At 43.2% G+C, this 144179-nt stretch overlaps 2 protein-coding genes and 1 pseudogene across 2 annotated transcripts; 1 reads left to right on the top strand and 2 right to left on the bottom strand.

Moving 5' to 3' along the window:
• Positions 1 to 49248: 49248 nt before the first annotated feature.
• On the bottom strand, positions 49249 to 77082 carry LOC147456856 (uncharacterized). The gene is made up of 3 exons (XM_086511973.1): positions 76701 to 77082; positions 75684 to 75913; positions 49249 to 49643 (listed from the first exon to the last, which is right to left on the bottom strand). Exons 1-3 carry the CDS (start codon positions 76996 to 76998, stop codon positions 49365 to 49367), a joined length of 807 nt encoding a protein of 268 aa, XP_086368099.1. The 5' UTR covers positions 76999 to 77082; the 3' UTR covers positions 49249 to 49364.
• A 33678-nt stretch (positions 77083 to 110760) lies between these two features.
• LOC147456855 (putative potassium transporter 12) lies at positions 110761 to 113188 on the bottom strand (annotated as a pseudogene).
• On the top strand, positions 113134 to 115832 carry LOC147456854 (putative pentatricopeptide repeat-containing protein At3g13770, mitochondrial). Its single transcript, XM_086511972.1, has one exon. It carries the CDS (start codon positions 113287 to 113289, stop codon positions 115399 to 115401), a length of 2115 nt encoding a protein of 704 aa, XP_086368098.1. The 5' UTR covers positions 113134 to 113286; the 3' UTR covers positions 115402 to 115832.
• The last annotated feature ends 28347 nt before the right edge of the window (positions 115833 to 144179 follow it).

Genomic DNA, 144179 nt, shown 5'->3' with positions numbered 1-144179 from the left:
CCATTGTGGCTCATGACGATCTTCCTTGTTGGTTTCTTTCTTAGTGGTCATTTTGGTCTCCATGGTTTCACCTGAATCAGAATCCTCTTCAGCGTCGTTCATATATACGGGGTCACCAGTCCCTATGTTTGTCTTTGAACTGGGGTCTAACTTCGCTGCTTTTTACAATCTCTTCCTTCGTGTTTTCTTCTTCTTCTGAGATTGGGCAATTGATGCCGTGTCTCTTTCCTCAAGAATATAATTTTGTTTTTGGAGCATCAATTGTGTAAATATGTTTACTGGTACCACAAGTATACTTTGTGATGGCTCCTTGGTAACCTCAATCAAGTTTGATGGCGTGATCTTTGGTGCATTTGGATTATTCGGATATTGGGCAATCAAATGATCTATGCTACATCGATTACACATGAGTATCGGCATTGTAGACGTGCTCGCTTGATTGGTTTGCATTAGTGTGGTGCTCTTTTGTAGCCTAATAGGACACTCGGTCACACGATGTGGACCTCCACACTCATAGTATTGAAGAGGTGGTCTCTTGGCAGTGTAATTGATATTTTAGCCTCTTGCAGCAAGAGCAGCTACTTGATAGACAGGTTTGACTTGTCCCCAATAGTCCTTCATATAGTATTGTGGACTTTCTTCAAGTGCATCAATCCCATAGGCAATATTAGGGTCTATATCTTCCTAACAACCTTCCAAGCAAGCAATAGATGACTCATAACCCACTTGATTCACAGAGGTGATTCTCAGATGTGGTGGTTGCGGTCCTAGTAGTGGAGGTGGTAAGGGTCTTGTTTGAACAACATTTTGGGCCCTAGGGACCATGTGTTGTGATCTTTGTTCAAGATGTGGGGCCGGCATCAATGCAGGCACTCGAGGTGTGTCTATCCATGCTAAGGTTGGTCTATTGGCCATAGCGTGCTTAAGTACTATTCAATCCTTAGCTTGAAGTCCATACCTCCCAAAGTGACAGGGCATTGGTAATGTGTGTGCTAGTCTCCATCCAACCGTGCTATCTTATAGCCCCCCCCCCCCCCCCCTAGCGTACACATTGTCCGGCCATGCCGATGGCCTTGCCCATAGGACCCATGTCCTTACATTACCCCCCCCCTTGGAGAATCGTTTTAATCCTTGAAAACGAACGTAGGAAAACGTTTCTCAAGTGCGGAGACATTCTCCCATGTATAACCTTCTTCATGTCTATCTATCCATTTTACCAACACCTATCGTCTGACATGATGTCTGGTGCGAAGCTCATGAGAATCCAAAATCTTTTCGGGCTCATGAGGAATGCTTGGCGGTGCAATAAGGTCAACCAACACACCTTTGTCAATGACATTATCATTCTGTCCTAGCTGTTTTCGTAAATGGCTAACATGAAAAAGAGGATGAACTCGTGAGTGATGTGGAAGATCTAACTTATAGGCCACTTGACCTATACATTTGAGAATGGTAAATGATCGACAATAGCGTGGTGAAATTTTAGCACCTTTTTCCATCTTCAGACTTTCTGCATGCTCCAAAAACCTTGTCTCCTTCTTCGAAAGTAACAAACGTTGATGCTCATCTGCGTACTTCTTATATCGATCTTGAGCTTGCTTAACATTCTGTCGAGCAACTCATGTCAAAATGGTCTTGGAGAAAAACCTTTGCTTGTTGTATCTTCTCCTTAGCCAACCCCACCGTAACGAGTGATCTAGGTTGAAATCCATACAAAAGCATAAATGGACTAAACCCTATAGTCACATGCCTTGAACTATTATAAGCAAATTCCAATATAGGTAAGTAGTCTTCCCAATTGGTTTGCTTCTTGCTAACGTATGCTCGTAGCATATCCTCTAGAACTTGATTAACTCTTTATGTTTGACCATCCGTTTCTGGATGATCAGCCGTACTTAGATTAAGTTTAGTTTCCAAATTTTGCAACACAGCTCTCCAGAAGTGATTATCGAACTTTCATTCTTTGTCACTAATGATACTAGCTGGAAGACCGTAGAGTTTATAGATATGCTCTAGAAATAGCCGTGCTAATTCCGATGTCTTAACCATAGTCTTAGTGGGAATGAACCGACCCATCTTTGTGACACGGTCTAGAATTACGCAAATGGCATCATGGCCACGATTTGTAGTAGGTAGTCCTACTACAAAATCCATAGAGATACTCTCCCACTTACCTTGTGGAATCTCTAAAGGATGTAAAAGTCCACCTATCTTGAGGCGCTCTGCCTTATTAACTTGGCACTGTTGGCAGTTTAGTGCGTACTCTTGAACATCATGATGTAAGCTCGACCAATAAAATTGTTGTCGAACTAAGGCATACGTCTTATGGATACGTGGATGACCAGCACTTGGACTATCGTGACACTCAAATAAGATTTGGCGCCTAGTGTCTGAGTCCTTTGGCACACATACTCTACCTTTGTGGAGTAAGTAGCCATCATCAATGGAAAAATTATTCCATTGCTTAAGCTCTTCCTGAGTAGGGGTGGAGCTCTGTGTGTTGGAGTTTCTATCTGCGCGTGTAGAGACATGTTGATCTGGCTATTCAGAGACATGTGAGTGTGAGGGATCCCTTTTTAAAACTGCAATTCACACTTTAGCATATGATTGATCTCGTGCACACTTGCCATGTAATGACTCCAAAAATCCACTCTTTAGTTTTGTGAAAGCAAGTGAATTCATCTGAGGCATCCGACTTAGTGCATCCTCCACTACATTATATTACCCCTTGCGATATCTTAGCTTACAATCATAATCTTGAAGGATTTTTGTGCATCTAGCTTTATGGCCCTTCAAGTCTTTTTTGAGTAGTAAACCATTTGATACTCTCATGGTCAAAAACTACTTCAAACTCGGCACCATATAAATAGTGTCGCCACTTTTGTAAAGCGTGCATTATGGCATAGAGCTCTCTCTCATAGATAGAATAATTTTGTTGAGCTCTAACTATTTTTTTCCAAAGGCTATAGGTCTTCCCATCACGAGAAGTACCGCAACAATGGCTTTATCACTAGCATCAGTCTCTACCACAAACGGCTTAAGTGGGTCGACGATTGCTAGGATGGGAGCAATGGCTATAGCTACCTTGAGGTGTTCGAAACTGCGTTTTTGGGCTTCTTCCCAAGAAAAGGTCTTACCTTTTTCTTTCAGGTTATCTGTCATAGGAACAATGATTTTTGCATAGTCATGGATATACTGTCGATAAAATCCAGCCATGCCTAAAAATATTTGAAGCTTTCCCTAACTGTAAATGAGAATATCATCAAGAAAAACCACAAAAAAATTTCCAAGATAGGGACATAAGATACTATCCATGAGTGTCATAAATGTTGCTGGAGCATTGGTTAAAAATTCAAAATTCAAAAAGGTATAACCAAAAATTCAAAATTCCCTAACCGTGTTCTAAAGGAAGTTTTGGAGATATCTTGTAGTAGAATACTTACCTGGTGGTATCCTAAACGAAGATCTATCTTTGTATAGTATCTTGCTCTGTGGAGTTGATCAAACAACTCATCCACTCGAGGCAGAGGATACTTGGTTATCGCATTTAATCCGCGATAATCTACGCACATGCGCATAGTACCATCTTTCTTTTTTACCAATAGAATTGGTGATGTCCAATGCAAAGTGCTAGGTCTAATGAAACCACGAGCAAGGTAGTCAGCCAACTGACTCTCAACCTCCTTGGCTTCTTTAGCACTCATACGATAAGGTGGTTTACTCACCGGTTTAGTGCCTGGCAAGACATCTATGCCATGCGGCACATCACGTGTAGGGGGTAAAACCGGTGGTAAATCACTTGAGAACACATCACTATACTCCGTGAGTAAGTGAGTCATCTTTTGCCGTGTCCCATAATTTTTTATCATTCCTAGAATAATATTTAGGAGATGAATCTAATGTAAGGCGTTGCACCGTGTGCATGGCCTTTTCTTTGCCTTGCAAAAGAGGACAATTTTTCTTGTTATGGTGGTCCGAAAGACATCTAAAACACAAATTGTGTTTCTTTGCATGCTCAAAATCAGCAAAGAGACCCATGCAGAGTATCCCGTGATTGCTTAGGCTTCTTAGCCTCTTGTGGGCATGGAGAGGTAGATTGTCTCTTATTTCTCTTGGAACGTGTGGGAGATCTACCTCGCCATTGGCTCTTAGCCACATTGCTCTTAGCAAAAGTATTCTTAGAGTAGGGAACATTTCCTTTTTTCTCTTAGTCATCATCATATCTTTGTGCATGACTAATGGCTTCTTCCAAATTTTTTGGATGTTGGGTCTTGACATGAAGACAACATTCTTTGTCAAGACCCCTATTAAAACCCTGTATCTTTTGGAATTCATCTAGAAGTTCTAAATATGATTTTCTGATACTTTGAAAGGTACTATGTCAAAGAGAGGCCAGACATGGGGCATGCATCCCATGCTAACCAATTCTTATCTTCTTCATTGGCATCCAAAAACTCTTTGGAGAAAGAAGCTTGAAACGCATCCCAAGACGGAGGACGAGCATCTATTGGAAATGTCATCCAGCACTTATAGGCCTTGCCATTAAGAGATAGACTTGTTTCAACAGCTGTCTTTATATTTGGGGTGTGTCTCAATCTATGAATATCACTCCATTTGTGTAAGAACGTATTGATCGCATCCTTTTTGCGATCACGCTCTTCCCCGTGAATCTCGGGAATGGTGATATTCTTAAGTAATGCATTGCTACCTTCTCCATCTTCTGCAGCACTTGTCTCTTGGACTCCTTGAGTCGTGCGAGCTTGGTTTCCTTGAACCGTGCTAGAGGTGGTAATGTGTGTGCTAGTCTCCACCCAGCCGTGCTATCTTATAGCCTACCCCTAGCGTACACACTGTCCGGCCATGCTGGTGGCCTTTCCCATAGGACCCATGTCCTTACATTACCCCCCCCCCCCCCCCCCCCCCCCCCCTTGGAGAATCGTTTTGGTCCTCGAAAACGAACGTAGGAAAATGTTTCTTAAGTGCGGAGACATTCTCCCATGTAGAACCTTCTTCACATCTATCTAGCCATTTTACCAACATATATCGTCTGACATAATGTCTGGTGCGAAGCTCATGAGAATCCAAAATCTTTTTGGGCTCATGAGGAATGCTTGGCAGTGCGATAAGGTCAACCAACACACCTGTGTCGATGACATTATCATTTTTTCCTACATGTTTTCGTAAATGGCTAACATGAAAAATAGGATAAACTCGTGAGTGCTCTGGAAGAGCTAACTTTTAGGCCACTTGACCTATACGTTTAAGAATGGTAAACGGTCCACAATAGCGTGGTGACAGTTTAGCAACTTTTCCCATCTTTAGACTTTCTGAATGCTCCGGAACTTTGAGGAAAACCTTGTCTCCTTCTTGGAAAGTAGCAAGACGTGGATGCTCATCTGCATACTTCTTATATCGATATTGAGCTTGCTTAACATTCTGTCGAGCAACTCAAAGCATGTCAAAATGGTCTTGGAGAAAATCCTTCACGTGTTGTATCTTCTCCTTAGCCAACCCCACTGTAACGGGTGATCTAGGTTGAAATCCATACAAAAGCATAAATGGATTAAACCCTATAGTCACATGCTTTGAATATTATAAGTAAATTCCAATATAGGTAAGTAGTCTTCCCAATTGGTTTGCTTCTTGCTAACGTATGCTCGTAGCATATCCTCTAGCACTTAATTAACTCTTTCTATTTGACCATCCATTTCTGGAGGATCAGCCGTATATAGATTAAGTTTAGTTTTCAATTTTTGGAACACAGCTCTCCAGAAGTGATTATCGAACTTTCGATCTCTGTCACTAATGATACTAGCTAGAAGACCGTAGAGTTTATATATATGCTCTACAAGTAGCCATGCTAATTCTGGTGTCTTAACCGTAGTCTTAGTGGGAATGAATCGACCCATCTTTGTGAGATGGTCTACAATTACCCAAATGGCATCATGGCCACAATTTGTAGTAGGTAGTCCTACTACAAAATCCATAGAGATACTCTCCCACTTACCTTGTGGAATCTCTAAAGGATGTAAAAGGACACCTACCTTGAGGCACTCTGCCTTATTCACTTGGCACTGTTGGCAGTTTAGTACGTACTCTTGAACATCATGATGTAAGCTCGACCAATAAAATTGATGTCGAACTAAGGCATACGTCTTATGGATACCTGGATGACCAGCACTTGGACTATCGTGACACTCAAATAAGATTTGGCGCCTAGTGTCTGAGTCCTTTGGCACACATACTCTACCTTTGTGGAGTAAGTAGCCATCATCAATGGAAAAATTCTTCCATTGCTTAAGCTCTTCCTAAGTAGGGGTGGAGCTCTGTGTGTTGGAGTTTCTATCTGCGCGTGTAGAGACATGTTGATCTAGCTGTTCAGAGACATGTGAGTGTGAGGGATCCCTTTTTAAAACTGCGCTTCACACTTTAGCATATGATTGATCTCGTGCACACTTGCCATGTAATGACTCCAAAAAACCACTCTTTAATTTTGTGAAAGCAAGTGAATTAATCTGAGGCATCTGACTTAGTGCATCCGCTACTACATTATATCGCCCCTTGCGATATCGTAGCTTACAATCATAATCTTGAAGGATTTCTGCCCACCTAGCTTTATGGCCCTTCAAGTATGTTTGAGTAGTAAACCATTTGATACTCTCATGGTCAAAAACTACTTCAAACTCAGCACCATATAAATAGTGTCGCCACTTTTGTAAAGCGTGAATTATGGCATAGAGCTCTCTCTCATAGACAAAATAATTATGTTGAGCTCTATCTAACTTTTTACTTTCAAAGGCTCTAGGTCTTCCCTCCTGGAGAAGTACCGCACCGATGGCTTAATCACTAGCATCAGTGTCTACCACAAACGGCTTAAGTGAGTCGACCATTGCTAGGATGGGAGCAGTGGCTATAGCTACCTTGACCTGTTCGAAACTTCGTTTTTGGGCTTCTTCCCAAGAAAAGGTCTTACCTTTTTCTTTAAGTTGATCCGTCATAGGAACAATGATTTTGGCATAGTCACGGATATACTGTCGATAAAATCCAGCCATGCCTAAAAATACTTAAAGCTCCTCAACCATGTTGGGATGTGGCCATCGAAGAATGGCAGCGACCTTGTCAGTGTCCATCTTGATGCTAGAATAAGAGATCACATGACCAAGGTAATGTATCTATGTTTTAAAGAAATTGCACTTTCTTTGCTTAGCATATAGTGCGTGAGCTCGTAGCTGTTCAAACACTAATCGTAAGTGTTCTATGTGTTCATCTTCAGTCTTACTATCAATGAGAATATCATCAAGGAAAGCCACAAAAAATTTTCCAAGATAGGGACGTAAGACACTATCCATGAGTGTCATAAATGTAGCTGGAGCATTGGTTAGACCAAAAGGTATAACCAAAAATTCAAAATGCCCAAACCGTGTTCTAAAGGTAGTTTTGGAGATATCTTGCAGTATACGTACCTGGTGGTATCTTGAACGAAGATCTATCTTTGTATAGTATCTTGCCCTGTGGAGTTAATCAAACAACTCATCCACTCGCGGCAGAGGATACTTGTTCTTGATGGTTATCGCATTTAATCCACGATAATCTACGCACATGCGTATAGTACCATCTTTCTTTTTTACCAATAGAATAGGTGATGTCCAAGGCAAATTGCTAGGTCTAATGAAACCACGAGCAAGGTAGTTAGCCAACTGACTCTCAACCTCCTTGGCTTCTTTAGCACTCATACGATAAGGTGGTTTACTCACCGGTTTAGTGCCTAGCAAGACATCTATGCCATGTTGTAGATCACGTGTAGGGGATAAACCCAGTGGTAAATCACTTGAGAACACATCACTATACTCCGTGAGTAAGTGAGTCATCTTTTGTCGTGCAAAAGGAGAAAGTAAACTAGAGTTATGCTGGGATGGAGAATCTTGTAATTCCTATAATGTTTGTTTTACAACAGTTCCACGTTGCTCTATAGAAGTAAAAAGAATTCACCGCACTTTGCTCTTGAGAATTCACAAGACTTGGAGACAAGCAGTAACACAAAAAGACTTCATCTACTAAATTTTCTTTCTACAAAATAGAAAGCTCAGATGTACATATAAGAGGTGCAGATGGTATATTTTTCTCACCAAGAAAAAGAACATGTTTACCATTGGCCATAAAGGATAAGGATTTGTGTTCATAACTAGTGTGCAATGTGTTTCCTAAACCATGCAGCCACTCCCGTCCTAAAACTACATCATCACGGTCCATGTTCATAACTTGGAAGTCAAGGGTCATCGTATGATCTTGAACAATAAGCTCAACCCCTTGAACTACCATGTCCCATACTTTTTTATCATTCCCAGACATCTGCTCCACCACATACTTGTGAGAGCAGGGAGTCTGTGTAAGCTTCAATTTCTTAACTAGCTTATAGTTCACGAAGTTATGAGTTTCACCATCATCCACAAAAATACGAACACGTTTCTGTTAATAGTGCCATGCATGCGAATCAAATCGTGGGGGCCAAAGGTGGGCTGCCACATTGAAGCAGGCACACAACACTTGTGCTTTTCTTCCATATGAAGAACCTCTATAGCACAATATTTAGGAGATGAATCTAATGTGACCTTTTCTTTGCCTTACAAACGAGGACAATCTTTCTTGTTATGTTGGTCCGAAAGACATCTTAAACACAAATTGTGTTTCTTTGCACGCTCAAAATCAGCAGTGCCGAGAGACTCACGCGGAGTATCTTGTGATTGCTTAGGCTTCTTAGCCTCTTGTGGGCGTGGAGAGGTAGATTGTCTCCTATTCCTCTTGAAACATGTGGGAGATCTACCTCGCCATTGGCTCTTAGCCACATTGCTCTTAGAAAACGTATTCTTAGAGTAGGGAACATTTCCTTTTCTCTCTTGGTCATCATCATATCTTTGTGCATGACTAATGGTTTCTTCCAAGGTTTTTGGATGTTGGGTCTTGACATGAAGACGATAGTCTTTGTCAAGACCCCTATTAAAACCCCATATCTTTTGGAATTCATCTAGACCTTCTAATTTTAATATGATTTCCCAATACTTTGAAAGGTATTGTGTGAGAGAGAGAGGCTAGACATGCGGCATGCATCCCACGCTAACCAATTCTTATCTTCTTCATTGGAGTCCAAAAACTCTTTGGAGAAAGAAGCTTGAAACGTAGCCCAAGACGGAGGACGAGCATCTATTGGAAATGTCATCCACCACTTATAGGCCTTGCCTTTAAGAGATAGACTTGTTTCCACAGCCGTCTTTATATCCGGAGTGTGTCTCAATCCTTGTTGCGATCACGCTCTTCCCCGTGAAACTCAAGAATGGTGATATTCTAAGTAATGCATTGCTACCTTCTGCATCTTCTACAGAACTTGTCTCTTGGACTCCTTGAGTCGTGCGAGCTTGGTTCCCTTGAACCATGCCACTTGTGGCTCCTGGAGTTGTTTGTGAATTCATAAATTTCACAAGTAACTCTGTAAGATTGGTAACATTTGCATTGAGTGCAGAGAGGTTGCTTTCAAGTATGCTTTGGTGATGTTCCAAAGTCTTGAAAGAAGCCATATCTGCAAGCCCATGATCTCCTAGATCATCATCATCATGCATATTAGTGTCAACAGCACCCGTGGTGCTCCGATTTTGATCTACGTGCTCAAAATCAAACGTGTGTGTAGGTGGGATATCCTCACTAGCCATGGGAAACACACACTAATGCAAAGAGAGAAAAAGAAATGACAACTTGTATCTTGAGAAATTGAAGTCTTTGTGTTTTGTATGCTCCACGATTTGCGTTGCATGCGAACCTCGTCTTGCAAGAATTTGAGCGCTTCACTTGTCGTTCCTTGTAAGAACACCTTTGATGATTCTTCACAAAACTCGTCATTTTTGTTAAGGCTTTTCTTCACTTTGAAGCTACCTCTTTGAGGAAAAAAGAATTTTTGGAGGAAAACTTGCCTTCCTCCAAGAAGTGAAAAGGAAGGGTAAAGCTACTTCCTTGAAGTTTGAAGCTTTCCCTTTCCTTCTAGTTTTCCTTTCAACACAAGTAGACTATCTTTCCTGGTTATACACAACAAGGGCCAATAGCTTGATGGTAAAGTGTTGGCCTCTTACCCTCATGAGGTGGGTTCAACCCTCCTTCATGCAAGGGTTAAGTGGGCCTTTCTACAAGTGTAGCCAACGTTGCCAACGGAAGCCTTTGGAGCCTCAGTGTTGTTGAGTTGCCGGTCAAGTTTTCCTTGGTCGCCCGACTTAGTTGTATGTTATGAAGGGCGTAGATGGGGCGGCCACGGTTGTCTTGTGCTTGTCTTCTTTTTGCTACTATCGCTACCTGCGGAACGTGGGAGAGAAGCAGGGCGTCGCACGCACATGCAAGCCGCTTTTAGCCTCCTCCCAAAAATAGCTCGGTTACCAATGAAAGGGCGGTGGTAATGTGTGTGCTAGTCTCCACCTAACCGTGCTATCTTATAGCCTCCCCCTAGCGTACACCCATGTCCTGCCTGTCTTCTTTTTGCTACTCTCGCTGTCTGCAAAACGTACGAGAGAAGCAGGGTGTCGCAACCAAAAATAGCTCGGATACCAGTGAAAGGGCGGTGGTAATGCGTGTGCTAGTCTCCACCCAACCATGCTATCTTATAACCTCCCCCTAGTGTACATCCATGTCCCTCTCTGTCTTCTTTTTGCTACAGTCGCTGTCTGCGGAACGTGGGAAAGAAGCATGGCGTCGCACGCACATGCAAGCCGCTTTTAGACTCCTCCCAAAAATAGCTCGGATATTAGTGAAAAGGCGGTGGTAATGTGTGTGCTAGTCTCCACCCAACCGTGCTATCATATAACCTCCCCCTAGCGTAGGGGGAGGTTATATGATAGCACGGTGGTAATGCGTGTGCTAGTCTCCACCCAACCGTGCTATCATATAACCTCCCCCTAGCGTAGGGGGAGGTTATATGATAGCACGGTTGGGTGGAGAGTAGCACACGCATTACCACCGCCCTTTCACTGGTATCCGAGCTATTTTTGGGAGGAGTCTAAAAGCGGCTTGCATGTGCGTGCGACACCCTGCTTCTCTCCCACGTTTCGCAGACAATGACTATAGCAAAAAGAAGACAAGCATAGTTTTCTGTGCGAGCAGCGCGTGGATAGACAGCGACAGCCGACCGCAGTTGCCCCGTCTACGCCCTCCACAGTGCACAACTAAGGTGGGCGACCGAGGCAAACTCGACGGCACCGAGGCTCCAAAGGTTTCCGTTGGCACCAGTGGTTGCACGCGTAGGAAGGCCCGCTTCACCCTTGCATGAAGCACGGTTGGACCCCCCCATGAGGGTAAGAATCCTTCGGAGCCTTGGTGCCGTCGAGTTCCCGGTCGAGTTTGCCTTTGCGCTATGGAGGGCCTAGGTGGGGCGTCCGCGGTCGGCTATTGCTGTCTGTCCACGCGCTGCTCGCACAGGAAACTGTGCCTGACTTCTTTTTGTTGCACAACGGAGACGTCGCTGTCTGCGGAACGTGGGAGATAAGCAGGGCATCGCACGCACATGCAAGCAGCTTTTAGCCTCCTCCCAAAAATAGCTCGGATACCAGTGACAGAGCGGTGGTAATGCGTGTGCTAGTCTCCACCTAATCGTGCTATCTTATAGCTTTCCCCTAGCGTACACATTGTCCGACCGTGCCCGTGGCCTTGCCCATAGGACCCATGTCCTTACACACAGGCATTGCAATTACCATTGAATTTGACTCTAAAAGTAGGGCATTCACTAGTACTATGCGTACCATAGCATATTGAGCACCATTGTTGCTCCCTTCTTGGATACATATGATTGTTTTGTGGAGCACGATTGTCTTTAAGACTCTCTTGAAAATAGCTCGGATACCAGTGACAGGGCGGTGCTAATGCGTGTGCTAGTCTCCACCCAACCGTGCTATCTTATAGCCTCCCCCTAGCGTACACATTGTCCGGCCGTGTCGGTGGCGTGGCCCATAGGACCCATGTCCTTACACATAGGCATTGCAATTCCCATTGAATTTGACTCTAAATATAGGGCATTCACTAGTACTATGCGGACCATAGCATACTGAGCACCATTTTTGCTCCCTTCTTGGATACATATGATTGTTTTGTGGAGCACGATTGTCTCTAAGACTTTCTTGAATGCCCTTGGTGGGATCTTCTACAATCATCTCAAATATATTTGGCTCCTTATCAATAGGCTTTAGGGTCATTGGTTGATGCTGCGATGTTCGCGAGCTAGTAGATTTAGGCTCAACAGACACTCTTTCTCCTTGAATCATTAAATTATCCTCCAATTGGATCACATTGCTGGTGACTGCTTCTCAAGTGGTGATACCTCTAATGACTAGGTTATTGTAGATATCCTCATGTCGTAATCTCCTAATGAATCTATCAAGCAATTGATTATTATTGAAGCGCTCATTTAGATTAAAACAAGAATTCAAATGCTTCAAGCAACTAATAAAGTCTCTTACAGACTCTCCTTCCTCTCATTGGCCTTTTTGAAGTTTAGAGGCTACACCCCAAAGCACTTCCTCTCGTATGTATTCTCTCAAGAACAGTCTCCTAAGAGTAGGGTAAATCGTTTTTTCTTCCATCCCTTAGGGTTCTATACCAATCCCGTGCCTTCCCACTTAAGATTAAGCTTAAAGCATTACTCTTATGCAGGTCATTGTGTTTTTTACAGAATTGCATATTTGTTCAAACACTTTGATATGCTTTCTCACATCCTCGTCTCCACTAAATTTTTGTGTGAGCTTGGCTATTTGTATTGTCTTACTTTTAGGTTCTCTTTCAAGCGTGTCATGCATATTCTCAGCAATAGATCGACCTATAGCTTGAGAAAATGTTTCCAGGCCACCTAAACAAGTAGGCACCATGGGTGAAGGCGCTCTAGAGACTACATGTGGACTAGGTATTGGCATTGGGATTGGCACATAGGAAGCCCATGGGTTCCACGTTTGGTACGTGTTGTGTCATCTGGCGGCCTAAAGTTCATACGTGTGGCCTAGGCATAGCAGACGTAGGATGTGACATGTTAATGCTAGCCGGTATGGTCCCATGGAAATAAGAGCTTGGATGTTGTGGTTGTGGAGCATAGGTTGTTGAAACAATGGGAAAGGTAGGAACTACATGAGTACGAGGAGTAAGGACCTATAGGTATATACGATTGGTACACACTTGTAGGTACTGTTGCAAGCATTGACCTACCATGTAGCGGTGCTTTACTAACAAATGAGGTCCATGGCGTGTTTCTTGGCATGCCCATTATTGGGGTAGGCATGGTAGCCGTGGCGTCATCAAGGGAAAGATGAGCTAGACTTGGAAAGGTAAAGCTATCACTTATGGGCTCATATTGCACTGAGACCCTTGGCAAAACAACATATGGAGGATCCATCGGACTTACTGAGGGAGTCTATATTTGTGATAGGGTTGGTTGTTTAGCCCTGTATCCAAGAATCTCATGAGACCCGTTGAAGGCATATGAATCCCCTTGTTCTGTCTCTCTAGCTCAATAACCCTATGGATGACCTCACAAACTCTTTGTTGTTGATCCTCTACACTAGTAGCACCCGTTGTGGATTGTAGGACATCTAACCAACCCACGTGACAGGTGTGACCTATGTATAGGTCGGTTAGTGATTCTGTTTGTAGTTCGTACTCCCAGTTCTCATTTAGGAATGCTCCATCTAGGATTGAGATGCTAGGGGTGTCCTTTGAACTAGATGCAATATGGGTCTCTATGGAATGACCCTTAGTGGTCGCTAATTCAAGAGCACTCGTTTGCTCTCCTAGCAAGGATATTGACATAGGGGCTTTCGCTTTTAACTCTCTTTGTTGCTCCGCCTTGCGTAAGCTCTCCATTTTCTTTCCCTAGCCGCAATGATATATTGCTCAACCTCTTGCACTTCGGCAAGGCTTCTACCATCAGGTAATATAACCTCGGAGGGAAATAGCTCTGAAGAGTAAGGGCGGGCAGTGAATGAATTATTCACGTGTACACTCTCCAAGAGCATGGGGTCTATGTTGGTCATGAATGGAAAATTTACTTCCCCACCTCCTTCATTTACATCGTTAGCTCCATGTTCGGAACGAGTGGCTCTACTAAAGATTCTCTTCAAGTGGCTAAGCACGATCGGCCCGGGCCGTGGATCCATGGCATGCATGTCTTGGCTTGAGCTATCACGATTAGGCATTGGGTAACCCTCCACGAAGTCGTAGTCAGAGGAAGAGTCACTAGACGCAATGTGCGGGTCATGAGTGATACGACCTTGGGTTCCCACTAAGGGCCCGCGTAAGTCGAAGTGCTCGCTAGTTGCTCGGCTTCCAGCACACAACCAGAGCGCAGATGCATGTGCCTTTGGCACCCTACAAGCGTCGGTGAATACCCTCGAAAGTTAATCCTTGATTTTTTCGGAGTTTTGCACCCCGTTTTCACTCGTTTTTTATGTTTTTTAATATCTTTTTACGATCGGTTTTTCGATTAGAGTGTGTGATAGCTTGAAACTAGTGTATCACTCAGGAGATCTTGATGTGCTTTACAGCACAGTGTTCGGTCACCTGAAGCTCCGATGGTGCTCAAAAGGGTTGATTTTTACTTAGGCGTGAGGATAAAATAAGTAAGTCCAACAGGTGACCAAGGCCTAAGCCTGAGCTTGGGCTTGGGCTTGGGCTTGGGGAATGTTCCCAATCCCGGTCCTTTCTTTTAAAGTTTTTTTCTTAATTCTTTTTTTTGGGGATCAGGTCACCGAGGCCACGTGCGCGTGCACACGCACAAGCACACCTAACCTACCTACTTGCAACTAATAGAGCTACTATTACACACTGTTTAACACAATACTACAACAACTAATCAATTAACGGATCTACTTACTACACCTTACAGATCTAACATTATAGATCTAGTACCTTAAATCTAACACCTTATTAACAGAAAACAATACATTGCAACAAAAATCTAACACCTTATTAAAAGAAAACAGTACATAGCAGCAAAAACAAAGTTCACAAATCCTTCTCAACAGCCACACACCTTCTTTCTCTACCTTTCCTACATCTCATATTGCACCACAAAGCAGCATATAGTGTTATTCAAGCTTAGTGAAGGGAATTTCCCCAGCAACGTTGCCAAAAATGTGCACATCTGTCGCTCGTGTCAAAGTAAGGGACTTGTCGTACACTGTGTGGAAGCCACAAATGGCTGCAATCACACAAGAAGATTATTCTAGCAAGCTCAAGAGAGCAAGGGTGTGTCACTCACCACCCTACGCTCGCCTTCGTGGAGGATTGCTCGCCGCAAAGAAGAGGGAGCTACCATCGTGCCGTACTAAACCGCCTCGCCGTCGCAATGCTCTCTCTCTCTCTCTCTCTCTCTCTCTCTCTCTCTCTCTCTCACACACACACACACACACACACACACACACACACATACACACACTCACACACACACACACACATTGCAACCGCCCCGTCGTCGTAATGCTCTCTCTCTCTCTCTCTCTCTCTCTCTCTCTCTCTCTCTCACACACACACACACACACACACACACACACACACACACACACACGCATATATACACACACACAAGGAGATGAAGAAGAAGATGGAGATAGAGCAAGAGCACTCTTCAATTGCACAAATGAGAGAATGTGTGATTTTTAGGTTTAGGTGACTTTTATATGAGCTCGTCCATTCACACTTGGACACCAATGCTTAGCCAACTAACCCTTGAATGTTCTAGTTAGAGTGCGCCTCGCATCGGCGATTACTCTTACCCTTTTCCTATTGGACCGACAAACCCGGCCCATGACTACTAGAAGTGGACACCGGTGGTTAACAAAGTGGAATAACCAAGTTCATTTTGTGGATCAACATTTTCTCTCCCTTGTGCTTAGTCTTTTATCAAATTGTATGCATCAATCATGAATGACTCACTCACACTTTTGCCTCGGATCCTTTCAATTGGTATAAGAGATCCTTTCAATTGGTATAAGAGATTAAATAGGTTGATCTCATCTTCCATATAGCATTATCTTATTTAGGATCACATTCATAGAGCCTTGTTATTTAGGGAATTTTTAGCATGTTATCTTGTGGAGACTTACTAAAGGAGGAGATTAACCTTAGAAGAGCCGGCCCCTTGGAGGTGCACTAACATTAGCAAAGGGAATCCATTACGTTCAAGCTCATATATTTGGAGACTTGGAGATCAAGCTAATCTTTGTGTTGAAAGAGCAATCAGTTCATCCACAGCTCATCCTACCTTAAGCATGCTCAAACCCAAATTGTTACCATATACATGTGGTAGTGATGTGTGTGAACACACTAGGACCGCCGGGGCATTTTTTCCCTCTTTAGGAGGTTTTTTCCCCCGTGCATTGTGTATACGCCCATCACTCTAGGGCTATCTATCTTTCCATTGCACACTAAGTAACATACTCTCTATTGTGTGCCTTGAGCTTCCTTCGTCTTCTCCAAGCTGTGTGTGTTTCTCTGCAACCCTAATTCCAACAATTGGTATCAGAGCAGGTCACGTCCTCCCGGGCTTAGTTGCCAGCTGCTCCAGCACACGTCTGCTCACTTTCTCCGATTTTAGTGAGCTTTGGCGAGCGCTCGCAGGTCAACAAATATTTTGGGAGGGCTCGAAGAGCTAGGTCTGCTCAGAATTTTGATTTGGGCTCATTTCGGCCTCCGTTTCCACTACAGGCAGTACTGCACAGGCTATTTCGTCATTTTGTGCAGATTTTCTGTCAGTACCGTTTTCTGCATAACAGGTGCCTTATAGTCTTCTACGGTTTGTGCTATATAGCACAAGTTGTTCCCGCTCCATTTCTCCTATTTTCGGGCAGTTTTCACATCAGGTGCAGCATTTACCATGGCTGACAACAACAACACAGATGTGTTCAAGATGTTTGCTGCTGAGGACAGGTTGGATGGGGACAACTACCCTATGTGGGCTTATATGATGCAACATGTTCTTGTGTCAAAAGGTGTCTGGAACATTGTGCAGGGCATTGATGTACGTCCTGGTTCTGAAGATGTAGGCGATGTTGAGGATGTTGCAGGTCTTGCTGCAAGGATTGCAGCTGTTAGAGTTGTTTTGCCTACGGCAGAACAAGCTCGTTGGGATGTTAAGGATGCGCAGGCTCATGCATTGATTGCCTTTTCTGTGAAGCGCACCATTATTCCTCACATCCGTTCAGCAAAATCTGCAAAACAGGCTTGGGATATTCTAGCAGGTCTTTATGCAAGCCGCAATGAGGCTAAAATTGCTTTGCTGCGTAAAGAGCTAGAGTCGAAGATTATGCATGAGGAAGATGATATGGACACTTTCCTTGCTAGTAGCAAGGATATCAATGAGCAACTCATTTCTGCAGGTGAAGTCATTTCTGACAGTTCCCTTGTGCAGACTGTTCTTGATGCCTTACCAGATTCCTACCAGACTTTTGCTAGTACTTGGAGACTGATGACCCAAGGAAATCCTGAAGTTGTCAAGTTTGATGCATTATGCACATTGCTGTTACAAGAGTCACTTTCTAGAAAAAACAGGACTAGGCAGCGTGCAGTTGAACAGGCTTTTATTGCTTCTCAAAGAAAGGGTGGTAACAGTAATGCAGCCACTTCTTATGGTTCTGCTGCGAGTGGCAAAAATTCTGTTCCTAATGCTTCTGCTGGCAGCACTTCGTCTGGCAATTCTCGTGATAAGGGCAAAAAGAAGATGCGTTGCCATTATTGTAAAGCCAATGATCACTTGATCAAGTCGTGTCCTAAGTTGAAGGCCAAAGAGGCTAAGAAGAAAGAGGGTGGTTCCACTGCAAATGCTGGGTCCACTACAAATGCAGCCATTGTTGAGTCTTCTGTGAAAGGAGATTGTGATGCTGATGTTGATGCAGAATGGGCTTTTAGCGCAGAGTGCACTTACAATCCTGCTGTCCATGATGCATGCTTGTCAGTTGCTGCAGATTCACATGTGTGGTATTTCGACAGTGGTGCTACAAAGCACATTACCTCACATCGTGAATTGTTTACCTCTCTCGAGTCTGTCCCTCATGGGAATTCAGTCACTTGTGCCAACAACGCCTCTTATCCAGTTCAGGGAGTTGGAAATATTGTGCTCACTGCTGCTAATGGCAGTTCCTTCACACTTGTTGATGCACTTTATGTACCTGGGATCAAGAAGAATCTCTTGTCTGTATCCGCACTTGCTAGACTTGGACTTGTAGTCAAATTTGTGGATGACAAATGTACAGTTCATGATCTCAGTTTTGGTGATGAAATTGTTGCATCTGGGCTTTTGTGCCGTGGGCTGTATAAGCTCACTTTGTATGACAAGTGTGGACAAAATTTTGCAAATGCTGTTGCAGATTCAAGGGCTATTTCAGATGCAAAACTTTGGCATGCACGTTTTGGTCATCTGAATTTTGCCAGTTTGCTGCGTTTGCAGAAATCTGATATGGTTGCTTCTTTGCCGCCTCTTGAAGCACCTATCAAACATGTTTGTGAAGGCTGTATTCTGGGTAAAATGCAGCGTTCTAAGTTTCCAAAGGATGGTTCAGTTAGGGCCACATGCAGGTTGCAACTTGTGCATAGTGATGTTTGTGGGCCCATGCAAACTCCGTCCTTGGGCAATTACCTGTACTTCATGACTTTCATTGATGATTACTCCAGGCATGCATGGGTATTTCCGCTTAAAGCGAAGTCCGAAGTTTTTATGTGCTTCAAACAATTTTTGGCTATGGCTGAAAATGTCTCAAAATGTACTATGGGCACCCTCCGTTCCGATCGAGGGGGGGAGTATATGTCTCATGAATTTAATGCATTTCTGGCTAGTCGTGGGATAAAACACCAATGTACAGTGCCTTATACACCTCAGCAAAATGGTGTTGCTGAGAGGAAAAACAGGTCACTAACGGAAATGGCACGATGTATGGTCAAAAGTCAAGCTTTGCCGCATTCTTTTTGGCTTGAGGCCATCATGTGTGCCACTTATGTACTTAACAGGTGTCCTACGAAAGCTTTGCAGTCTATTACTCCATATGAAGCATGGCATGATAGAAAGCCTTCTATTGAGCACATGCGTGTTTTTGGCTGTTTGGCATATGCTTTGGTGCCACAAGTGCAGCGCAGAAAATTGGATGATAAGGCTGTCAAATGTATTTTTGTTGGTTATAGTGCTGAAAGCAAAGGTTACAGGTTGTATCATCCGCAAACAAAACGTATTCTGGTTTCACGGGATGTAGTGTTTGTGGAAGATTCTGTTCAGCCACTTGCTGTCATGTACTAGAGACAGTAATGTAAGCTCACAGGACATTTATGACACTTTGTTGCCTCTTTTCAGTGGTGGAAATACGAATGTAAGTTCCAATGAGGCAAATGTACAACCTATGGGGGTTTCTGAAAATGTTTTAGAACAGCCTATTACTGATGCAGATGTACATGATGTACTTGATGAGGAAAGGGCTGAAAATGAGCAGGCTAGAGGTATGCCAAAATGGCTGGTGCACACTTTGCGTGACAGTAAATTGGATGCACCTTTATCTAGTCGTACTCGTTCAGGCTCTCGCCATGCATCTTATGCATCAGATTGTTATGCTTTGGCTGTGTCTAGTTTACATGATGTTGAGGAGCCTCTGTCTTTTGATGAAGCACAAAATTCAGAAAATTGGATTGCTGCCATAAAATCAGAATATGATGCACTTATAGAAAATGACACATGGACTTTATGTGATTTGCCTCCTGGCAAAAAGGCCATTGGTACGAAGTGGGTTTACAAGTTGAAACGCAAGCCGGATGGTGAGATCGATCGCCATAAGGCTCAACTTGTTGCAAAGGGTTATGCACAACAAAAAGGCATAGATTATGAAGAGACTTTTGCTCCCACTTGTCGTATGACTACTGTGCGTTTTCTATGTGCATTGGCAGCTCATTTTGGTTGGGATGTACATCAATCAGACATTGTTACTGCTTTCTTGAATGGTGACATATTTGAGGAAGTTTATGTAACGCAGCCTCGCGGTTTTGTCATAAAAGGACAAGAGGACAAAGTGTGCAAATGTAAGAAGGCTTTGTATGGGTTGAAGCAATCTCCTCGTGCTTGGTATGAGAAAGCTGACACTCATTTGGTTAAACGAGGCTTTCGTAACAGTCCAACAGAAAGCACATTGTATGTAAAGCGTGAGGATGATGTATTTCTCATTGTGGTTCTTTATGTTGATGATTTGCTGATCACTGAACCAAATGAGAGACATATTGCTGAATTTAAGGCTGATTTGAATGCTACTTTCAAGATGAAAGATTTGGGGCTGTTGCATCATTACTTGGGTATACAGTTTAAGCAGTGTGCTGGTGGTATTGCCTTGTGTCAGAAAAGTTACATAGAGACATTGCTATGTAAATTTGGACTTGAGGATTGCAAACCTATTGCCACTCCCATGGAAACAGGTTTGAAGTTGAGTCTACATGATGCTGGCGATCCTGCTGATGTCACTCTTTACCAAACTGCTGTTGGTTGCCTCATTTATGTATGCAACACGAGGCCAGATATTCAGTTTGCAGTCTCGCAGGTCAGCAGATTTATGCATAGCCCAGGGTTTAAGCATTGGCAGTCTGTCAAGAGGATTTTCCGCTACCTTAGTGGCACTTTATATCTTGGCTTGTTTTATCCCAAGGGGGGATCATTGCCGCTAGACTTACATGGTTTTTCGGACTCAGATTGGGCTGGTTGTTTTGACACGCGAGTGTCCACAAGTGGTTTTTGTTTCATGCTTGGCAGTTCATGTATATCATGGTTGAGCAAGAAGCAACCTACTGTGGCCACTTCGAGTTGTGAGGCTGAGTACAGGGCAGTCTTCACAGCTACGGTTGAGTGTGTATGGCTCAGACGCCTTATGGCTGACTTGGGTGTTGGACAGGACACTGCCAACACTATCTACACTGACAGTCAGAGCGCATTGGCAGTTGCGAGGAACCCAGTTTTTCATGCTCGCACAAAGCACATTGAGGTGCATTACCACTATGTCAGGGAGAGGCTCTCAGCAGGAGAGATCAGCTTGGCTTATGTGCCAACACAGGACAACCTTGCAGATCTTTTCACAAAGGCATTGTCTCGTGAGAAGCTTGAAGCTTTCCGCAAAGCTTTGGGCTTACTCCCCTTTGTGGACTGATCCTGTCCTCAGGGCATGGCACTTCCCTTTACTCATCTGCCAGCTCTCGTTCATTGCATCACTCCAGGGGGGATTTGTTACCATATACATGTGGTAGTGATGTGTGTGAACACACTAGGACCGCCGGGGCATTTTTTCCCTCTTTAGGAGGTTTTTTCCCCCGTGCATTGTATATACGCCCATCACTCTAGGGCTATCTATCTTTCCATTGCACACTAAGTAACATATACTCTATTGTGTGCCTTGAGCTTCCTTCGTCTTCTCCAAGCTGTGTGTGTTTCTCTGCAACCCTAATTCCAACACAAATTGCCAAGTTGTCGTCATACCTATCAATTGCAATTGTTTCTCAATACTCTGCATTGCACGCATCCACATGCTCGAAACACCCAGGTTGTGCTCACTAAGTGTTTCTCATTGCTCGCCATGCATACAACACTACCTTGATTTGATGCTCCCCATGTGTAGCCTCGTGACAAACCCCTTTAAGCCCCACTCTCTACTGTCGGCACTCCATAACATGCTGCCCCATGCAAGGTTCTCACGTCCTGAGATTACAACCACGTTCCCACCACACATTCAGCTCACCAATGGTCATCAAGTTTCACTTTTGGCTTATTATGATTAAGCCTCGTTCTCCCCAAGCTTATCGTTGTTCTCATTAAGCCTTTTTCCCACTATCTTCTTAATCAATTTTTTGTACTTTAACATCGTTACTAATTAAGGCACAAAATTTTTCTTTTGACTCGCATTAGTTGTTTGAGCTTGCATTAATTAGTAATTTCTTTAATCACCTACGTTTGCATCTCTTTGTACTTGGGTAGACACTACCATAGTAGGGTGATCCTTTCTATAGGTAAGACCCCCATTTTTTGCACTTTTGTGTCACAAAATTTTTGTATATGTCATCCACCGCCACATCATTCTTGTCTAGTACACTGGAACAAGAAACACCACTAAACTTTGTGCCACAAAACTTTGAACCAGATGAAAAAGAAGTAGAAAATGATTTAGAAGAGGCAACCATTGCTTACAAATGTCAAAAACTAAATTGGACACCTCTAGGCAAACTTCAACTCCTTTCCATTAAAGATTGGAAAAAGCACCATCATCTTTTGGTTGTACTACATCGGTGGTGTACATAGTGACTACCACTCTCTTTGGGGAGGTTCTTTTTTTCCTATACCCTATTGTAAACATCTCTATAGTGAAAGGCACTAGATCATATACCCTATTGGCAAACTCTCTAGGGGAGGATATTTTTTACATTTGTATGTGTAGCAAAAAAAGTGTGTCGTGCTCTCTATTGTGGGTTCTCCTCAGTGCAGTATGCATGACACCTCACTCCAACAGAAAGAAAACACAACAAAGCAATGGAACAAACCACTCAAAGGCACAACAACAAACCCAAATCTTAATGGACCTCAACGAGCTCATGGAATCAATACAGAGACTGTGGCTAGTAGCACACTCAGCTCCAAGCCTAGGACTAAAAGGTACAATGGGGGTATCAAGGATCCAATATGTAGGGAGAGTTCAGATGTGTGGTGCTTGATATAAGAAACAAGACTCAAGATGCTAGACCATAGAGAGCAGATGAAGCGTGAGACGAGTAGAACCAACTACACACATATAAAATCATAAAGAGAAAAACGACGGGTAGCAAAATGTCCCTGACAATCTACTTAAGTCTATCTCCAAATTGTGGTGGTGGTGAATTGGGCACGGTGTCCACTAGACTACCACCCGTATCTCTGCGATGTGTCACTATCCAGATGAGAGCCCACCCAATGTGAAACTAAGTCCATTGCAAGTGACATTGTATCCCTCCTACAAGTTGCCCACCACAAAACCACTCACCATGTCGGCAAGATAAAACACTAAAAACCTCTATATAGACCAAGATAATTGAAAGGAGAGAGAGGGAGAGAGAGAGAGAGATATAGAATTATCATCCACGAAGGTCAAATATGACCTATGGGACCAAAAAGCAAAAACGTTACATCTCAGTTAAGGACTGAGGATCCAACGAGAGGTGAACAAAAGGGAAGATAGGATAAACAAAACCAAAAAAACTAAGGGGGGGTAGGTGAGGGGGGCGCCATTTTGGAAGTTCGAAACTCCTGGATAATGGCTTTACCTCCTCGATATACTGCCCATTTTCCAACCGCGCGCGCTTCTCACACCTTTTGTAGTTCTACCTTCTTCTGTTTGAGTTGAGCGGATGTGAGGTCTTCTGCAAATCAGATTTTAGTGTCCTTGAGGAGCCTTCATTGCTCAAGGATTTTGATTCGGTCCGTATTGGTCTTGAAAGTGAAGATCGCATGGTTGGTGCGTTGTTCATGTGTAAGGAAAGTGATTGTGGTTGGATCCCACTCTATCATGTGATTTGTTGCTTGGATGCGAGTAAAGCACTCATGGAACTTGAGGTCTCCCTCTCCTTTCCAATCACTTGGAAGCCCGCTAATGCGAACATTGAGGGCGAGATCCTCTTGTCGTTGTTGTTTGCGTAGCATGGATGCCACACGATCTTCAACTTTGTGGAGAATGACCTCCTATACTTGATTTTTGACCAGTGCCTTTGTGAAGGTGGTTTCTACTTCTTCTTTTGTTTTGGTGAGCTTGGCTTCCATGTGTTCCATTCCTTCCTTCTTGTAGTTCTCCATTGCAGTGAGCCGAGTGCCTTTGTGAAGGTGGTTTCTACTTCTTCTTTTGTTTTGGTGAGCTTGGCTTCCATGTGTTCCATTCCTTCCTTCTTGTAGTTCTCCATTGCAGTGAGCCGAGTCTCAATCACTACGAGCCTTTGTTTCAGCTCGTCATTTTCCTTGTGAAGTTTTTCGACTTCATTCTGAACTCGGATGGTGCTGTCCATTTTGGGAGGCGTTGCCACAATCCCTGCAAAGGTGGCTTTGCTTCGGTATGAGGCCCGAGTAGACACGGTCGTTGTTGGAGGTTGCAGTGGTGGGAATGGACAGAGGCACAAAAATTGGGCGAGAAGGTTGGGCTTACTATCGTGGGTGAACCTTGGCTAGGAGGCAATGGGCAGTGAACCTTGGCAATGGTGGGAGAACAGTCTCTTCAAACACGGGTTGCAACCGACAGACCCACTCTGGCTTGGGCTTAAAATCAATTACAATCGATTGGGGCTACTCTTGCAAACATCCTTGCTTGGGCTTACAGTCATCGATCGGGGCTACTGTCAGAGGAACGCCAAGTCAGGCAGTCAAGGGCGAGTTGTGCCTGTGCGTGTAGAAGGTGAGCTGTGCGGCAAAAGCAGCATCACCAAAATCGGGCGAGAAGGCTGTGCGTGTAGCAGCTCGAGCTTGTTGAGGGGAGGCGGGGTAGGGGAGAGAGAGAGAGAGAGAGAGAGAGAGAGAGAGAGAGAGAGAGAGAGAGAGAGAGAGAGAGAGAGAGAGAGAGAGAGAGAGAGAGAGAGAGAGAGAGAGAGAGAGAGAGAGAGAGAGAGAGAAGAGGGGGGGCGCAAGGGCATAGAGGGTGAGGAGGGGTGGGTAGGGGCAGGAAAGAGAGGGGGGGCAAGTAGGGGAAGGGAGAGAGGGGTGGGTAGGGGTGAAAGGGGGGTTGAGAGAGAGAGAGAGAGAGAGAGAGAGAGAGAGGTGCGATGGTAGGTGGTGGGTAGGGGTGAGTAGAGGGGTAGGTAGGGACTGGGGAAGAGAGTGTCCAAATGGGAGATAAAATCTAGTGGTTGAAGCTTAACTTGACATGTTCTGGGATTTTAAAGAAACATGCCCTTTGTGGCCCTTGCAAGCAATCTCCTATGAAGATTCCAGAAAATAGGTTCTTCAAGCCGTACAATCACTTGTCTTGCCAAAAGTTTTACAAGCCAATATTTTTTCAAATCAATTGACTCTTCTATCTCTTCTAGAACATAGGCCACAACAAATATCATTGGTTGTTCAACATTTTCTAGGAAATAGTGGGAACTTGGTCTAGCAGCATTGGATGATCCTACATCCATGCAGCCAAAGAAGGGCTAGGGCTTGTTAGAGTTGCCCAAGTTTACTTATGTTACTTGATCTCATCTCTTTCTCTCCCTACTCCGTTTTCTGAGTTACTACCCTCTCGATGGTTGTTTTTTCGTGTACGAGGGTCCATATGGACAACTTAGAGGTGTACAAAGATTCTCCATTCTTTATTATCATGTTTAGCATGCTGATTAACGCACATGTGTGGTTATGATCACGTATGGATATAAAAAGCACTTTTTGTTTCATGTCATGTAGACGATAGGAACACTGTTTTGGTCATATCTCCTAGAGACCGTAATGAATCAAGTCAAATCCTATAAACAAAAGATTAACACGTCTTTTTCTTTTTTGCTCTTTGAGGTGTTGTGAAAATTTCGCACGAGTAAAGAGTTATAGTCAAAATTTTGGACCTAGGCTCCTTAAAGAACCACCCGATAGATTCATCGGATGAAAAAACCCACTTAACCAAATAAAAACCTTCATTAAACTTATTGATAAATATATTTAGATCAATGATATCACTTTGTGAGTACGAGTTATTAATCGTTCCTTGTACGGGGTTACCTACGCGTGTAGGGGTGCTACCGAGGGTGAGTACCATATAACTTCGTGACTTAGATGAGTGGTTCACAAATGTTTTATGGTTTTTTTTGGTGAGTTGATTTCAAGATTTTGATGTCCATAAATTTATATAGAGGTGTTCGGTTAGACAACCCAAACCGTACGGGGAAATATGAATTAGGGAGCTTTCTTTATTTGTTATGGTTTGTTGCATAAATCTCTTATGCGCAAGGTGATGTGATAAGGTGCTATTCTATATTATTTATTAGTATGAGCTTGATGTGTTGGTTTGAGGTCAAATACTTTCATTTGCATGTTATGCATGCATCCAAAAATAGCAAAAAGTTGTTATTCGCATATATGTGATGTTATGGCATATGGTTGATCAAAGTGACACAGTTGTTTTGCATCATGGTTAAGTTGATGGATGATGTCATATGATGTATGTAATCTTATAGATGGATATGGATCCCTCATGTGCATATGTATACTATTTTTCACCCTGATCACTTATGCATGGGTAAACATTGTCAAAATGGGGTTTTGAAATAACCTTGAAATGATGGTCGGACTTATTTTATGTATAAAATTTCATGTCTCAAGGGCCATGTATTCGGGCTCAATTTGATTGCAATGAATATGTCAAACTCCAAGTGTGGGAGTTGTTTCCAATGAGGAATACGGTTTATAGTCAAGGGCTACAATCCCTCATGGATTATGGTTATGATTTTGATTGTGAAAGCCGGTGTGGCTCTTGGATATTTTTGGGGGGGGATATGGTTATTCTGTTGAAATACTGCTGATAATTTTTGCCATGGTATGTACTAATGTGGTTTTGCAGGATTGGATGTGCATCACCCTGAGTTGGGTGGAGTGTTCACCCATGTGATGACATTGGATTATGGTTTATGATTTTGAATTGGATCATGAGGTGGTTTTGATGGTTTATGGTGGATATGTAAAGGTATAGTCCCTGTACAGTCTAACTACTTGGAAAAGATTTTTTTTGCATATGGAAGATGCTAATGTGATTGGACTCATGTGCTATGTTTCTCATGGAAGCATCGCAACAAGACTATGAGCACCTACATTGCTAAGCCTTAGATAAAAGAGTCGATGACCTGGGTTCTTAAACGTTCTTTTTTGCTAGGCTCATCTACATGGTTAGTGTGTCAGGGGTTGAATGACCAACACGGCTAACATGTCGAGGATCTTTCCTTGGATTTGCCTAAACACCTGATGCTAGGTATCAAAGAGGTGAAGGTGCCGCAGGAAGCATGTGTGAGTGCAAGTGCGAGAGTAGAGAGAGAGACCTACTGTTGCATGGAGCGCGAAGAAGTGTATATATGGGTTAAGTTAGTAGATGGGTTAGTAGTAAGTGGGATGTTGTCCAGTTGGCCTGAATCGCAACAAACTCCCACTTGAAGGCCAATGCAGCCCAAGTGACCTGGTATGTACAATTGTGAAGCAATATAGTGGCTTCAACCTATACCCATCAACTCACTGCAATGTGTAAGCTGCTCCAAAGCTAAGCCTTTCGTCAAAGCATCTACTGGGTTGTCTTTAGTGTGTACCTTGACCAAATCAATGATCTTTTTGGCCAAGAAATCTCTCACGAGATGATACCTGACTTCAATGTGTTTCGATTTGGAGTGAAACACGGGATTCCTTGCCAATGCGAAAGCACTCTAACTATCACAATATATCACTGGAGTCTCATCAATGCCAATATTTCTGACCAAGCGAGATAACCATATAGCCTCTTTACTTGCATCTGACAATGCAACGTATCGCTTCCGTAGTGGAAGACGACGTACAATCTTGAAGACATGACCTCCAAGATACTGCTGATCCAGCAAATATGAAAACATAGCCAGATGTCGATCTCCTATTGTCGACAGAACCCACATAGTCTGCATCCTTATAACCCATGATGGATGCATCACTATTCTCGAAGCGTAAACACCTGTTGATCGTACCTTTGAGGTACCTAGGAATGTGCTTCAATGCTTCCCAATGCTTGTTGCCAGGATTTTCCATATATCGGCTCACCACTCCCACTGCAAAAGCAATGTCTGGTCTTGTGGCCACCATAGCATACATGAGACTACCCCTGCCAAAGAATATGGTACCTTATCCATTTCTTCTCTCTTTGCATCAGATTTTGGGTGCATCTTCCTTGCTAAGTTTCAAGAATGATTTCCCCCCCTGCATATTGAAACGCTGCAAAACTTTCTCAATGTATGTTTCCTGAGATAACTCAAGAATACGATGTTTGCGATCTCTTTTGATTCGCATGCCAAGAAAGTGTGTAGTATCCCCCAAATCTTTTGTTGCAAAATTGTTGCTAAGTGTTTTCTTCAAGTTGCCAATCTCCGCAATGGATTTCCCAGCTATAAGCATGTCATCAACATACAGAACTAGAATGATCATCAAGCCATCATCTAGCTTTCTTGTGTACAGGCAGTGATCCTCTTCGCTCCTTTTATATCTTTGAGACCTCATACATGCATCAAATTTATGATACCACTACCTTGAACCCTTCTTTAAGCCATAAAGTGCCTTTTTGAGCTTACATAATAGCTCCTCACGAGATGCGTTCACCTGAACAAACCCTTCAGGCTAGTGCATGTAAACATCCTCATCATCCCCATGAAGAAATAATGTCTTCACATCCATTTGGACAAGTTCTATGTCCTCAATTGCTACAAGACCAAGTACGGTTCTAAGTCTTGTCATCTTGACCACATGCGATAAGATTTCATCAAAATTGACTCCCTTTTGCTGTTTGAACCCTTTGGCTACAAGTCTAGCCTTGTAATTTGGATTGGATCACTTGAGGTAAATTTCTTCTTGTAAACTCATTTTCAAGGTAAATCTTTTGCATCATTTGGTAGTTCTACCAAGTCCCAAGTGTCATTAGCCAGAATCGAGTTATACTCAGATTCCATAGCCTGCTCCCACTTCACCACATCATTCGTCATCATGGCTTCTTGGTAGCAGCTTGGCTCACCGCAATCGGTCAACATGATGTAATCAAGACCTGGCTCGGCATGTGGACGAGAGACTCTAGTACACCGTCTCACTCCTTGACCATTGCTATCCGCTCCCTATGGAGCATTGCTAGTGGAAGGCACATCACTAGCCCGCTGAGTTGATTTCACTGTCTCTGAGGCAACATCTTCAAAAGTGACTTTCCGAACCTCTCTTTCCTTGATAGGTTGTTTATACATCTTCGACTCATTGAAGATCACATCTGAACTACGGATGACTCGACAAGATTCCGGGTGCCAGAGACGATATCCTATCTCTCCATCTGCAACATATCCAATGAAAATACATTTGTGTGACTTTGGCTCTAACTTCTGTCGAAGTTGTTTAGGCACGTGAGCATAAGCTTCACAACCAAAAACACGTAGATGGTCATAGTGGGGCTTACGTTTAGATAATAACTCTTCTGGAATCTCATAATTCAATGGCGTACTAGGCGAACAATTTATAATGTGCACTGCGGTCAAGACGGCTTCTGTACAAAAGCCTTGTGTGAGATTTGCCATAGAAAGCATGGCTATGACTCTTTCCTAAATTGTATGATTCATGCGCTTATCAACTCCATTCTAATATGGTGTGTATGGTGCAGTAAATTGCCTTTTAATCCCCCTTTTAGCACAAAAATTGTCAAACTCCTTGGAGACATACTCTCCATGTTGTCAGTCCGCAACCTCTTGAGTTTCTTGCCTGACTGATTCTCAACAAGTGCCAAACATTTTTAAAACACGGGAAGAACTTGATCCTTATGTTTCAAAGGATATGCCTACACCTTTCAAGTAGATTCATCTATGAATGTCACAAAATAGCTAGCCCCCCTTAGAGATTTGGTTGACATAGGACCACAAACATCACTATGTACTAAATCTAGAGGTTCAGCTCGCTTTTGACCCAATGGTAAATGAACGGACCTAGTCTGTTTGCCATAGATACAGTGCTCACAAACAGGAAAGTCAACATAAGACAAGACAGGTAAGTAGCCAAAACAAGTCAGAGTTCTCATTCCTTTTTGGCTAATATGACCTAGCCGGCAATGCCACAACTCAGTAGATGACATCTGGCCTATAGATATGTAATCATGACCAACATCTGACACATGCATGGAATACAAGTTACCATGCTTCTGACCTCTGAGTACAACAAGATTACCTTTGCGTACTATCCACGAACCATTGCCAAATGTGGTGTTGTAGCCCAAATCATCAAGCTGACCAACAGAAATTAAGCTTTTAGTCAACTTGGGCACATGTCTGACATTACAAAAATTAAAGTGCATGCCATTCCTTAGATGCAATTTGAAGTTTCAGACACCCTCAATGTCTAGTTCAAAAGCAGTACCAAGTCTCACTTTGCCACAAGAGTGAGAATAAGTAGAGAACCACTATCTATGTGGTGTCACATGGAAACTCGCACCAGAATCTACTATCCATCTGTGCATCTTTGTAACAAGATCCTCGACAGGTAGGTCTGCTGTGAAGACCAATACACCAGAGGTAAGTGGCATAACAACCGCTGGAAGAGTCTCTACAATAGGAGCATTTGAAGACTCTGGCACATTGATCTCCTCTAACTTTGCTTTGCCCTTGTTTGGATGATCAGACTTAGAAGTGTCACTAGATTGTTTATCCTTCTTGCTTTGCTGCCATTTCCTGCAATCCTTCTTCACATGCCCTTTTTTATGGCAGCGATAGCAATTGACATTACGCATAGAACCATGAGACTTACTACATGAGCCCCCACGTTCCTTGCTTTTGGCACGACTTTGAGTGCGACCCCTCTATCTATCACTACCAACATGCGCATCACCATCCTGCGAATCTCCTCGGTAAAACAGGCTCCCAAGGATGTCATTATACACTAGACCGGTACCAGGTGCTGAGTTGCTAATCGCAGTACAGAACTACATAGCAAGAAGATACATTTGATTTCCTCATCGAAGACCAAACCCTGAGTGGTCAGCTGAGTGAAAATGATATTGAACTCATTAATGTGAGTAGAAATAGTGCCCTCTTTCTTCATACGAAGGTCAAACAGCTTCTTCATCAAGAAAACCTTATTAGTGGCACTTTTGTTCTCGTAACTGGAACACAACTTATCCCATACATCTCTATCAGTCCTTTCTCCAACTATAGTGAAGTACACAGATTCGGACAAATGCAAACGGAGGGTAGATTTGGCCTTAGCATTAAGTTTCTCCCACTCAACATCTTTATACTCTCCCTCTGAGCGCTCCATGATAGGATCTAGCTGGCCTTTTTGTATAAGAACATCTTGAATATTCTCTTTCTAGATAGCAAAATTCGTCCCATTAAATTTTCGGATATTATAAATATCTTTTTCATCACTAGATGACATGGCTACAGCCATAGATGATATGGCAATAAACACTGGTAATTCTGGAAAAAATTCGGCAGAGTTTCCCTAGAAAACCTCACAGAATCTCAATCCAAAACTGTCACAAGAGATTAGTAACGCATCAAAAGTAATGCTCTCAAAGCATAAGACAGGCGCATCAACCACTAACTCTGCATTAAAAGTCAAAAAGTTGACCCAAGACTGCCAACACGGCGTCAAATGCACCTAGCCCTCTCTATACATGTCCTATGGTGAGGCCACAAAAAAGGGGTAGTCCAGCAACCTGTATCACCGAAAGGATCTCAACATTCAAGAATCCCCCAGCTCAAGAAAATCTCACGCTATCGACCCTCACAAAAGGTTATGCAGACAAGAAACCAGCCCAGTCTCAGAAGGGGCCTCCGAACCGAGTCTCAAAAACGGTCAGGACTGCCAGAAACAAGCCAAATTGGCTCCACAAAAGGTACATATGGCTATTTTTGCAACTCAACGTATATCCACTGTCAACAATACCGCAAGTTGTAGTATACCGCTCAAATAGGCGCCAAACAAAATGTGCAAGCAGTAAACAAATCCCTACGAGAAGTAAAACCGCTCTCAAAAGAGGTCAAGCACTATCAAAAGTGCCAAAACAATGCATATGCACATCAAGTACTCCCACTGAAATCTGTGTTGATGTAAAACACTGCAATCTGTAAGAAACCTGGATGTCCTGTATGTATGCAAGAACTTGTGAGGATATGGATGCCTCAAAAATCAATACAATGTCGATGCCGAAAAGTGCTCCTAATCAGCCCATAAACACTATCTCAATAACACATAATAGCCAAAAAACGGCTACATACCATCCAAAAATAGTCTCTGAACAACCTGCACCTGTGTCCTGTACCTGTACCTGTAGTTGTAGCAAAATTGGAGTTGAAAAATACAACTCCTAAAGCGTAGCTCAGATGAAGCTTGCGACTGCACAAATAACTTCGAAAGGGGGGTAAAACCACAGGACACCTACTGAAAACGTTCTCAAAATGTTGAATTTGCCGATGCCAAAATCGGAAAATTGTTTGCACTTTTGAAAGTGCGGGTGCGCGGACGCGAAAACGGCAAGCACAAACCTTGCTCTGATACCAGTTGAAGGTGTCGCGGGAAGCGTGTGCGAGTGCAAGTGTGAGAGAGGAGAGAGAGACCTTCTGTTGTATTAAAGAATAAGTGTATACATGAGTTAAGTTAGTAGATGGGTTAGTAGTAAGTGGGATGTCCAGCCAGTTGGCCTGAATCCCAACAAGAGGAATGGAATATGAACTTGTATGGTTGGTGTTGATTCTCTACTACCTGTGCTGGTATTGGGGATCCTTTCAAATCTCGGGTTCATGAAGGGAGGCTAAGCAACCTTAGCTTATGTTCTGGCTCACTCCCTGTGAAGTGAAATTCTCTTTGTCCATAGTAAAGAGGACATGGATGGGTGGACCAATCAATCCCTACACAGGCTTCGGTGCTCTGCTCTTCATTTATTTATTTTTTGATGTTATGGTATACTCAGATTTTGTTATTGCATTAATTCATGGTTGCCTGTTTCATTTAAATAGGAAATTTAAAGATTCTCTTTTGTCATTCTCATGTGTCTTTGCATACTCTATTTACCTTCCACTCCTCTCTCTCTCTCTCTCTCTCTCTCTCTCTCTCTCTCTCTCTCTCTCTCTCTCTCTCGCAATGTGGTGCACACATATATTCACCTTCCACCTTGCTATTTTCTTGAGTATGCTTTCATTCATATAACTCATTCAAAGATAGCACTAGTTGCTAGGTGCCTCTGGATGCAGTCCATCTCATGGACTAAACTCCATGCTAGGTCAAACAGAAAAACTCCTCCCCTATGCAAATGCTTCCATAAATCTAATGTATATTGAAATTGTATAAAAGTGTAAATTATGTATTTTTCACATAGATCCTTGGGGAGGGATATCTCTCCCTGGTATCAGAGCTTAAGGTTATAAGGACACCTTGAAGCCTGATACTATTCGGATTAGTCATGCATCATGCACTCATTCAGGCATGCTATTTCGCGATGCATCTATGACTAGCATTGATTACTGATACCATTTTGAATTTTCTTCTTCTATGGATATATGTGGTATTGGGTTGCAAAATGAATTGATTGGAAGTGCCATATAAGTATATCAAGGATTTATTTGAATGTTTGTTTTGTAGTTAGCTATGGCTCCTAAGGTGACTTCTCATTACTTTAGCAAAAGGGTAGGAGGTTTTGACAATAGTACGGCTAACTTCTGCCACCTCATAACTAGATCTTGACTTCTAAATAGTTGTCAATGACTACCCATTCCTTAGAAAACTATGGTTTAAAATTCTCCCTCCCACCCACCCTTTTGACTTATTGTGTAGGAAGATTAATGTAATATATTTTCAACCATTTAATATAGGGTTTTAAATTTGACATGATGCAATAATCAATCAATCCTCCTAGAGGAAAGCTGCTAATGCCAATGTCCCAATTGCACCTTAGTCGGCTATCATGACATTGATGCTATGCTTCAAATGTCACAACCTTGAAACTTTAGCAGAGAAGGCAAAGATGTCCAGGCAAGGTTATTGAGGATTGGATTGAGCGCATGGATGCTTACTTTAATTTAGCTCTAGCTCATTTGTCCTCCAAGAACAAGGCTAACATTGCCGAATTCAAACTTGAATAGACGGCCAAGCATTGGTGGAGAGACCATTGTACTGATAATAATGTTGATCCTAATAAAGTAACTTGGGGTTATCTTAAAGCTCAAGTGGAGAAGAACTATCAAAACAAGGTATATCATTCGGACCGCATGTATGAGTTTCTTGATTGTACTCAAGGAACAAGTCATATTATCTACATTTCTTGACGTTATCAAGTATACTCCAACGGGAATGACTCAGGAAGTCAAAATTTCACGATTTGTGCCGGGTTACATATCCTTTGAAGGGTAGACTTTAGAGCTTACGGCTTACAAATTTTGTAGATGTTCTTGATGCGGGTAATGCCATTAAGATCAAAATATCAAATGGTAATAAAAAACCTCGATTAGAGGATGAGACTGCATCTTCACTTTCTTAGACTTGAGAAGCCATGTTACATAGGCGGGCAATAAGAGATTACCTTTGCTTCAATTGTTTTAAGCCTGATCATGTGTCTTGGGATTGTCCATTTAATAATTCAAACATTTGTAAACTTACAAGAAAAAATGATGTTAGAAGTACGGACACTAACATGAACCTCAAAATTCACAGTTTGAACCTCATATGGCACAACAAAACCTTGGATCAAGAGCAAAGACCATCACAGAACTAATGGGAATTTTTGGAGATCAAATCTTTACAAGAAACCAAATAGACCACCTCGTTCAAGAGGGAATCAACAACCTCAAGGAGAAACCCAAGTAAATAGAACTCAAAATGCTCGAGGAGGAGGAAATCCATCCAATGTTTGTGTACATATAACCATTACACATGGAAGGGAAAATTAAGTAGTTTTGGTACCTTCTAGACTTGCTAATGCTCCAACATTATTTTGTACTATCGCAACCAAATTCTTTCCAAGACAGGATCATAACTCAATATTTTAGGAAATAGTCAAATTTGCACTATATTTATAAAAGGTTTGAGACTTACTTATATGATACCTTGAATTTTTCAAGTGTGGAAGGATGTAAGATACCCGATTTTCGGGTCTCTTTTGAAAACAAGAACAATAGATTCCATTATCCGCTTCGTAAAATTTTGGTTCTAAATACTTGTTTGACGTGTTGTAAGGTTTCAAAATGAAAAGCAAAGTCATTTTCACATTCCTGTAGGTCACACGGAGGTTTGATTCAATTTTGGAAAAATGCACCTTTTTAGTTTTCATGTTTTTTGTGCTTTTTTATAGAAACAAGGTCAGATCCTTAATCTACAAGTTCCGGAGATACTATGGTACAATTTTGTAAAAATGTGCTGATGCTTTTCACGATTTTTAGTGGTTTTTAGTGAAAAGCGAGTCCACTTTCTTGTTTTGGTGGACAAGGAAAACCCGGTGTTAAATTTTTTTATTTTTTTCTATTTACGCTATCTTTAGCTTTTTGTGTTTTTTGACGTTTTTGAAAATCAATGTGCTTTTTAGGATGACCTAAATATAAAAATAATCATTTTAGTCACTGATGGGTATAAAAACAACCATTTGTGAAGAAACGAGATTATACGGGATTTTTATGAAAAAAATATTTTTATAAAAAGCGACACTGTAAATATGTCACGGTAGTACAAAAAAGTCATAATTGTGTCGGGGCATTGCGGTGCAGCATAGTCTAGTCACGGTTATATTAGTTGTCGGGATACTATCTAATTAATCAATTTTTATTATAAAATTTCAAGGGGAAGGGGTGAGAGCTGACCACCAAAAGCAGTGTCCTACTTTTAGAAAAGATCCTTAAAGCTTGTAGCTATCCTAGGCCAGAGAGGGGACGCTCAGTTTTGCCTTGTAGAGCAAGCCGGCTTGGTAGAAAACCTATAAACTCCCTATAGTGCTCAGTTTGTAGTGCTCACAGTTGCGTCTACTATCGCACGGCAATATACATGTATTATACGGAGTGGTGTAAGCTCTCTATCACCATCTCCATAAGATCTTTTTTCTCGTTTGCTAGAAGAAGAAGAAGAAGAAAAACTCTCTCTCTCTCTCTCTCTCTCTCTCTCTCTCTCTCTCTCTCTCTCTCTCTCTCTCTCTACTAGGTTACTAAATCTTCCTTTTCACGATGTGTGCACTCTTCAATGACTTCATGGTGGAAACCTCTGTGTGGCTCTCATCACCGCTCTCTTGTGGCAAAGCAAGAAGCCTTTTGACAACTTATAATCACTTCTAAGGCATGTGTGCGCTTCTACTGTATGTGTCGGAGGTTGGGGACTTGCCAAAGACTATGTGTGAGCCACAAATGGCTGCAAGTGCACAACCAAACTATCCTAGTAAGCTCAAAGCGGGCAATGGTGTGTCACTCACCGCTCTATGCTTGTCGCAAAGAAGAGGAAGCCGTTATCTCTGCGCTCAATCACCTTGCTGTCGTCGATGCCGCCGCAATGCTCTCTCTCTCTCTCTCTCTCTCTCTCTCTCTCTCTCTCTCTCTCTCTCTCTCTCTCTCTCTCTCTCTCTCAAGCATACACGTGCGCGCGCGCACACACACACACACACACTCGCGAGCACATGATGGAGAAGAAGGTAGAAGTACAACAAGAGCACTTCTTTAGCATCAAGAATGAGGATTGTAGGTCAAAATGGACCTTTTATATGAATCTAATCCATTCACACATGGGCGTGCACAGTGGTCGAACATAGCAAAAATAATTTAATAATGAGATAAGTGGTGCACCTCTCATTGGCGATCACCTACGCACCTATAGGACCGACAAGCATGGTCCATGACTCAAATAAAGTGATAAGGCATCCTTCAAAGGTGATAGGGTGTCCGTAAGTGGTTAACATGTCCCCCTTCCTAATGTAGATTTCATCCTCGGAAGCTATGAGGTGAAGCTCGTCGATGTGGAAGAGCATCTGAGATTGAATCTCTTTAGCTTTCTTCAAACGCTACAAAATCAACCAAAAATGGCACAGTAATTGCATTCTCATAGAACATATATAATTTAAAATAATATGTAGTGAATAGGCACATAGATTGATTGGTAACAACATATTAAACAAAATTTCAGCAGTAAACATTAAACTGTAATATAATCAAATGTATAAGCACTTGTAAAGGTAAAAAAATAAACAAGTCTAGGGTCGCTAATTTAACGGTCGAGAGGCACTAGGGGTCAACTATTGATACCATGGGAAAGCTTCTCACAATTGTCTCTGGTCAATTAAGTTGTTTAATCGTGAAGACAAAGTATTTCATGTTCGAAGACTGACTAGATACTATACCTAGAAGACCTTCTAGTTAAGCTACGATAAAAGGAATTGCATATAAAATCATCGCTTGAATTATTCCCTTTATTTGACCCCCCAAAGTGTTTTCCACATTGATTCAATTTTTGACGTGTGTGCTTATTCTGTGTGCCTTGGGCTTTTTGCTTTTGAAGGAAAAGTGCCCACATTTGGACTCTCTAGGCTCTAATACCATCGGCAATTCATGTGAGTGAAGTTCCCCCCTTGCATGTTGTAACCATCGTGCTCTGTTCCCCATTGCACCCGTGGCGCTCTGCCATAGCCCTGGTGCAGCTTTGCCCCCGGCACAGAAGCATAAAGGCTGCAGCAGCACCCTCTGCAGAGATGACTCCCAAGAAGAACACTCCCTCAAGGAAGCGCAAAAACCCGACTTAGAGCATGGAGGTGGTACAACAGGCGGTCCCTGCAACAAACACCACAGCACAAGAGACCCCCCCCCCTCGACAGCCACCACACAGCAGACCCTTGCAACACCACATGCGACATAGCAGACGCTTTCAACAACCATGACATAGCAATCCCCTGCAACCAACACGACGTTGCAGACCCCAGCAACAAACACGACCATCGAAACTTCCCTCTCCAAATGCATTTTGTCGGTTGAAAAATATGCTCGAAAAGGTGAGTTCTCCATTGCATTTTGGTTGTGTCTATGCGCCTCATGGCAATGCATGGCCAAAAATCCTATTTTTCAGCATTGGTTGCAAATCATTTTTCTCCATGGCTTTACTTGCAGCATCGATGGAGTATCTGGTACTTTCCAGGTTTTTCTATTTTACATTGCATTTACATGAGGCATATGGACTGAGCATGGAGGGCAAGCTGCACAAGGATTCAACAGACAAGGACCTACCACCTGAACAGTGGGCAACAATGTATGGTTGAAATTGGCGAGAATGACCTCTTGGAAAAATGTTTTTATGAAAGCCATAAAATTTGGGCTAAAAGCCTTATTTTCAATAAAGCATGTGAAAATAATTCTAATGTGAAGAAAATTGACGAGCAGATGAGAAGGGCAGGACTTCCCAACTTCTTGCAGCACCCAAATTGTGAGGTACTTCTTCTTATGGCAAGCAAGGAACCGCCGTGTGTTCAAAGGAGACCTTGATATGGCAAGCTTCGTAGAGATTATACAAGAAAGCAAAGTGTTGATACAGACGCTCGGGTGCAAGAAAAACTCGGACGATTGGTCTAGGGCTACCCATGTTGTGATATCAACAGGAAATAAGTAAACTCTAGAACATTTGTTCCCATACTGTGGTGATAGGCCTCGATAAGAGGCGGTAAGCATCCAACTTGCAATCTTAAGCACCTCAAGGCTCGATCTTGTTGGGGTATAAAGCCCAATGTGGTCGCCCAGGTAAGTGGGCGGGCCGCCAGGTATGTACACATATTCTTTTGTTAAAACCTAATAAGAACTCACTATGCTCTACACATTACAGTAGAGCGAGTTCACCATATTGTCGTGCTCTTCTTCTCACACTCTCTCTCGTGTCGCACTTCCGCTCGTACTCCTTCAACTGGTATCAGAGCTCAGATCGAGGCTCGGGGCAGCATTTGCAGGTAGCCGAAGTCACCTACTTAAATTGGAGTGAGATTCGACAGGCGAAGACACGGCCCTAGAATTTCATTCTGAGGTCATCTCGGCCACCGTTCGGCTTCGACAAAGTTCTGTGCAGGCCATTTTCGACTACGTGGTCTCGGCGAGGGTGCAGATCCGACTCTGCAAATTTGGGGTTTCGGCCTACGACTGCGAGTGTTGAGGATATCTGCACTTCCAGAGTGCTGATTTGTGGATGTCTACACAACGAAGGATGGCTCACAGTTCTTGGAGGCATGTCACATACAACACGGATGCATCTACACACAGACTGTAGGGCGACATCCACTAGTTCATCAGGTAGCTTGTGTTTGCTGCTTCATATTCTAGATTTCATCCTGACATTGCAGGTACTTCCACATGGGATGTATTTTCAGAGATGATGTATGTCTGTTGAGGGTTTGCTGGCTGTGAGTCACGCAGCAAACAACCGCCGCAGCAGTTACAGCATACAGTGGGAAATTTGTGGATGTATGACTTTGTGGGAAGTCTATGTACTATCAGATTTACTGCAGCCTTTGTTGAGGGTCGAGTGAGGTTTTATTGAGCTTAGGTATTCTCGAATGTTGAGATCCTTTCGGTGATACAGGTCTTGGAGCGATCCCTCGAGCACCCTTAGATAGGCAGCTAGGATGTATTGACTGTGAGTTAGACAGTTGGGATTGCATCTTTGCTTTACTGCCGTTGAGGCATTGTCATAGTCTATGCTTACAGGACAGTGACAAGACAGTGAGAGACAGTACAGGTGCAGGACAGGTTTACCCACAGCTTACAGTGTTAGAGAGACAGTGGTTTTTTGAGCTGTTTTTTGGTCTGTTTTTTAGTACACCATAGCCTTTACAAAGGAGACTCTGCCAAAATTTTTGCATAATCTGAAGCTTTCTTGGTTAATTTGACAGGTTGATATTGGTTCATAGGTCAGTTTACAAGGGAAACTCTGCCCAATTTTTCCCAGGAAAGTAAACTACTGTGAAGCGTAGATATGGCTGGATCACAAGACAGTGCTCTTTACAATATCAAGAAGCTGGATGGAACCAATTTCCCATTGTGGAAGAAGCAGATTTGGCACGTGTTGGTACAAAAGAAGCAAATAAAACCTATAAAGCTCAAGGGGATAAAACCACAAGATATGGACGAAGATGAATGGAGCGAAATGGATGAATTGGCACTTTCTACCATTATGCTGACTTTGGCAGAAAGCGTTTACTTCAATGTAGCAGACGAGATGTCGGCTTATGAAGCATGGACAAAGCTGAGTAATCTTTATGAGAAGCAGAGTGCAGCTTCACAGGTATACTTGCTTAAGAAGCTTGTTGACTTGAAGATGAAAGAAGGGACACCTATGTCCAATCATCTGAATGAATTCAACACCATCTACAGTCAGTTGTCAGCTCAAGGTGTCAAGTTTGATGAACCTGTTAGAGCTATGTTCCTGTTGATCACATTACCGGAAAGTTGGGACACTTTTCGCACAGCTTTGAGTAATTCTACACCTCCAGATGGTTTGACCATAGCAGGTGTAGAAGGCAGTCTGCTTACGGAAGAAACCAACAGAAATACAATGGACAAAGGCAAAGGAACAGTCTTAGTTGTCAGGGGAAGGACCAAAGAAAATTACAAAGGTGGAAAAAGGAATCAGTCTCGTAGCAAGTCCCGCAGTGCTAAAGGCAAGAGTGACATAGAATGCTACCATTGTGGCAAGAAGGGTCACATGAAAAGAGAGTGTAGAGAATGGAAAGCAGAAAAAGGCAAAGAGAAAGCTGAAGACCATGGTGAGAAGAACAAGTCCTCAGTGAAGATTCAAGAAATAAATGTGACAAACATTGTTGCAGAGGATGACAGTCTAGTGTCAGGAGACATCTACTTCTTGAAGAATACAATGGACTCAGCTCTTTTTATAGCATCTGATGGAAATGCACTGAGTGACTGGATTATAGACTCAAGGGCATCACTTCATGTGTCTCCAAACAAGGAGTGGTTTACCTCTTATGTGACCACTAAAGATCATGTTCGGCTAGGCAATGGGCAGACATGTGAGATCTTAGGTGTTGGAGATGTTCAATTGAAGTTTCAGAATGGCTCTTCTTTCACGCTGAAGAATGTGAGACATGTTCCCGCAATTACAAAGAGCTTGATCAGCACAGGTTTACTTGATGATGCTGGCTACGTCACCACTTTTGGACAGAACATGTGGAAGATATCCAAGGGTTCTATGATAGTAGCACATGGAGTAAAGTCTGGAGGACTTTACATGATTTATGTATCAAATGTCTCTAAAAATGTAATCAATGTAACCGAGCAGCCGAACGTTTCTTTGTGGCATAGCCGGTTAGGACATATGTCCAAGAAGGGAATGGAAATCTTGTCTCGTTCTGGTTATTTGCCTGGCTTGTCATTTAATGATTTTGAATTCTGTGAACATTGTCTATATGCTAAGCAAACACAACAGCCACATAAGCATAGAAACGGTAGAAGAGATACACATTTGGCACTTGTTCATAGTGATTTGTGTGTACCTATGCCTAACCTATCTCTAGGGGGAGCTTCTTACTTTATGACATTTATAGATGATTACTCGAGGAAAGTATGGGTTTACTTTCTCAAGCATAAGAATGAATCGTTTAGTGTTTTCAAAACGTTTGTGACACTTGTGGAGAATCAGAGTGGCAAGAAGCTTAAATGCTTACGCACTGACAATGGTGGAGAGTATGTTTCAAAGGCCTTTCATGACTTTTGTGAGTCAAAAGGTATAAAACGTGAACTTACTGCTCCTTACAATCCTCCTAAAAATGGTGCTGCTGAGAGGATGAATAGGACCATACAAGAGAAGGTCAGAAGTATGTTGTCTAATGCACAACTGCCAAATGGATTTTGGGCTGAAGCTGTATCAACAGTTGTTCATCTTATAAATAGATCTCCTAGCAAGGTTTTGTAGAAGGATTCAGTGGTGGCAGAGATGGTATGGTCAGGCAAAATGCCCTCATACAAGCATCTCAAAGTCTTTGGTTGTGAGGCATATACTCATGTTCCAAAGGAATTTAGGAACAAACTTAAGCCAAAGAGTAGAAAGTGCATCTTTCTAGGCTCAAGAAAAAATGTCAGGGCTCAAGAGGATCTGGACGTATCACGCGACCTCCTAATAGGTTTGTTCCATCTATGAACTATGTCATGTTGACTGATTGCAATGAGCCTTCATGTTACAAGGAAGCAGTGCAAATGAAGGACTCCGGGAATTGGCAATTGGCCATGCAGTCAAAGATGACAGCTCTGCATAAAAACCAGACATGGAAGCTAGTTAAATCACCACAGGGCAAAAAGGCTCTACCTTGTAAATGGGTTTACAGGTATAAGATCACCGCTCATGATAGTCAGCCAAAGTACAAAGCAAGGCTTGTTGCCAAGGGCTTTAAGCAAGAACAAGGCATTGACTTTGATGAAGTCTTCTCTCCGGTGGTCAAGATGACTACATTGAGATGCTTTCTTACATTGGTTGCCATATTAGATTTGGTGTTGCACCAAATGGATGTCAAGACAGCGTTCTTGCATGGTGATTTAGATGTGGAAATTTACATGCAGCAGCCAGAAGGGTTTGTTGAGAAAGGCAAGGAAGATTTGGTATGCCAGTTGTTAAAGAGTGTTTATGGCTTAAAACAATCACCGAGGGCATGGTACCATAAGTTCCACAAGTTTATGCTTTCTCAAGGCTACAAACGTAGTGAGTTCGATCACTGTCTATATACAAAGAAGGCTAAGGATGGCAGTTGGCTACCGAGGGCATGGTACCATAAGTTCCACAAGTTTATGCTTTCTCAAGGCTACAAACGTAGTGAGTTCGATCACTGTCTATATACAAAGAAGGCTAAGGATGGCAGTTGGCTGATCCTTATTTTGTATGTGGATGACATGTTGATTGCTGGCAAGCACTTGGAAGAAATTTCAGCTTTGAAGTCAAAGATGGCAAAATCGTTTGACATGAAAGACATGGGTGAGGCAAGTCATATACTTGGTATGCGCATTGAGAGAGACAGATCAAAGAAGTTGATTTGGTTATCTCAAAGAGAGTATATTGACAAGGTTTTGCAACGTTTCAATATGGGGAAGGGAAAGGCATTGATTGTTCCATTGCCACCATATGTGAAACTTAGCAAACAAGATTGTCCTGTGTCTGAGGAAGAACAGGCTGAAATGGATAAGATTCCATGTGCGTCTGCAGTGGGTAGTTTGATGTATGCAATGATTGCTACTCGCCCAGACATTGCATTTGCAGTGGGAGTAGTAAGTCGATACATGTCAACCCCAGGCAAGAAACATTGGGAGGCAGTGAAAGGAATATTGAGATACCTGAAAGCTACAAAGAGTATGCGTATATGCTATGGGAGTCAGAAGCTAAGTGTAAAGGGTTTTATAGACTCAGATTATGCAGGTGATTTAGACAACCGAAGGTCTACGTCAAGGTATGTCTTTACATTGGCTGGTGGAGCAGTATCATGGCGTTCTAGATTACAAGATTGTGTGACTCAGTCTACTTCAGAGGCTGAATATGTTGCAGCATCAGAGGCATGCAAAGAATCAATTTGGCTTAATCGACTAGTAGCAGATTTGGGAATCAAAGAAGAGATGCATGTGTTATATTGTGATAGTCAAAGTGCTATACAATTGGCTCGCAATCCAGTTTATCACTCAAAGACAAAGCATGTGGATATGAAGTATCATTTCATTACAATCTTTGGTTTCCTTGAGACCTAGGTGATGCAATGAGGATGGAAAACTTCATGCATCATAAGCATAACATAACCTTTGTAAAATCATTAACCATCCCCGGCCTCAGTCCCAAGGCCTCAAACACCTTCGAAGGTGGAGAGAGCTAGTGGGGAATGAAGGTAGGGAACAAGAAGAAGAAATATTCATATGAGAAAGAAATAGTCCCTCACTTATCATCACTCTTCTTGCTTAGCATAGCCTAATAGCATGGTAATGAAGATGGAAAATATGGAAATCTTAAGCATTGTAGCATGGCTCTTGGTTGAATTTCCATTCCATAGCCAAGAGTGTGGTGTAGACTCTCAACCCTCAACAAGCTTGGAGAAGGAGATGGAGTTCTTGCACTTTCACCAAGTGAGAATGAGCATGAGAGTGTGTGTGTGTGAGAGAGAGTATACCCCCAAGCACAGCCCTAGCTTCCTTGGTTGACCCCTCCTTGTAGCTCAAGCTTCAATTTGATTGGACCCCTACAAGCTTAGCCAATCACATGCTTTAGTCATATCAAGCAACCATGCTAGTATTAGGACAAGTGTCCTTCTTACCCCTTTGAGAGAGAGGGCTTGAATAAATTCATAAACAATTAATTAATAAACTAAAATCTCATTGGACCCCTTTAGAGGCCAACCAAGGCTTTAGACACTTCATGAGGGCAACATGGAGAGGAAATTGACACGTGTCCTTGTTGCTTTTTTAGACTAGGCTTTCCTTGTGTGAGGATGTGTGTGTTCTCTCTCATGTCCCTACAATTAGGGCTCGCCCCCCCATGAGTAGGGATCTTGGTTGACTTTTGGACCACAATAAGCCCCTCAAGCACAACCCTAGCTTGTCTAAGGTCTGACTTTTAACACTAACCTTTGGAGGTCTTTAATGAAGCTAACCCTAAGGTCTTTAAGCTTCATTCTAGAATTTCTCTTTGACAAACCATCACTCATTTGGACCCTTTGACTTTGGCCCCGTGTTGAGATAGATTGATAAGCACATGTCTATATTTTAACCCTTGTTCCCATTTATTCTCCCACATCAAATGATCAACTCAATATGAGAAAATCATTTGTGTTGGTTGGATATTACATTTTATGACATGTGTTTGTAGGGATTGCTTCCCAGACAACCTTGAATCGAGATCCCTCTTTTCTCTTCTTGCTCTCCAATTTTTTGTAAATCTTTTTATCATGGTTGAATGTCTTCAAGTGATCCAAAAAGTGTTTCGACCTTTTCCAGACACACCGCAATCGACCCCCCCCCCCCCCCCCCCCCCCTATGAAACCGATGCTAGAAAATTCTCTTTACAACTTCTTGACTAATTCAAAGACAAATCCAAGGCTTAACTGTAGTTTGGTAATGTAACAGGACATAAAACTGTCTTTTATGGATTTTGAAAAAAAATTCAATACTCATTGTATATGTGTGAAGTTTCAAACGTCCTTACATGAGCTTGATGCTAAGAATCCATTCTACATGATGGGAAAAATAATTAACGTGGATATTTCTTGATTCCAAAGCCTTAAGAAGCCTCCAAATCCATATAGTACTACATTTCACTGAAAACAATATATTTTCACAATTAACCCCATGCTACGTCACATAGAGTTACATTTTTAAAAATCTGTGGACCTATCATCGGTGTTTGCATGACTACACCCAATCTTTTACCAATAAATATGTTGTATATCAATACACCTTAGTTATTCACCTTCATATTAACACCCACAAAGTATCATAAACGTCCAAACATATTTTCTTCTGACAATTCTAGACATAACTACAAATTTGGACCTAAGATTTGGACCTAAGCTACAAATTTACCATGTTCATTGAAGGAATTGAGTGATATTGGACATTATAGATATCTAACTCGAAATGAGTCTAGTTTGGTCAAATGGAAATTTTTTCATGACTGCGCTACTAGCTATTAGGGGTATTAGGTGTTCCAAAACTCAAAAAAGGTGCAATACATAGTGACGAGTTTGTATGGACAATCAAACTTGTCTTTTCATCGCATATATATTGCCAAAAATTTAATCAAAGTGTGAAAGTTGTCCATAAATCTGCATGACATGATTTTCATAAATAGGATGTAACTTCAAATACATAGAGTATCCATGGGATAGAAGCATTAAAGACCTTCTATAATAATTAAGGCTACTTATGTCCCATCCTAGAACTCACTAAGAGGCATTTTAGGGTGTTCTATTGTCAATTTTATAATTAAAAAAAGACAAAAACGACACTCATTTTTTGGCAAATTTTAGGTTGGAACGTGCTTATAAAAGAAAATTCTTGAGCTAGAATCCATAGCCCAAAAAAATCCCAAGTTTTTTCAGCTCATAAGTTATCTTTGTGGACATCAAACACTCTAAGACCTCATTAGCATTGAAATGATTGTAGGAAATTTCTTGGTTACGAGGACATAAAAGTGTCTTGTTACCAATCTAGTGTTAATAATCCTAAAATTCAATTATCATGGTATCCTTTACTGATTCAAAGCTTTTCCTGTGCTGATATCTGTCAATTTGAATTAAACTGATAGTTGTCAATTTCAATCAAAATGATGCCGAATTTCAACCGATCTAATGCCGAATCATCGCACAAAAGCTTTGATACCACTATTGATTGAATGGAAAGCAGGGAACCTCCTTTAGACTATTTTTATACCCAATTTCTCTCACCTTTCATTACCTCACTCTCTCAAATACTTACACAATCAAGAATAGGACACTTCCTTTCCATACACACACACACACACACACGCAAACACACAAACCTAGCCATAAACATGTAAGAAATTGTAAGAGGTATAAGAGATAGAGATATGGAGAAGCTGACTAGATTTTATTTAAATAGAATAGGCTAAAGATGGAGATAAGAGAATCAAACAATAATTGGTCTTAATCTATCCCCCAAGTGGAAAACACAATACACATCGTATTTGATATTCATTTGAAAAGTAAAAACCAATGCCAAAAAATGGAGGTTCCTCTTTCTTTTTTAAAAAAATTTACATGAAACCATAAGGGTTGGTTTCTACTTTATTAAGAAATGTCTCTAAATTGCTCATACCAAAATGAGTTAGTGTTGACTTTATTGAATCAAAAATAAAATGCCAATGGATGCTATTTATTGAGCTAAGAACCTTAACCCTGCAATTGCTTTCTCAACTTCCATAATTTTGATCTACACAAACATCACTCTTGCAATTAGTTAATCACTAATTAAACAAAATAGCAATAGAGTAATTAATCATCACAAAGCTTAGCTATCCCATACACATGCTTATGCTAATTACTTCAATACAAAAATTTGGAGGGCGGACAATATCATAACATCAATGTTTACAAGAAACGTGTGGAAGATTGAGCATGCACAATTTTTTTTATAAAGGTTGTTTTAGATGCAAAAATTTGACATACATGTTTTGGTCATTTGAATTTTGCTAGTTTTCACGTTTATAAAAATTTAATATAATTCCTTTGTTGTTCTTTTGAGGCATCATTAAAAGATGTATGTGAACGATAAACTTTCTATAATGTGCAGCATTTTAAGTTGTTAAGGATGGTTCTGTGCGAGCTACTTGCAAATTATGGCTTACTGGTAGTAACGTTTGTAATCCAATGCATATTCCATCTTTTGGGAATCATTTGTATGTGACTATTATTGATAATTACCCTAGACATCCATGGTGTATCTACATAAGGAAAAGTTGGAAGTGTTTATGTAGTGCAAGAAATTTATGCTTATAGAGAAACTGTATATGGGTATACTATAGGCACTCTCCATTTAAATCGAGGGGGGAGTACATGTTTAAAGAATTTAATGCATTTCTAGAAAGTTATGGGATTAAAAACCAATCCACTATGACATAGATCCCTCAACAAAATGGTGTTGCCGACAACTCGTTTGTGCATTGACATTGGCATATTGGTGTGCAGATAGCTATGATGCACGTCTATCGTGACGACCCACTAATAATGGCACCATTGAAGGGATTGAGCCCATGTTGGTAGATTATTCTTAGCTTGAAGACCCTCTGGGAAGACCAAAGTCCATGAGTCTATCACAACAATAAGACACATAGCTCATAACATTCTAGTATATTTAGCTCTCTATCACCTCAAATATATAGCTCATAGTTGGTGTATAGGTAGAAACTTTGAGCCAATTTTTTGCTATTTAGCTCCTAGCTCACCCTCACTATATAGCTTATGTCAGGCTACATGAGCTCTATTATACTAGTACTCACATTTACATTGCACAAATTCAACTAAATGGCTCAACTTACCGCACTAGTAGCTATGTTATCATTGCAATTTCATTGTTCCTTGATACTTTACCAAGTTAGGTTTCATAATTTGATCTATAGAGCTTTTCTTAAAATATCATTAAAGCCATGTACTAGAGTCTCTAGTATATGGTTTTTCTAATGCTTTTTGCAGTTCTTATAAGTTTACTGTTTGAAATTCAAAGGAGAGTACCCCATTATGCACGTTGGATGGAAGTTCGTTGAGAAGTTCAAACCTTGGTTTGTTCTAAAGCTTAAAGATTGAAATACTTGTTGTTGTGTATCACATATAGCTAATAAATTTGAAGGATGCAATCAATGTTTTGCACTCATTTGTTGTTGGTCTTCATGGCAAACCATGTGATTGTGATTGCGAGGTGTGCAATTCAATTGTTTGCTCATCAAAATTTCATGGTCTGCTGCCCTTCGAAGCTCAACTATTGAAGGGCATTTACAGAATCCCTTTCGCATTTTGACCTCTCTTTTAAGGACCAAGATACTTTTGCAATAGGCAGTGGTTCTTGTGAATTCAACAATGTCAACATTGATGTTGAGCAACAGCTTACTCCACTGGAGAGTGTTTATGGATTACAAAGGAGGATGTAACACGAGTCCTATTTTTTGTTTGACTTCTACAGAAAAGCCTTTGGTCCTTAGTCTGATTTTCTTCTCTCCATTAGGAGAATGCCCTGCACACTTCCCTCTCTCTCTCTCTCAAGCTTACTAATGATAGCAAAGCACGGGTCATGTGAGTGCTTGGGAGTTGGACGTAATGAACCATTTTTAGGATTTTGTTGCTGATTGCAACTAGGCACACAACATAATAACACAATTAATTACCAAAATATGTTGCATGCCTACCACAGAATGCATTGCAGCTGATTCTTATGAGTGCCAATCCAACTAGCTCTACAAATGCACAAATGTGTTTCACTGCATTAAGATCTATGGTTTTGGAATGAACAAATGGTCTCATAGCGCCAAGAAAATGGAGGAAACGTGTTGTACGATGGAGCTCACCGGTTGCTTGTATGTATGCATGCATAGCATTCGTTTTCCCACCCCTGTGACATCATGCTGATGATAGTGTTGAAGAGTAGGTGAAGGCGGTGCTTGCGCCATGCCTACTTGACTCTACAGGCTTTCCTCCTGCCTGATGAAGGATTGTGAACACTTGTAAACGTGGTGAAGTGAGGGAGGTGGTTGTTAAGATATAGTGGTTGCAAGGACCATGCCTACACACACAAAATAGTGGTGGACCCTGTAAACACAAATCAATTGAAGACGCCGGACGGCCCATGTGCACAACACATGAGATAGTTTATTTCATTCAAAAGCTTAGCCTCCCTCCCATTGTAGTGAAGGATATGTTCTCTCTCTCTCTCTCTCTCTCTCTCTCTCTCTCTCTCTCTATATATATATATATATATATAATTCTGAGCTTACTAGGATGTTTACTTGAATGGATTTCATCAAACAAACAGAAACCCCATGAATCCACAATTAGTATACTAGCTAATTCAAGAACAGTACCATGATAGAGAAGGCGAGGTATTAAAATTTAATACCGGTGGAGTGTATGATTATCAAAATCCTCAGCTTTACAGACCATATCAAATGTCATAGATAAATAACAAAAATCAAGCAAACCTTCTCAAAGGGATGATCGGAGCTTTAATCCTTCAATTGACTGCCCTCCATCCACCACGAAGACATTCCCTGTCACATAAGAGGAGCAATCACTTGCAAGCAGTAAGATCAAAGATGTAAGATCTGGACTAGTATTGCCATTCCGCTGCAAAGGGACGCTCTTAAGAGTGACGTCGTTCACCCAATCTTGGCTAAGCAATCCTGATGTGATCTCAGAGAGGAAGAGTCCCGGGGCTATGCTGTTCACTCGGATCTTGTGCTGTCCCAGCTCCAAGGCCATTACCTGGAAAAAAAAAGTCGCATGAGACATACTTATAATTTGTTAGCAGGCCAAAAGTAACTGACAAAATCTAACAAAGCAAGAGGGCCCAAATCAGTAGAGGGTAAGATCCCCACCTCACAACTGCCACACCCACAAAAACATTGAAAGGAAAGACAGACAAGGCGAGCACTCACTAATTGCTTGCAGATAACATATATCTCAACCAAGATGCTTCGGATTAAACCCGTTTCCATTATAGTCATGAAACTGTGTCAGTAAACATCCATCTAAGACTATACATATAATCAATCAAACACTCATAACACGACACAACTTTCTGCTGTAAAGTGGTGGAGTTTGATTCAACATTAACAGCCACAATTTGCAAGTATCCAAAATGAGGAATCAATTGCAAGCCATGCATGTTGCAAGCATAATTGATCTGCAAAGATCTTTATTGAGTCTTATCAAGCGGAAAAATCCAGGACCCACAAGCACGAGGGTTGAAGTTGTTTTGCAGCACATTATCTGCATTAAAGGGTACTACCCACCCAAAATATCGAGTAAGGGAAGCTTGCTTTCTAGTGTAGCTTCAAACCCACCCACAAAGGAAAAGACATGGGTCATTGTCAAAACGATGCAAACAAATGATTGGCTCACCCCTTTTCTTCTTGCTTTTGTGCTTTCTGATCGCACTCATCTGTTAAGAAGAACGCTGTATTCGTTTGTTTGCATCTCATAAACTTTAAGAACATCCTGTCATGCAGATTGGTTTGGTGTAGTGCCTACAATCAATTGCTGCCTAGCTGAGATGATATACAAAATAAATCTTATAAAGTTACTAAAATCAGTCGCCTAAGCCTGATTTCCACTGCATTTAAAGGGCTAAAGCAGAGTTTTCACAATCCTCTGCAAGCTGTGTAGCCCTAGCAATTTTGCCCTTGAGAAGCTTTACTAAGGATAAAGGATTCCTAAACTATTACTTATCCAAGATTTGCCCAAGTACAATGAAACAGCTTCATAGGATAAAGGATTCCTAAACTATTACTTATCCAAGAATTGCCCAAGTACAATGAAACAGCTTCATACTTCATGATAATAAAGTGCTCCATTACAATGAGACTGGGCCCTTATTCTGACAAGGTAGTACAATTCAAGTCAGTTTTCAGTTGTTCGACCTGATTCTGATGGTAGACAGAAACCAGAATTGTCGATTTTCGTTTGTAAAGAGAGAACTATTTGTTTGCCAGCAAACCCATTAATTGTTGCATGAAAGAGAGAGCCAAAATACCAGCTTTCATATAATATTGTGTCACGAGGACGTGGCAACTGTTAACTATGTCACGAGGACGTGGCAACTATTAACCTTAGTTGTTGGTTTCTTTCCAATGATTTTTGTTTAATTTTTGAGACCCTCTTTTTGAAGTTGCAAACGGTCGGACATTGTATGGCCAATGTGAACGGTAGTTTCACCCGCAGACGGGAAGTTGGTCGGCACTGGAATTCGTATAGCAAGAGGATATCTAGGCTCACCTCAAGATCATGTAGGTCCCCCCGTTGCACTTAGCAAGTTGGTGGATACTAGGAAGTGAACTCAATAAAGGCACAAAGCCAAGGTGGGGTCACCAAAGGAAAGTACCCAACAGTTGAGCCACATTGCATTTTTGGACGGAAGCATCTCCTAAAAATTAGGGAACTGCTATTTTGGGCCATGAATTCTGTTCGTGTCATTACCTCCGGAATGACAAGGGGAACATTTTAGAACTCTGCTACAAAGTCAACTGGGCAACCAGTCGAGAGATTTTTAAGCGGCAACCACGAAACGGGAAATTGCTTGTAAACGCGCCAAGTGGCACATTTTGGTGCACTTTCCTCTTGCAGAAGAAGTGGCGCTGAATTTTAAGCTGAGAGAGAGCTCATTTGAAGTCTGTCACGGGTTAAGAGCTATTGGCTGCAAGCTTTCCCTCTCATATACAGTGTGGTGCAAGAAGTCATGTCCTGCACACCTCACACTGCTCTCTGTCTTCCCTACGTGCAGTAATGTGATGCCCCACAAGAGGGCTCTTCATTTGACTCATGTATAGCTGTGTGGTTATATGTGTTTTTGTTGAGGCAAGAGTCTCTCTGAGCAGGAACGGGAGTAGCTAACTGCTGCTCCAAAAGCAGGCACCGGTGAGGGTGATAACCTCACCGTACAGGTGCGTTTTCAGCGCTGGTTATGTGCTGAATTTTGACTGTTTTTCAGGCATACGGACGCCAGAACCATTGGGAACATTGTCCTACTGTTAGAGGACATTTCGGGAACTGTTTAGGGCTGAAAACAGGGCAAAAACCAGTAAATACAGCGTGCTAAGTTTACTGTTTTTGGGCAGAAATCAGAGGGTTTATGCCAGTGGAAGTGAGTTCCAGCAGGGAAATTGGTTTCGGGCAAGTTTTGGGACTGTTATGCTGCCAAAATTTTGCCAAAACAGGTGGTATCTAGCTAGATACAGGTAAAGAATTCCCAGGACTCTACTTTGTAATCTACCCTCTTAAAGAATAAAGAAATACCGAAAGGGGCGCCAATTTTGGGGCCTATAGGTTGTCTGCGTCTACTTGGAGCATTCTAGCTTCCGAGCCGTGTGTGTGCTCAAGTGTTAATTCCCGTCGCAAATTACCTTTCCAAAGTGCTCTCTGTGTGTGTCTAAAGTTAAGAATTTTGGGTGAAAGCGAAAGCCTACCGCCCTACGGGCCAGTTTCGAGGTTCCGTTGCCGGGACATCAATCAATTTTTCCTCAAGAAGTGAGCCTCGGTTGTTTTGGGTAAAGACAGAGTACAGAAACGCGGGATTACACTATGGCCGACAAAGGGAAGGGCATTATGGAAGAGGGTCCCTCTTCGAAGGACAGACAAGAAATTCCTATGGTGTTCGAGATAGGCGAGAGTTCACGGCCACGTCTGTCTGTACATCCTGTTAATGTGAATGTCCCTCAGTACAGGGCTTTATGACTGGGCAACTCGAGGATGATGCGTTCAAGACTCGGTTAGTTGCCGCGGTGAATGTGTTTTCGCAGCTGGTGCAAGCAGCAAAACCCAAGGTTTATGGAGTTCTTGCAAGCGCCACCAATGCTACAGCAAAATAGGCAACCTACACCACGAACAGAGCTTGTTGACGCTCAAGCCCAAGTACTTCATGCATCTCAACAGGATAGGAAGCACTCGCATGTTACGCAATCGGGGGCTCCAAAACAACTTCCTCCCGTCCTGGAACAGGTGGTTAGGACGCCTATTCTACAGGCTATGCCAGTTCAGCCCGCCACCTTTCAGAGCCTGCATGCTGTCTTGAATGGACAAGGAACTGGTTCCAGGCAATGCACCCAGTTTTTCCACCACCCACAGTACATCCTAGGTATTTTGGGGGTGGATCTGTGTTCCAGAGTATGGCTGGTTATGCGCCTGGAAGTCGGCCGTACGAATAGTGTTTGGGGGTATGCAAGGCATGATCCCGAACCCCATGTATGGTAGGATCGGCATGCAGCAAGGTTTTCAGAGCAACCAGGGCCACTTTGGAGTGCCACAAGGTCATTTTGGCATGGCACCTCTGACGCAAAATGTTAATGGCCAAGATGTGTCGATGATTCCTACTACAGTGCCCATGTTGCAAACCATTCCTTATGACAATTTGGGGGCACTCGAAAAGCCAAAATCTTACAAAGAAGGTGGTGCAGCTATAAAGTTTAGCACTTTCAACGGCTTCGAGAATAAGGCAAAGGCTCTCACTTTCCTCCAGCAGTTTGATACAGCTTATGCAGGAGGAAATTTTACAGAGGCCTCTAAGATCAGGAAAGCTGCCACTTTCTTGAAAGACAATGCGCTTACATAGTGGATGTGTCACGTGACACATCCCAACCCTATGTGTCCGTGGACAAGCTACACCACAGCAGGGTTCAGTCAATCCGATCAAGTTAGATTAGCAGTGATCTGGCACTTTTGTGAGTCTATTCATAGACCGTGCATGCCGAGTCACTTAGCATAGATGCATATCCTCCGGTTGCACACAGCATGATCATCGGAATTCCCATCAGAATCCATTAGCATCAATTAGGAGAATTTTCCAGTGCATTTAGCCTATTTTCCTATTTATTGGGATTTTCACTTATTATTTTTAAGTGACTTTCCAACAAAAGTAGGTAGGGCAATTTTGCTAAGTTAATATATAAGCAAACCCAAGTTAGCACTTTCTGGCAGAAGAGGCAGCAGGAGTTTCCCGCTCAACAGGCAACTTCTCAGTAGTACCCCCCCCCCTTCCTCATGACCCTCTAGCGTTTTGCATCTTCCCCTCATCCCTGGCGTTTCCTACAACAGCAGGCCTTCGCCATCGATCACCAGCACCATAGCGGTTGCAGATTCCTGCCATCGCCAACATACTCCTCAGCACTACCATCAGCGTTTTTGACATCACTAACGCCAGCATGATCTCAACTTTCCCAGCGTTTTTCAGCATGAACAAAAACGCAGATTTCAGCAGTGACAAAACGCAGTTTTCAGCCTAGACTCCGTAGCAGATCAACCCCCAAGTTGGTTGCAGATGTTCCCCCCATTTTCAGCCATAAAAACGCAGCCAAAACAGTCATTTTCAGCCACCGAAACAGTCCCGAAATTCAGCGATTAGAAGACCTCAGACTTCGTCATCACCGTCGTCGTCGTCGGCATAGTCCCATTGCATCAGTCCATTGCATACGCATTGTACACCTTTGTGCAATCAAAGTTAGACCACTCTCGCCGACGAGAGTGGGGCCTTCGGAGGAGGGTTTTACAACCTCTCGGTGTCGTATCTCTTCTCTCTCCTTCTCTCAATCTCATTCATTTGCACGCACAATCCATTCACTTTGTTCATGATCATAGCACTCTCCATAAGACGGAAAGCTCTCTCTTTCCCTAAGAACTAAAAGGAACCTTGAGCAATAAAGATCACTAATCTTGAGAAAATACAACATTCATTCCGCTGCACCTAACATTGGTATCAGAGCTTTGGAAGTGTTCTGCATTACTCAAGGAAAGAACCACAATAATTTTTTTTCAAGTTTACTTGGGCGTGGCGATTCCTAATCGTGTTTTGTTGAAGAGTGACAAGAATCCCAAGAAAGAAGGGCTTGTCCAACCTCCCCTTGTGTCTCTTTTCACTCATTGAGAGCGGACCGTGCACTTAGCAGCCGGCCAATCGACGTGAGGTGGGAAAAAGCAACCTTGGTGTGAGCGCAAGGCCGCCAAGGGTGGTGCGCCCGCAGAAAAGGGTAGAACTCGGGTGAAGAGAAGATCCTTCTCCAACGCGAGTTGCAAGCAAAAGAACCCCTCAAGAACCTCAAGAACCCAAGATTCTCACGAATCAAGGACCTCAAGAACCTCAAGACCCTCAAGAAACCAAGTTCCTCGCGAGCTTCACACCCCAAGATCATAGTGCATGGTCGTCACCCGAAGCGGCATGGATACTTCGCATTCAGGTGATGAGCATGAGAGAGGCGACGAAGGATTTTCCCCACCACGAGATTTTTCCAACCGTCCCCCTTCGCCATCTACGCCAGACCCTATGGAGGCAATGATGAAGCAAATGATGGCCATGATGGATAGACAGGAAGACAAGTGTCTTGCTTTAAAACACGAGCGCGATGCAAGAAACGACAAACTTGCTGCAAAACAAGAAGAAAATCGACTTGCTCAGGAACGTGAGCGCATTGCTCTGGCCGCAAAACAAGAAGAACAGCAACTTGCTCTCGAACGGGAGCTGAACGAAAAGAACGCAAAGCAGAAAGGGACGCCGAGCGAGAAGCTCAAAGAGAGATTCGTAATCAAGAATTTATTTCCCAAGTCCTAGCCTCGAAGACCGAACCACCCAAAGATCGTGGAAGTTCGTCAAGTGGCGCAAGCCACGATGCGGATACACACAATCCAGTCACAGAGAAGTTGACTTTCAGTAAGTATGACGGTAAGATGGATGCTACTATTATTCATTCTTGGTTGCATCAATTTAATGCTTATTTTGCGACAACTAAGAAAACAGGCAATAGCAAAGTTTTGACGGCAGCTATGTACCTTGTCGGTGATGCCATAAATTGGTACCAGGCATGGCAAGAGGCTAGCCGCGCACCTAGAGGCACCCGACGATTTCACGCCCCTCTTTTAGTTGGGCTGATTTCCAAGACAAGCTCAAGGCGCGGTTTATGCCACCTCAGTACCTCGCACTGTTGAAGGACGATTGGTGAGCTCTCAAGCAAAATGGTATGCCGGTCATGTCTTTTTCTAATCGTGTTTTGCAGCTAGGTACCCAACTACGCATGTCGGATGAAGAGCACAAAGAGGATTTTCTCTTTGGATTGGACGAGTATATCAAGTACGATGTCGAGGTACTCGATCCAATCGATCTCAACAAGGTGGTAGCGATTGCTCTTGCACAGGAGATGAAGCACAACAAGGGAAAGCCTAAGAAGAACAAGACTTCCACAAGTACTTCACAGACTCCTCAGAACGGTAAGAACATTAAGAATGGTAAGAATGATAACTCTTCTAACCAATCTACCAACAGTATCTCATCAAAGAATTCTTCCAATGAATCTAAGGGTAAGGCTAACACAACTGTTAAACCTAAGCTTACTCCATATGAAAAGGTAGCACAAGGAATTGTAGGAGGTTACATCACGTCGGAAGAACAAAGCACTTATTCTAAAGAAGGTCGTTGTTTTCATTGTCACATTAAGGGTCACATAAAACGAACATGTCCTAAGCTTGAATCGAATGAATCTAAAGAACCCACAGCACCCACTACATCTGTCAATGCAATGAATGATAACACGATTGTGCCCAAAGTTTCTCAGGACCCTCACATTGATGATTCTCTCATTAAATGTTATGGTCGTACGTCGGGGCATCGTTTTGTCATATTGTTTGACCCAGGTAGTATGCATGATGTAGTATGCATGATGTGATCAGTTCCTCTCTTGTTGAGAGAGCCCGCCTCGAAGTTAGTCCGAGATCTCCTATCGAGGTCTTTGGTTTTCGTCCTGGTATGGACGCTCTCATCACCGAGGAATGCCTTGATGTGTTATTTGCAATTAAACAGACTGCCTTCACTAGAAGATTTGTTGTTTCTCCTCTCTCAGGATGTGATATGATTTTGGGCATTCGATGGTTTCGTGATAATGACGCTCTCATGGATTTTCTGACTAACACTATAACTCTCAATGCCAAAAGTGATTCCCCTATTGTCATTCATGGAGAGGACATTGCTCATTCTCCATCTCTCATTGCTAATATACAGGACAAGATTGAAAGGATTCGGGATAAGAAGATTCTCTCAGTCTCTCTTTCTCCACAGCATGACACACAAGATTTGCATGATTGTGTGAAGCATGATGATGATTTGATTGACAATGACTTGCATGATGATTTGAAGCACAATGATAAGCATGATGATTTGGATGCCAATGATTTGCATAATGATTTGGATGACAATGACAAGCATGATGATTTGCATGATCAAGATGTGATTTCTCACAAGCATGATGATTTGCATGATCAAGATGTGATTTCTCACAAGCATGATGAGTTGCATGTAGAAGATGTGATTGTTCACCAGGATGATGTGTTAGTGGATGCTTTTTCTAGCGAAGCTCACCTCCTTGTAGAATCGATCAATCACCAAGAATCGATCTTGGCTTTCGAGTTGAGGTCCACAGATCCCCCACAAAAAGATTCGATAGATCCCGAAGAAGCGATCTTGGCTCTCGAGCCTTGGTCCAAAGAACCCTCACAGGAAGTATTATGTGTTCGCCTGATTGATACGCACGCATTGTTCGAGTGTTTCATTCGTGACGGTTTCCTGTATTTTAGTCAACATCGTTATGTGATCCCTTTTCCTAGGCATGACATATTGTATGTTGAGCACGTTTCTATCATCGATGAGAACGAATGTATGCGGATTGTTCATGAAAAGCTGAAAAGTTTGTATGTAAGGAAGTCACATTCCATGTCTCTTCCTTGGCATGACACAGTTTCCGAAAGAGCACATGATAGTATGAGCACCAAACATGGGCATTTCCATTATGATTTGCCACAATTGGTTGATTTCGATCAAACAGAAAAGATTCGACCTCATTGTTTGCATGTGTTTGATGAACAAGTTGTCCCTCCGTCTCTATGTTCATCTACATTGCATACACAATCTTTAGAGAAGACAAGATTTTTTTCCTTCACTTTACATGGAATGGGTATGTTCATGGTTTTGTGTTGGAGATTGTTTCAGGAATTTTCAACCATGGAGATTCTTGAAGACGAAAGAAGCAGGATACTCGACGAAGTTGAAGCAGCAAAGGAGCCACAGAAGACTTCGAGTCGCTTTCGGCGCGGCCCAAAGAAGCAAGCGTTGCAGACCTTTATGAAGTTCAAGTACCGCGCGACCCACACATCAGAGTAGGCCGGCAAAGAGTCCCTTCCAGGATTCCGGATACTGTTGGCGATCTCCCTCGACACCATACAGTTCGGTACCAGTACCTCACTTTGAAAAGGAGGGGATGTCACGTGACACATCCCAACCCTATGTGTCCGTGGACAAGCTACAGCACAGCAGGGTTCAGTCAATCCGATCAAGTTAGATTAGCAGTGATCTGGCACTTTTGTGAGTCTATTCGTAGACCGTGCATGCCTAGTCACTTAGCATAGATGCATATCCTCCGGTTGCACACAACATGATCATAGGAATTCCCATCAGAATCCATTAGCATCAATTAGGAGAATTTTCCAGTGCATTTAGCCTATTTTCCTATTTATTGGGATTTTCACTTATTATTTTTAAGTGACTTTCCAACAAAAGTAGGTAGGGCAATTTTGCTAAGTTAATATATAAGCAAACCCAAGTTAGCACTTTCTGGCAGAAGAGGCAGCAGGAGTTTCCCGCTCAACAGGCAACTTCTCAGTAGTACCCCCCCCCCTTCCTCATGACCCTCTAGCGTTTTGCATCTTCCCCTCATCCCTGGCGTTTCCTACAGCAGCAGGCCTTCGCCATCGATCACCAGAACCATAGCGGTTGCAGATTCCTGCCATCGCCAACATACTCCTCAGCACTACCATCAGCGTTTTTGACATCACTAACGCCAGCATGATCTCAGCTTTCCCAGCGTTTTTCAGCATGAACAAAAACGCAGATTTCAGCAGTGACAAAACGCAGTTTTCAGCCTAGACTCCGTAGCAGATCAACCCCCAAGTTGGTTGCAGATGTTCCCCCCATTTTCAGCCATAAAAACGCAGCCAAAACAGTCATTTTCAGCCACCGAAACAGTCCCGAAATTCAGCGATTAGAAGACCTCAGACTTCGTCATCACCGTCGTCGTCGTCGGCATAGTCCCATTGCATCAGTCCATTGCATACGCATTGTACACCTTTGTGCAATCAAAGTTAGACCACTCTCGCCGACGAGAGTGGGGCCTTCAGAGGAGGGTTTTACAACCTCTCGGTATCGTATCTCTTCTCTCTCCTTCTCTCAGTCTCATTCATTTGCACGCACAATCCATTCACTTTGTTCATGATCATAGCACTCTCCATAAGACGGAAAGCTCTCTCTTTCCCTAAGAACTAAAAGGAACCTTGAGCAATAAAGATCACTAATCTTGAGAAAATACAACATTCATTCCACTGCACCTAACAGGATGACATTGTTAATGCAAGGACAGACACCCGCCACTTGGGTCTACTTCAAGTAAATGTTTGCATCTGCTTGGCTGTCAAATGAATTTGAAGCCGACGTTATGACAGATTGGCACCAGCTTACTTCGGCTACATGCAAGAGCCTGCTGGAGTACAATCAGAGGTTTTGTAAAGCGTTACTCTCAGTGACCTACAGATTTGTGCCATTGACAGCAGACAGAGAAGTATTGTTGTGAGTTGCCTAAAGGGCTTCGGGACTACTATACCAAGAACATAGTAGCTACCCTCACCCAACTCATGGAAGTTGCTAACACTGGTCTTGCCTCGTTGAAAGGAGAGGACAATGGGTTTCCGAGCAACGAGAAACAAGGGCAACAGAGGAAAAATTCAGCGAAGAAGCCCTTTGTGAAAACGGCTCCTGAAGTGTCATAGGGGTCAGAAAAAGCCACCAAAGATAAGGATTCAGTCAGGACTTCTGGAGCGCAGGCAAAGAAACAAAAAAGGAAGCCTTTTGTGCGTAAGTCGCTCGAGAAAAAGAAGGCCCTAATGGCTGAAAACAAATGCTTTATATGCGAGCAGTCTAGTTTGCTACAAATTGTCCACAAAGGAAAAGACCAGCTAACTCAGATGATAAAGAAGACCAGAAAGGCAAGAAGCCTAAACCCATGGCAGGCTTGGTGCCAGATATGGTGGGTGACAGGCCTAGTACAGATGACAACGAGTTATGCATAGCATGAGGTGAAGTTAGAGATCAAACGGCACTCATCTTCTTTGATCCAGGTGCCAAAGCAAACTTAATCTCACCAGAATTAGCTATGAAGCTGGGCATCAGAGCTGAAGAGCTAGGGCACACCGCAGAGGCAAGGTTGGCATGTCCTAGCCACTCAGAGTGTGTTACTCCCATTATTTGAAAGCTGCGTCTGCATATTCATTCATATGTAGACACATAAGGATTTTATATCATGCCATTGGAAGGGTGCGATGCGCTACTTGGAATTCCGTGAAATCTGCGAGTGATCTGCAATGTCTAAGTGCTGAAAACTGAAAACGTTGAAGCTAGGGCTGAATCTGTCGCCGAGAATCTGCAAAACGCTAGATTGGACTACATGTTGCAAAAACGTTAGGCCTGATCTGTTGTCTGCAAAAACGCCAAGCTGATCTGGGAGTTCTGTAAATGCTAGGTGATCTGCTGCAGAAAGCGCTAGCTTGGTCTTGATGGCTGAAAAAGCTAAGGAGTCCTACCGGTCTTGCTGAGAAGGTGCACTGCCAATGTGGTTCTTCTGCCTCTTCTGCCAGAAAGTGCTAGCGCTTGGTTTTCTTATATATTGCCTGATTCAAATTGCCCTACCCAGTTTCCCAACAAAGTCACTTAATAATAATAAGTGAAAAATGGCTAAAATAGGAAAAATGGGTTCTATGCACGGTAAAATGCTCCTGATGGGTACTGAGTGTAATCTGATGATCATGCTATGTGCAACCATAGGATATGCATCTACTCTAAGTGCCTGAACATGCACAGTCTGCGAACAGACTCACAAAGTGTCATAACACTTCCTAAGCTAACTGAACTGAACCCTTGTCATGAAGTAGCTTGTCCACGTACACATGGGGTTAGATGTGCACATGGCAGCTCAAGTTCTCGTCTTTGTTTCATCCACAAACTGATGGGCAGTCAGAAGAGGCTAATTCTATTGTCTTAGATCTATTGAAATGCTATGTGTCAGATAATAAGGACAAGTGGGAACAATATTTGCCTATGCTTGAGTATGCGTACAATAATACGATGCATTCGTCGACTGGCAAGGCACCTTTCAAAATTGTTGAAGGCGGCAAAAAAATTCCTCCCATTTTGCATACAAAGGACAAGATCTTTGAGGCAGATTGATATGTTGAGAACATGGATGAGATATACAAGAAAATTAAAGTTGCCATGGAGAAGTGTCACGTGACACATCCAACCCTATGTGTCCGTGGACAAGCTACAACATGACCAGGGTTCAGTTCAGTCAAGTCAGTCTAGAATAGGAAGTGATCTGGCACTTTTGTGAGTCTGTTCGCAGACCGTGCATGTCCAAACACTTAGACTAGATGCATATCCTCTGGTTGCACACAGCATGATCATCAGATTTCCATCGGGACCCATCAGGAGCATTTTTACAGTGCATAGACCTGTTTTCCATATTTTTGACATTTTTCACTTATTATTTTTAAGTGACTTTTGTTGGAAACTAGGTAGGGAAATTTTGCTAAGTTTGTACATATAGAAACCTAGCGCTAGCACTTTCTAGCAGAAGAGGCAACAGGAACCAAAGTTCAAGAGGTAACTTCTCAGTAGAACCCCATCAGAAGACCTAGCGTTTTGCAAATTGCAACACCTAGCGTTTTTTGGATCAAGATCAGCCCTGGCGTTTTTGTTCAACATCAGCCTCGGCTACCCCAAGACAGCAAGAACCTTAGCGTTTTTTCAACAGAATACATATCAGCCCTAGCGTTAGCAGATTTCCACCGCAGAACTCCAAATCACCCTAGAGTTTTTGGATCAGCTAGAGACCTAGCGTTTTTGCAAATCTTCGCGACAGAAACACAAGAGGAACCAGCATTTTCAGTTTGTAGCAGTCAGACATCACAGAAGAAGTCCCGAACCTCGCAGATCTCACCTTCCCGCAGCAGATCCTCGCCACAAGGTCAGATCCAAGGAAGTTTGCAGATTCAGCCCGGAAAACGCAGATTTCAGCATCTGCGCTTTCAGCGTGTCGTCGTCGCATCGTCGTCATCAACATCGTCGTCATCGACATCGTCACCGACATAGAGTCAGAATTTAGCATTTTCAGCTTACAGCCCCCGTCTCGTTGTCGACATCGTCGGCAAGTCCAAGCATTGTAGAGATTTGTGCAATCATAAGTATTCTTCTCTATCTATCTCTCAGTCTCACTACTTCATTCACAGTGTTCATCCACTTTGTTTGTGTCCATTGCACTTTTTGGTATGTATGTAGATGAGGTCTCTGACTACATTGACAGAGCGGGTGACAGAGGCGCTCAACTAGCACGGACATGGATCCCTTTATTATTATATGCTGATGACATTGTGCTGATATCAGAGTCGCCAGAGGGCATGCAGAGACATTTGGACGCATTGCACAACTTTGCAAAGGACAGTGGACTATCTGTGAACCTTGGTAAAACCAAGGTTATGGTGTTTAACACCACACCACAGTGAGTCAAGAGATCGGCACCTACACTCGTATATGGTCAGGACACTGTGGAGTACACAGATGAATATACATATCTGGGGGTGGTATTCATGGGACCGAGGTTTACTCTGAAGAGAGCAGCAGAGACTAGACTGTCCAGAGCCTATGCGGCATTGGGAGGGCTAGAGAGAATGTGTTCGCAGGTTCAGTTTCAAGAACCACGAACAAAGTTATGGCTCTTTGATACTTTGGTTTCTTCAGCTATGCTTTATGGGGTCCAAGTGTGGGGACCATCTATGAATCATGACAGTTGGAGGAACATGGAGAGACCCTTGGTATTTATGATATCCCGGATGATTAGAGCCAAGGCCTCCGTACCACATGCGATTATTCGAGCGGAGGTAGCCGCCCCTCCTATAGAGATTGAGGCTCTTACCCGATCTGTCACCAGCGTGTGACTACTATCTATCCTTTTTGTTGATTTCTTTCTTATTATCTATTTACTTTCACTTTTTGGAAACACCCCTCGGGAAATCTAACTGCACTGCATTGCATAGCTAGTGTGGAATTGTCCAGAGGGAGTCCAGGCCTGAGGGCAAGAGAGCACTAAGGTTGGACAAGGACTATGGTTAGCCAAGTGGGGTCATTGACTAGCCAAAGTGGAATCCTTTGCTACATAGGCTACATTTCAGTTCTGGATGTGGCCGCAGTGTACAAAGAGGGTCGGATGACCTAGAAAGATACAATGGCAGAATCTCCTAAAATTTAGGGAACTGCTATTTTGGGACCTGAAAATGTCTTCGCGTCATTACGTGCAGTTTGACATGGGGATCATTTTGTTACTCTCTGGCCAAGTCAACAGAGGCTGCAGGTGAGATATTTTTAGACCGGAGGGTCTAAAGCGGGAAAATGCACAAATGAGTGACACTTGGCACTCTGAGGCCAGTTTACTACTTATAGAGAAGGCAAAAACGTGATTTATAGCTGGGAGGCTCATTCTGCAAGTTCCTGTCACAGGTTAAGAGCTATGGAGTGCTTGCTTTCCCTCCTATGTACAGTGCGGTGCCAGGAGTGATGCCCTGCACGCTACGCACTGCCCTCTCTCTCCCCTTTGGCAGTATGTTATGCCCCACTAGTGGGCTTTTCATTTGACCAATGTACAGTTGTGTGGGTTCATGCGCGATTGCCGAGGCAAGAGCCTCTTGCATAGGTACTGGATTAGCTAGCTGCTAACCCCCCCGCAGGTACAGGTGAATTCGGAGAGGTTTCACGCCAGAAATCTCGTCCGATTCAAAGGGCAAGTAGCCCTACAGGTGCGGGAGCTCGAGGACTTGCTAAGGATGCGACCGGCACGCTAAACGAAGCCCGAAACAGTGAATTACAGCCTGCTGTGTATTTTTGCAGGTTTAGGGTTTTGGCCCTAAACGGACCCTAATACCCCCAGGAGGTTCGGGGACGCAAGGGGACCGCTGTACAGGTGATCTGGCGCATTTTCAGGGCTGAAAACAGAGAATTCAGCGTGCTGCAGATTCTCGCCAGGTTTTGCAAAGTGCCCGTATGTGTCGGGAAAGTCAGTCAATGCGTGGGAATACTGACTGTGAGGGGTCCTAGTACAGTTATGCTACCGAAATCGGGCCGAAACAGTTGAAATTCAGCCGAGTTTGTGCGGGGCAGCTTGTAGGGATCCACAGCGTTTATTCCCTCTTTTGAACAATAAAGAAATACCGAAAGGGGCGCCTAAGTTAGGGGCCAATTTGGTGTCGGTCTTCTCATACAGGTGCATTCTAGCATCTATATCCCATTCCCCTCTCTTGTGTCACTATAGCGCAGGTATAATAGACGACTAATAATGGGTGAAAGCTAAATCAAGGTTTGAAGTAAAGTCTACCACCCTTTTTGGATTGAACAGGCCAGTTTCATGGTTCCATCGACGGGATTAAATCACTTTTTCCCATAGAAGTGAGCCTTGGTCAGTTTTGGGCTTGAAGACATAGGGGTTCATAGACCAGACACAAGGAATTGCAATTATGGCTGACAGACCAGATGATGTGACTGAAGAGGTTTCCTCTTCACAGGGTCAACAGACACATGAAGTGGGTGAGTCCTCAAGACCACCACAGACGGATGATGATATATTCAGGACCCAGTTGGCTACTGTTGTGGCTATGTTCACACAAGTAATGCAGAACCCGAGGTTTTTAGCCTTTCTGCAACCTCCTGTTCCGTCTCAGCAAGTTGGGTCACTGGATCATATTCAAAAGCCTGTTAAGGCTCGAGCACAGGTGATTCATACCGCACAGTCAATGGAAACACTTGTACACTTGACGAAGAACATGCAGTCTCCACAACCTATGCCTAAGGTGCAAGAACAGGTGGCTGAGATGCCAGTCTTTCAAGCTGTACCAGTTCAGCCCGCCACCTTTCAACAGCCTATAGCTGGTTCTAATGGGCAGGGAAGCAACCTACAGGCTATGCAACAGGTCTTCCCACCACCTTCAGTACACCCTGGCTATTTTGGAGGTGGATCCGTATTCCAGAGCATGGCTGGTCATGCACCTGGAAATCAGTATTATACGCCAGGAACAGTGTTTGGGGGTGCTCAAACGATGATGCCTAATCCCATGTATGGTGTCACGGGCATGCTACCAGGGTTTCAGAGTACTCATGGCCAATTTGGGATGCCACATGCAAATTTTGGTATGGCTGGAATTACAAATCAGCAGCCAAATATGGCATTTCCAGGTCAACTTAATTGCGGTCAGGGAACACAAATGAACCCTAATAGTGTTCCCATGTTTCAGTCACTTCCATATGACAATTTGACGCCGCTAGAGAGGCCAACTCCATACAAAGAAGGTGGCAAAGGTGTGACATTCACGACCTTTACAGGGTTCCATGACAGGAAGAAGGCTCTCTCATTTCTCCAGCAGTTTGACAAGGCCTATGCAGGGGGAAACTTTACAGAGGCTTCAAAGGTCCGCAAGGCAGCCACTTTCTTGACAGGGAATGCGGGACAATGGTGGACAACTTTATTGCTTCAAGGGCAAGCTCCGTCCACATGGATTTACTTCAAGCAGATTTTTGCAGCAGCATGGTTATCTGATGACTTTGAAGCAGATGTCATGACAGAATGGCACCAGCTAAATGCTGCCACTTGCAGAAATCTGGATGATTACAATCGGAAGTTTTGGAAAGCTCTACTTCCAGTAACTTCCTATAGGTTTGTGCCATTGACAGAACAGATTGAAAAATACTGTTGTGGCCTACCCAAAGGATTGAGAAAATACTGCACGAAGACAAAAGTCACTACTTTGACGCAGCTCATCGAGGTAGCAAACACTGGCAATGGTTTGCTCAAGGGAGAAGATTGTGAATTTAACACTGGCGTCAAGGCAGGATCAGGCAAGAAAAATTCAGCCAAGAAGCACGTTCCCAATGAGGCTCCTAAAGGGACTCAGGAGTCAGCCAACGCAGGGAAAGATAAAGCTACAGCTGAATCAGAAAAAGGACCAGCAAAGAAATGGAAAAGACGTTTTCCTCGCAAGTCAGAAGAGCAAAAGAAGGTCCTGAGGACAGAGAACAAATGCTTTATATGTGAGCAGCTTGGCCACATTGCTCACAACTGTCCTACAAAGAAAAGGCCAGCTGATTCTGATGACAAGGAAGACAAGAAAGGAAAGAAGCCCATGGCTGGTCTAGTGCCAGATATGGTGGGCGACAAGCCAAATTCAAATGCAAGTGAGCTTTGCAGAGCATGGGGAAAGGTCAGGGATCAAACAGTGCTTATCTTCTTTGATCCAGGTGCCAAAGCCAACTTTATTTCCCCAGAATTGGCTTCAAAGTTGGGAATCAGACCTGAAGAGATGGGGTATACAGCAGAGGCAGGTTTGGCATGTCCTGGCCATACAGAGGCTGTGACACCCATCATTGGAAAGTTGCGTCTACATATCCAGTCCTATGTAGATGCTGAAGAATTTTACATTATGCCACTGGACGGATGTGATGTGTTGTTAGGTATTCCTTGGTTGTTTCGTGTACAGGGAATCATGGATGCCTACAACAAAAAGATCACTGTACAGAGCAGGGGAAAGACTCATATTCTGGATGTAAAGCTTAAAGGGGAGTCTATTCCTACTGTATCAGCTTCTGCTATTACTTCTGTAATGAAAAAGCATCTTTCTGCGTACTTGGTTTTTGCACGCGAAGTGTCAGATTGTGATGAATCAAATTTATATGTGCTAGATAAAGAAAGGTCAATGTTTTTACAACAGTATAGTGACTGCTTTTCCGATTCATTACCATCTCAATTACCACCAGAGAGACCCGAGGACCATGCGATAGATTTGGTGCCAGGCAGTAGCCCACCAAATAAGCCTCCGTACAGGGTTAGTGCGGCTCAGCAGAAAGAGATAATGGGCCAAGTACAGGAGCTGTTAGAAAAGGGGCTGATTCAGCCCAGTTCATCTCCATTCTGTTCTCCAATGTTGTTGGTGCAGAAAAAGGATGGCTCATGGCGTATGTGCATCGACTACCGTGCACTAAACAAGAATACCATCAAGAATAGGTTCCCTATAGCTAGAATTGATGATATTATGGACAAATTAGAAGGAGCAGCTATGTTTAGCAGGATAGATCTAAAGAGTGGGTACCATCAGATCCGCATTAGATCAGAGGATGTGCACAAGACTGCTTTTAGAACGACGTTTGGCCTTTACGAATTTTTAGTGATGCCCTTTGGTCTCACAAATGCTCCTGCTACGTTCAATAGGATGATGGACAGAATTTTCCGTCCACACCAGCAGTTTGTTGGTACATTCTTTGATGACATGATAGTCTACTCAAAGAATGAAGAGGAGCATAGGCATCACTTGGCCATTGTGTTCAAAGAGCTATGCAGTCATAGGTTGCTCATCAATGCAAAGAAAAGTGAGTTTTTTCTAGAAGAGATTCACTTTCTGGGACACATTGTCTCAAAGGATGGTGTCAGAATGGATCCTGCAAAAGTTGAAGCGATCAAGTCATGGCCAAATTTGAAGACGGTGCATGATGTCCGAAGCTTTTTGGGACTATGCTCCTATTACAGAAGGTTTATCCGAAATTTCGCTGAGATTGCTTCACCTTTACATGCTCTTCAAAAGAAGGCAGTCACCTTTAGATGGACACAGAAAGAGATTTCAGCTTTTAATCTCTTAAAGGAAAAGATGACTTCAGATCCAGTCATTGTGTTGCCAGATCTTAGGAAGTCATTTGTGGTCCAATGTGACGCCTGTGGTAGTAGCATTGGTGCAGTGCTAATGCAAGATGGCAGGGTAGTAGCCTATGAGAATTTTTACTGGCTGTGATTCATGCGCTCTTAAGTTGGAAACACTACCTGCTAGGTGCAGATTTCGTTGTCCAAACAGACCATCAGACCTTGCGATACTTCTTGACACAGACAAAGTTATCTGAGAAGCATATGCGATGGGCAAATATCTTGTCCATATTCCATTTTCAGATTGTGCATGTGGAAGGCAAGAAGAACGTTGTGGCTGATGCCTTGTCAAGGAAGCCACAAATTTCAGCTGTGTCAATTCCTTATCATCATGAACTTGATGATATGAGAGAACAGTATGAAAATGATGAAGATTTTGCAAGGGTCTTCGAGCAGCTAATGCAAGGACAATGTCATGAACACTATCTTCTTAAAGATGGGTTCATGATGATGCATGGCAGATTGTGTGTCACAAAGCCATTGCGACGCAAAGTTATGGAAGAGAGTCATGTCCCACCGTATGCAGGGCATCATGGTATCGATGCTACAGTTAAAGCGGTTGAGACATTCTTCTATTGGCCTACATTGAGAAGGGATGTGGATGCCTTTGTGCGGGAATGCCTAATATGCCAAAAGGTCAAGTTTGACAGGCAAAAGGCACCAGGATTATTGCAACCACTACCTATTCCAGATAAACCATGGGAAAGTATTGCTATGGATTTTATCTTTGATCTTCCGAGAACGCAGACAGGAAACGATGGTATTTGGACCATTATTTGCAGATTCAGCAAACAGGCTCATTTCATTCCTGTCAGGAAGAAGATAAAACCAGATCAGATGGCACGCTTGTTCATGAGCAATATTTTCAAGTATCATGGCATGCCACAGTCGATCGTTAGCGACCGTGATCCACGCATGACAAGTTTGTTCTCGAGAGGCTTGTTTGAGAATATGGGCACAACGCTCAAATTCTCTTCGTCATTTCATCCTCAAATAGATGGGCAGTCAGAAGAGGCAAATTCTACTGTCCTAGATCTGCTGAAGTGTTATGTGTCAGAGCATAAAGGAAAGTGGGAGCAGTATTTACCATTGGTGGAGTATGCATACAATAATACAGTGCATTCATCAACTGGCAAGGCACCTTTTGAGATAGTTGAAGGTGGCAAGAAAGTTCCTCCCATATTGCATACAAAGGACAAGATATTTGAAGCAGATAAGTATGTTCAAGACATGGATGAAATGTACAAGAAGGTCAAAGTGGCCTTAGAAAGGACTCAGGCAAAGCAAAAGAAAGCAGCTGATCGTCACCGTCGTGAAGTGGTATATTCACTTGGTGATTGGGTGCTTTTACGTTTTGAAAAGGCAAGGTTAAAGAAGATGAAGGGCAAGGAAAGACTGTTTCCAAAGCTCAGCATGCGTTACTATGGGCCTTTTCAAGTGTGCGACATAATCAGTGATGTTGCATATAGGTTGAAATTGCCTGACAGTTGGAAGATTCACAATGCGTTTCACGTGAGTCTTCTCAGACCCTATGTGGGTGATGTGCCAGAAGATATGCCAGCTGAAGATCAGCCGGAAGTCGAGGAACTTGACGAGATCTTGGTCCCTAAACAGATTTTGGCACACAAAGAAAGGAAAGTGAAAGGCAAGGTTGCTAGGCGTTACTTGGTAAAGTTCAGAAACTATCCACCAATGGATGCTAAGTGGATGGAAGAAGGTGAACTTGCAGAGTCACCAACTATGTTATCACTTTATCTTGAAGCCTTCGATTTGCAACCTACCTTGACCCTTTGAGTTTCAGAGCTACATGGATTGTCAGTGTGACAATGGCTTTTGAAACAAATGATGTACATGGTATTTAAAGTGAGCTCAAATCAAATACATGTTACATGAATGTTAGAGCTCTACAGATTGTCAGTTTGGCAATTGCTCTTATGGAATGTCCAAAAGTGTGGTTAGTGCTATAGAAGTGAGTATTTCTTGTCAGTTTGTCAAGGATACAGTAGTTACTTCTATTAAAGAGTACATGTGTAACTGCATTCTTAAACTGTCGGTTTGGGTATGCTCGAAAGTGTTACGGGATCCAACGTGTACTATAAGACAGTGGCAAAATGTGCAGCTATCATTTTGTCATTGGAAAGTTAGTGACTCAAAGCAATGGCAGAGTGCGCAGCTACCACTATGTCATTGGGACAGGGTTCACACGCAGGCAATACATGTGTCGACGAGGTGTTGAATACACCAGGGTTGACAATGAGCATGTATGTGTCGTATATGTGTCGACAGGTGTTGAATACATCAATGTTGACAGTAGGCATCTACGACATAGATGCAAACGAGGACGTTTGAGATTTCAACAAGGGGATATGTCACCAGCGTGTGACTACTATCTATCCTTTTTGTTGATTTCTTTCTTATTATCTATTTACTTTCACTTTTTGGAAACACCCCTCGGGAAATCTAACTGCACTGCATTGCATAGCTAGTGTGGAACTGTCCAGAGGGAGTCCAGGCCTGAGGGCAAGAGAGCACTAAGGTTGGACAAGGACTATGGTTAGCCAAGTGGGGTCATTGACTAGCCAAAGTGGAATCCTTTGCTACATAGGCTACATTTCAGTTCTGGATGTGGCCGCAGTGTACAAAGAGGGTCGGATGACCTAGAAAGATACAATGGCAGAATCTCCTAAAATTTAGGGAACTGCTATTTTGGGACCTGAAAATGTCTTCGCGTCATTACGTGCAGTTTGACATGGGGATCATTTTGTTACTCTCTGGCCAAGTCAACAGAGGCTGCAGGTGAGATATTTTTAGACCGGAGGGTCTAAAGCGGGAAAATGCACAAATGAGTGACACTTGGCACTCTGAGGCCAGTTTACTACTTATAGAGAAGGCAAAAACGTGATTTATAGCTGGGAGGCTCATTCTGCAAGTTCCTGTCACAGGTTAAGAGCTATGGAGTGCTTGCTTTCCCTCCTATGTACAGTGCGGTGCCAGGAGTGATGCCCTGCACGCTACGCACTGCCCTCTCTCTCCCCTTTGGCAGTATGTTATGCCCCACTAGTGGGCTTTTCATTTGACCAATGTACAGTTGTGTGGGTTCATGCGCGATTGCCGAGGCAAGAGCCTCTTGCACAGGTACTGGATTAGCTAGCGGCTAATCCCCCCACAGGTACAGGTGAATTCGGAGAGGTTTCACGCCAGAAATCTCGTCCGATTCAAAGGGCAAGTAGCCCTACGGGTGCGGGAGATCGAGGACTTGCTAAGGATGCAACCGGCACGCTAAACGAAGCCCGAAACAGTGAATTACAGCCTGCTGTGTATTTTTGCAGGTTTAGGGTTTTGGCCCTAAACGGACCCTAATACCCCCAGGAGGTTCGGGGACGCAAGGGGACCGCTGTACAGGTGATCTGGCGCATTTTCAGGGCTGAAAACAGAGAATTCAGCGTGCTGCAGATTCTCGCCAGGTTTTGCAAAGTGCCCGTATGTGTCGGGAAAGTCAGTCAATGCGTGGGAATACTGACTGAGGGGTCCTAGTACAGTTATGCTACCGAAATCGGGCCGAAACAGTTGAAATTCAGCCGAGTTTGTGCGGGGCAGCTTGTAGGGATCCAGAGTGTTTATTCCCTCTTTTGAACAATAAAGAAATACCGAAAGGGGCGCCTAAGTTAGGGGCCAATCTGGTGTCGGTCTTCTCATACAGGTGCATTCTAGCATCTGTATCCCATTCCCCTCTCTTGTGTCACTATAGCGCAGGTATAATAGACGACTAATAATGGGTGAAAGCTAAATCAAGGTTTGAAGTAAAGTCTACCGCCCTTTTTGGATTGAACAGGCCGGTTTCACGATCAGTGTCCTTTATGCGCAGTCTATGGGATACACATAGAGGCAGTTATACTAGATTGGCTCTTGAGTCCTCTAGACAGTTAGCGATGCAGGGAGATGCATCATGTTGGTATGCGCAAATGACCTCATGGTTTCAGAGGCATGGTCTCAGCATGGATAGATTGCCTCCCTTTCAGTATTCCCTCGATGCACCCTCCCTGCTAGTCACACGGACGGAGATCACTAGACTCATTCATCAGGATCTTATACAATTGGACACCAGGAGGACATGGGTAGAGCCGATGCAGGAGTTGGGCACGAAGATGGCTTTCTACAAAGAGCACCTTCTCCAACTTTCGGGAGATGGGTTTGTGACTCGTCCTAGCTACATGGACACTCATTTATCTCATGGTCTGCGATGTGCTATTGGTCAGATTCGCACATCCTCACACCAGCTGGAGGTTGAGACGGGTAGATTCCGAGGGATACCACCGGAGTCTAGGATATGTCAACTATGCGGTAGAGAACCAGAGACAGAGCTACACTACATATGCCACTGCACTGTGTATATGAGATACGAGGGCACTTCCATTGCTTATTCAGGGAGGGTTTTGGACCCCTAGATAGAGTCATGAGGTATCAGGACCAGAGATGCCTTGGCTTATATCTACTTGAGCTACATTGACATAGGGTTGTACCCGCATTCATACCAGAGGCACCCTCATTGACAGGGCGACTGAGCTCGGGAGATCGAGACGACCACGACCGAGACACAGGAGGACACTACATCGATGGAGACTCCAGCAAAGGATCAGAGGCATTCTAGCCCGACACCCAGATTGTCATTGAGGGCCTATTCTACATTCTACATTTTCACATTTCACATTTCACACTTCATTTTCAGTTTTCATTTTTTGTACTTTCAGTACTTTTTTGTACTTGAATTTCAGACATTGTACTAGATTCACCACTTTGTATCTGATGGTCTCATAGGTCATTTTGGCCTTTTGAAGACGTTAATATATCATTTCATTTCTCTCACTAAAGGAACGGAAGGCTCTCCCTTCCGTAAGTAAAAGGAACCTTGAGCACAGTTCGGAGCACTCATCTTGAGCAAAGTTCAACATTCACTTCCGCTGCACCTTACAAGAAGACTCAGGCAAAGCACAAAAAGGCTGCTGATCATCACCGTCGTGAATTGCTGCTATCACCTGGTAATTGGATTCTGTTAAGGTTCGAAAAGGCGAGGTTAAAGAAGATGAAGGGCAAGGAACGGCTGTTTCCCAAGCTCAACATGCGTTACTATGGGCCTTTTCAAGTGCTTGACAAGATCAACGATGTTGCTTACAGGCTGAAATTGCCTGATGCGTGGAAGATTCATAATGCGTTTCACGTGAGTCTTCTAAGACCCTTCGTGGGTGATGTGCCAGAAGATATGTCAGATGAGGATCAACCAGAAGTTGAGAAACTTAATGAGATCCTGGTACCTGAGCAAGTCTTGGCACATAAGGACAGAAAAGTTAAAGGACAAGTTGCAAGACACTATTTGGTGAAGTTCAAGAACTATCCGCCTATTGGATGCAAAGTGGACGCAAGAGCATGAAAAGTCAAAGTCATCAAATCCTTGAAGCCTTTGGGTTACACCCTAATTATGTCCCAACCCAACGTGTGCAAAGGAGGGGTAATGATAGAGCTAGGACATCAAACGTACATATCAATTCAGTGTAATAGATGGAAATAATAAAAGTATGAAGATCTCATTAAGTCATTTGTATCTATGTGTAATGACCTTTCTTGCGAATACATGCGATGATAAAAGAGTGCTAACAACACAAGATTATCAATGGCCTGTATTTATGGTATGCAATCGAGGACGTTTGCGATTTCAAGAGGGGGGTATGTCACTAGGACGTGGCAACTGTTAACTATGTCACGCGAACGTGGCAACTGCTAACCTTAGTTGTTGGTTTCTTCCAATGATTTTTGTTTAATTTTTGAGACCCTCTTTTTGAAGTTGCAAATGGTCGGACATTGTATGGCCAATGTGAACGGTAGTTTCACCTGCAGACGGGAAGTTGGTCGGCATTGGAATTCATATAGTAAGAGGATGTCTAGGCTCAGCTCAAGATCATGTAGGTCCCCCCGTCGCACTTAGCAAGTTGGTGGATACTAGGAAGTCAACTTAATAAGGGCACAAAGCCAAGGTGGGGTCACCAAAGGAAAGTACCCAACAATTGGGCCACATTGCATTGTTGAATGCGGTCCCCATGGGGATAGATGGTTAGAAGGCCAGTGGGAGCCCATCGGAAGTCATTTCCTACACACCTCACACTGCTCTCTCTCTTCCCTACGTGCAGTAGGGAAGAGAGAGAGCAGGAACAGGAGTAGCTAACTGCAGCTCCAAAAGCAGGCACCGGTGAGGGTGATAACCTCACCGTACCAGGTGCGTTTTCAGCACTGGTTATGCCTTGAATTTTGACTGTTTTTCATCCATACGGACGCCAGAACCATTGGGAACAGTGTCCCATTGTTAGAGGACAGTTCGGGGACTGTTTAGGGCTGAAAACAGGGCAAAAACCAGTAAATACAGCATGCTGAATTTACTGTTTTAGGGCAGAAATGAGAGGGTTATGCCAGTGAAAGTGAGTTCCAGCACGGGAATTGATTTCTGGCAAGTTTTGGGACTGTTATGCTACCGAAATTTTGCCAAAACAGGTGGTATCTAGCTGGATACAGGTAAAGAGTTCCCAGGACTCTACTTTGTGATCTACCCTCTTAAAGAATAAAGAAATACTGAAAGGGGCGCCAATTTTGGGGCCTACAGGTTGTCGACGTCTGCTCGGAGCATTCTAGCTGTCGAGCTATGTGTGCACAAAAAGTGTTAATTCCCATCGCAGGTTACCTTTCCAAAGTGCTCTCTGTGTGTGTCTAAACTTAAGAATTTTAGGTGAAAGCCAAAGCCTACCGCCCTACAAGCGGGTTTCATATTGCATAGACTTCTTGTAGCTTAAAATGATGCTTGCAACCTCGTTGCTTTTGCTGCGTTATTCCTTAGCACAAGAAGGATATAGAACTTTCTGTGTAACTGTCACAAAAATCTCTAAGGTAGCTTGCTATAATACGAATATGGTCATGCATGAAGTGCTCCAGTTTTCCCAAACCAAAAAGAACTCTTAGTTGCCCTGGCTCACTTTGGTGCTATTCCAATCGATGGCCCCATAAAGATCATGTGTCCGTGTGCGCATGCTTTGCACACGTCCGCACGTGCATTTCAGCAAGTGCATTTCTTGCTAGAATTGAGCATTGAATTCCAAAGCACTAGCCACTACTCGCTTCCTGAAATCATGTGACTAGTGGGGAGCAAAAGTAAACTGGGGATTATTGAAGGAAGAAAACCTTGGCATTGGGCAGCTTTTTCCAGCGGTGGCTTCAATCTTTGCACAATGCAGAGACGATCTTTTCACTGAGCCAACATCAAGAAAAGGCTTAAAGCCTCTCCACGCACATACACACACTTTATGCATGATGGAGCAAAAAGCGGACGAGAGGAGGGAAGGTGGGGAGCAAGTGGCCGAGAGAGGGGTAGAGAGCACTCGCCTGCATGGATGGCAACAGCATTAAGGGTCGTCAGTCCGACCCCTACTTCACAAGCTCTCTGTCCCTCACTCACACACACGACTGCGCGCGCATACACAAATCCATTACACACACATAGGCATTGTACTTAATAATGTGCAATCTATGTTCTCAAATGGAATTTTTGGAGAAAAACACTGGCTAAAAGCCACCCATCATCTCATTGCACCAGATAGTAATTCTGCATGGTTCCACTTTGTGCGATCTGTTACAATTAACATATGGATTAGCAGTAAAATACACTTCCAACAATGTATGACTATGAACATGAGCCTATTCACATCCATGGAGGAGTGGCCCATTTTATTTATGGAGGTAGCATACCGAACCAATGGATGCATGTGGGAGACCCACAAAACTTCCCTTGGCATAACCCCATAATTTCAATCATGGAAAAATGAGCAACAAGCAGGTAGTTTTCAAATTGCTTAAGTAAAACGTAGAAGCAGAGTGATGGACTCACGCTATGAGAATGATCTAGCCTTACCTTGGTTAACTGAATTACACCAGCCTTTGATGCCGCATAAGCAGATGCCCCTGGTAGATGGCCACGCTCAAGTGCTGCAATCGAAGAGATGTTGATGATAGAACCCTTTATGTTGGCAGCAGCAAACCTTTTTCCTACTGCCTTGCTCACCAACCAAACACCTGTGAGGTCCGTAACCAGTACCTTTTTCCATTCTTCTTCATCCAGCTCCAACGGAGACTTGATACTTCCTGCCATAATCTTATCAGCAAGCCCATCAGCATGAGTTCTCTTCTGAGATTGGGACCTTAAGTTTTAATATACAACTGGTGAAATATTTTGCACACATAATCTTGAAGCAGACATCAGCTTAAAGAACGCAATTCTGAAACAAAACGCAGCAGGGAAGAATATCGATGAAATCCCAATATTTAAGGAGGATAAAAACCTTCTCTTCTTCTCAACGGCCAAAATCTAAGCTGAGAAATAACAACATATATGTGTGATCTACAGAAGGTAACTCATGGTCTCTTGTGTTTGAACTTTGCGTGATTAGTTGAGGTAAGCACAGAAAGGGGATCTCCCATTTGTTGATTGTTAAACATTTCTGACTCTAATTTTCTTGATTTAATTAACTAAATCGATGTTGTTTTGCCCAATTTGTCGTTAAACAGTGAATACAAAGCACTTATCTCAACCAATGACTACACTGCTTGCAACCTTTAGGAAAAGGGAGGTGCATCCGCACGTCAAAGACAACTTCTACACAGCCACCCAGTAACAAGGATTACTTGGTACGCTTTTCATAAGGTTGGATCTCATGTATCTGCTCCATGTGAAATTGTGGCAGATCATTGCATTTCTTACTCAGATCTGGAATGACTAGTTTTAATGCCTGCTAATACTCTTGTTTAAGTTGAATGGATTGAGGCTGCTCTGGGACCTACCACAAGCCTCTCTCTCTCTCTCTCTCTCTCTCTCTCTCTCTCTCTCTCTCTCACACACACACACAAAATGGAAGGTGTGGCCATTGATTACCTCTGAAACCAGCATTGTTGATGAGAAGGTCGAGCCTGCCGAAGGCATCCCAAGCGAGCTGGATGGCATAATCAATGGAAGCCTCGCTGGAGGTAACATCCAGTGACAGGGGAAAGAGGCGAGGGGGATCTCTCCCAGCAGGCGAATGAGCAGGAGGGGTGAGGGAATGCAGGAGATGAGTGCGTCGGGCAGCGGCCACAACGTGGCAGCCGTGACGCAGCAGCTCCTCACAGAAGACGCGGCCTAGCCCTGAGGAAGCCCCCGTTACCAGCGCCACCTTCCCCTCCAAGTCCTCCATCCCCGCACGCTCTCGAATCTCGAACAGAAGGAGGAGACTCCATTTTTCTCAATTGCTTTCGCTAGTTGACAAGTGCCCGCGAATAGAGCACCCACATCCTGAGTGTGGGTTTTTTTATAGATGCTGATGAAGATTCCATCAATCTTAATTGAAAAGGGAAAAAGAGATTAGGTCTCCCCAATTTCGGAAAAAGGAAAAATGCTTGTATTAGTTTAGGTTGATTCAAAGATGATGACTTTTAGAATCTGTATCAGTAAGGACTTGGAAAGTCAAGCTTGCTTTAAGGAGAATCTCAGAAGTTCAAAGGGAAAGTGAACGAGGCGTCACCATGAAAGGTTTTGTCTCCTCCCGTCAATTCAACCTTGCCTCACCTCTAGGTGAACTCACCGCCCTCTTCTACAACCATGGTGACATCAAGCGAGATCCTTCTTTGTCTCCCCGGCTCCCCAGAGGCTTTGCAGCCGCCTCCAATTGGGTCTATCTTCGCCCCCTCCTCGTGGAGTAGCAGCAACAGTAGCTGAGAGAGAGAGAGAGAATGTCTCTCCTCTTGCCAGCGCACAACAAGTGAGACAGCACGACTCCAGATTAGGCAAGCTAATCATCGATTGAAATTTGATATCTTTTGTTTCAGTAGCACTAGAACAGACCTTTACCATGGATTGATCGTACGAATTATCTGATCTTTGAGAGTGGTCATCACGTCGGCAAGCATCCGAAGTACCCTCTAGCTTGATGATCTGCGAAATATAACCAGGGTTTAAAAGGTCTCTGATACTCCTTTCCAGTTTTGCCCGGCTTGCTGCTGCAAGGCAAAGAGCGCAATTAAGAATTGGTATGAATCTTGAGAATTAGGCATGGGACCTGCTGCATATCATTTCCATTAACATTGAAGGATGACAGAGGGCACAGTATACTTGGCATCTTTGAGTTAGGAACACCTTTTAATTTTTTAAAAGGTATTCCTAATGGTTTCAAAAAAATTAAAAGGTGGTCCTAACTCAAAGATTCCAGTCAAAAACAGAAAAAACGATGCGTTAATCTATAACACGTAACAACAGGTAATGACGAAGCACATAGATTTGCAACAATATTACCTAAGAAAGATGAGAGAGAGAGAGAGAGACGCTAAAGAGAAGTTAGAAAAAAATGCTAAAGAAAAAATGAAAGAGTAGAGAGACACCTATTTATAAGGACACAAAAAGTCTTTTGACGTTTCATATTCTTTCGTCTTTTGACTTTCCACCTTCATTTGTCTTTTCATTTCTTAAACTCACCCTTCACGTATGCAAAGATGAGGGAAAACTTTCTATTTCAAACAAAAAAAAAAAGTTAACCGACATCAGCGATCAACCTGTTATCTCCGTAGCGCACTCTCTCTGTCTCATTTACCTCCCTCCCCCACTGTTTGTGTCGTTGAATGCCGAAGGCACTGTGTCTATCTTTCTCACACACACAGACGCATGTGCGGGCGTGTAGGTCGAGGTCAGAGCATGGACCCTCTCTCTCTCTCTCTCTCTCTCTCTCTCTCTCTCTCTCTCTCTCTCTCTCTCTCTCTCTCTCTCTCAGCGTGCAGGGTAGGACCCCTTCGATTGTCGCTACAGGACGGTGTCAGTCGTCGCCTAGCAAGCCTACGGACCTCCCCGTCATGTCAATTCAAAATGCCACGTCAGTGGCATTTTGTGTGATATAATATATAATTCTACCTTTTGTGTGAGTGATTTTTTTTTTTTTTAGTAGTCGTCCTCGTGCCAATAGGCCACACAAAAGGTAGCATTATATGATGTTCTATTTCACTGACGCCACTATCTAACCAATGCATTTAGGAATGTGTCACACACGTCCGCTGGTTGAGCCATAAGCAAGCTACTACGGTTGTAGAGGGCAATCTTCTCACCTATGGTTGAGTGTGTATGCTGATTTGGAGTACAAAGGGCCTCGATATATAGGCACAAAAAAAGAGAATCTTTTGTTACATCATGGATGACTGAAGCATAGAGGTAGGTATCATTTGGTGTAGGTGGATCTAGTAGGTAGAGATCACTCCCATGGAGGAAAAACCGGAGTGCAGAATATGGCACACACATCCTAATAGAACTCCCCTTGTGTGTCAGATGTAGCACTCAGTAAAAAGTCTTCTACTAGAGTCTAAGTCTCCCATCTAGATAGGCTCCCATCTAGAGTCTAAGTCTCCCATCTCAATAGGCTCACAAATTAGTTTCCTCCCCTAGGAAACTAGTATCAGTAGGGCTAGGAATTTATATCCTCCCAAGAGAGTTGGTAACTGAATTTAGGATTGTAAAAAATTGCCTCCCCTTGAGAGCAGTAGTCAATAAGGTGTGTAGGTAAAACAAATAGATGCTTCAAAAATGTGACCCCAGTGTCAAAGCATCAAAAGTCAACAATGCTTATGTCAAATCTTGAGTGGTCATTTGTCGAAGGTCATAGAGGTTTCTAGTTTAACTTTTGGCTTGTAGGCTATGAATATCTCATGCAAGTCATTTTCTCCCACTTATTCAATTTGTAGAAGGTCTTCTCGAGGTGTCCAGTTTAACTTATGGCACTCATAGGCTATTTATGTCTCATGTAAGTCGTTTTCTCCTGCTTCTTCAATGTAATCAAACTCTAGTGATGCTACCTTTTGCTCAAGTTCCATGGTGGTAGAATTGAGCAACCCTTTGTACAAATGTGTTTTTTTTTCATGCAAAAGTATATAAGTGGATGTCTTACCAATTGAAGAGACTCTCTCCGGATTTGAGTTTGTCCAAATTTAATGATGGATGCAAAACAAATGATGGAAACCCTAATTAAACCCTCTTGTGGAGAATTTATCAATTTCGAGCCCAATGAAGCTAGTGAGCATGAGGATATAAGGCTTTGGCATGCGAAAGATACTTACGTTGCCTCTCTAAGCTTTTGTTGGTGGGAATATGGGGTTGTTAAAAACAAAAGGAAAAAATGATAAGTGAGGTATGTAGGCAATGATGACAAGTATGGGCACGCATGTGCAAATTGCAATAGCGCAGAAAACAATACACACAAATGGTTGAGCTGACATAGGTGTAGGTGTGTGATGATAGGCTTGTTGAGTTTAGGAGAGTAAGGCGTTATGAGGCAACACGTGTTGGAGTTGAGTAGGAGAGCTGAGAAATTCTGGTGAGGTGATGGGCTGCATCAATAGGGGTGTTGTGGGCTATGGTGTTAACCACCGGCGTACACTTCTAGTAGTCATGGGCCGGGCTTGTCGGTCCAATAGGAAAAGGGTAAGAATGATCGCTGATGAAAGGCGCACTCTAACTGGAACATTCAAGGGTTAGTTGGCTAAGCATGGGCGCCCAAGTGTGAATGGGTGAGCTCATATAAAAGTCACCTAAACCTAAAAATCACTCATTCTCTCATTTGTGCAATTGAAGAGTGCTCTTGCTCCATCTCCATCTTCTTCTTCATCTCCTTGTGTGTGTGTGTGTGTGTGTGTGTGTGTGTGTGTGTGTGTGTGTGTGTGTGTTTGTGTGTGTATGTGTGTATGCGTGAGAGAGAGAGAGAGAGAGAGAGAGAGAGAGAGTGTGTGTGTGTGTGTGTGTGTGTGTGTGTGTGTGCACGTGATTGAGCATTGCGACGGCACGGCGGCGGTGAGGCGGTTGAGCGCGGCACAAGGCGGTATCTCCCTCTTCTTCGCGGCAAGGAATCCTCCACGAAGTCGACCATAGGTCGGGGAGTGACACACACTTGCTCTCTTGAGCTTGCTAAATTAATCTGGTTGTGTGCTTGCAGCCATTTGTGGCTCGCACACAGTGTACGGCAAGTCCCTTGCTTGACACGTGCGACAGTGCGCACATTTTTGGCGCCGCTGCCGGGGAAATGCTTTGCACTAAGCTCGAATAGCACTCTATGCTACTTTGCAATGCAATATGAGATGTAGGAAAGGTAGAGAAAGAGGGTGTGTGGCTGTTGAGAAGGATTTGTGAACTTTGTTTTTTCTGCAGTGTACTGTTTTCCGTTAATAAGGTGTTAGATTTTTTGCTACAATGTACTTTTTTCTGTTCATAAGGTGTTAGATTTAAGGTATTAGATCTATAACGTTAGATCTGTAAGGTGCAGTAAGTAGATCTGTTAGTTGATTAGTTTTTGTAGTACTGTGTTAAACAATGTATAACAGTAGCTCTGTTAGTTGTAAGCAGGTAAGTTAAGTGTGTGTGCACGAGCGTGCGGCACGACCACGGCAATCTTATCCCAAACAAATATATATATATAAAATGTTTAAAAAAATTAAAATTTTTGTAATTTATTTATTTAAAAGGAAGGACCAGGATTGGGAACAACCCTCAAGCCCAAGCCCAGGCTCAGGCCTCAGTCACCCTTTGGATTTACTTATTTTAGTCTCAAGTCTAAGTAAAAATTGACCCTTTTGAGGATCATCAGAGCTTCGGATAACCGAACGCTGTGTTGTAAAGCACACCATGACCTCGTGAGCGATACGATCGTTTCGAGCTATCACACGCTCTAATCCAAAAATCGAGCGTAAAAAGATATTAAAAAACATCAACAAACGAGTGAAAAAGGGGTGCAAAATGCCCAAAAAATCTAGCGGCGGTTAACCTTCGAGGGTATTCGTTGACGATTGTAGGGTGCCTAAGGCACACCCATCTACGCTCTGGTCATGTGCTAGAGACCGAGCAACTAGCGAGCACTTCGACTTACGCGGGTTCTCAATACCCACCTACCTTAGGTTCTGGGCCCTCAACGGGAATGCAAGGTAGTACCACTCAGGACGTGACCATTCATTGTATCCCCTGACTCTTCAAAGCTATTCCCCTCTGAGGTTATATTACCTGATGGTAGAAGCCTTGCCGAAGTGCAAGAGGTTGAGCGATATATCATTGCGGCTAGGGAAAAGGAATGGAGAGCTTACGCAAGGCGGAGCAACAAAGAGAGTTAAAAGCGAAAGCCCCTATGTCAATATTCTTGCTAGGAGAGCAATCGAGTGCTCCTGAATTAGCAACCACTAAGGGTCAACCAATAGAGAGCCACATTGCATCTAGTTCAAAGGACACCCCTAACACCTCAATCCTAGATGGAGCGTTCCTAAATGAGAACTGGGAGTACGAACTACAAACAGAAACTCTAACCGACCTATACACAGGTCACACCTATCATGTGGGTTGGTTAGATGTGCTACAATCCACAACGGGTGCTACTAGTGTAGAGGATCAACAACAAAGAGTTTGTGAGGTCATTCATAGGGTTATTGAGCTAGAGAGACAGAACAAGGGAATCCACATGCCTTCAATTGGTCTCATGAGATTCTTGGATACAGGGAAGGCTAGACAACTGACACTATCACAGATGGAGACTCCTTCAGTGAGTCCAATGGACCCTTCATATATTGTGTCGCCTGCAGTTTCGGTACAGTCCGAACCCATCTTTCCCTTGATGACACCATGGCTACCATGCCTACCCCAATGGTGGGCATGCCAAGAAACACGCCATGGACCTTATTTGTTAGTAAAGCACCGCTACATGGTAGCTCAATGCCTGCAACAGTACCTACAAGTGTGTACCAATTGTATCCACCTATAGTTCCTCGTACTCATGTAGTTCCTACCCCTCCCATTGTTTCAAAAACCTATGCTCCACAACCACAACACCCAAGCTCTTATTTCCATATGACCCTACTGGCTAGCATTAGCATGTCACATCCGACGTCTGTTATGCCTAAGACCACACATATGAACTTTGGGCTGCCACATGGCACAACACCGTACCAAACGTGGAGCCCAAGGGCTTCCTATGCGCCAAGCCCAATGCCAATACCTACCCCACATGTAGTCTCTGGAGCGCCTTCACCCACGGTGTCTGCTCACTTAGGTGACTTGGCAATATTTGCTTAAGCTATCGATCGATCTATTGTTGAGAATATGTGTAACACGCCTGACCAAGATCCTAGAAGTAAGGCAGTACAAATAGCCAAGCTCACACAAAACTTTAGTGGAGACGGGAATGTGAGAAAGCATATCGAAGTGTTTGAACAAACATGTGATTCTCTAAGAGAACAGAATGACCTGCATAAGAGTAATGCTTTAAGCCTAACCTTAAGTGGGAAGGTTGGGAATTGGTATAGACCCCTAAGGGTAGAAGAGAAAATGATTTACCCTACTCTTAGGAGACTGTTCTTGAAAGAATACATACGAGAGGGAGTGCTTTGGGGTGTAGCCTCTCAAATCCAAAAATCCCAACAAGAGGAAGGAGAGTCGGTGGGAGACTTTATTAGTCGCTTGAAGCATTTGAATTCTCATTGTAATCCAAATGAGCGCTTCAATAATAATCAATTGCTTGATAGATTCATTAGGGGATTACGACATGAGGATCTCTACAATGGCCTACTCATTAGAGCTATCACCACTTGGGAAGCAGTCACTACCAATGCAAACCAATTGGAGGATAATTTAATGATTCAAGGAAAAAGAGTTTCTGTTGGGCTTAAATCTACTAGCTCGCAAGCATCAGGGCATCAGCCAATGACCTTGAAGCCTATTGCTAAGGAGCCAAAGATATTTAAGATGATTTTAGCAGATCTCACCAAGGCCTTTCAAGAGAGTCTTAGAGACAATCGTGCTCCGCAAAACAATCATATGTATCTAAGAAGGGAGCAACAATGGTGCTCAGTATGCTATGGTCCACATAGTACCATTGAATGCCCTACTTTTAGAGTAAAATTCAATGGGAATTGCAATGCCTATGGGAGGTATGGTCATCAATCTAAGGATTGCATAGTATTTAAGCGTGCGATGGAAAATAGACCAACCTTAGCATGGACAGACACATCTCAAGTGCCTGCATTGATGTCGGCCCCACCTCTTGAACAAACGCCACAACACATGGTCCCTAGGGCCCAAAATGTTGTTCAAACAACACCCTTACCACCTCTAGTGCTAGGACCACAACCACCACATCCGAGAATCACTTATGTGAATCAAGTGGGTTTTGAGTCATCTATTACTTGTTTGGAAGGCTGTGAGGAAGATGTAAACCCTAATATTGCCTATGGGATTGATGCGCTTGAAGAATGTCCACAATACTACATGGAGGACTATTGGGGACAAGTCAAAATGTCTATCAAGTTGCTGCTCTTGCTGCAAGAGGCCAAAATATCAATTACACTGCCAAGAGACCACCTTTCAATGCTATGAGTGTGGAGGTCCACATCGTGTGTCCAAGTGTCCTATTAGGCTACAAAAGAACACCACACTAATGCAAACCAATTAAGCGATCACGTCTACAATGCCGATACTCATGTGTAATTGATGTGGCATAGATCATTTGAGTGCCCAATGTCCGAATAATCCAGATGCGCCAAAGATCACGTCATTAAACTTGATTGAGGTTACCGAGGAGCCATCACCAAGTACACCTGTGGTACCAGTAAATGTACTCACACAATCGATGCTCCAAAAGAAAAAATATATTCTTGAAGAAAGAGACACGGCATCAATTGCCCAATCTCTGAAGAAGAAGAAAACACGCAGGAAGAGATCGCAAAAAGCAGCGAAGTCAGACCCCAGTTCAAAGACCAACATAGGGGCTGGTGACGACCCCGTATATGAACGACGTTGAAGAGGATTCTGATTCAGGTGAAACCATGGAGACCAAAACGACCACTAAGAAAGAAACCAACAAGGAAGATCATCATGAGCCACAATGGCCAGGATCCAAGAAGAAGATAGGAACTTATCCAAACCCTACAGAGGAGATCGAGCGAGTCAAGAAATTAAGGAGTTTGGTAGAAGATACCCAAAGGGATCTAGAACCAGCACCTAGGCAAATCCAGATTACAGACACGGTGTTCCCTATGCAACAACAACCTCACAAAGTTCATAGACCCCTAGCCATACCTAGTGTCATCCAAGAAGAACGTGACTTAAAGTCTAAAGTGGGCATACTCACTTCTTGTTGGAAAGAATGTTTACAGAGAGACTACCTGACCCTATCGAAGAAGTGGAGATCCCATCTTTCCCATGTCAAGGGATTGAAGCCCAAAAGGTGCCATTAAATATTGCCAAATTGATGGATTTCATGGCTTCAGAAGTTAGAACCACCATCATGTCCAAACTATATGGAGGCCCTAAGCTATTCTTAGCTCTTCGAGCTTTCCTCAATGGAGAACTGAAGGTCGGGCTACCACAATTTGCACAGATGGATGAAGCTAGGGAGATGCCAATAGAGGAGGAACACTTAGATCCACAACCCAACCTAGATGAGAACCCTGTTGTAGAAATACATGTCAACAACTTGGGACAATACTTTGAGGGCAATGAATCCAATGCAATCATACCAATCACTATAAAGGGATTAACTATGAAGGGAAACCTTGATGGTGGCGTTGGGGTTAGCATTGTGACTAAAAATTGCTGGGAAACTATGGGAAGACCTCACCTTGGGACCAACCATAGTAGTAAAGATGGCTAATGGGTCTAATTTCTAAACCTATTATTAAGGTCTTTGGACATAAAATAAGAAATACCTTCATTGTTATGGATTCCTCCAAGCACACTATGGCATCTGAGATGATCTTGACGTCCTTTCATGAGGGAAGCAAAAATGGTGCATGACTGGTCTAAAAACCATGTCTACTTGCAGTTCCAAGACTCTATCATTCGAGTGGATCTTGTAACTGGTCGAGCACATACTCTAGGAAACAAATTTATAATTGATCATAGATCTGACACCACACCTCACTTGGCTCTATTGCAGTATTGTTACACATGTAGAATGGACACTCATGTTGGGGAAGATTCTCCTTATATGGATGCACTACCTGGGATGACTAAGTCAGATAATGTGGATTGGGTCCACTTAGCAGCAACCATACACACTTGGGGAAACAGGGAGACAACCTGGGTAACACCTGAGGGGGATGAAATGCCACCACCCGTACCCTGAAATATGCTAGAAGCAATGAATATAGTTTCTGATGACCTACAAGACGAAGGTTTGACTGGCATTGGAACCAGTAGCGTCTCACAAGACTATAGCCTACACAATTTGGGGTCAGAATCATCAATTGAAATTGACTCTGCGGATGAAGAATCTGAGTTAAATCTTAGTTGGGGACAAACCATTGAGGGCCTAGTGGTACCCTAGATGACAATCTATCCAAGGGAGCAGAAGTAGCAATTCATCTAGTGGACTCTTCACTAGAGATCGGCCGTAATAAAAAATTAGACAAGAAGAGTAAGAGATATAAGAGGCGACAATATCAAGCAAATGCGCGTGCTAGAATAAATGAAAAGAAATCTACCACAAAATGGCTTAATTATTCAAGGGCATGTGATGCTCATCAGAAGTTGGTAGATAACTGGGGTGGATACCCTCAAAGCGTTATGTGGTGTAGTCCACAACCCATTGATATCGTACAACTAGAGGCTATAGAGAAGCCAAAGTTGAGCCATGTCGTAAGGAGACGACAAAATCAAGATTTAGCTCAACAACAAAAGGAATCGGAAGTGAAATCACAGTCCACAGAACAACAGGACCCCACAGACTTACACCCAGCACAACCTGAACATTTCAAATCCTCAAAGCGTTATGTGGTGTAGTCCACAACCCATTGATATCGTACAACTAGAGGCTATAGATAACTGGGGTGGATACCCTCAAAGCGTTATGTGGTGTAGTCCACAACCCATTGATATCGTACAACTAGAGGCTATAGAGAAGCCAAAGTTGAGCCATGTCGTAAGGAGACGACAAAATCAAGATTTAGCTCAACAACAAAAGGAATCGGAAGTGAAATCACAGTCCACAGAACAACAGGACCCCACAGACTTACACCCAGCACAACCTGAACATTTCAAATCCTACACCACAGAGGAATGTAAGGTTGTGTATACAAAGGCTCAAAGAAAACCTATCTATGGAAGCAATGGAGTTTATGACGGTCTAGCAATAGTTAAGGAAATAGAGTTAGCAGACCCAGAAGAAGAGTCCAAACCTTTTTTCATTGCCCAAGATCTGAGAGAGATGGAGGAGTGTGTGCTTAAAGGTCTTCTCAAGGAATCTAGGGATATATTTGCTTGGACATACCATGATATGAAAGATGTTCCACCTTCTGTTAACCCTCACGGCTCACGGACACCCCATCACCTACGACGGACGTGTATTATGTATTTGGTAGAGTCAGGTACCGGGCTTGTCAGACCAATAGGAAAAGGATAAGAGTGATCGCCGATGAGAGGCGCACTCTAACTGGGACATTCAAGGGATTAGTTGGCTAAGCATGGGCGCCCAAGTGTGAATGCGGTGAGATCATATAAAAGCCAACTAAACCTAAAATTCACTCATTCTCTCATTTGTGCAATAGAAGAGTGCTCTTGCTCCATCTCCATCTCCATCTTCTTCTTCTTCACCTCCTTGTGTGTGTGTGTATGTGAGAGAGAGAGAGAGGGAGAGTGCGTGTGCGATCGAGCATTACGAAGGCACGACAGCGGCGAAGCGGTTGAGCGCGGCACGACTGCAGCTTCTTCTTCATCGCGGCGAGGAATCCACCACGAAGGCGAGCGTAGAGCGGTGAGTGACACACCCTTTGCTCTCTTGAGCTTGCTAGATTAGTCTTGTTGTGTGCTTGGAGCCATTTGTGGCTCACACACGGTGTATTGGCAAGTCCCTTGCTTCGACAGTGCGGCAAGGAGCGCACATTTTTGGCGCCGTTGCCAGGGAATCGCCCTGCACTAAGCCCAAGAGGCACTTTGTGCTTCTCCTATGAGTTGTTTGTAGTAGGAAAGAAGAGGAAGAGGAAGAGGAATGAGTTGTTTTTCTGCAAGTTGTTAATTTCTGTGTTGTCTGCAAGTTCTGTGATTTCTGCATAATGTTGTGTTTTCTGTTTGCACACAATCTTTGCACAATTAGTAGTCGTTAGCTTGTTTGCAGTGAATGAATAAGTAGAAAGGCAGTTAGCATTTTCTGCTTGCACACAGTTTTCTGTCAAGGTTTGCCTGCACACAGTCTTTGCACAATAAGGTAGTGAGAGAGGAAGTAGGTGGACAATTAGCTCACTGTTAGTAAGCAGTTAACAGATTAGTTAGTAGATTAGTTAGTGGTTAGCAGCACTGTTAGTAAGTAGATAAGGTAGTGAGCTGTCTGTGAGCTGTTGACTGGGAGGTTAGGTAGGTGACAGTGTGTGTGGCCAAGAAAGGGTCACCAAAACCGCGCACGGTCGTCGCCCAAAAAAAAAAAAATCGAAAATATTTAAGCGTGAGTGACTGGGGGGCTACTCTAAAATTTTGATCGGGATCAGGATCATTTGCCCAAGCCCAAGCCCATGCCCAGGCCTCAATCCTCAGTCTTATGATATATACTAAACTCACTCTTATATATATACCCTACCCCCTCAAGAGGGAATGAGAGCATGTGGGGCAAGTCCTCCACTCTCCTCCCTTCTCTTCCCACTTGCACCCTTAGAATTTCTAATTTGGGCCTAGTTCCCCAATAGAAATTGACGGTTTTAGGGATTCCGAGGGCATAAAGTGACCAAACGGAGGGCTATAAAGCACGGCATGTCCCTCTGACCGAGACGCTCGCTTTGAGCTATCATACGTTCTATTCTATAGCTGGGTCACAAAAAAAAGGACCAAAAAATCAAAAAATAAATAAATAAGAAAAGACTTGGGTTGCAAAACACCCAAAATTACTAGGTGAGCAGCCTTCACGGGCCCTCACTGACACTTCTAGGGGATCCAAGTCATATGAACCTACGCTCTGGACGAGTGTTAGAGCACGAGCATATTGGTAGTGCCTCCATTTACGCGGGCACCCATTATTCCTCCACCCTAGGTTCTGGACCTTCGGCCGGGACTCCAGGTAGCGCGACCCAAGATCCTCATATCGCGTCTAGTGATTCTTCCTCTGACTACGAAGTCATGGAGGGGTATCCTACACCAAACCCTGATAGAGATCGAACGCTATATGCAAGCAACAAGGGAGAGGGAAATTGAGAACCTACGAAGGCTAGAACAAAGTCGAACCCTGAAAGCAAAGGCTCCTATGACAACAATCATGCCAGCCGAGCAACCGAGTGCTCCCAAGGTAGCACTCACGGAGGGGCAAGCTATGGGGAGCAATAATGCTTCCGCTTCAAGGAAAACCTCCAGCACGCCAGGCCTAGATGGGATATTCCTAAACAAAAATTGGGAATATGACCTACAAGCAGAAGCTTTAACTGATCGGTACACAGGACACACCTATCATGTGGGTTGGTTAGATGTTCTACAATCCACATCGGGTGCTACTAGCATAGATGAGCAACAACAGAAAGTTTGTGATGTCCTCCATAGGATTGTCGAGTTAGAAAGACAGAACACAGGGATCAACATGCCTTCAACAGGCCTAATGAGATTCTTGGATACGGAAAAGGCCAACCAACCAACCTTGTCACAAATGGAGACTCCCTCAGTGAGCCCCATTGATCCTCCATATGTTGTTTCGCCAGGAGCCTCAGTACAATCTGAGCCCACAAGTGGCAGCTTTACCTTCCCAGATCTAGCTCATCTTTCTCTTAATGACACTACGGCTACCATGCATATCCCAGTGGTGAGCATGACAAGAAGTACACCATGGAGTTCATTTGTTAACACTGTGCCAATGCCTAGTAGCACAGTGCCCCCAACTATACCTACATGTATGTATCAATCATGTGCACCTGTCGTACCTCAGCCTCATGTAGCTCCTACACCTCCGATTATTTTAAGAGCTTACAATCCACAATGGAATTATCCAAGCTCTTATACAAGTGGAGCCATGCCATTTAATAATAACATGCGATATCAGGCACCCCCTATGCCTAGGGCCACGCCTGTAAACTTTGGACCACCGTCTGGTACACCACCATACGAAATTTGGGACCCAAGAGCCGCGCGTATGCCAAGGCCAAGGCCAACTCCCATCTCACATGTGGTTCCAGGAGCACATACACCCATTATACCTGCTCAAATAGGAGATTTGGCAGCATTTGCTCAAACTATCGGTCTCTCTATTGCGGAAAACATGCGTAGTGCACCTGATAGAGAGCCTAGGAGCAAGGCAGTTCAAGTAGCTAAGCTCACACAGAAATTCAGTGGAGACGGAGATGCTAGAAAGCATATGGAAGTCTTTGAACATGTGTGCGATTCCTTGGAAGAGCACAATGAGCTACATAAGTGTAAGGCTTTGAGTTTGACCCTAAGCGGAAAGGCTGGAGATTGGTATAGAACCTTAAAAGTAGAAGAGAAAACGATCTACTCTACTCTTAGGAGACTGTTCTTAAAAGAATACATACGAGAGGAAGTACTTTGGGGTGTAGCCTCTCAGCTCCAGAAAGCCCAACAAGAAGAAGGTGAATTCGTGAGAGACTTCATTAGTCGCCTAAAGAATTTGAATTCTCGATGCAATCCAAACGAGCGATTCAACAACAACCAATTGCTCGATAGATTCATTAGGGGACTACGACATGAAAGTATTTATAATGGCCTAGTCATTAGAGGTATCACTACTTGGGAAGCAGTCACCATGAATGCAGTCCAATTGGAGGATAATTTAATGATTGCAAGAGAAAGAGTGTCTGCCGAGCCGAAGTCTAGTAGCTCGCAAGCATCAGGGCATGAGCCAATGAAGATAAAGCCACTCGTGAAAGAGCAAACGATATCTGAGATGGCTTTGGCAGATCTCACAAAGGCCATCCAAGAAAGCCGTAGGGGTAATCGTGCTCCACAAAACACTCATATGTATCCAAGAAGGGAGCAACAATGGTGCTCAATTTGCTTGGGCCCACATACTACGAGTGAATGCCCTACTTTCAGAGTAAAGTTTAACGGGACTTGTAACGCGTGTGGTAGGTATGGCCATCAAGCGAAGGATTGCCTAATGCTTAAACGCATCATGGAAAATAGACCGCCTATAGCTTGGGCAGACTCACCTCGAGTTTCTACATTGATTCCTACCCCACCCATGGAGCAACAGTTGCCATTACAGCACATGGTCCTTAGAACCCAAAATGTGGTCCAAACCACACCGTTGCCACCTCCATTGCTAGGACCGCAACCCCCTCATCCAAGAGTTACACCTATGAACCAAATAGGTTGCGAGTCATCTAGTACTTATGTAGATTGCGAAGAAGACATAGAGTCTAGTATCACCTATGGAGTCGACATGCTTGAGGAGTGTCCCATGTACTATATGGAAGACCATTGGGGACAAATCAAACCGGTATATCAAGCTACTGCGCTAGCAACAAGAGGCCAAAACATTAATAGTTTTGCCAGGAGACCACCTCTTCAGTGCTATGAATGTGGTGGACCACATCGAGTAGCTGAGTGCCCCATTAGAATGCAAAAGAATGTTGCACTAATGCAAACAAGTCAAGGGAGTGCATTGGCAATGCCAATACTCATTTGTAATCGTTGTGGCATAGATCATTTGATCGCACAGTGTCCTAACAATCCAAACGCGCCGAAAATCACACCATTGAACATAATAGAGATTGTTGATGGGACACCACCAACTATAAACATAGCACCAGTGAATGCACTCACACGGTCGATGCTCCAAAAGCAAAATTACATCCTCGAAGAGAGAGATGCTGCATCCATTGGCCGAGCGAGAAAGAAGAAAACATGAAGAAAGAAATCCCTTAATGCTTCTAGCTCAAAACCTAGTTCAAAGACTAACATAGGGACAGGAGAGGATCCCGTGTATATGAATGACCCTGAGGATGACTCAGATTCGATAGAGACCACGGAGACCAAAACTGTTACTACAAAGGAAAAAGCCAGTGAGGAGGATCCAGTTAAACCACCCAGTTGCGAACCCCCAAGATAAGCCACGAGAGACAAAAAATGAGGATTGCAAGAGAAAGATTGGAACCTATCCAAACCCAACAGTGGAAATTGAACGAGTCCAACAACTGAGGGGTTTGGTGGAAGAAACTCAACGAACATTAGAACCTGAACCCAAACATATCCAGATGTCGGACACAGTGTTTCCCACACAAGTTCAACCTCGCAAGAACTACATGCCGTTAGCTATACCCAGTATCATTCGGGAAGAGAGTGAGGGTAGGACATCTGAAAGTGGACACACACCTTTCCTACTAGAGAGAATGTTTGGTGAGGGAATGCCCGACCCCCTTGAGGAAGTGGAGATTCCATCTTCACCATTCTCTTGTCAGGGTCCTACGTCCCATAAGATGCCATTAAATGTTGCCAAATTGATGGATTTCATGTCTTCAGAAGTTAGAACCACCATCATGTCCAAACTATATAAAGACCCCGAGCTAGTCTCAACTCTTCGAGCCTTCCTCAATAGAGAATTACAGGCCGGATTACCACAGTTTGCACATATGAACAAACCTGACTCGGTAATGAATGATGAGGAACATTTAGCACCACCATCTGACCTAGCGGGACATGAATCTGTAATTGAAGTACCCGTTAACAAGTTGGGGCAATACTTTGAAGGTGATGAATCTAATGCTACTCTACCAATCACTACTAAAGGATTAACTGTAAAGGGGGTCCTTGACGGTGGTGCGGGAGTCAGCATGGTGACAAAGAGTTGTTGGGAGTCTATGGGGCGACCTCACCTTGAAGCCACAAGCGTAGTGGTAAAAATGGCTAATGGATCTATTGTTACGCCTATTGGAATGCTAAAGGATCTCAGAATCAAGGTCTTGGGACACAAGGTAAGGCAAACTTTCATTGTTATCGATTTTTCCAAGCATCCTATGTCATTTGAGATGATCTTAGGGCGTCCATTCATGAGGGAAGCAAAAATGGTGCATGACTGGTCCAGAAACCACGTCTACTTACAGTTCCAAGACTCTGTCATTCGAGTTGATCTTTTAAGTGGTCGAACACATCCTCTAGGAAATAAATTCATCATTGATAATCGATCAGACACAACAATTCACTCAGCTCCATTACAGTATTGTTACACGTGTAACGAAGACACGGATATTGGGGAGAACTCTCCTTATATGGATATCCTACCCGGAATGGCTGAGTCAGACAATGTCGATTGGGTACACCTAGCGGCAACTATAGATACATGGGGAGCTAGAGGAACAACCTGGGTAACACCAGATGGGGAAGAGATACCACACATTGCACCAGTAAACATGTTAGGTGCAGCGCATGTAACATCCGATGATAAGAAAGAGGCACACCTACCTGAGAGTGAAACTGATGATTCCTCAAAGGCTTCAGGCCAATACACATCGGAAACGGAATCTCAGGAAGAAATGGATTCAGAACCTGAAGAAACATCGAGTGAGCCAAGTATAGAAACTGAACACTCAAGGTCTAGTACGACCATCTATGGTAATTTATATGAGAGGGAAGAAGATACAAGCGAAGACCTATCAAGCGAGTCGAGTTCAAACATTTACCAAAATCAAAACCTTAACAAGAAACAAAGGTCATATAAGAGACGACGATATCGAGCAAATGTGAGAGCTAGGATAAACAAGGAAAGATCTACTGCAGAATGGCTTAGCTATCTAGGGGCATGTGATGCTCATCGAAAGCTAGTAGACAATTGGGGTGAACATCTCCAGAGTGTCATGTGGTGCAGCCCACGACCCATTGACTTCGCTCAATTGGAGGTTACAGAGCCGAAATTGAGCCGAACTATAAGAAGACGTCAAAACCGAGAGTTAGCACAACAACAAAAGGAGGCAGAACTAAAAGAAAGGTCTCCGTCGGGACAAGAGCCTGCTGACTTACATACGGCTCCTGAACATTTTAAATCTTATACCACGGGGGAGCGAAAGGTTGTGTATGCCAAAGCCCAACGAATACCTACCAATGGAAGAAGTGGAGTCTATGATGGTCCAGCGGTAGTTAAAGAGATAGAATTAGCAGAACCAGGTGAGGAGTCTAAACCAGTCTTTATTGCTCAAGACCTTACCGAAACTGAAGAGGATGTACTTAAGGAGCTCCTCAAGGAATACAAGGATATCTTTGCTTGGACATATCATGACATGAAGGGCGTTCCACCTTCTGTGGTGCAACATACAATTCCCATGATCAACATTGCTAAACCCGTCCAGCAACGACCCTATCCAATGAATCCTAAGTACGCCAAAATTGTACAAGAGGAGATTGAAAAACTTATCCAATGTGGATTCATATACCCTATTGAGCACTCAGAATGGGTTTCTCCAATAGTCATTGTGCCAAAAAAGAATGGGAAACTAAGAGTGTGCGTGGACCTCAAGAAAGTTAATGCAGCCACTAGGAGAGATCATTATCCCTTGCCATATTCAGAACATGTGCTTGAAAGAGTTGCGGGCAAGGAAGCTTATAGCTTTTTAGATGGGTACTCTGGTTACAATCAAATCACAATTGCATTAGAGGACCAAGCTAAAACTGCTTTTATCACAGAGTTTGGAGTGTTTGCATTTCGTGTTATGGCTTTTGGCTTAACGAATGCCCCTGCTACATTCCAACGATTAATAAACACTGTGTTTAAAGAATTTCTAAGGGATTTTTGTGAAGCTTTCCTAGACGACCTTTGTGTTTATTCTTCTTGGGAGAAGCATTTGTTATATCTACGAAAAATATTTGAAAGGTGCAGATTTTATCGCATCTCATTGAACCCTTTCAAATGCCAATTTTGGGTTAAGCATGGAGTCATTCTAGGGCATATAGTGTCCAAGAACGGGATATCCACAGATGAGAGTAAGATTAAAGCCATTGCCGATTTGCCACCACCTACTAACTATAAAGGAGTTCAAAGATTTATGGGCCATGTTGGTTATTATCGAAGGTTTATTTTAAACTTTGCCGAGATAGCGCGTCCACTGTACAAGCTTCTTATCAAGTTTCACTGGAGGGAAGAATGTCATCAATCTTATGAGTTATTAAAGAAGGCCCTAAAAAGTGCTCCAATCCTGCGAACACCTGATTGGAATGTACCTTTTCATGTGCATATTGATGCATCAAATTTTGCTATTGGGTGTGTTCTAACTCAACCAGGAGAACATAAATTGGACTACCCTATTAGCTTTGCAAGTAGCCAATTAAATGATGCCGAGATGAACTACACTACTACAGAGCGCGAAGGTCTAGCTATGATTTACGCAGTAAAGAAATTTCACTATTACCTTCTTGCTACCAAGTTTGTGTTTTATGTTGATCATCAAGCATTGCTATATTTGGTAAACAAGCCGTGTTCCACAAGTCGAATTACACGATGGTTGTTAATTCTTCTTGAGTTTGACTTCACCGTTGTTGTGAGGCCTGGGAGGAAACATGTCATGGCGGATCATTTATCTCGTATCCCTAATGGCGAAGCTCCTACGGGGGTTGATGATGAATTGCCTGATACTCCCTTGTTCATTGTTGAGACAATGCCTGAATGGAGTGAAAAGATTGTTAACTTCTTAGTTAATGGTTTTTCACCCAAAGAACTGCGAAAAGATATAGCTCGAAAATTAATCAAGGAATGCGAACCCTATTGCTTACTGGCTGGAACTCTCTATAAGAGAGGAAAAGATGATGTTCTTAGACGCTGTGCCTGCGAGGATGAGTATTTATATATTCTACAAGAGGCACACATGGGCGTAGCTGGTGGTCACTTTTCAGGAAAGTTGACTGCTCGAAAGATCTTACAGTCAGGCTATTGGTGGCCCACTCTGTTTAAGGATGCATCACTTTTTGCAAAGGGATGTGATGAATGCCAACGCTTCAACAAGCCACAAAGAAGGGATAGGATGCCTCTACATCCCATCAAGGTAACCCAACCATGTAACCAAATGGGCTGAAGCAAAAGCAACACGGAAGGCGGATGCAAAAACAATAGCTAAGTTCCTCTTTGAGAACATTATCACACGTTTTGGATGCCCCTTTGAACTTGTGAGTGACAATGGAACTCATTTTATAAATGAAGTAATAAAAGAACTCACATCAAACTTCATGATATCACACCACAAGTCTACACCCTATTATCCCCAACCAAATGGCCAAGCTGAGAGTACCAACAAAACTCTCATCTCCATTTTGACAAAGACAGTCGAGGCTCATCGCATTGATTGGGACCTAAAGCTTACATCAGCTTTATGGGCTTATCATACTGCATATAAAGTTGCTATTAATTGCACACCGTTTAAGATGGTGTATGGCCAAGAAGCAGTTATGCCATGGGAGTTTGTCATTCCTAGTCTTCGAGTAGCTTCTCAAGAAGGTTGGGATGGTAACCCTTTAGTGGAGCGATTATATATCCTGGAAAGGCTAGATGAAGAAAGGCAATTAGCTGTGCGAAATGCTCTAGTGGAGAAGGATAGGAGAAAGAAGTGGTTTGATAGCCATTTAAAGGATAAAGACATCAAGGTTGGTGATAAAGTTCTTATGTATGGGGTACGTAATGAAAAGAAGAAATTGAAATACGCTGGTAAGGGACCATATCGAGTGTGTGAAATTACTCCGTAAGGTACCATTCGTGTGGAGACTCTAGATGGAGTTGAAACCATTGGATTCCTTAATGGGAGTAAATTCAAAAGATATTATGATCCTCTAAGCCAGGAAGAGTTGCAAGCCATCCATCAAAAGAAGGTTGCCAAGGAACAAGCAGAGCTTTAAAAAATCCAAGCAAGAGTTGAGGCTCGAGAACGACAACAACGTCTTAGACGCCAACGAGAGGCTAATCTGGGAATCACGCAAGCATTTTTTGAGGACACAAATGACGACTCATTAGAATCTGAGACACCCCTACGATACCCAATTGAGCTAAATAGCCCCTATGGGAAAGTACTATACAATGCCTTATTAGATACGGGAGCTAAACACAATTTGTTATCCTATGGAGTTTGGTGTCAATTAGGGAAACCGACCCTATCCCCGAGTACGATGCAAGTCAAGGGCATTAATAAAAAGAAAACTGCTATTCTTGGAGTCCTTCAGACCCCTGTTGTCTATGACAATGGAAGCATAGTGCAGAGGTTTCTAGTCATGCCCGCAGGAGCTATGGAAGGCAACGTAAACCTCGGACGCACGTGGATGTTGGCAACCAAATGCACTATTGATTGGGATATTGGTAGTGTCACGACGCGACCACCGACTCTTACCCCTATCATTCAAGCAAAGTCACCTACGTTGAAAACTCTAGCAAAGTTGAAGGATAGCCAACATTCACAAGCCAAGGTGGTTAACTCGTCTTTGCCGGCTACCCATGAATCTAGCACTTCAACACTTGTAGTTGCAGCAAGCAGTAATATTGCAAGTACTCAACCTGCACGACCTAAGAGTACATATCAATGGGTCCCCAAGGCCTTACTTCCAACTACCTCAACCCTCCCATCCATTCCAAGAAAAAATTTGCCGGGAAAACCAAGAGCGCGCCCTAGGAGAGTCAAGACCAAATCACGATGGATTCCAAAACAACTATTAGAAGCCCAAGGCTACTATGGTGGAAATGAGCAAATTTGGGTACCTAACCGTAAAATGTGTCCTTCCCTATCGACAACAAACCCATATGAGTCAAACAGTGTAACGCTAAAGCCAATGGCAGACTGTGGGAAGGGAAAGATCACAGAATGCTACACACCTCGTCCAGAGCTAGTTTGGGCTCCAAGGCAAAACCAATTTATTCCACCTAGCTCAGGAAGGGGGGAGTTCCATGAAGCTTCTAGCTCCTCATGTAATACATCCATAGAGGTAAAAGCTTCTACACACCCTCCATCTATAGTAGTGGACCTCCATGAAGCTACGAAAGAATTCACACCTCCCACTGTTCAAGATCACCTGATGAACCACTTCAAGTTCGATCCTGGGAGAGTACCTTACCACCCTTGCAACTTGACGAGGCACCTAGGGTAATAGAAAACTACTGGCAAAAATCCTCACCTATTACCAACTGGAACAATTGGTTTCAAAGGGTGATGACATCATTTCAAACGATATGATCTACCCAAGGAAGGGGGGAGTGTTTGTGGACATCCATCATTCACTTGCTTCCCTCTCAACCTTTTCCCCTGACCCCTTAATCTCCAATCTTAGGAAATGTATATATAAAGCCTTATACTCACAAAAACAAGATAAAAAAGTAAAAGAGCAAGAGCCATAACACAAATCATAAAAACAAATTATGCACAAGAACACAACCCTTGTAATATTTGCACTCTAACCATCATCTATTTGCGTGTACAGATATGGCTAGTACGCTAGAGTCATCCACTCTTGCCTTGGGTGAGAGGTACCCTCGTTACTTTTCACAAATATTTCACATGGTCTTTCCAGTGCTTGCATGTGAATGGGATTTGATAGGTACGCTAGCATGTGAGAGGAATTTTGAGGAGTCAGAATGGCTGATACGTCTCTTGACCACGTCTGATCCATACTTAGTAGAGAGCGTTTCTCCCATTGCACAAGCCTACCCTTTTGACCAAGATGACTATAGGAGTCTAGTGACCTTCTTAGTAAACATGGGCACCTATGATGAAGAAGAAAATTTACACGATAACGAGGAGCAAGCTTAACAAAGACATTAGTATCAACACTTTTGATCCTTCGTTTTTCGATGCGAAGTAAAACATGATCACATTCTTTGAATTGGTGTGCCTTGCGGTGCTTGTTAGCATGCTTGGTGTAAAGTTCTTGTGAGTGTTTAATGACAGAATGCACACTTGCATAAATATCATGAAAGTCAGTAGTGAAATCATCAGGGGTAGGCACAACATTAGAAAGACGTGAAGCAGGAGTAGGAAGTGAGTGACCATATACAATTTCAAAGGGAGATTTACCCGTGGCAGTGTGAGTGGTGTTGTTGTATGCAAATTGCAGATTATGTACGTAGTCATCCCATTTCTTCGGTTGAGAGGAAACATAAGCCTTCAACAAGTCAATAATAGTGCGGTTGGTGACTTCGGTTTGACCATTAGATTCAGGATGAAATGCAGAAGTGAAGTCAAGTGTAGTGCCAAGATTTTCAAACATAGTAATCCAAAAAGCACTACAAACTTTGAATCTCGATCAGAAATAATCCCTTTAGGCAAACCATGATGTGGGAAAACAGTCTTAAGAAACAAAAGTGCAGCTTGATGTGCTGTGAGTGTTTTCTTACATGGAACAAAGTATGCTTGTTTAGAGAAATGATCAATAATAGTCCATATCATGTCATGTTTGTGTGTTGTGAGTGGGAAACCAGTAACAAAATCCATGGAAATATGTTCCCAAGGTCTTTTAGGAATGGGGAGAGGGTGTAAAAGTCCCAATTTCTTACCTTAGCTGCTTTGATTTTTTGACAAATCAAACAAGTTGACACATACTGTTTAACATCCATTCTCATAGCAGGCCAATAGAAATCATGACATAAATTTTGAAAAGTGTACGAAAAGGTTTAGTCACACACAATTTTTGTTTGAAATAAAGGAAGTTTTCTTGAATAGTGTATTCGAGAAATGTGTGTACAGAATTATCAAGCATGTGCAACCATGTCGTTTTGAAGTCATCATCATGTGCATAAGTGTCAGGCATAGTGTCAAAGGAAGTTCCCGTAAGCTGAGAAAGTAAATATTTGATACTTTGTTGATTAGTTTTAATGATCAAGTCAGTACCCATTACATAGTGTTTCCAGATTTTCAATGCATGTACCACAACAGTCAACTTTTTATCATATGTACTGAACTTTGTTTCAGACGGTTTGAATTTACGACTTTCGAAAGCAATTGGATGGTTATCTTGCATAAGGACTGCACCGATACCTTTCCCACTAGTATCAGTGACTACCACAAAGAATGGTCTTTCAAAATCAGGCAATTGCAATACAGGTGTATTAGTCAAAGCATGTTTAAGTGCATTAAATGAGCTTTCTTGCAAATCAGTCCATTCATAACGCGTATTTTTCTTTAATAAGAGAGTCAAATAATGTGATTTGTAAGCAAAATTACGAACAAATTTCCTGTAATAGCTACAAATACCAATAAAAGATCGTAGCTCATGCAATTTTTTGGGTCTAGGCCAGGATTGAATGGCTTCAATTTTCTTTGGATCGACATGTATTCCCTTACCCGATACAATATGTCCCAAATATTCAATTTCGGATTGAAAAAATGAACTCTTTTCAGGATTCAAATACAAGTGATTTTGTGCAAGCAGATCAAATACACGTGTTAAATGTTGTTTATGCTCTTCTTCAGATTTACTGAATACCAAAATGTCATCAAAAAATACAATCACAAAATCTTGATGGTCAATGAAAATTCGATTCATCATGCGTGTGAATGTAGCTGGTGCATTTGTCAAACCAAATGGCATGACAAGAAATTCATAGTGTCCAGTTCGTGTTCTGAAAGCAATTTTGTAGACATCATGTTCAAACATTTTGACTTGGTGATATCCTGATTTAAGGTCAATTTTGCTAAAGATGTGTGCCCCTTTCAGTTTGTCTAATAGGTCATCCACTCTAGGAATTGGAAACCTATTCTTAATGGTGATCTTTTTTAAAGCCCTGTAGTCGATACACATACGAAAGGTTCCATTTTTCTTCTTGACAAGAAGTACTGGAGCTCCGTATGCTGAACTACTAGGTCGGATTAGGCCTCAGTCAAGTAAATCAGTGATTTGAGTTTGTATTTCCCTTTGTGCGGTAGGATTTACACGATAAGGTGCTCTAAAAGGAGGTTCACTACCCGGTATGATGTCAATTTTGTGGTCTTCGGGGCGTGATGGTGGAATTCCAGGTGGTAGATCATGCATGAAACAATCTTTAAATTGTGAGAGAAATTCATCGTGTGTGGAATTACGTGAAGTTTCAGTTTCAGCAGAAATTTGATTTACCAATACTAGATATGTTTTCCCCTGTTTTCGAATGGCTTGTTTGTCTTGAGTGTGAGAGAGAAGTGGAAATTTTTGTTGTGCCAGTGTTGCTTGGATGGAGAAAGTTTTATTATTATGAGTGAGAGACATTGTACGTGTTTTGTAATTAATCAACGGGTCAAATTCATGACGAAATGGCATTCCCAAAATCATATCAAGACCATGCAATGGTGCTACCAAAAATGTTCGTGCTTGTGTGAATTCACCAATGCAAACTTCAACAGTGACTTGAGTTTTACAATTAAAACGTTGATTATTAAAACAGTTTGACCTTATGAGGTGATGAAATTTCAGAGAGTGATAGTTGTTGTGCCAATCATGTGGAAATGAAATCATGGCTACTACCATCATCTAGCAGAATGGTGACATTTTTACCCTTAACAGTGCCTTGCACTTTAAACAAAGTGTGAGGAGATATAGGAGTACCTGAGGATGGGTTGTCATCGTTATCATAATCAGGACCATATCCGTCACCATAGTTAACTTCCACTTCATTGTCGTCGGGTGTAGCATCTTCGATGAGGTTAAGAGTAGCTCCGTTGGGGCGGTTGTTGTTGAAGGGTTTCTGATTTGAATTCCTGTTGACTCCATTTCAATGGCCATTGGATTGACCATTGCCCTTAGCATGACCATTTGGGCACTTGTCTGCATAGTGACCATATTGAAAGCATTTAAAATACTTCACCTTTTTGTTACCATTAGAATTTGGAGGAGAACGCTGGTTGAAAGGATGTTGGTTGCCTCGTTGCTAAGTGTTGTTGTGGTTGTTGCTCGTATGAGGTTGAGCAGTGGTAGGAGGATTGTCAAATCTTCGCCTTTTGAAAAAGGTACGGCTTTGGTGTTTACTTCTGTCAAAGTTAGGAGAAAAAGGAGGTCTCTTGTTGCGGTTAGTGTTAGCAGGTTGATCAGTGTGAGAGGAATGTCCACCTTTCTTCTTTTCTGCGTTGAGAGCCAAGTTAATGGCCTTTGACAGAGAATCTGGTTCGAACATATCTATCTCAGCACTAATTTGTAGTGCCAAGCCTGATATGTACTTTCGCTTCAATTTCCTGTGACTAACATGTTCAATAGCTTACAATTGAATTGGACAATTCCAAAAACGGTCAGTGTAACCCTGTACATCTTCATTTCTACCCTGTCGAATTAAATCCCATTGACGTCGTGCTTTAGCTTTGTACTGTGTGGGCAAAAATTGGGGCAAAAACACTTTTTTCAATGCATTCCATGTGCGTGGTCTTCTTCCATGTTGTTTGGTGGCGTTCCACCACAATGCAGTGCTGCCAGTGAGATGATTGGATGCACATTTTACCATTTCATGCTCGGGAAAGTCTTCATCATGAAAATAGTCATCTAGTTGACTAACCCATGCTAGAACCGTGCTAGCATCTTTAGTGCCATCAAAATCTTTGAAAGTGAAGGCTTTTCTGCTAATTTTGTTTTTCTTGGGTGCCGGTGCAGATTCGGTGCGTGCAGAATGCAATAATTTATCTTCAAGTTCTTGCCTTCGCATGCGTTCATATGTGAGTGACTGTTGGTTTTGAAGCTGTTCTGCAATCGTGGGTGCATGAGGAAGATGTGCCATGATTGCGTGCTTTTCTTTTTCTTTTCCTTTTTTTTTTCTTTTTTTTAAAATTTTAATAAATAATTAAATGGTAATGTTTAAAAAGGCTATTTGGTGGTATTCGCAGATGCAATATGCGGAATAAAATAAAATAAATAACAGAAATGTAATGTACTTAGCTGATAACGAGCGGTGGCGTCCAGTCCAGAATGGTGATACGCTAGGAAATTGCCAGAGAATAGACAATCCGACGGTGCGTCACCGAGCTAGTTGAATTTGTAGTGTCCGGTCTCCCTTATCCTCCCGAAAGAAGCCAACAATGTCAATTGTAGAAGAGGAGTCCCCAGTTTATTCAATTGAGTGATATATATATTTTGATTAATTTGACGATGTTGGGATTCTCGGTAAATAAATTTGTAGCTCCATTGAGATAGTCGGTGTCAAGGAGGAAGTAAGTTGGAGGAGCCGAGAATTTTCGTTGCAAAAATATTTAGCACTCGGTGATTATCCTTCCACTTGTTGGCGGCACGAGTTCGATACCTATTGGAAAACAGTAGCCCTTTGTGACCGAATGAGGGGGAGCCGATCGATTTGGGAGACCGTCAAGTGGAGAGCACCATAGGCAGTAGGGGTGAATGGGAGTTAAGCAAAGGGCGGCCGAAGTAACATGTGAAAGCCGTTTGGAGGTTTTTGGTAAAAAAAAAGAAAGTTTGGTAACTATAATGGGCGGCCGGCCGAATATTGGGGTAACTTTTGAGGCTTAATTTTGAAAAGCCGGCATGGCAGCGAATACTCAGACAGCGAGCAGCGCCGTGGGGAAGATGATGAGCTGCAGGACGATGTGGTCCTCGACTCGGCACGTGCCAGGAGGCAAAACCACTCCCACGGGTAGGGCGTCCACTTTGATGGCGATTTCGACAGTTTTCGAGCAAGTTGACAGAGGAACTTTTTTGACTGTAGGTGCTGCTTCCCACGCGGACTCGGCAGTGATATTAAAAACCAAGAAAATTGTTGGTTTTTGAGCTAGACTTGCTCCCTTCATGGCCCGTGTCTTCTTTGTTTGCCCCAACCTTCGAGTTTCTGTGACAAGTTTTACTTTCCTTCTCTCTCCTTCAATCCGTCTCTCTTTCCTTCTTAACTAAATTTTCCGATGTCGTCCATATGACAATGTAATTGCTCGAGTACACTAGCTTTTCGAAATCAAGAATTTCCCGACTCCCCAAGCTTTATGCTTTCTTCTTGCCTTCACAATCCGCAATGATTATGCATTAAATTGGAAAGTTGAGACTCGACATACCGTCTTTTGACCATCATGAAGCCGAGATTGAAAATCAGTTGCCGATTAGCCACCAATTAACAATCGAGTTTTCTTCTGCGAACTCGATCAATTATACTTCGAATTTCCACGAGCCCTGATGCTCTGATACCACTGTTGGGAGAAGAGGGGGGAGATTGACCACTTAGAATATTCAACATAAGCTTTCAAGCCATCACCATCAAACTATCCACCTCTTCTTCCAATTTCCAAGCACACACACTCACCTAGACTATGACACACAGACACACACACACACACACACACACACACACACACACACACACATACACACACACACACACAGTAAACATAGAATTGACATAGACAAGTTTGTAAGAGAGTGTAAAAGATGTGTAAGAGATGGAGACTAGATTAGAGAGTACACAACAAAATAACCATAGCTTAAGAGAGTAGAGAAGAGAATCTGCAAGAGAAAGGCCTAAATCTAGCCCCAAACTCCATAGCACCTCTCTTGTGGAGTTGGTATTTAATATATTATTTTGAGTTTTAGGGTGCCAAAAATTGAGGCCCCTCTTTTTACAACCACTTCACTTTTGTAAATGAGTGAAGCTCATTAGTTCTTGCATGACCCATAAGGGGAGTTCCCACTACAACTATTTACAGAGCCATAGTACCGGCTTGTCTTTACGGCTCGTCGATTGAGGTTATAGTGAAGAAGTTATGGCAGTTTGAAGTTTGAGTTGATGGCAGATCCGTACCGGATTGGGCAATTGCAGCTGAGAGGTTTGAGATGAATTGAATGCATGGGCATGAAGTACTCACTTTGTGGAGCGTGTCAGTTTTTTCAAATCAGCAAATCGAAGATCTGATCGCCAAGTTATCGCCAGATTAAATTTCCCTGGGGACTAGTTCCATGCCAGGTCGGTCGCCTTGGTCGGTGTGCCATCTGGGAATTTCACAGCCTCAACAGGGTTTGCATGCGTTCTATGTAGCTTGAGAAGTCTATAGGAATTTACGGCTCATCAGACAAAGTCCGAATTGATGAGATAATAAGGCTTGAAGCCGGTGTTAGTTGTTGGCACTGCTGAGCTCGATAATTTTTGCCATCATCCGAGAAGCTGATATAAGTAGTAAACAATCGAGTGCGAAGGGAATGCCTTTAGAAAAATGCAATCACCTATACGTGCATCTTAAAAGCATGTGGCATTATTCAAGATGCTGATATGGGCAGTAAAATTCACGATGATAGTGTCAAATGATGTGATAGGCACTGCTTTGGTCGGAATGTATACCAAATGTTGTGCTTAGCCATGCTTTGCCCGAAGAGTGTGCCCAAGGTGGTGCCCTTCGAGGGCCACTCGCCCAAGGACACTATGGTGCCCAAGGGCACAATAGTAATGGAAGCCCAATAAGGGAAATGAGGGTTATTGTGTGTGAAGAGGGGTAAAAATAAAAGAAAAAGAGATGGCGGGCAGGGAGAGTAGCGAACGGATGCGGAGGGAGGGGGAGTGTGAGACGTAGCGGGGGTTGTGAAGCTTGAATGAGAGTGCTCCAATAGGGAAAACTCATCGGCTCGCCAAGGCGCCTTGATTCGGTCCCAGTCTCGCCAATTTTGGTGTAGCTCCACAGTTGGCTTGCCACATCACCGACGGTCGTTTGCACAACGACGACGCCGTCAGTGCTAAAAATAATAAAGGGCTATTGGAAGAAAGGGCATGGCATGAAGGCAACGGGTTGCTTGGCAAGATGGAAACATGAGGAAGGGAAGAAGAAAGAGGACCCGTTTTCTCTCTTTGGCTCAGGACCTCAAGGAGGTTCTATCTCTCTCTCTCGACCAAGTGGAGGAGCAAGGAACTCCAAGCAAGGCTCTCGAGTGAGGGGCTGGGACGACCAAGGAAGGAGTATTGCAAGAGGATAACAAGGATAAGCAAAAGAGGGGAGGAACAAAGGGAAGGAAGGGAGGAGGGAGAAGATGTGGACTATCTCTCTTTCTCTCGTATAATCTCTCTCTCTCTCTCTCTCTCTCTCTCTCTCTCTCTCTCTCTCTCTCATAGATGACCAAGCAGGAAGTGTATGTATCTCTCGTCGAGCACAAGTCAAGCATAAGTACTTGAAGTTCTCTATGGTCCTGTCTTTACGGCTCGTCGATTGGAGCTACAATGAAGATGATGGCATATCTGTACCGGATTGGACAACTGTAGCTGAGAGGTTTGAGATGAAGTGAATGCATGGGCCTAAAGTGCTCACTTTGTGGAGTGCATTGGCCTTTTCAGATCAGCAATCAGAGATATTATTGCCAAGTTATTGCCAAATTAAATTTCCTAGGGGGGCAGTTTCATGCCAGGTCGATTGCCTAGGTTGGTGTGCCATCCAGGAATTTTACAGTGTCAACAAGGTTTGTATGCGTTCTATGCAGCTTGAGAAGTCTATAGGAATTTACAGCTCGTCAGACAGAGTTCGGGTTGATGAGATAATAAGGCTTGAAGCCGATGTTAGTTTCCGACACTGCTTAGCTGGATAATTTTTGGCATCATCATTGGAGAAGCTGATACAAGCAGTAAACAACCGAGTGCGAAGGGAATGCCTTCCAAAAAATGCAATCACCTATACGTGCATCTAAAAAGCATGTGGCATTATCCGAGATGCTCATATTAGCAATACAATTCACGATCATATTGTAAATGTTGTGCATAGGCACTGCTTTGGCCGAAATGTATACCAAATGTTGTGCTGAGCCATGCTTTGCCCACCCACCCAAGGACACTATGGTGCCCAAGGGCCCAATAGTAATGCGCGCCCAAGGGGATAGGCTCAATGACTGCCCAATAAAAGAAATGAGGGTTATTGTGTGTGAAGGGGGGCAAAAATAAAAGAAAAAGAGATGGCGAGTAGGGAGAGCAGGGAACGGATGCGGAGGGAGGGGGAGAGTGAGACATAGCGGGGGCTATGAAGCTCGGATGAGAGTGCTCCAATAGGGAAAACTCGTCGGCTTGCCAAGGCGCCCCGATTTGGCCCCAGTCTCGCCAATTTTGGCACAGCTCCGCAGCTGGCTTGCCACATCACCGACAGTCGTTCCCACAATGACGACGTCGTTGGTGCTAAAAATAATAATGGGCTATTGGAAGAAAGGGCATGGCAATATGAAGGCAACGGGTGGCTGGGAAAGATGGAAACATGAGGAAGGGAAGAAGAAAGAGGACCCATTCTCTCTCTTTGGCTCGGGACCTCAAGGAGGTTCCATCTCTCACTCTCGACCAAGAGGAGGAGCTAGGAACTCCAAGCAAGGCTCTCGAGTGAGGGGCTTGGATGACCAAGGAAGGAGTATTGCAAGAGGATAACAAGGATATGCAAAAGAGGCGAGGAACAAAGGGAAGGAAGGGGGGAGGGAGAAGATTTGGACTCTCTCTTTCTCTCGTATAATCTCTCTCTCTCTCTCTCTCTCTCTCTCTCTCTCTCTCTCTTATAGATGAGCAAGCAGGAAGTGTATCCCTCTCTCGTCGAGCACAAGTCAAGCATAAGGAAGAGGGAACTCTCTCCCTGAGAGTAAGCAAAGCAAGGCAAAAAGGAGGCACTCTCTCTCTCTCTCAGATTTAAAGCATGTAGCTATCTCTCTCTCGGCAAGCAAGGGTGTAAAGCTTGAGGGATGGCAATACATGTGCTAAATAGGGCAAATGAAGGCAAATAAAAAGAGAAATTGTGTAGAGCTTTTGAGAGCGCTTGACAACTTAAGGGTAGATCGAAAGAGAAATTTGAAGCTTATTGTTGGTAACTGAAGCAATGGAAGGAGCGTAAGAGCAAGCTAAGGAAGTCACTCAGAGAAGTTTTATGAGGACAATCAAAGGAACGGGAGCAGTGCAGAGAGCTCTTGAAGGTAGTTGAAGCAGATAAAGTGACAAGAGAAAATTTCCATCACCGTCATCAACTGAAGATTGATTAATCATCCTGTTAAGTCTCAGTGTCGTTAATGGCCCGGTTAATCCTGTAAAAAGGGAGCTTAAACTCCTAATTATCAGATAATCCAAGTGACAGTGCTGTTAACAGTCCACCTTGGCTAAGGATTAAGCTGTACTCAAAGTTTAAACTCAATTTATTGATGGTTACGAGTGATTACTAGATCTTTCAGTGTTTGTTGTTCTCTCTCTTTCACACCTCTCATAGCTAGAGGCCCGACGCCTTTCCGACTCACGTTTTGAACACATATCCCCTGACAATGTGTATGAAGTCTTTTGTGGCAAAATGAAGTGACTTTTGTCCCACTGACTCATCACTCAAGCAACTCTCAGCAACTTTCAAAATTCAATTTGAACACTTTTTGTGCAAGTTATGGCCAATACAACATGAATTTGCCCAGTTTCTATCTTTTGGCTTTTGCAAGCTCAAATGAGCTCCAAATTCAGTGAAATTTTGGCTAGGGGCTTCTTTTATGCTCTAGGGCACTAGGGTATACTCAAATGTACGATCTGACCCAAATCTGGCCCCTAAGACATCATATGCAGATGTATTTTTGCTCAAATTTCACTTATATTTCTACCCAAGGTACTCCTTGATGGTTACAACAAGAATATGTGATCACAAATTTTTTTGGATGTGCTCAGAATTGCCACTTTTTCACAGTTACCTTCTTGTATCTGCACAATTCTCTTTAAAAGCAAAAGTATGTGTCCAAATGAGATGAAATTTTGCACGCAAGCTTAACACATAATTTCCAAACCCTTTGTATGGTCAAAAGTGCAATTGGATTGTGAGATCTAGCCTTGAGACATCATATGCGTATGATGTCTATGTGCTCAAAATTGACCCAAATTTGGTCTGTAAGCTTGTCTTGTGGTGCTTAACACCCTGGTATGCTCAGATTTCAATTTTGGTCCCTAAAAGTGCCCTTTAGACATCATATGCGGATGTTGTCTAACTAGTCAGTTCATATGTCAATCGAGGACACATATGACACGATAGGCGCATGGAGGCAATCTCTTTAGCTTGTCAGGATGAGACCATCCCACACATACAACACTCTGGAAGGCTAACTAAACCACAATTATGAATCTCACTACTCTCAACTACACCAATCAACCCACATACACGCAAATGGAATGAAACTCACTAAACCATACCAGAATCATACAAAAATTAAGGAACACCATCCCCTCACTAGGATACACCTGTCCCAAGCCTCTACACTCAAAATCCTAACTCTAAACCCATTTGCGAAGAACGCGTATGAAGACAGAGCTGGATTTCAGGAAGTGTCCGAAATTGAAATCTATGAGTACATATGCGTAGCTTATGTCTCCATGATCCTAATGACTACTTGCAAGCAGAAAACAGACATCGTTTGATATACTTACAAACGTAATAGCTCGTAGATACACGAGTGCGTTCGTCCTGTTCCATGAGGAATGCTTGGCGTTGTCGTGTAGCTCTTGTTGAGCCTAGCACGATGGTGTGTCGGTTCTCCAATGTGATGAACGAGCGGGGAGTTGCATCAAGAAGAAGCTCACGCTTTCTCTCTTTCTCTCTCACATAGTCAACGGCAGCTTAAAACTTGATTATGATAAACTCTTTACAAAAAATGATAGGTTAAACCTAAAATAGAGTTCAAAGGGTAAAATGGCTTTGTATTTACAATCTGGAAGTGCCATTGCACCACAGCTTCTGCAACTAGACTAGCCACGTATTACGAATGATGTTACTAACCATAATCCGCAGCATTTCATAACTCTCAGAAAATAAGACTTTGTTGCAAAAATTGAGTTATGTTGTGTTGTTGACCGGGCGATCAACATCTACATTGCAATGGAAAATTCAAGAGAGGCCAAAATGTCCTTTTCTCTTGGGATTATATGCATGCATACTGTGTTCTTTGCACATCCACAAAGTACAATGATCATGCATTTCCTCCACATGATAGAGAGTGTGTGATGGCACTTATGTGTGTGTGAATGTGCTTTGGAAGAGTAAGAAGTGTTTTTCTTTGATTTCAAATTAAAAGACAAAAAATGCCGTAGAAGGATTATGAAGTATAATTATGCATGCATAGCTCTATTCATGTTATAGATTGCTTTCTTCCTACTTCCAATAGAATGATGAAGATTAGAATGGTGGATTCCATCTTTCTTAAAACCAATGCTTGTCCTTGGCAAGAGAGTACGCAAGTTCTTGAGAGCATCCCATGAAGGGATAATCATCAGCCTTATTATTACCCTTGTTATTATGAGCTAACATTGCAACAAGTAACAAAATCAAGAGAGGCGAAAACATTTCTATGTTTTATTAGGATTATATAAGTGTATACTATATTCTTTACATGCATGTACACCTTCTCATCTATATTACAAATAACAAAATTAAGAGAGGCCAAAATGCCACTTTTTTTTAGGATGTTTTTTCCGCGATGACATCTCAATCGTTGACATCATGTCTTTCCTCCACCGCCGCTTCATCATCTTGGTGCTTCTCTCCATGTGTATTTTCATTCTCTCTCACCACTTGTAGTTCCCCTACCTCTTTTTTAATGGTCTACTTTAGTATGTACCATGACATGTGGGCGCCATGCCACCTCTCTCTCTCTCTCTCTCTCTCTCTCTCTCTCTCTCTCTCACTCACACACACACACACACACACACACACACACACACACAGCCCCCTCTACAATGTTCTAGACAACTTGGAGTCTTTCTCTCTCGGCGCCTCTCACGACCACTGCAAAAGGGCAGCCTGCAATCTCGCTCTCTCTCTCTCTCTCTCTCTCTCTCTCTCTCTCTCTCTCTCTCTCTCTCTCTCCATGCAGGAGGGCAAGCATGCTTCCCTCGGTAGGCACAACACTCTCTCTCAACTTGCGTTGAAAGGTGGGGTGATCCAAGTGAGGGACACTTGGGATGTTGCTTGTGGCAGGAGCAACAACAACCTCCTCATGAATTCTTTGGGACAGGGTGAGAGAGTCATTGCTTATTGGTGACAGGTCACGAGGAGAGGGAAAGCTGTGCAAGGGCATCGGTGAGGTGCAGAGGAAGGCAACGGGGAATTGCAAGGGTTGCAAAATATCCTTTGGAATCTTCCAAGCTAATGAGTTTATTTCTTTAAGCTTGCTATCATAGCCTCCACAAAATTTCCTCTTTGGTTGATTTGGGCTCTTTCTTGCATGCCATCCTTGCCCTTGATGATCCCTCCATGTACCCATATCCACACACTACTGATACACCCATTGCTTCTCATCCGTGCACCTTGCCACCCTGGTTATTTTGAACCTCTCCTCTTTAGAAAATCTATATAGAATCTCTCCTCTTCAGGCACTATCACCATTGATAATGTCTTGATCGTCACCACTACAAGCACCACATGCATAGCATGGACATTCTTAAGGAAATGCTAGTACACCTGCAACACCTCATGGACTTGGTTTGTGTTGACAATGCCGATGCTCGACACAACAAAAGGAGATCGGCCTTTGCTAATCTTAGCTTGCAATGTAGGCTGATCTTCATCACTAGTTTCAAGCTTATACTTCTTCTTGATCACATAATGCTATACATACATAATGACCACTCGTATGCCTACAAAAGCTATTGACATGTATGCACTATAAGAAATGTAGAACAAAATAGGATCTTGTAGCAAGAAGAGTAAAGAGAGATACGATGCAAATTAAGTTAGTGGAAAATCAAATTTTTTAGATAAGCACTATTACAAAGTGATGGCGTCATCAACCCATGCACTCTCAAGGTAGTGTTGATATGGAAATATGGACAACTAGAGCTAGTGGGTAGGAATACAAGAGGCTGATTATTCTTCAATATAGGATGCGATGGTTCATGGAGATGGCCACCTTATATAGTGCTACGGTGGTAGATAAAGGTGTGTGTGACATATGCTGTATATGACTATGCTAATCCACTGTTTGTGGCCACTAGCCACCAACCATTGACCACAACCATTGACCACAACCACCAACCATTGACCACAACCACCGACGATTGGCCACCAACCATAGTACTAATGGCATGTACATATGGCTTCCTTCAAAATTGCGTTGCCCCCAAACCCCTGCATGGGGCGTTGTTGGCCCATTGGACCCCAAGGTTGGGATGTCAAATTAGCTCAATACCATCCATGATCGTAATATATAGACCTCATCAGCATGAAAGTTGCAATCCACCAAATAAATGTGCACTGTTGGCTTCTCCTCATATGAGGCCTTACAAATTGTGCAACATACATGATGGTTGGAAAAATTGACAGGTGGGCATTGCAGCTATACTAATAGCTGCCTTGGTCGAACTTATAGAGGTTCAACAAAAGTAGACGAGTTCGATATTTAGGAACACAAGAGGAAAAGCAATGGTCAAATACATTGGTGTTTGTCATATAAACATCATTATAAGGGTGGCTTGGGTGGTGAGCACTGTCATGACCATCATGATAGCTAAGATCGCAATCCATGCGCCTTCCTAATAAATGTCGTTGTCTTGAGATCACCAATGGCGACGATGCAAAGGAGAATTATAGTCCAGTTCACCTATGGCACATAGATTTTTCCTAGCATGCTCTTTTATGTATGTACGTTTTTGACCTAAGGGAAGCATCTCAAAGCTTGTGATTGTTAAACGATTGAGAATGTGGTTGAGATCATGGCTTGGCTAGCAATGATGGCGGAGATGATAGCAATTGCAAATATCAACCAAACTATGAAATTGTAAGGAGGGATGGATTTGTAGAATATTTGGGCAACATCTTTAGGGTACAAATAAGCTACAACTTTCCCAAAGTAATCTGCTATCAAGGAAGGAATGATGATGATCGCGGATCGACTCAATAGAGAAGTGGCTAACATTGGCAGACACAGTCTCAATATCGGTTTGCAGAGTATGATGCTGTCTAGAGAGATCCAGCTTGTGTACCACGATCCATAAAGTACCTAAGTCTCTAATATGGATTGAAAGCATAAAGCACCATCCAATCATGCAATATGATGTTGTAGATGCCAATAACACTTATGCATATGTACCACACAATGAGAAATATCATGAAAAACCACTTGGCTTTTGTTGTATTGAAATGTTGTAAACTAAAAAGCACTATCAAACTCACAATGGAAATCCACACAACTACATTTGTGCTCAGCTTCAAGAAATTTGGCTTGATCCTATCCATTGCTGACAAAACAAAGAACGGTGGCGTCAGGATGCCATCGCCATTGATCTGGCACTTGGTTGAGAAGAGTGATAATCAACAAGATCTGCTTGATAACTTTGCTTCAAGAAGTTACGTGTTTTTGGGGTGTCGATTGGTGTATATACATGAATTCTTATCGAGGAGGTTATCGTCGTCGTTGCCTTGTTGTTGGCTAGGGGGCAATTGGCTAACTTTGGCGTGTGACAGATGTAGCTTGCAAACGAAGGATGCTTGGGCTAACACTGCCAAAAACGGTAGAGTTGGATTTGCAAAAGCTTCGTTGAGCAAATGCTTACAAAATAGTGAGTGCAGAATTATCCCTGCTCTCCCCTCCGTGCGAATCTGCTCTTAAGAAAAAACGCCGCAAACAAGGCTCTTTGATTTCGTGGGTCTGATCTCTCTCGGCAGAAGAGTGTATATGGAGCTTGGAGAGCTGACTGGGAGAGATGGTGAGTCCAATGTACTGCATGACAGGAGGGGAGAAATTATTTGGGGACACCTTGAAGTGGGACGATCGCGGCACCAATCGAAGCTCCAGGCAGGCCGACTTGACCCACCACAAAGTTACCCAACAACTTCTGTGGCTGGATAGCCCCCACAACCCATCTAGGGACGCAGAGCAGCGTCGGCTCCTTGGAGGCACTGCAGATCCTCTCTCGCCCTCTCTCATATGGGCCTGCTGTAAGACCAAGGATCTGTCAAGAGGCAGCAGGCTACATCATGAGTTGCAGAAAAGGGGGTTAATCGAGAAAAATTACTCAGACGCTTTAGTTACAATGTATGCAAAGTGCGATGAAATCCAGAAAGCACAAATTCTGCTTGACAAGCATAATAGCACCAGTATTATCCCATGGACTGCATTGATAGCAGGCTATGCCCGACAAGGTCAGGGCCAGAATGCTCTAGACTGTTTCGAGCGAATGCAATATGAAAACATCCCTCCAAATTCAGTGACCTATGCATGCATCCTAAAAGCATGTGCCATGAGCAAAGCCCTTGACAAGGGAAAACTAATTCACTATGAGATTTCGAAGCAGGGGCTGCTGGAATGTGATATTGTGCTGAGTACAGCTCTTTTGGACATGTATGCCAAGTGTGGTGCTCTTCCTCAGGCGCATGGTGTGCTAGAGAAGCTCCCTTTCCGCGACGTCATCTCCTGGAATGCTTTGATCGCAGGTTATGCTGGAAAAGGGCAAGGCCAACAAGCTCTGCAATGTTTCCAACAAATGCAGCGTGAGGGAATTCTTCCAAATGCAGTGACTTACATTTGCATTCTGAAAGGGTGTGCTGCAATTGGAGCCTTAGACAGAGGAAAGCAAATTCATGATGAGGTTTTGAAAAAGGGGTTTCTGGAGCATAATATCATTCTGGGCAGTGCTCTTGTGGACATGTATGCTAAGTGTGGTACTCTTTCTCAAGCGCAAAGTGTTCTAGAGAAGCTCCCTTCTCGCAACGTCGTCTCTTGGAATGCTTTGATCGCAGGACACGCTCAAAATGGGCAAGGTCACCAAGCTCTAGAATGTTTTGAACAAATGCAGTGCGAGGGCATACTTCCAGATGCAGTGACCTATGCATGCATTTTGAAAGCATGTGCTTGGATCGGGGCCAGGGACAAGGGAAAGCAAATCCATGAAGAGGTCTCGAAACAGGGGTTGCTCGAGCATAATATTATGCTGGGTAATGCTCTTGTGGACATGTATGCCAAGTGTGGTGCTCTTCCTTTTGCCCGAAGTGTTTTGGAAGAGCTCCCTACTCGGGATGTGGTCTCTTGGAGTGCGTTGATCACAGGATACGTTCAAGAGGGTCAATGCCAACAGGCTCTAGAATGTTTTAAATGCATGCAGGACGAGGGTGTCCTTCCAGATGCAGTGACATTCCTTTGCCTGCTGAAGTTGTGTAGTCATCTAGGTCTGGTGGAAAAGAGCCTAGAATTGTTTGATAGTATGGAAGCTGTGTATGGTCTAAAACCTGATGTAGAGTGTGTTACCTGCATGGTTGACATTCTTGGACGTGCTGGGCACCTGGTAAGGGCAGTTGAAGTCGTCCAAAGGATGCCTTTCTATGCTAACTCTGCCATTTGGCATTGCCTCTTGGGTGCTTGTTGGAAATGGTTAGATGTCAATGTGGGCACTTGGGCATTTGAACAGGCAGTAGAGCTAGATAAATGCGATGGGGCAGCTTACGTTTTGATGGAAAATATATATGCTGCAGCTGGCATGCAAGAGCAGGCTAAAGACATTGAAGCCATGAGAAAAGAGAACAAAGCACTGACGCCATCGGGGTGTAGTTCATGGATCAATTCGAACAATGTAGTGCAGGAGTTTGGTATTGATGACACAAAGCATGCTCAAAGCACACATATTGACTTGAAGCAGGATATTGCTCATAGAATGTTGCAGCAAGGGTACTTTTCGGTGCCACAAGGCATGGCTGATGGTTCAAAGGCACAATTATTTTTCTGTCATCTTGAGAAGTTAGTGCTACCTCAAGAAGACGATATGACCATTAGGACTAATTTGCAAATGTGTGGTAATCGCCACACTGTCATATCGTATGTATAAACATAGAAAAGTGAGACTTGTTTGAGGCGTGCAGGCTTACCTTTTATCCTCTTGACATAGATTTCCTGCATATCAGACCTTTGAGATTGTAGATTTGTTCGGTTCTTTATTGGGAAAGGTGGTTTACGTGCATCTAATGAATGCCCCACCTCAGAGCCCCACATCAGTTTTGGGGTAACTTGGCCTCCTTTTATAAGTGACCGGCCACACTGGCTGGGTTCATAGCCCGCCTGGACATTGAACACCCATCCTGAGTTTGTCATAGACTAGGTCCCCTCTCTAGTGATGGTCCTAGGATACGACATAACATACCATATAAAAGGCACATTTCAAGAATGACAACCCAAACAAAATTGATCAACTCTAACTTGTATCTAAGAACAACATAGTTTGTATTTTCTCAAGGTTTTAACACTAGTCTTGTAATTGGACATTCAAGTGTCTTGAGACATTGAAGTGTTTTGTTTTCTTACAAGTTTTGCCTGTCAATCTAGAAACAAGTTTTTTACAGTTTTCTTTTATCGGTCGCAGGTTGGCTATGAGGGAAATAAAACATTGGATTTTTCTTCATGTCAAAATACAAACCCTATGGAGAGAAATGTGGTAAGTTTTAAGTCGTTAATTTTTTAAAAAATTAAGTTGCTTTGCTAAAAAAAATCATAAAATGCTTATATTTCTTTGTGGGGATGACTTATTTTTATGTTTGTAAAAGTGAAGTGTTAGTACTTAGTGTTACAAAATAATGGAATGCTCTTCAAGAACTAGTTTTCAAGTCATTTGTAAGTTATAGACATAATTGCATACTTACGTACGTGTTGATTAAGACCATAATTTTGGCCTTCTAAAGGTACTCTCATGGAATTGGAGCTATTCTAGTGTAGTTTGACACAAACAAACCAAGAAACTAAGTATTTTTTCAGTTGCCTAACTTAGTTAAATTTCATTGCTTGAAAAATCCTTTAAAAGTATCGAGTCCTCCACAATAACATTAAAAACCAAGGTTTTTGGTGTCCCAATTGTGTCCATACCACATACTTTTACACATTTAATTGATCTACGCAAAAAGTTTGAAGTTATTTGAGGTTTTGATATCAAGAATTAAAATATCAAAGTTTTCTTCTGCATAATTTTGAATATTTGAAATGTTCCAATAATTGTTGCTTTTGAAAGCACTTATACTTGTCGCCTTGAGTCCTCAATCGAGAGGGTAAGCAATGTGTCACTTTCTAAAATGCACAAATACAACGAAAACATACTATTCTTTGTATACAACAATATGCTTGAAATAAACATATCAAACATGTAGAACTTTAAATTATTTTATATACCCTCAAGTAAATCTTTTTGCACATGAAACTTGCAATTATTTGTAGCACGATTGTGAAAAAGTCACGTACAAATTTCTACAAGGTCTCTTCATTTTTTCTTGAGCTTAAAAAGTCGATTTCTTCAAAGGATCAATCACAGTCTTCTTATAGGATCCACTTAGAGTATAGTTCTTGATTATGATAGCTTTTAAAATGCATGCAAGGTTATATTTTTGAAAGACCCTCTAGCTAACATATTTAAGCATATCAAAAGGGTTTTCTTAAATCAACGTCTGATGCAAGTAGCATTTAATCTGAATTTGTAAAAAAAAGGACACTCATGTGTCATGTTTTGGTACCACATTAGTGTTAAGTAAGATAAGCATTGAGATCTATGCATATTGTTATCGCACAAAGAATCTGTGTGAATGCAACTCTCTCTCTCTCTCTCTCTCTCTCTCTCTCTCTCTCTCTCTCAAGTGAATGAAGCTTTTCACAACGCCAATGTATTATGGCTTGGGAGAAATCCGGTGGGTCACGCTTTATACATTACACCACCCATATTGCTCCCAACTACAAAACCATGTTCTTTGTTGAAAGAGGAAACCGTACTCACACTTACATGCTTGAGCCTATCCCCTTAACGGCGATACGCACTATAGCAGCCATTCGGCTTAGCTCCCATTTACTTCGATGTGAGATAGGGCGTTGGGGCAATGGAGAAGAGTCAAATCAACTATGCACATTATGCTCATTGCAAGTTCGAGAGTCTGAGTACCACACACTACTAGAGTGCTCAACTTTTGGTCACATCCGAACTTGCTTCTCTCACACTTTCAGCCATGACTTAGACCTACACACTTTCCTCTCCCAGCCACAGTGTGGGCTCTCCCATTGTGACTCTCATCACCACAATTTTGGAGCATCAAGAGTCACTATCAGCCATACACATACTGCATCACATGTAACTTTGGTCCCATAGGTCATATTTGACCTTTGAGGACGATAATAAAATCTCTCTCTCTCTCTCTCTCTCTCTCTCACCTATCCCCTTGTTTGCAATATGCTCCATATTACCAATCTGGTGTAGCTCCCATAGCACCATAGTACTAATCCAGCTTAGCTCCCATCCCCTTCAAGTGGGATATAGAGCTTATGGCATTGGGGAAGAGTCTCTCCGTTTACATGCTGCAGATTCAAATGTTTTCTTTGCTTATGCTGACATTCAAGCTTGCTTTCCTCAAATTTTCAAAGTAAGCCACTCCTTCCTCATAGTCCTCAAGCTCCGAGAGGTCAACGGCTAGCTCACCATAGAGTATTCGTCATTTTTTATTTGGTCTCATATGTCATTCTTGACCTTCGAGAGGATTCATCTCTCTCTCTCTCTCTCTCTCTCTCTCTCTCTCCCCCCTTTGTGAATTTTTGCAAACCTTTTGATAGATTATCTGGTTGGAGATTCATGCATGGATTGCATGATTTGTGTGTTTAAAGCGAGAGTACATGGTGTATCTTGGTATTTCATGAGACAAGAACATGTAGGGTTTGTGTCCTCAAAAGGATTTTCTTTGTTAGCATATACATGTGGTAGTGATGTGTGTGAACACACTTAGGACCGCCGAGGCATTTTTTCAGGAGGTTTTTCCCCCCCGTGCATTGTACATACGCCCATCACTCTAGGGATAACTTATCTTTCAAGCAATCCAACTATGTTAACCTTCACGGACACCCTGTCACCTTTGACGGATGCATATTACTTATCCAATAGGTGTGTAGATGATCGCGGATAGGAACGCACCACTTATCTCATTTTTACAGTAGTTTTGCAACAACTGGCACTATGAGCGCCCATGTGTGAATGGGCCAAACTCTTATAAAAGGTCCATTTGACCTAAAAATCCTCATTCTCTGAGGTGTAAGCTAAGAAGTGCTCTTTCTCCATCTCTATCTCCTTCTCCTTCATGTACTCACAAGTGTGTGTGTGTGTGTGTGTGTGCGCGCTTGAGAGAGAGAGAGAGAGAGAGAGAGGGAGATAGAGATAGATAGAGAGAGAGAGAGAGAGAGAGAGAGAGAGAGAGAGAGAGAGAGAGAGAGAGCATTGCGGCGACATCGACGGTGGCAAACCGGTTGAGCACGGCATCGGCAGCGGCTCCTTCTTCTTCGCAGCATAGGATCCTTCATGACGGAAGCATTAAGCGGTGAGTGACACACCCCTATCCCTTTGAGCTTGCTAGGCTCTTTTGGTTGTGTGTTTGCAGCCTTTTGAGGCTCACACACAGTGCACAAGCAAGTTCCCAGCTTCGACACGTATGACAAAGCATACATTTTTTGCACTGCTGCCGAGGACAACCTTGCATTAAGCTTGAAGAACACTCAGTGCTACCTCTGGAAGCCTTTCTTCCATCTAGTTTTTGTTTTTTGTTGAAATCTGTGAGAACTGTTACGTGGCTACAATGGACAGATTAGCAGGTTCCGGTTAGATTCTATTAAGTAATTATAATGCGCAGTTTTAACATGTTTTTGTCAGATTTTGTTAGTTGTTGTAAGCTCTGTTAGTGCTGCATTGTACTGATTTTTGTTAGTTTTGCAAGATCTGTAATGTGTAGGTGTTAGTAGATCTGTTAGTGAGTGTAGATAGAGAGAAGTAGAGTAGACAATGAGCAGTAGAGTTGACTGTCTGTGAGTGTGCAATTTTGTGTTAGACCATTAATTAGCTCGGGAATATTGTGACCAAAAAGAAATTTAAAATTAAATCTAAAAAAACCTTGTCCTAAAACGAAGGATTGGGATCATTCCCCAAGCCCAGGCCCAGGCCCGAGTCCTCAGTCTTATAATATACTATACATACCACTTTATGTATAAACATTAGGACCTCAAGTGAAGGGAGGGCATGTGGGAAAAGTTCCTCAAGTCCTCTACCGTGCCCTTCACACTCACGCTTTGGACTTACTAATTCTAGCCCTCTCCCCACTTAGGAAAAAACTAGTTTTAGGATCCCAAGGGTTGTACGTAACCGAATCGGGGGCTATAAAGCACGACACGTCTTCCTAACCAAGATGCTTATTTTGAACTATCACACGCCATATTCCGTGGCTTGGTTAAAAAAAGGGACCAAATTTTTTCTGCAAAAAGGGTTGTAAACACCTAAAAAACTAGGTGAGCGATCTTCACAAGCACTCACCCCAACACCTCTAGAGTGTCGAGGTCACATGCACCTATGCTCTGGTTGTGTGCTAGAGGACGAGCACATCGAGAGTGTTTCCGTTTACGCAGGTACTCATTATTCCTCTACCTTAGGCTCTAGGCCCTTAGCGGGAACCCAAGGTAGTGAAGATGTCGTGGGAAGCGTGTGCGAGTGCAAGTGTGAGAGCAGAGAGAGAGACCTACTGTTGGGTGGAGCGCACAACAACGTTATCCTTGCAGCTCTTTATTATGTTGTATTAAAGAATAATTGTATACATAGGTTAGGTTAGTAGATGGGTTTGTAGTAAGTGGGATGTCCAGCCAGTTGGCCTGAATCACAACAAACTCCCACTTGAAGGCCAACGCAGCCCAAGTGACCTGGTATGTACAACCATGAAGCAATATAGTCGCTTCAACCTATATCCATCAACTCACTGCAATGTGTAAACGCTCCAAAGCTAAGCCTTTCTGTCAAAGCATCTACTGGGTTGTCGTCAATGTGTACCTTGACCAAATTAATGAGCTTTTTGGCCAAGAAATCTCTCACGAGATGATACTTGACTTCAATGTGTTTTCGAGTTGGAGTGAAACACGAGATTCCTTGCCAATGCAAGAGCACTCTGACTATCACAAGATATCACTAGAGTCTCATCAATGCCAAGATTTCTGACCAAGCGAGATAACCATACAACCTCTTTATTGGCATCTGACAATGCAACGTACTCTGCTTCTGTAGTGGAAGACGACGTACAATCTTGAAGACATGACCTCCAAGATACTGCTGCTCCAGCAAATATGAAGACATAGCCAGATGTTGATCTCCTATTGTCGACACAACCCGCATACTCTGCATCCGCATAACCCACGATGGATGCATCACTGTTTCTCGAAGCGTAAACACCTGCCGATCGTACCTTTGAGGTACTTAAGAATGTACTTCACTGCTTCCCAATGCTTGTTGCCAGGATTTGCTATATATCGGCTCACCATTCCCACTGCAAAAGCAATGTCTGGTCTTGTGGCCACCATAGCATTGTTAGGAAATAAGACGTAGCTAAATAGATAATTGAGTAGATTACTTAATGGAGAGAGACAAATTTACATACACGAGATTATAGAGTAGAGAGAGAGAGAGAGTACACACAATATACGTGGTTCACCCAATGTGGGCTACGTCCACGGGAAAGCAACCACTCAATGGCTTTAGTACTTCAAAACAAGAAGTAGTTTATAAAGGGATTATACCCTTAATAGAGCTCCCGCCTTGCTTCACTCTCACCACCTCACACCCACCTTGTTGCATCAACTTCACACTATGAAATGTGTGTAGAATTGGCCTCCTTTTATAGGCCAAAAGGGTTGCCCTCTCTCATGAGAGGCAGCTGTGTGTAGTCGCCCTTGTGTAGATAAGTCCAAATCGGACCCTCCAATCCGCCCATGTGTGGCCGCCCTTGAGAAGACAAGTCCGCTTTTGAATTCGACCACCGGCCATTGAATTCGGCCACCGACCATTAACTTCCGACCACCGGCCACCGGCCATTGACTACCGGCCACCCGCCAACCGACGGTTGTTTTCCGACCACTTTCCGGCCGCCGTCCGGCCATAATATTCCGGCGAGGGGAAGAATAAAGTCTCAGGGGATTCCGCCCCCGAGGCCCCTAAAGTTGCCCCTGATTTTTTGCCGTGAAAATTTTGGTTTCCAACGAGTGATTTTCCTTCACGCATGATGGCTTCTCCTCATAATGGGGGCCTTACAAATGTGCGCTTTTACCACAGAAAATTACAAGGGTAAATCAAGCTCCATACTTAACAATTTCCCACTTGGAGACTGATCTCCAAACCAAACCTGTGACTGCTTTCCATTCTGGCTTCTTATCCTTGAATGCCGATTGAAGATGAGCAAAAGCTAAACTTCTCCTTGTTGACCACCTTTGTAAACATGTCTGCAGGATTTTCACTTGTATGCACCTTTCCTAGCTTTAGTTGTCCCTCTTCTAAAAGAGTGCGTATGAAGTGATATCTCACCTCAATGTGCTTTGTCCTTGAATGAAAGGCTGAGTTCTTCACAAGATGGATAGCGCTTTGGCTATCACTGTACAAGACACAATTGTTTTGTTTGAATCTAAGCTCTTCTAAGAATCTGTGAAGCCACATAATTTCTTTGCTTGCCTCCGTCATTGCTACATACTCTGCTTCCATGGTAGAAAGTGAAACCACTTTCTGCAGCTTTGAAGCCGAGCTTACTTCTACTGTGCTTCCAACCGTGAACACATAGCCAGTAGTGCTTCTTCGAGTATCTTTGTCACCTGCCATATCTGCATCAGCATACCCTTCTAGAAAAATATCAGTTCCTCCAAAATACAAAGCATTTGTTGTTGTCCCTTTTAGATACCTAAGTATCCACTTCACAGCTTGCCAATGCTCTTTACCTGGGTTGTCCATGAACCTACTCACAACTCCCACTGCATGTGCAATGTCTGACCTTGTCCAGACCATAGCATACATTAGAGAACCTACCGCTGCAGCATATGGAACTTTAGACATATAGACTATCTCCTCTTGTGTCTTTGCACACATATCCTTCGTTAGTTTAATATGACCAGCCAAAGGTGTAGAAAATGGTTTTGCATTTTGCATCGCAAACCTTTCTAGTACCTTCTTGACGTAATCTTCTTGAGATAGCTTTATTGTCTTCTTCGTCCTGTCCCTTGATATTTTCATACCAAGTATCCTCTTTGCAGCACCTAAATCTTTCATTGAAAAAGATTTAGACAGCTCCTCTTTTAGGTCTTTGATGTCCTGCATGTTAGCACTTGCAATCAACATGTCATCAACATACAACATTAGGATGATGAATTTCCCATCTCCCAAATTCTTCATGTAGACGCAATGATCCGAGTTGCATCTTGTGAATCCATGATCCAACATCCATCGATCAAACTTCAAGTACCATTTTCTTGATGCTTGCTTTAAACCATACAAGCTCTTCTTTAATCTGCAAACCATTTTCTCCTTACCTTTTACTTCATACCCCTTTGGTTGAAGTATGTAGATTTCCTCCTCTAAGTCACCGTGAGGGAATGCCGTATTTACATCCATTTGCTCGAGATTTAGATCATGAGCAGCCACAAGGCTTAAGACAAGCCTAATTGAGTTCATTTTTACAACAGGAGAAAATATTTCATTGAAGTCGATACCTTTCTTTTGAGAAAACCCTTTTACCACAAGCCTAGACTTGTACCTTTTCTTCCCACCTTCTTCTTCCTTCAGCTTGTACACCCATTTGTTTTGAAGTGCCCGCTTACCTTTAGGCAACTCAACCAACTCCCATGTTTGGTTGTGATGTAGTAAGTCCATCTCCACTTGCATGCTCTTCGTCCATTCTTCTTTGGATTCATGTTGCATAGCTTCTTAGTATGATTCTGGCTCTCCAGAATCTGAGATCAAGAGATGGTTGAAGGAAGGAACAAACCTTTCTGGAGGTCTACTTGCTCTTGTAGATCTTCGGGGAATAGGTTGAGGCTCCTCATTTGGTTGACGTTGTTGCACATTGTCACCGTTTGCAGTCCTTGAGTCTTCACCGCCCTCAAGCTCCATGTACTCATCACTTGTTTCTTTTGTTTGTTTTATTTCCAAGTAATCTTTGTACATATTTTGTTCGTTAAAAATTACATCCCTACTCCTTAAGATTTTACCATCTTCAGGATTCCATAGGCGATACCCAAAGTCACCTTCTCCATAGCCAATGAAGAAACACTTTGCATTTAGCTTTGATCTTAGGCTTCTATCTATGTGCATGAAAGCCTCACACCCAAACACTTTGAGAAATGCATAATTCACCGGTTTACCTGTCCATGCCTCTTCTGGAACTTCCCCATCCAATGCCGTTGAGGGTGACCGATTGATTAAGTACACAGACGTACTTACAGCTTCCGCCCAAAGCTCAAGCGATAGGCCTGCATGTAGCCGCATGCTTCGTGCTCGCTCCATGATTGTCCTGTTCATCCTTTCCAAAATCCCATTTTGTTGAGGTGTCCTTGGGGTTGTCCTTTGCCTCCGAATTCCATTGCTGGCACAAAAGCTTTCAAAAGCTTGGCTGCAATATTCGCCTCCATTGTCGGATCTAAAGCATTTAACCTTGGTACCTGTTTCATTCTCCACAAAGGCTTTCCACTTTTGAAATATGTAAAATACATGGATTTATTCTTCATGACATAAACCCATGTTTTTATAGTCGCATCGTCTATGAATGTTACATAGTACAATGAGCCACCAAGTGATGGTGTACTTGCAGGACCCCAAACATCAGAATGAACCAACTCAAGTTTTTTATTTTTTCTTTCATTTCCTGATTTTTGAAATTTTACCCTCTTTTGTTTACCATAAACACAATCTTCACAGAACTCTAAGTCCACTTCTTTCAAACCTGGTAGAAGCTTCTTTGTTTGAAGGATTTGCATTTCTTTGGCACTCATATGCCCAAGTCGGTAGTGCCACACCGCACTGTCAACTTCTGTAGTTGCTGCACAAGCTGAAGGTTGCGTGCTAACAGTACACACGTAAAGTGTACTGACTTTTTCTCCCTTGGCAACCACCAAAGATCCCTTTGAGATCTTCCACCGTTTGTTTCCGAATGCAATGTTGTGACCTTCATCGTCCAATTGTCCTGTAGAGATCAAATTTTTACGGACATAAGGAACATGCCTAACATCTTTAAGCTTCCATTCATTTCCGTTAGCAGTTTTGACAGAAACTGTACCTTTGCCGACAATCTCACAAGCTTCATCATCTCCCAAGTATACATACCCAAAATTACATTTGGTGTAGTCTTGGAAATGTTGCTTGTGTGGTGTCGCATGGAATGAAGCCCCGGAATCTACTATCTAGGAATTAGATACATTGTCTAATAAGAGAATTAGAGCATCTTGCTCTACTTTACCTGCCACATTGGCCTCCGATGTTGGCTTGTTGTCTTGAGACTCTGTCTCCTTCTTCTTCTTGGACCAACAATCCTTCTTGACGTGGCCCTTCTTGCCGCAGTTCCAACATTCAAGAACTGACTTTGTGCGTGACTTGCTCAGCCTTGAGCGATCACGACCCTTTTGGTTTTTGAACCTCTCCTTAGGCCTTCCTATTGTTTCTACTGATAGTGCAGCACTTGATGATTCTCCTGTGCTTCTCCTTCGTATTTCCTCACTTAGGAGAACACCCACAACATCATCAAACTTAAGAGTATTTGTGCCAGAAATAGAATTACTTACAGCCATCACAAGGCTGTCCCAACTATCCGGTAGAGATGATAGTATAAGGAGAGCTCGCACTTCGTCATCGAAATTGATTTTCACCGATCGAAGTTGACTTATGTTTGTGTTAAAGTCATTTAGGTGTTCTGCAAATGAACCATTCTCTGCCATCTTTAGATTGAACAAGCGCTTCATAAGAAATACCTTATTGGATGCCGATGGTTTCTCGTAGAAGTCGTCAAGTGACTTCATCAAGTCCTCCGTGGTCTTCATCTCCGAAACATTGAAGGCCACCGTTGACGTTAAGCTTAACCGGATTGTTCCCAGTGCCTTTCGATCAAGGACAGTCCATGCTTCATCTCCCATCGTTGCGGGCTTCTTTGCAAGACCGCCTAGTGGCAAATAGAGGTCCTTCTGGTAGAGATAGTCTTCAATCTGCATCTTCCAATGTTGGTAGTTTTTGCCGTTGAACTTCTCAATCTTGAGCTTCCCTTCCTCCGCCATAACTCCCACTCAATTCAAGGAATCCTTTCCTTGAGATAATTTAGCTACGAGCAAACCTTGCTCTGATACGAGTTGTTAGGAAATAAGACGCAGCTAAATAGATAATTGAGTAGATTACTTAATTGAGAGAGACAAATTTACATACACGAGATTATAGAGTAGAGAGAGAGAGAGAGAGAGAGAGAGAGAGAGAGAGAGAGAGAGAGAGAGAGAGAGAGAGAGAGAGAGAGAGAGTGTACACACAATGTACGTGGTTCACCCAATGTGGGATACGTCCACGGGAAAGCAGCCACTCAATGGCTTTAGTACTTCAAAACAAGAAGTAGTTTACAAAGGGATTATACCCTTAATAGAGCTCCTGCCTTGCTTCACTCTCACCACCTCACACCCACCTTGTTGCATCAACTTCACACTATGAAATGTGTGTAGAATTGGCCTCCTTTTATAGGCCAAAACTCTCATGAGAGGCAGCCATGTGTAGCCACCCTTGTGTAGATAAGTCCAAATCAGACCCTCCAATCCGCCCATGTGTGGCCGCTCTTGAGAAGACAAGTCCGCTTTTATATTCGGCCACCGGCCACCGGCCACCGGCCATTGACTATCGGCCACCCGCCAACCGACGGTTGTTTTTCGACCACTTTTCGGCCACCGTCCGGCCATAATATTCCGGCGAAAAGGAATATTTTGGCGAGGGAAAAAAAAAGTCTTAGGGGATTCCACCCCCGAGGCCCCTAAAGTTGCCCCTGATTTTTGGCCGTGAAAATTTTGGTTTCTGGCGAGTGATTTTCCTTCACGCACGATGACTTCTCCTCATAATGGGGGCCTTACAAATGTGCGCTTTTACCACAGAAAATTACAAGGGTAAATCAGGCTCCATACTTAACAAGCATACATGAGACTGCCCACTGTCGAAGAATATGGTACCTTAGCCATTTCTGCTCTCTCAGCATCAGATTTGGATGCATCTTCCTTGCTGAGTTTCAAAAAAGCCTACATTGGGGTACTTAATGCTTCCCCCGCTTCATATTGAAACGCTGCAAAACTTTCTCAATGTATGTTTCCTGAGATAACTGGAGAATACGACGTTTGCGATCTCTTTTGATTCGCATGCCAAGAAAGTGTGTACCATCCCCCAAATCTTTCATTGCAAAATTGTTGCTAAGTGTTTTCTTCAAGTTGGCAATCTCCGCAATGGATTTCCCAGCTATAAGCATGTCATCAACGTACAGAACTAGAATGACCATCGAGCCGTCATCTAGCTTTCTTGTGTACAAAGAGTGATCCTCTTCACTCCTTTTATATCCTTGAGACCTCATACATGCATCAAATTGATGATACCACTGCCGTGAACTCTGCTTTAAGCCACAAAGTGCCTTTTTGAGCTTACATACTAGCTCCTCACGAGATGCGTTCTCCTGAACAAACCCTTCAGACTACTGCATGTAAACATCCTCATCAAGATCCCCATGAAGAAATGATGTCTTCACATCTATTTGGACAAGTTCCATGTCCTCAATCGCTATAGGACCAAGTACAGTTCTAAGCGTTGTCATTTTTTACCACAGCCGAGAAGATTTCATTAAAATCGACTCCCTTTTGCTGTTCGAACCCTTTGGCTACAAGTCTAGCCTTGTACTTTGGATTTGGATCACTTGAGGTAAATTTCTTCTTGTAAACCTATTTGCAAGGTAAAGCTTTCGCATCATTTGGTAGTTCTACCAAGTCCCAAGTGTCATTAGCCAGAATCAAGTTATACTCAGATTCTATAGCTTGCTCCCACTTCACCACATCATCAGTCATCATGGCTTCTTGGTAGCAGCTTGGCTCACCGCAATCGATCAACATGATGTAATCAAGACCTGGCTCGAAACACATAGGTGGACAAGAGACTCTAGTAGACCGTCTCACTTCTTGACCATTGTTATCCGCTCCCTCTGGAGCAATGCTAGTGGAAGGTACATCACTATCCCGCTGAGTTGGTTTCACTGTCTCTGAGGCAACATCGTCAAAAGTGACTCTTCGAACCTCTATTTCCTTGATAGGTTGTTTATACATCTTCGACTCATTGAAGATCACATCTGAACTACGGATGACTCTACAAGATCTCGGATGCTAGAGACGATATCCATCTCTCCATTTACACCATATCCAATGAAAATACATTTGTGTGACCTTGGCTCTAACTTCTGTCGAAGTTGTTTAGGTAGCTGAGCATAAGCTTCACAACCAAAAACACGTAGATGGTCATAGTGGGGCTAACGTTTAGACCATAACTCTTCTAGAATCTCATAATTCAATGGCGTACTAGGCGAACGATTTATAATGTGCATTGCAGTTAAGATGGCTTCTGCCTAAAAGCCTTATGTGAGATTTGCCAAAGAAAGCATGGCTGTGACTCTATGGCTGTGACTCTTTCCTGAATCGTACGATTTATGCGCTCAGCAACTCCATTCTGAGTTGGTGTGTATGGTGTAGTAAATTGCCTTTTAATCCCCCTTTTAGCACAAAAATTATCAAACTCCTTGGAGACATACTCTCCACCGTTGTCAGTCCGCAACCTCTTGAGTTTCTTGCCTGACTGATTCTCAACAAGTGCCAAAAAAAATTGGAACACGGGAAGAACTCGATCCTTATGTTTCAAAGGATATGCCCACACCTTTTGAGTAGAGTCGTCTATGAATGTCACAAAATAGCTAGCCTCCCCTAGAGGTTTGGTTGACATAGGACCACAAACATCACTATGTACTAAATCTAGAGGTTCAGCTCGCTTTTGACCCAATGGTAAGTGAACGCACCTAGTCTATTTGCCATAGATACAGTGCTCACAAACAAGAAAGTCAACATAAGACAAGACAGGTAAGTAGCCAAAATGAGTCAGAGTTCTCATTCCTGTTTAGCTAATATGACCTAGCCGGCAATGCCACAACTCAGTAGACGGCAGCTCGCCTATAGATATGTAATCATGACCAACATCTGACACATGCATGGAATACAAGGTACCATGCTTCTGACCTCTGAGTACAACAAGATTACCTTTGCATACTATCCACGAACCATTGCCAAGTGTGGTATTGTAGCCCAAATCATCAAGTTGGCCAACAGAAAACAAGCTCTTACTCAACTCGGGCATATGTCTGACATTACATAAAGTAAAGTGCATGCCATTCCTTAGATACAATTTGACGTTTCCGACACCGTCAATGTCTAGTTCATAAGCATCACTAAGTCTCACTTTGCCACAAGAGTGAGCATAATTAGAGAACCACTCTATATGTGGTGTCACATGGAAACTCGCACCAGAATCTACTATCCAATTATGTGCATACTGTGCATCTTCTATAACAAGAGCCTTGATAGGTAGATCTGTTGTGAAGACCAATACGTTAGAGGTAAGTGGCATAACAACTGCTGGAAGAGTCTCTACAATAGGAGCATTTGAAGACTCTAGCACATTGATCTCTTCTAACTTTGCTTTGCCCTTGTTTGAATCATCAGACTTAGAAGTTTCACCGGATTGTTTATCCCATGAAACCAAGATCAAATTGGATCAAACCTGTTGCTCACATATGCATAAAACCAACTCCACAATCTGCAAACTTTGCAAGCACGCAATCTGGCACAAACTGCTTAACTGAGTGTAAAGCGCATAACCATAGACGCAAGTAGAGAGCAAACTAACTCAAAATGCATCCACAATAGACTTTAGCCACACAAGCATACAAAATCCTCACTCTTGCGAGAGTGGGTACAAGAACAACTGAACAATGTCCAAGCCAGCAAAACCTGTCAAAGTGAGAGTAAACACTCAATCACTGTCAAAGTGGGAGTCAAACTTGACCACTAAACCATCAGAAAGTAGATTGCAAATACGTGCAAAATATGGCAAGAATCTGGGAACAAACGGATAGAGTTTCCCCTAAATTTTGAGCAAAATCTCAAAAATTCTCACCAAAAAATTGCACAAAAGAGACAGTGTCTTAGTAAACAGATCAACAAATGGCATACATGCACTGCCAAACCCTGGAAAACTGGCTCACTCCTGTGAACAAGTGGACCTATGGACCTGTATCTGTCCAAAAATGTTGTAAACCTGTGAACCTGCTACCTTCGAGTTATGGCTAGCTCAAACTGTATCCACAAATGCATACATAGCATGTAACTGCACAAACCCGTGCTAGAAACTGCTCTCTGAACTGCCCCACACAATCATACATAGTCTGCACTGCAAGAAAGTGCAAACTGTGAGCTGGCACACTATGTCATCGTTGGTAAGAACGTCGATTAAAAACTAAGCACAACCAGCTACCTGTGGTCACAATCACCATCCCTAGAGCCGCACTTGTGGGAAAACCGTTCCGATATGGTCCATTGGAGCCACTATGCATCTTTGTGTGTCGTCAAAACTGGAAACTGGAGAATCATTCAAGTTGTAATCATTGAGTGGAAGCTAGGATGCCAAGGGGAACTAGCGGAGCCAAACCGCTCCGGAATGGCCGTGGGAGGGTAGTCATTGGCAAAGTTACACCGGAGGAGAGCTAGACCGCTCTCTTTCACTCTTGCTATGCCAGAGCTGAGAAAAAACCTGGTCGATGCTGCCGGACGGAAGTGATCGTCGATGCGTAGTTGTAAATCGCCGAGTCGTCAATGCCGAGAAGAATGTCAAGTCGTAAGCTGCAAAATTTTGGTGTCAAAACCGATGTGGAGCCATTGAAAGCCAAAGTTGTGCCAAAGCCGAAAATCAGGTCGATGTCGAGAAATGCTCGGGCTTACTCGCCTGTCTCACACACGCCGTCTGTATGTGTGTGAACAAGCATAATGTCTTTTGAAAGGATGCCCAGTTAGTCTATTGTTAACCCTCACGGCTCACAGACACCATATCACCTACGACGGACGTTGTATTATTTACTTGGTAGAGTCAGATACCGGGCTTGTCAGTCCAATAGGAAAAGGGTAAGAGTGATCGCCGATGAAAGGCGCACTCTAACTTGAACATTCAAGGGATTAGTTGGCCAAGCATGGGCGCCCAAGTGTGAATGGGGCGAGCTCATATACAAGTCAACTAAACCTAAAATTCACTCATTCTCTCATTTGTGCAATTGAAGAGTGCTCTTACTCCATCTCCATCTTCTTCTTCTTCATCTCCTTGTGTGTGTGTGTGTGTATGCGTGAGAAAGAGAGAGAGAGAGAGTGCGATCGAGCATTGCGGCGGCACGACGGCGGCGAGGTGGTTGAGCGTGGCGTAGCGGCGTCTCCCTCTTCTTCGCGGCGAGGAATCCTCCACGACAGGAAGCGTAGAGCGGTGAGTGACACACCAACGCCATCTTTGAGCTTACTAGTTTAGGCTTGTTGTGTGCTTGGAGCCATTTGTGGCTCGCACACGGTGTATCGAAAAGTTCCTTGCATTGACACGTACGACATACGCGCACATTTTTGGTGTCGTTGCCGGGGAATGCCATACACTAAGCTTGAATGGCACTCTGTGCTTCTTTTGTGGTGCAATTTCAATTGTAGGAAGGGTAGGGAAGGAGTGTGTGTGTGTGTGTGTGTGTGTGTGTTGAGAAGAAGATTTTGTGTTATACTGTGTATTTTTTTTGTTAATGGAGTTTTCAAAGGTACTGTGTTTTTTTCTTCTGTGTAAGGTGTTAGTATTAAGGTTGTTAGTTCTATGTAATGTAATATACAGTAAGTAGGAAGTAGATCTGTGAGAGCTAATAGAGTGTGTTAGTGTGTAACAGTAAATGTATTAGTTGGAAGTAGGTAGGTAGAGTGTGTGTGTATTCTCGCGCAGGCTGCGGCAATCTTATCCTTAAAAAAAATAAAAAATAAAAAATAAAAAATAATAAAATAAAATAAAATTTAAAGGTAGGACCGAGATCGGGAATATCTCTCAGACCCAAGCCCAAGCTCATGCTCAGGCTTAGACATCTATCACCCTTTAAAATTACGAATTTTAGCTTCACACGTAGCTAAAAATTGACTTTTTTGAGGACCAGCGAAACTTCTGGTGACCGAACGTTGTGCTGTAAAGCACACCGCGACCCTCTGAATGATACACTCATTTTGAGCTATCACACACTTTAATAAAAAAAATTCAAACATTATAAAACATTAAAAACGTAAAAAACATGAGTGAAAACGGACGCTTAAAAAAGTAAGCGGTTAACCTTCGAAGTTATTCGTCGACGCTTGTAGGGTGTCAAAGGCACATGCATCTGCGCTCTGGTCATGTGCTAGAGACGGAGCAACTAGAGAGAATTTGGACTTACGCGAGTTCTCAATATCCACCTACCTTAGGTTCCGGGCCCTCGGCGGGGACCCAAGGCAATACAAACCAAGACCCGAACATAGCAGCTAGTGACTCTTTCTCTGACTACGATGTCATGGAGGGTTTCCCAATGCCTAATCCCGATAGCTCAAGCCAAGACATGCATGCCATGGGTCCACGGTCCGGGCCGAGCGTGCTTAGCCGCTTGAAGGAAACCTTTAGTAGAGCCACTCACTCCGAACATGGAGCTAATGATGTAAATGAGGGGGGTGGGGAAGTAAATTCTCCATTCATGACCAACGTAGACCCTATGCCCTTAGAGAATGTGCATGTGAATACTTCATTCACTGCACCTCCTGACTCTTCAGAGTTATTTCGCTCCGAGGTCATATTACCCAATGGTAGAAGCCTTGCCGAAGTGCAAGAGGTTGAGAGATATATCATTGCAGCGAGGGAAAAGGAAATTGAGAGCTTACGCAAGGCGGAGCAATGAAGAGAGTTAAAATCAAAAGCCCTTATGTCAATATCTTTGCTAGGAGAGCAATCGAGTGCTCCTGACTTAGCAACCGCTAAGGGCCAACCCCTAGAAAGCAACATTGCATCTAGCTCAAAGGACACCCCTAGCACCTCAATCCTAGATGGAGTGTTCTTAAATGAGAAATGGGAGTACTAAATACAAATGGAAACTCTGACCGACCTATACACAAGTCACACCTATCACGTGGGTTGGTTAGATGTCCTACAATCCACAATGGGTGCAACTAGTGTGGAGGATCAACAACAAAGAGTTTCTGAGGTCATCCATAGGGTCATTGAGTTAGAGAGACAGAACAAGGGGATCAATATGCCTTCACGGGTCTCATGAGATTCTTAGATACAGGAAAGGCTAAACAACCGACCTTATCGCAAATGGAGACTCCCTCAGTAAGTCTAATGGATCCTCCATATGTTGTTTCGCCAAGGGTCTCACTGCAATCTGAGCCCACAAGTGATATTTGTACCTTTCCAAGTCTAGCTCATCTTTCCCTTGATGACACCACGGCTACCATGCCTACCCCAATGATGGGCATGCCGAGAAACACGCCATGGACCTCATTTGTTAGTAAAGCACCTCTACATGGTAGCTCAATGCCTGCAACAGTACCTACAAGTGTGTAGCAATCGTATGCACCTATGGGTCATCGCACTGATGTAGTCCCTACCCCTCCCATTGTTTCAACAACCTATCCTCCACAACCACAAAACTCAAGTTCTTATTTCCATGGGACTATACCGGCTAGCATTAGCATGTCGCATCCGACGTCTGCTATGCCTAGGGCCACCCATATGAACTATGGACCACCACATGGAACAACATCGTACCCAACGTGGAACCCAAGGGCTTCTTATGCGCCAAGCCCAATGCCAATACCTACCCCACATGTAGTCTCTGGAGCACCTTCACTCATGGTACCTGCTCACTTAGGTGACTTGGCAACATTTGCTCAAGCTATAGGTTGATCTATTGATGAGAATATGCGTAACACGTCTGATAGAGAGCCTAGAAGTAAGGAAGTACAAATAGCCAAGCTCACACAAAAATTTAGTGGAGACGGGGATGTGAGAAAGCATATCGAAGTGTTTGAACAAATATGCGATTCTCTAGGAGAACACAATGACCTACATAAGAGTAATGCTTTAAGCCTAACCTTAAGTGGGAAGGCAAGGGATTGGTATAGAACCCTAAGGGTGGAAGAAAAAACGATTTACCCTACTCTTAGGAGACTATTCTTGAAAGAATACATACGAGAGGGAGTGCTTTGGGGTGTAGCCTCTCAGCTCCAGAAAGCCCAACGAGAGGAAGGAGAGTCGGTGAGAGACTTTATTAGTCGCTTGAAGCATTTGAATTCTCGTTGTAATCCAAACGAGCGCTTCAATGATAAAAAATTGCTTGATAGATTCATTAGGGGATTACGACATAAGGATATCTACAATGGCCTACTCATTAGAGGTATCACCACTTGGGAAGCAGTCACCACCAATGCGATCCAATTGGAGGATAATTTAATGATTCAAGGAGAAAGAGTGTTTGTTGAGCCTAAATCTATTAGCTCGCAAGCATCAGGGCATCAACCAATGACCCTAAAGCCTATTGCTAAGGAGCCAAAGATATTTGAGATGACTTTAGCAGATCTCACCAAGACTATTCAAGAGAGTCTTAGAGACAATCGTGCTCCGCAAAACAATCATATGTATCCAAGAAGGGAGCAACAATGGTGCTTAGTATGCTATGGACCGCATAGTACCAGTGAATGCCCTACTTTTAGAGTAAAATTCAATGGGAAGTGCAATGCCTGTGGGAGGTATGGTCATCAAGATAAGGATTGCATAGTATTTAAGCGCGCGATGGCCAATAGACCAACCTTAGCATGGTCATACAAACCTTGAGTGCCTGCATTGATGCCGGCCCCACCTCTTGAACAAACAACACAACACATGGTCCCTAGGGCCCAAATTGTTGTTCAAACAACACCCTTACCACCTCCAGTGCTAGGACCGCAACCACCACATCCGCTTCTGTCAATCAAGTGGGTTGTGAGTCATCTATTGCTTGTTTGGAAGGCTGTGAGGAAGATATAGATTCTAATATTGCCTATGGGATGGATGTGCTTGAAGAAAGTCCACAATACTACATGGAGCACTATTGGGGGCAAGTCAAACCTGTATATCAAGTAGCTGCTCTTGCGACAAGAGGCCAAAATATCAATTACACTGCTAAGAGACCACCTCTTCAATGCTATGAGTGTGGAGGTCCACATCGTGTGGCCGATCAAGCGAGCACGTCTACAATGCCAATACTCATGTGTAATCGATGTGGCATAGATCATTTGATTGCCCAATGTCCAAATAATCCAAATGCACCGAAGATCAGGCCATTAAACATGATTGAAGTTACCGAGGAGCCATCACAAAGTACACCTATGGTACCAGTAAACGTACCTCACACGATTGATGCTCCAAAAACAAAACTATATTCTTGAGGAAAGAGACACGGCATCAATTGCCCAATCTCAGAAAAAGAAGAAAACATGAAGAAAGAGATCGCATAAAGTAGCGAAGTCAGACCCTAGTTCAAAGACCAACATAAGGACTGGTGACGACCCCGTATATATGAACGATGCTAAAGAAGATTCAGATTTAGGTGAAACCATGGAGACCAAAACGACCACTAAGGTAGAAACCAACAAGGAAGATCTTCATGAGCCACAATGTCCAGGATCCAAAAAGAAGATAGGAACTTACCCAAACCCTACAGAGGAGATTGAGCGAGTCAAGCAATAAAGGAGTTTGGTAAAGATACTCAAAGGGATCTAGAACGAGCACCTAGAAAGATCCAAATTACAGACACCATGTTCCCTACGCAACAACAACCTCACCAAGACCAAAGACCATTAGCCATACCTAATGTCATCCAAGAAGAAAGTGACTTAGAGTCATGGGAAAGTGGGCGTACTCACTTCTTGATGGAAAGAATGTTTACAGAGGGACTACTTGATCCTATCAAAGAAATGGAGATCCCATCTTCCCCACGTCAAGGTACTGAGGTCCAAAAGGTGCCGTTAAACATTGCCAAATTGATGGATTTCATGTCTTCAGAAGTTAGAACCACCATCATGTCCAAACTATATAAAGACCCTGAGCTAGTCTCAGGAGGGGGATGACATGCCCATACCCTTAAATATGCTACAAGCCATGCATATAGCTTCTAACAAGACTCATCCTAATATAACGAAGAAAACATACAAGTGGATATCTAAAGCTTCTTTAGCGACCATCTCTAGTGCTAAAAAACAGAAGCCTTGTAAGAAACATCCCACTCGCTCCAAGAAATGTTAGGAAACGTGGCAGTGGATTCCTAAACGACTATTGGAAGCCTAAGGCTACTATCAAGGAAATGATCAAATTTGGGTGCCAAAACGTAGATTGTGTTCTTACCTGTCACCTGACCCATGTGAGCCCAATCCTGTAGCTCCAAAACGAATTGACGATCATGGACCTTTCAAAATATCAGCTGTCATTAATGATGTTTCTTTTCGTTTAGACCTACCTGCACATTGGCACATTCACAATGCCTTTCACATTAGTCTTTTACGCCCATTCCGAGGACCCCTACCTACACACCACATTTATGAAGACCCACCTTCACTTGTAGACCAAGAAGAGCAACTCATCCCTGACAAAATAGTTGACCATGAGACCACCACTACACGCACTGGAATGGTTTATAATCGTTACCTTTTGACTTTCAAGGGCCACCCTAGAGAGGATGCCAAATGATTAATCTATCTATACTATATAAAAGGGGAAGGATCCTCTCTCTCTCTCTCCCCCCCCCCCCCCCTCTCTGCCACATGGCGTTGTTCATTATTAATATTATCTAGTCAAGATGATGTATTTCAATTATTCACAATGATTAATCTATCTATACTATATAAAAGGGGAAGGATCCTCTCTCTCTCTCTCTCCCCCCCCCCCCCCCCCCCCCTCTCTGCCACATGGCGTTATTTCCTTGCTCAGACTAGTGTGCCCTGCAATGAACCAAAACAACTTGCAAACGTGGAGGTAGAGAGAGAGAGAGGGAGGGAGAGGCCCGGCGTAGGGTCTCGGTGATCACTGATCCGTTGCCTACCCCTAATGTTGGTTGAGCTCCGCTCCCAAAGCGCCCTGTCTCTTTGTCGCTTTAAAGCCTTCTCGCGCACTGTATTCAATTTCGAAACGGCCATGCACGGCTTCTGCATCAAACATCAAATTAATTAAGCCGTCACGGTTGCCAGCTTGGTAGTGTGGCTTGAGCGAAACGGGTTGAGCGACAAGGCTCACAAGATAGGGAGAGAGAGACTGCTCGCGAGACAAGGGTGGAGGGAGAGAGAGAGAGAGAGAGAGAGAGAGAGAGAGAGAGAGAGAGAGAGAGAGAGAGAGAGAGAGAGAGAGAGAGAGAGAGAGAGAGAGAGAGAGACCACTTTCTACTGCCCATCCAACTGCAGATCACATCAACCTAACGAGCTAAAAGCAGGAGCGGATGCATGGTGCCCACGTGCTACGGTTGCACACAATTTGAATGCAAGTACGCATGCTTGCATGCACACATACATAGGCAAGAACCAAGTCGACAGCTATCTGTCAGCTTCACCTATTTTGTCCTCATAAGCCCTGAGCGGCGACAAATCCACTCACAAATCTAGGGAAGACGGGAGACTACTTCAAATTTTGAAGCTAAGTCCGCTGAGAATAAGGGGAGAGAGAGAGAGAGAGAGAGAGAGAGAGAGAGAGAGAGAGAGAGAGAGAGAGAGAGAGAGAGAGAGAGAGAGAGAGAGAGAGAGAGAGACTCCGACTCCCGAGGACTCTCAATGTTGTAGCATGCAAGAATGGCTTTAATTGCAACGCTGGCACTTTGAAGGATATCAAGGGCGGCCTGAGAGAGAGAGAGAGAGAGAGAGAGAGAGAGAGAGAGAGAGAGAGAGAGAGAGAGAGAGAGAGAGAGAGAGAGAGAGAGAGAGAGAGAGATTAATTATCATCAACACACATAGGTTTCCATTATTTATCGTCCAACACTCCTAGGTTTCCTCTCTCTCTCTCTCTCTCTACCATTTTAAGGATACATCACAATTTAACTTTAATTTTTTAAAATTTTTCAAGCGAATTTGTTCCTTCTTCCTTTCCTTTCCAGCTGACAGTCAAATCAGTTGTCAAAAGGTGATTTGCTTCGTGATATGCGCATTGGACAACTACATGGACACGCAAGGTCCCTCTCCCTCATTCTTTGGGTCTCAACTCTCCACACATTGAGAGAGAGAGAGAGAGAGAGAGAGAGAGAGAGAGAGAGAGAGAGAGAGAGAGAGAGAGAGAGAGAAGCGAATTTTAACGTCTTAGGTGTTATGGAATTGATATTTTATTATTTGTTGCAGCTGACAGGTGGAAAAAGACTGGGACCAAGCTAGGCCTATGCGAATGAAAGTATATACATTGTGCATTTTATTATTCAAGTGCTCTTTTATGAGCTTTGGCCATTTATGACCGGCCGGCCAGTTTGTACTCAATTTGACCATTTAAGAAATCTATAAATGAAATCCGTGCAAGAGGGAAATGGTCACTCTTGCACGGGGGGAGATTGTACCCAGTGCTTGTGTCTTGTTCTCTCCTCTCCTCTCTTCTCTCTCGCCGTGCCGGCGTAGCACTCCGCTCTAGGAGGTGCGCCTGCACGTGTTCTTTCGCTCTCTCCCGCTCTCTATCTCTCTCTGTTTGCGTACGTCGTTCATTATGTGCGTTGCAACGATTCAGGTATATCGATTTATCGTTTTATGGTATGTATTGTGTTATTATGAGTATTTTGCAAGGCCATCGCGCTCCCGGATGTAGCATCTGCTACAGTCAGAAGACGTAGCGTCCCTGCAAAATACCTCGAATAACATGATGGACACAACAAAACACCGCAAATACGCATACCTGACCAAGCCTGTGAGCATATAATCAAATTGTACACGAACAGAGAGGAAAAGAGAGCGAGAGAGTGAGAGAGAGATGGCACGTGCAGGCGCACCTCCTAGAGCGGAGTGCTACGCTGGCACGGCGAGAGAGAAGAGGGGAGAGATGAGAAGAGCAACGTAGACACTGGGTGCAATCTCCCCCCATGCAAGAGTGACCATTTCCCTCTTGCACGTATTTGTTATATAGATTTCTTGAATGGTCAAATTGGTTACAAACTGGCCGGCGGACATAGTTGGCCAAAGCTCATAAAGAGCACTTGAATAATAAAATGTACATAAAATATGATCCTTTTGCAATAGCTTAGCTCGGTCAAGCCTTTTCCACTTGTCACAGCTACAATAAATAATAAGATATCAATTCCATAACATACCTCTCCGTTGGAAAGCAACTGTCCTCAGTTGCGAAGATAAAATTTACAAATAATACTTGTCAAAAACAGTGATTAGTATGTTGTGTCAAAAATATCACATAATAAAAGAAAAATTTATGAAACTAAACAACATTAGCTTATGCCTGCCGTCATCCACAGCGGCGACTCAAAAGACGGTAGTCAACACACCATGATATGGTGGGACAACACACAATGGCAACTTCAACTGTCAGCAAGTAGGATTTGCGACAGCAATAGCAATAGCAGCGACAGTAGAGTACACACTCTCAACCTGGCGACCAGGCCGGACCCTTCCTACCCGTTGTTGACGGCTGCCTGCCTAATCTTCTCACAGTCAACTTTTTGGGGTATTTTCCAACCCACCTTTTAGTGCATGGCGTCGCACAACCATCCACAACCTCGTATAAATATGCAGTGTGTCTCTTTCTCTCTATCACTTCTCTAGCCACCCTTTTCCTCCCTAACTAACTACTACTCCCATGCAAAATCCATCAGCCGCGGAAAAAAAACAACCGCATGGCGTCAACAGACGTTTCAGTCTCTCTCTCTCTCTCTCTCTCTCTCTCTCGACTCCAGCTTGTACAACTGCTACCCCCTCTTGGACTCTCTCTCTCGCCCCTCCTTGTCATTTTACAGCCACACAACCTCGGCGGTGCTCCTCAGTTCCACTGCTCATACACCAACTCTCTCTCTCTCTCTCTCTCTCTCTCTCTCTCTCTCTCTCTCTCTCTCTCTCTCTCTCTCTCTCTCTCTCTCTCTCTCTCTCTCTCTCTCTCTCTCTCTTCAGCCGCCGTCCAAAAACTGACTCTCTCTCTTTATTTCTCCCCAACCCTTGGCGGCTGTGGACTGCCAACCCACAAGGGCGGCTTCATCTGCATTCCGAGTACCTGTTGTCCTCTCGCAGCTGGGCATACACACACACTCTCAAGTTGTCAGCCATGCGGACTCGCTGTCCGCTACTCATGCAGTGGCCGCACTCTCTCTCTCACGGCGCTGCCAGTCTACTGTAACTCATTGCCAACCACAACTTGTCTCTCCTTCTCTCAGTTGTGCCACCATACGATTGACCACACGCGCGTCTTGCCAATCGACTCCACTTTTCAACTTGTAGTTGCCACTCTCGCTCCCAGATCACTCACTTCCAAGCACCATGCAGCAGCCATGCAATAGCTACTCACCTTCTCCCCAACCCACTAGTCACAACTCTCTCTCTCTACCTTAGTTCAATCGTCATCCATCTCTCCATCCGGTGTGTGTCTCTCTCTCTCTCTCTCCTTTGCCTGCAGCGGCAGACATTGACAAGCTCTACAGCGACAGAAATTGAAAAAGCTCTTGCGCGGCTGATCTTGACGAAGCTCGTTGTAGCAGGCCCTCGTATCCATGGCCTAGTTCTGTGGAATTCCATAAGGTGTAGCTTGTGAGGGCTCGTGAGGGCTCATTGAAAAGCAGCTTGCTCTGCTCTCTGTAAAGGTGGAAAGCTTCTTATATGCCATGAGAATGCAGATCCAACCGTAAATTAGCGGCCTCTCATAGGATATCCGTGTAGTGTAATCAACCTAATCAAGGAACGCTTGGGTGGCCAGCGACCTGAAAACCATGGAGTCTATTGTTGTTGGCAGCTTCATGGTTTGTCCTACTCACCATACGCACCTGCAAGCCTCCTACGCTACCACCTCTGCGGCCATGACAATCATCAACCTGGTTGCAGTCAAAGCTGTTGTAGCACCTGCAGACGTGCCTACTGCGGCCATTTCCACCGCCACACCTTTTGTGGGCTGCCCTTACTGCACCAACATCACATAGCCATCACAACAACCCAATCTGATGTCGAAATCCCTGCGGCCATGAGCTGCCCACATTGACTTTAGGTGACACATACTGGTGCCCAACCACACACACACACACACACACACACACACACACACACACACACACACACACAACACACACACACACACACACACATACAAACAGATTGAGGAGCTTGCCTTTCCTGTAGTGTTGCTGCACGTCGGGGGACATGGGCTTTGATGATGCATGGAGCAAGTTCCTGGATACCTCTTTCTCCATTTATGGCAATGATGAAGCTTATCAAGCAGTCTTTACGGAACCCTCATCATCCATGATTGCTATACCTACCGAGGAGAACGTTGATCCCTTTCTCCTATGATTTCAATGATTTTCATTATGTAATGATTTATTATTTATGTCAAAATATGTGATTACAACTACTGCAGTCTGCGCTCACCGACTGTCTACGCATTGTTTTGTCAAGTTTAGGTAATTTGTATAAGATACCAACTCCCATCCTACCTCCTCCCAGTTAATATCCAGAGGCTTAAGTAGATGGTTTTGTACGTCATTTTCTTGATGCACCAAGAATCTATATTCTCATCCCTAATTCTAGCTCTCGCTAACAAATAATTTGTCATAAATAAAGGCTTCTAGGCAAAGGCAGTTCAAGATCAAATTACTTTTGGGTTGTTTGTCCAATCAGTCACTGTTAATCATTGTAGACGTCTGTCAGTCCTCAATGTAATTTTGTCTCCACATTGCACTATAAAATCCAATCAGATCTCCTTACCTAAATGCTCATCTTGGTGTAGATTCGCCGATTTAGGCATCACCAATTATCTGTGCAGATCCGCCGATTTAGGCAGCACATTGACAAATTGCAGATCTATTCATAATGGTAAATACAGATCCGCCGATACAGGCAGCATTAGTGCAGATTCGCCGATCTAGGCAGCACGTCTTATTGGTGTAGATTCGCTGGTTGAGGCAACACCGATCACAAAGTCACGCTGCAGTGACTGTGCCACCACTGCAACCGGTATGATTTTGTTACCCGGGTACATAATGAAAGTGATTTGGATTTGGACTTATATTGTGGAATTGGAATTGGATTGGGATTTTGTATCTTGTGATTATTACGGCAGTGCTTATGAGATGAACCTTGACATTATGAGATTGATGATGAGCGTGACCAATGATATCCTGATTCATCCGGGTATGACATATACTGCTTATTCTAGTGGTATGGGACACTAGAATAGGTAGTATGTGGATGACGGCAGGCATAAGCAATATTGTCTAATTTTATGAATTTTGTTACTATTTGATACAGATTTCTAATCATTGTTTTTGACAAGTATTATTTGCAGATTTCTATCTTCGCAACTGAGGACAGTTGCTTTCCAACGGAGAGGTATGTTATGGAATTGATATTTTATTATTTGTTGCAGCTGACAGGTGGAAAAAGACTGGGACCAAGCTTAGGCCTATGCGAATGAAAGTATATACATTGTACATTTTATTATTCAAGTGCTCTTTTATGAGCTTTGGCCATTTATGACCGGCCGGCCATTTTGTACTTAATTTGACCATTTAAGAAATCTATAAATGAAATACGTGCAAGAGGGAAATGGTCACTCTTGCACGGGGGGAGATTGTATCCAGTGCTTGTGTCTTGTTCTCTCCTCTCCTCTCTTCTCTCTCGCCATGCCGGGGTAGCACTCCGCTCTAGGAGGTGCGCCTGCACGTGTTCTTTCGCTCTCTCCCACTCTCTATCTCTCTCTGTTAGTGTACGACTTGATTATATGCTCACAGGCTTTGTCAGGTATGCGTATTTGCTGTGTTTTGTTGTTTCCATCATGCTATTCGAGGTATTTTGCAGGGACGCTACGTCTTCCGTCTGTAGCATTAGGAAACCATCCCAAGAGACCTTAAGGATCTATCCGACGAGGAGAGTTGAACTCAAGGCCTGTTATTCAAGTGGGACAGAGAGAGAGCCAGTGATTTGGAGGAGGGGTGTAGGTAGGTAAGTCGGCAAGTCTCAGAAGACACATCATTCATTCTTAGGGTCCCCACACATTGAGAGAGCGAGAGAGAGAGAAAGAGAGAAGAGTGTGCTGACCAGCGTTCGAGAGAAATTAATTTCACAAACATATAAAATTCCCTTTACGGTGGATTCAAAGAGGAAATTTTGAAAAACAATTGGCATTTTTTACAATTTAACTTTAATTTTTTGAAAATTTCAAGCGAATTCGTTCCTTCTTCCCCTCCTTTCAAGCTGACATGGCGGTCAGTTGCCAAAAGGTGATTTGCTTCATGATATGCACATTGGACAACTACATGGACGTGCAAGCCCCCTCGCCCACAATATGTGGGCAAGAGTTGTACCTCAGGTTCCACTATGTAGGCCTATGTCATACATCCGCTTGGACGTGTGTATAGTTGAATTGGCGAACAACTATTGGCAGGAGGAGATATCTACTGTTGTGCTCAGTGAGACGGCTTGACCCTCTCGCCCATCCCAGACACTCAATGGAAATGCAAAAGATTTAGCGTACGAACAACATTGACAAGGCCGAATCTAGCGTTCATTCTTTGGGTCCCCACACATTGAGACTCCTAAACAGGATGTCGTCTCTTGGAATGTACCAATTGCGGGATATGTCCAACTGGGACAGGGCCAAGACGCTCTGTGCTATTTTCAACACAAATGTGAAGCGAGGGTGTCTCTCCAGATGCAATCACATTCGCTTGCATCTTGAAGGCAAACATGGCATAGAGAAGGGGGAGATCATATGGGGCATTATACAACATGCTCATATGGGCAATAGAATTCTCCATGATATTGTTAGATCGGGGTTGTTGAGAGAAAATTTTGTGCTTAGCACCACCTTGGTCGACATGTATCAATAAATGCAATGCACTTCAAAAGCACGGGATGTCGTCTCTTGGAATGCACTAATTGCGGGATATGTCCAATTGGGGCAGGGCCAAGAAGCTTTGTGTTGTTTTCAACATAGATGTGAAGCGAGGGTGTCTCTCCAGATGCAATCACATTCGATTGCATCTTGAAGGCAAACATGGCATGGAGAAGGGGGAGATCATATTTGGCATTACACAGCCTGCTCATATGGGCAATAGAATTCACCATGATATTGTTAGACCGGGGTTGTTGAGAGAAAACATTGTCCTTAGCACCGCCTTGGTCTACATGTATCAATAAATATGGTGCACTTCATAAAGCACAAAAAGTGCGTGAGGAGCCTCTTGACCGGGATGTTGTCTCTTGGAATGCACTAATTGCGAGATATGCCCAACTAGGGCAGGGCCAAGAAGCTATATGCTATTTTCAACACAGATGTGAAGTGAGGGTGTCTCTCCAGATGCAATCACATTTTCTTGCATCTTGAAGGCAAACATGGCATGGAGAAGGGGGAGATCTACGACGAGACTTCTATAGCTTGACCTCTATAATGGGGGGAGGTAAGGCGCTTAAGCGTCAAGGTCACAAAGCTCCGGGCTATTTTCAACAGAGGCAGAGAGAGGGTATCTCTCTAAACACACTTCC

Source organism: Adiantum capillus-veneris, chromosome 5 (assembly GCF_014529385.1).
Source record: "Adiantum capillus-veneris isolate H3 chromosome 5, ASM1452938v2, whole genome shotgun sequence".
NCBI classification, from domain to species: Eukaryota; Viridiplantae; Streptophyta; class Polypodiopsida; order Polypodiales; family Pteridaceae; genus Adiantum; species Adiantum capillus-veneris.
Note: the sequence above shows the minus strand (reverse complement) of the source record. Positions and strands in the feature narration are given on the sequence as shown.

Bases quoted from the DNA above. Each gene is read 5' to 3' on its own strand.
- LOC147456856 (XM_086511973.1), bottom strand. From the start codon at position 76,998: ATGGAGGACTTGGAGGGGAAGGTGGCGCTGGTAACGGGGGCTTCCTCA. The intron at 75,914-76,700 runs GTAATCAATGGC...AGATTATGGCAG, and splicing joins CAACAATGCTGGTTTCAGAG to GAAGTATCAAGTCTCCGTTG. The intron at 49,644-75,683 runs GTAAGGCTAGAT...TTTTTTTTCCAG, and splicing joins GTGTAATTCAGTTAACCAAG to GTAATGGCCTTGGAGCTGGG.
- LOC147456854 (XM_086511972.1), top strand. From the start codon at position 113,287: ATGGTGAGTCCAATGTACTGCATGACAGGAGGGGAGAAATTATTTGGG.